The sequence below is a fragment of the Neoarius graeffei genome, chromosome 17, assembly GCF_027579695.1.
Source record: "Neoarius graeffei isolate fNeoGra1 chromosome 17, fNeoGra1.pri, whole genome shotgun sequence".
NCBI lineage: Eukaryota > Metazoa > Chordata > Actinopteri > Siluriformes > Ariidae > Neoarius > Neoarius graeffei.
The window spans coordinates 7,950,739-8,062,102 of NC_083585.1; the positions used below are offsets into that span (position 1 = coordinate 7,950,739).

A 111,364-nucleotide genomic window follows, 5' to 3' on the forward strand; every position below is an offset into this window, starting at 1 on the left:
GCATGATCCCTCAAACTACACACTCTGCTTAGAAACAGCATTAACCATGAACACTTATTACTCACTGTAACAAATCCCTGATGTGGGTGGAGTACAGAAGCACAGCAGGCAGGACCTGAAGTTCTTACAAATGTTTATTTTTCAAGATTTTATATATATATATATATATATATATATATATATATATATATATATATATATATATATATATATATATATATATACACACACACACACACAGTGGGGCAAAAAAGTATTTAGTCAGTCACCAATTGTGCAAGTTCTCCCACTTAAAAAGATGAGACCTGTAATTTTCATCATAGGTACACTTCACCTCAAGCATAGTGTGTTTTGGTAAAACCCAGAGACAGAATGGGGATAAAGAATCCAGGAAATCACATTGTAGGATTTTTAATTAATTGGTAAATTCCTCGGTAAAATAAGTATTTAGTCACCTACAAACAAGCAAGATTTCTGGCTCTCACAGACCTGTAACAACTTCAAGAGGCTCCTCTGTCCTCCACTCATTACCTGTATTAAATGGCACCTGTTTGAACTCGTTATCAGTATAAAAGACATCTGTCCACAACCTCAAACAGTCACACTCCAAACTCCACTATGGCCAAGACCAAAGAGCTGTCAAAGGACACCAGAAACAAAATTGTAGACCTGCACCAGGCTGGGAAGACTGAATCTGCAATAGGTAAGCAGCTTGGTGTGAAGAAATCAACTGTGGGAGCAATTATTAGAAAATGGAAGACATACAAGACCACTGGTAATCTCCCTCGATCTGGGGCTCCATGCAAGATCTCACCCTGTGGGGTCAAAATGATCACAAGAACGGTGAGCAAAAATCCCAGAACCACACGGGGGGACCTAGTGAATGACCTGCAGAGAGCTGGGACCAAAGTAACAAAGGCTAACATCAGTAACACACTACGCCGCTAGGGACTCAAATCCTGCAGTGCCAGACGTGTCCCCCTGCTTAAGCCAGCACATGTCCAGGCCCATCTGAAGTTTGCTAGAGAACATTTGGATGATCCAGAAGAGGATTGGGAGAATGTCATATGGTCAGATGAAACCAAAATAGAACTTTTTGGTAAAAACTCAACTTGTGTTTGGAGGAGAAAGAATGCTGAGTTGCATCCAAAGAACACTATACCTACTGTGAAGCATGGGGGTGGAAACATCATGCTTTGGGGCTGTTTTTCTGCAAAGGGACCAGGACGACTGATCCATGTAAAGGAAAGAATGAATGGGGCCATGTATCGTGAGATTTTGAGTGAAAACCTCCCATCAGCAAGGGCATTGAAGATGAAATGTGGCTGGGTCTTTCAGCATGACAGTGATCCCAAACACACCGCCCGGGCAACGAAGGAGTGGCTTTGTAAGAAGCATTTTAAGGTCCTGGAGTGGCCTTGCCAGTCTCCAGATCAAACCCCATAGAAAATCTTTGGAGGGAGTTGAAAGTCCGTGTTGCCCAGCGACAGCCCCAAAACACTGCTCTAGAGGAGATCTGCATGGAGGAATGGGCCAAAATACCAGCAACAGTGTGTGAAAACCTTGTGAAGACTTACAGAAAACGTTTGACCTCCGTCATTGCCAACAAAGGATATATAACAAAGTATTGAGATGAACTTTTGTTATTGACCAAATACTTATTTTCCACCATAATTTGCAAATAAAATTCTTTAAAAATCAGACAGACAATGTGATTTTCTGGATTTTTTTTTCTAATTTTGTCTCTCATAGTTGAGGTATACCTATGATGAAAATTACAGGCCTCTCTCATCTTTTTAAGTGGGAGAACTTGCACAATTGGTGACTGACAATACTTTTTTGCCCCACTGTATATATTTTTTTTTCAGCCTCCCACACATGCACATGCATTCTGGTCGGGACCCTCTTTTCTCTGCTCTCCCCCTCCTTTTATGCGCCATCCCTGTAACAAACAAACAAACAAAACACACACACATACATTAATTGACAGCAGGTAGAATGACTTAGCCATTTACCTTCCCCGACCCCACCCTCCATTCACAGACTGCTGCTTGGCCAAGCCCCCGCTTCCACATACCCCCACTGCCTGACTCAGGCCGGGGAGCCATCCGGCCTGAAGCTGACTCCCCCCCCGACAGGACAGGAAGTCCGCCACCACCATCTGTGCCCCTGGCCTGTGGATCACCTCAAACTTAAATGGCTGGAGGACGAGATAAACGGGTGATCCGCGTGTATCCTTCATGCGGTGAAGCCACTGGAGGGGCGTGTGGTCTGAACAGAGAGTGAAAGGGCACCCCAGCAGGTAGTATCGGAGGGCGAGGACCGCCCACTTGATGGCAAGACACTCCTCCATCGTGCTATATTTGCTTTCACTCATCGAGAGTTTCCGGCTGATGTACAGCACGGGGCGCTCCTCGCCCTCCACCTTCTGGGACAAAATGGCCCCCAGCCCTCTGTCCGATGCATCAGTCTGTAAAACAAAGGGGAGAGAAAAGTCAGGGGAGTGTAAAAGTGGCCCCCCACACAGTGCAGCTTTTACCTCAAATAAGGCCTGTTGGCATTGCTCAGTCCACTGGACTGGATCTGGAGCCTCCTTTTTAGTGAGATTGGTGACGTCTGAATAATTAGGTATAAACCTACGATAATAGCCAACCAGCCCCAGGAACCGCCTCACCTCCTTTTTGGTCTTGGGCCTCGGGCAGGCCACAATCACTGCGGTCTTGTTAATTTGGGGACACACCTGCCCATGACCCAAGTGGAACCCCAGATACCGTACTTCCACCCGTCCAATTGCACACTTTTTCAGGTTAGCTGTGAGGCCCGCACGCCTCAGCAACTTTAGAACGGCCCTCAGGTGTTCCAAGTGCCACGGCCAATCATGGCTGTAGATTATTATATCATCTAGATATGCAGCTGCATAGGCAGCATGAAGGCGGAGGACCCTGTCCATAAGCCGCTGGAATGTAGCGGGCGCCCCAAATAACCCAAGAGAGAGCATGACAAATTGGTGTAATCCAAACAGTGTGGAAAAGGCCATTTTCTCTTGGGATAGAGTCAAGGGGATCGGTCAATATCCCTTTGTTAGATCCAGTGTCGAATAAAAGCGAACAGCGCCTAACCGATCAAGCAACTCAATGCGAGGCATTGGGTATGCGTCAAATTTAGACACCGTGTTGACCTTTCTATAGTCCACACAGAACCGGACCAACCCGTCGGTCTTGGGAACCAGGACCACTGGGCTGCTCCAGTCACTGTGGGACTCCTAGATTATGCCCATTTCGAGCATGGCCTTGAGTTCATCCCGAACCGCCTTTTTCTTGTGTTCAGGCAAGCGGTAAGGGTGGCTACGCACTACCACCCCTGGGGGGCGTTTCGATGTGGTGTTCTATGAGGTGGGTACGACCAGGAAGGGGCGAGAACACATCAGAAGATTCCTTTTGCAACTTGGCCACCTCCGTGAGTTGGGCCGGTGAGAGGTGGTTTCCACAAGGGACCAGAGTGGTCCGAGATGTTAACTTTTTCACCTCCAGCCCCAGCTCTGCCTTCTCTGGGACTACTGATGCCGAGGGGACCCCCTCATTCCAGCATTTTAAAAAAGGTTGAGGTGGTAGATTTGCAATGCCCTGCCCCTATCCATTCGCCTCACTTCATAGTCGACGTCCCTGACTCACTGTGTGACCTTGAAGGGCCCTTGCCACTTGGCAACTAATTTGGAGCTTGACATGGGCAATAATACAAGCACTTTGTCTCCCAGCGTGAACTCTCTAAGGCACATGCCCTGTCATACAGCCAGCTTTGACGTTCTTGTGCCTGCCGCAAATTCTCCTGGGTTAGGAGCGTGAGGGTGTGGAGTTTTGCACACAGGTCAAGAACATACTGGATTTTGTTTTTGCTAGGTGAAGGTCCCTCCTCCCAGTTTTCCCGTAGCACATCCAGAATGCCACGCGGCTTATGCCCAAATAATAATTCAAATGGAGAAAACCCCGTGGAGGCTTGCGGGACCTCTCGTACTGTGAATAACAGGGGCGTGAGCCACTTATCCCAATTACGTGCATCTTCACTTACGAATTTCCAGATTATGTTCTTGAGTGTTTGGTTAAATCGCTCTATTAAGCCATACATTTGTGGGTGATAGACACTGGTGTGGATAGGCTTAATCCCCAGTAACTCATACAGCTCACACAGTGTGCATGACAAACAAAGTGCCTTGGTCTGTCAGGATTTCTTTCAGAATCCCAACCCGGAAGATAAAGCGGAAGAGCGCTTCCGCAATACTGCGTGCTGAGATATTGCGGAGAGGCGCTGCTTCTGGATATCACATTGTATAGTCCACCAGAACTAAAATAAAGTGATACCCTCATGCCGACCGATCTAATGGCCCGACGAGATCCATCCCAATTCGCTCAAACGGGGTCTTGATTAGAGGAAGAGGGTGCAATGGAGCTTTTGGAGTGGCTGCAGGATTTACTAATTGGCATTCACGGCATGCCACACACCACCGATGGACATCCTTGTGAACCCCTGGCCAATAGAACCGGGCCATTATTTGGGCTAGTGTTTTATCTTGCCCTAAGTGTCCAGCCATGGGATTAAAGTGAGCTGCATGGAATACGAGTTCCATGCGGCTCTTTGGGATTAACAATTGGGTTATTTGTTCACTAGTTTGAGTGTCCTGTGTCACTCAGTACAATCTCTCTTTAATAATAACAAAATAAGGGAAGGTCGGTGCCACGCTTGGCTGAAGAGTTTGACCATCGATTACTCTCACTTGGTCAAACGCATGCCGCAGAGTCTCGTCTTGCAACTGCTCTAATGGGAAATCCCCAAGAGAGGGAGGAGCAGCAGGCTACTCCTCACTCTGACGCGGTGCTGACGTAGACGGCTCTGTGACAACTTCTCCAGTCAATGCCACACCAGGATCTACCCGTGACCTACTAGTGCAGGACCCACTACGTGTTAAATATTTCATCAGCTTTTTAAACCCTGGCCAATCAGTACCCAAAATCAACGAGTGGGTGAGGCAAGGACTAACTGCCGCCTTTATGTATTTGGCTCCAGAATAGAATACGGACAGACACTAAGGGATAATTGTGAACATCCCCGTGCACACACAACACTTTCACCGCTTGTGCTCTCCCCAATGCCTCACCTTGCACCAGGCGTTGGTGAATTGAGGTCTGATTACAACCAGAATCCACCAAAGCGTGATATGTATCCCCTTGAACACTTACCAGTATGTAATATGTTCCGGCCCAATCGGGGGCAGTCTCTGGCGCATCGGGGATCTGGATCACGGCTTCCACCTCCCTTGCGGAACCCTGTTTCTGGAGAGGCCCCGGCTCCCCGCCGCGCCAGCATACCGGCCCAGGCTTTCCCTCTGCACCGGTGTTAAGGTCGTCACTCACCTGAGGGGCGAAAGACACAGACATGGAAGAGGGAGATGGAAGGACACCATGGGTACGACAGGCCGGCTGGGGTGTCGGCCCCTGCCTCCGTGGTGGGGGAATGGGGAGAGAGGGGAGAGAAGAGAAACGAGGAGAGGTGCCTTCACCTCGTCCGCCTGTCATCGGAACCGCCGCCAGATGGTCCTCCGCCAACTCGATGGCTTGCTGGAGCGACGCCGGGCGGTGACACTGGACCCATTCTGCTGTTCCTTCTGGAAGCCGAGAGATGAACTGTTCCAGTGCCACCAGGTCAATGATCCTGTCAGCGTCGCAGTCCTCCCGCACTCAGCCACCACTGGCAGGCGTCCTGGAGTTGTTGGCCAAATGCGAACGGTCGGCCAACCTCCTCCAGTGTCAGCTTCTGGAACCACTGGCGATGTTGCTCCAGGGAGCAGCCGACCCACTGCAAAATGGCCCTCTTGAGGTCGGCATAGTTGAGCCGGCTGTCGGCAGGGAGCTGCTGCGCCTCACCTGTCAAGAGCGGGAGGAGGCGAGCCGCGCACTGCTCGATTGGCCACCCCCACGCTTGGGCCGCTTGCTCAAAGAGAGCAATGATGGCTTCAGGCTCGTCATGCGGGCCCATCTTCATGAGGGTGACGTGAGGGGAGTCCAGGGTGGTAATGTTGGACACCCCTGCCAATGCCAGCAGATGCCGGAACACCTGGCGAGCTTCCCACTGGGCCAGCATCAAGGCTTCAAAGCATTGTTCCTGGTCCTCCCAGAGGGTGGTCAGCACTTGATGCTGGTCCTGCTGGGCAGCAGTGAGGGCATGGGTGAGCTCCATAATTGGCGAGGACTCCATGGGGTACTCGCTCCTTCGTATCCCTTCCGTACTCGATCCTGGGTTTCGGCACCACTGTAACAAATCCCTGATGTGGGTGGAGTACAGAGGCATGGCAGACAGGACCTGAAGTTCTTACAAACATTTATTTTTCAAAAGATACATCTTTTCAGCCTCAGCCTCACCCCCACACATGCATGCATGCATGCACGTGCACCCACGCACATGCATTTTAGTTGGGAGCCTCTTTTCTCTGCTCTCCCCCTCCTTTTATGCTCCGTCCCTGTAACACACACACACACACATTAATTGACAGCAGGTGGAATGACTTAGCCACTTACCTTCCCCAACCCCGCCCTCTATTCACAGACTGCTGCTTGGCCATGCCCCTGCTGCCACACTCACCTTATTTAAACCCTGCCTTCTGTTAGTTTGTCTTCATTTTATTCCATTGATGTTTGTTGTGTTCCTCACTTCTACTGTCATGTTTTCATGCCTGGTGTTTTGTTGCTTTGACTATCTTGTATAAATAAAACAATTCCGCACTTGCTTCCATCTCCACACCTCAACCATGATAGTCAAGTCAAAAGTCAAAGTCTACTTTATTGTCAATCGTGCAATATGTACAAGACATACAGAAGACTGAAATTGTGTTACTCTCAAACCTATGATGCAGCAATAAACATTAAATAAAACACTAAAAGTAAAATATAGGACTAATACACTAATTGTAAAGATTACTACGAGATATATGAAATATATAAAAGACATAAGATAAATATAAAAGTCCCTGATATTGACAGAAATATTTAGTAAAAATATCAGAATCCCATTCATTCTAAAGAGAGAAAGAGAGAGACCACATTAACCTCCCTGGATGCCCAAAATACCAACTTTGCATTGCTGAAGGCTGGACCAACTCCAAATGGGAAGGGCTTACAGTACCAGTCAAAAGTTTGGACACACCCACTCAGATTTTTCTGTATTTTGATTATTTTCTACATTATAAAACATTGAAGACATCAAAACTACAAAATAACACATGGAACATTTCTGGAATTATGTGGTAAACAAAAAAAAAAAAAAAAAAAAAAGTGTTTAAAAAAATCTGTTTCATGTTTTAGATTCTTCAAAGTATCCAGCATTTCCCTTGACACTTTGCACACTATTGGCATTACTTTAACCAGCTTCATGAGGAAGTCACCTGGAATGCTCAATTGACAGGTGCCTCATCAAAAGGTAATTTGTGCAATTTCTTGCCTTCTTAATGCATTTGAGACCATCAAACAGTAAATAAAACAAAATACAGTAAGTGACCCTATTCAACAACTGTAGTAATTCATATTATGTCAAGTACTGCTCAATGAAGTGAGGAGAAACAACAGTCCATCATTACTTTAAGACATGGATCGTCTTTTAATTAAAAGAAATAAAGAAAAACCACTGAATTAGAAGGTGTGTCCAAACTTTTGACTGTACTCTTAAGCCTGTAACTCTGAATTTCCAACCTAGAAAAAAAAAAGCCCCCTCAACTCAGAATTCTTACTCAGAAAGTAAGGAAGGTGTCCTTAACCCTGAGTTCAGCAATATGCTGTCATAGAAACATGGCTACTCACATCAACAGATATCCATAAATACATTATCACAGTAAATATAAAGCAAATATTAACCAATTTAAAATTAGTTTATGGTCATGTTAACTTTAGATTAATCAACAGAGACACATTAAGTTAAATCTACAACAACTGACTCTACAGTTTGCTATTTTCATTTCAAAGTCTTTCCAGTGCCAGGACCTGGTCTTCCCAAGCAGTCTCCCGTCCTAGTACTAACCAGGCCCTTGGGCATTGGGCAGCCCCAATCTCCATTTCTATAGCCCTCAGCCTTTTGCCTATTACATAGGTAGGGTTACAGTGGGGGGCTGGTCCTCTAGTAACCGCAAAAGTTTGCATTTGTATTGCAGCGTACTTCACCAGATGGCAGTAAATAAAGTTTATGATGGTCTTTGGAATGACCCAACCACAAATAGAACTCAATCTCCCAGTCGAGAGGTGGACACACTAAACCCTAGGCCGGCTTGTGGTGTTTACTTTCATGTAAGGCATCAAAAATGTAGACCATGGAGCAGTGCTTAATTTGTAAAGTGGGAGGTCCCGGAGTGGCTCCGGCGCAAAAAAAAAAAAAAGAGGGGCACTTCTGGGCATGTATTGTAATAACACTAGTCACACCAAATCCGGACAGAGTACAAATTCCTATGTTTAATGCTGTATTTAGTCAACAAAGCAAGACAATATAACTAAAGCCAGTGAAGGACTGGGATGTACCCGGATAAAATAGCAAACACAAACATACACCAAGTCCTTGAAAAATAGATATCTCCGCGGCATGAAAACAAACATTCAAAGACTTGCACACTGCAAACATGACTTGGCCACGTTAAATTTAACAACGAAAACACCAAGGCTCAGCAAAATATCGATATTAACCAGCACAGCAGAGAATAATGCTCATAGTCAGCCATGGATACGTTCTTTGTTTTTCTTTAAACTGTTCTTTGGTCCAGATTTCCCCACTTGCTGCTTCACCGCCATCAGTAACGAGACCTTCCCGCTCCTCATTCCCTCAGATTGGTGCACTAGCTTCACTGTCATCCTTAGCTGTCTCACCATGAGCTCCCTGATCCTCGACATTCCCGCTGACTGAGCTGCTACCTTCTCTGTGGCCACTGCCGTCCACCGCAAGCTTAGCTCGTTTGGGATCCGGCTGTCCGGATGGTTTGAAAAACTTCAGCAAACTTTCTTGCTTTTTTTGCATTTTCCCCCTGCGCTAGCGAAAAACATAGACGTAGGCTACGCACGCTACACGGTCAAATGCCCTCTAGAACGGAAGCGTGCACCCTCCTTTTCCGTAATATACAAACATTTTGTGGATGTCGTTTCATGAGAGAAATCACCAACAAGACAGATATCAAAATCAGACATTAACACTAAATAAACTTGCATTTATTTATTTAATTATTTGGTTTTTTTTTTTTTTATTTTATTTTGTTACATAGTCAAGAGAGGTGGCGGATCACCAGATCCAGTGTAAATAGCTGCCGGAGCCAACGTCCGAGGTTCCGGAGCGCACTCCGGCTTGCTCCCCCTCAAATTAAGCCCTGCCATGGAGTAAAGAGAAAACACACATAGCTGATGCAACTGCTACTTAATTATTCCTTCATACGATTTATTTTTCCAGAAAGAAGATTGCACAGGTAGCCCTCTTTTTAGTCATTCTTTCAATTTCACACAATTTTCATACAAACATTCACTAGACTTTAAACATTTAACATGAAATATTAAGATAGTTGCATTAGACCAGTGTTTCTCAACCAGTGGGCCATGGCCCATTAGTGGGCTACAATTTTTTTTTCCAAGTTGAAGCTAATTTTTACTCATAATAGGGTACAATTGCTGGGTTGCATCCAACTTCACATCCGCCTCATTAAGCTATGGTCACACTACAGCTTGCAATGCTTTGCGATGGGTTATTGATTAAACTGAGGCATTTTGGTGAGCTAAATGTTACACAGCTGGTGAACATTTGACAGTCACACCTTTGTACACTTGAGTCTATGGAGCACGTTGTGTGTGTGCTTGGAACCAGGCTTGTAGTACTCGAGTCCAGGATTCGGACTCAAGTCCAACTCATGCCGTAATTTTAAGGACTCGTGCCTCGACTCGGACTTGAGCATTGAGGACTCAGACTTGGACTCGTGCATTAACTGCATTAGGACTCGGAAAATGGAGACGAGGACTCTGATTTTCTCTTTATTTTTTGTAACATACCATAATTTGGCATAAGATATTTATATCTACAGTAATTTTGTACTAATTTCGTGTAAAGAGTGTCACACCTGCGCACCTTGGTGCATGCATCAGATAGACTCTCGGGCACGCTCCAGACAGCGTGCATGCCAAGCAGACTCTCGCAACAATGTCAGAAGCGTCTTACCTGGGCTAAGGAGAAAAAGAACCGGACTGCTGCTCAGTGGTCCAAAATCCTCTTTTCAGATGAAAGCAAATTTTGCATTTCATTTGGAAATCAAGGTCCTAGAGTCTGGAGAGGCACAGAATCCAAGATGTTTGAAGTCCAGTGTGAAGTTTCTGCAGTCTGTGATGATTTGGGGTGCCATGTCATCTGCTGGTGTTAGTCCACCGTGTTTTTTCAAGTCCACTGAGTAACAGTCCAGTTCTTTTTCTCCTTAGCCCAGGTAAGATGCTTCTGACGTTGTCTCTGGTTCAGGAGGGGCTTGATATTAGGAATGCCACAGTTGTAGCCCCTTTCCTGAAGGCATCTGTGCATTGTGGCTCTTGATGCACTGACCACAGCCTCAGTCCACTCCTTGTGAAACTCTCCCAAGTTCTTGAATAGACTTCTTGACAATCCTCTCAAGGCTGCGCTCATCCCTGTTGCTTGTGTACCATTTTCCTGCTAGCCTTTTCAGCAATGACCTTCTGTGGCTTACCCTCCTTGTGGAGGGGGTCGATGATCGTCTTCTGGGCAACTGTCAAGTCAGCAGTCCATACATGTCAACCTTTGGTCAATCAAACATGTATAGCCAACCTCCAAAATCCTTATTTCCCTTATAAAATCCTTATAAGATGCAAATTAAAATAATTTACCCAAAATTTGAATGATAATTAACAATGATATATCCCAGTTACTTTTTATTCAATATTAATAACAATAAACCTTCAGAATGAATACAAAGCTCCAATGTTTGACAAAAACACAAAAGTGTCACTCTAATATTCTGAATTGTACTCCATGACAGCTTTTTTTAGCACTCTGCACCAATACCTCACTAGGCTGCATGTCACAGCAAGTGTCTAGCTGTGTTGATCTTACACTGCAGTAGGCCAGGTCAGTGTGTCTGCATTCAGGTTCTTTCTGCTCTCTGTGTGCATCTTCCTGACTTGAGAGAAAACTCTCACAGTCAGCATTACTGTGGGGTAGACATAGCACTGCCTAAGTTGAACTAAAACTCCCACTACCTTGTGTTTTCTGTCTTTTCCAGTTGTTGGCATATCAGTTTGAGCACGCAAATACTGTCATCAGTGGCTGATTTTGCCTTTAGCTTGCATTCCGCTGAGGTTTAGTTTCGATTTGAAATGTTCTTTCACATCACACACTCCCGATGCTGCAACTTTGATGTCACGCACACACAGTGTGCAGTGTGCATATTCGTCGTTTTTGGAAGCTGCCGGTTGGATTATGCCATTGAAAAGGTCCTTCCATTCAGGGTGTCAAGTCGTGTCAGTTTTGTTTGGTTATTTCTGTGCAATTTCCCCAACTTGAATAAAGGATTGTGGCATGTGGTGGAGGTTTAGGGTAACTGGACTTCACTCAAAGGATTCGACAAGACAACTGTTTCCGTTTCCTCTCTTTTTATTAAAAGTTCAAGGCACATCCATAAAATTGCAATGGCAGGTAGATGGTAGAAACAGTTAACAGGTCTTTAGCTCTTTTAGTTCTCTCTTTAGCTCTTAACACTTTTCCTTTAGCTTTGTCTTTAATTTTCTCTTTAGGTGAAAAACCTTTGAAAATATAAAAATAGAAAAACCACAACAATTATTAACAGTTAAAATGCAAAAATGCAAATGCTTCTGTGCAAAATACACATGTAGAAATGCACTATGCAAATATGCCTTAAATACTTATGCAAAATAGACATATGATAAATATTTTAAACTACAAGCCAGATAACACTTAAATATGACTGTAGAAAAATAAGATTTAACTACTTAGTATACACATTAAAATCACAAGGAAATAAACTACCAGAAGAACCAATACAACCACACAAGCCACAGCAGTACGCTCAATTTGGCCGTTCACAGCTGCTTTAAGTAGCCCACAAATTCACTGCAACTACCAATACCATATAATGCAGATAAATATTGCAATGAAGGAATCTGTGCCCAGGTTTATACTTAACCACACAACAATAAGACGCCAACAATGGAGTACAAACACTACACTGCGTGTATTCAAATAGAAAGCCCAACACTGTTGCACAGCCATGCAACATGTCAAAGCAAATACCAAACACAGAGATGCAGCACAATAAATTTTAACATTAAATAAAGCAGAACAAAATAGAAATGCTTACCGGCTGCCTCTCCAGTTTCCCAAATGCCACATTTGCACAGTGTTAGTTCAAGCAGGTCAGAAGCACAACAGTTTTAAAGTAACTCTTACTAGTCTCCCACCACCCCACAACTAATCAGCTGATTAACACACCTATGAGCCTTTAGTTTGCAGCTCACACTAGGCTGCAACGAGCCCAGCTACAATTGATAATCAGCTAACTAGCAATGCTCGTTCCAGTCAATCAGCTGAGTTGCAGTGATCTCACTTTCAAACGCACACTTTTTTTCCAGTTTTCTAAACACATTTTTCCCCTGTGTTTCCCAAATGTAAACAAACACCATTAAAAACCAGTTTGACTTTACACAGGGAGAAACCTACCGCTGTATTGTGTTTTGAATTTCTTTGCCGGAGTGCCCATTCAGAATCTTTTCAGTCGCTAGTGAAAGTCGCTCAGGTGGAAATACGCGTTTCAAACAAAATGTTACTTCACGGTTGGCGGGATTCTCGCAATGCGGTGTGCGCATGATCAAAAGTGGAACGAAGTCTCGCTACCACAAGATAACGCGCGATTTCATAAGACTCTTTACTAGCTGTCTGTGCTTTCTGTGTTGTACAGTACATTTGTAAATGTTATGCGCTCTTTTATCATCGTAGGAATTGATTATAGCTCTAAATAAATATTGAAGTTTTTTTAAAGAATCCGTATGACTTTATTTGTACGCCCGTATACTACGTTTATTGAATCAAATCCGTATAAAATATGGACATTCCGTATGGACCCTTTTCACGTGACGTCACGACAAACGCGGCCGCCATTTTGGACATGTACTACCAGTAGTTTACCACAGCCAACATTGAGGAAAGGCAGCAAAGAAAGTTTTTACTTTCAGCAAGACTTCCATCATGCCACTGTATTGTTGTGCACCTGGATGTAGTAACCATCAACAAACAAGGCAAGGTTTATCATTTTATCGGATCCCGACGGAGAAGATGGATAGCAGCCATTAACAGATTGGCAGCCCTCGGCATACCAGTGCTTGTGTAGTGACCACTTTGTTGGAGGTAAGACGAATAAAATTAGCCAGAAAAGGCATTACATTGCTGTTAACATTCTGTGGCGGCGAGTGTGTAACCAAATAGGTTAAAATAACCCATTGTAACCTCTTTGTTCTTCTGTAGTAGCTATTGTTGACTAGCTAATGTCAACAACATAGTAGCTAGTATGTTACTGTAGCAATGTTTACGTTCAGTCATTTGGATGACTGTTAAAACCTTTCAGTCTCAAGTTTTTCCTTTACTGTATTTACCAGTTTACTGTAATTATGATCCGGCAGCTATTTACACCGGATCCAGTGTAATAAGCTGCCAGAGCCAACGTCCGAGGTTCCGGAGCGCGCTCCGGCTTGCTCCCCCTCAAATTAAGCAGCGCGCTCCGGCTTGCTCCCCCTCAAATTAAGCAGTGCGCTCCGGCTTGCTCCCGGAGTGCTCCGGCCGAGGTTCCGGAGCGCGCTCCGGCTTGCTCCCCCTCAAATTACGCAGCGCGCTCCAGCTTGCTCCCCCTCAAATTACGCAGCGCGCTCCAGCTTGCTCCCCCTCAAATTAAGCAGCGCGCTCCGGCTTGCTCCGGAGCAAGCCGGAGCGCGCTGCTTAATTTGAGGGGGAGCAAGCCGGAGCGTGCTCCGGAACCTCGGCCGGAGCACTCCTGGAGCAAGCCGGAGCGCGCTGCTTAATTTGAGGGGGAGCAAGCCGGAGCACGCTCCGGAACCTCGGACGTTGGCGTGTATGTGTATGGCGATGGGTTTTTAACGACATAGGTATACAGATCATGTGGGCCGAAGTCAGGTAAAGACGAGGGCTTCGTGTACTTCCGTACGTCAGTGAACAATCCTGGTGGAAGCAGGTAAACGTCGTTCTCTAAGCCTGCTAACCTCAATTTTTGCAAATACCTCTCCCTCTGCTCGCCCTGTAAATGCCCTATGCCGCTGGATAGTGAAGGTGTTTTCTGCATCTCGCTCCTTTTTCTTTTATGTTTTTCGTTTGTCGCCTTCCTCGCATTCAAACCGATTCGAGCCGAAGTCCACTACATGTCCAAAATGGCGGTCGCGTTTACGAAGGTCACGTGACTGAAAAGGGTCTATAGGTTGACATGTATGGCAGGCTTCCCCATGATTGCGGTTGTGTGTACTGAACATAACACTGTTTTACTCAAACTCGAAATGAAATATTCTAATGTTTTGAGATACTGGAGTTTTGATTTTCATGAGCTATAAGCCACAAGCTTCAAAATTTAAAAAAAAAAAGTTTTAAATATTTCACTTTCTGTGTAATGAATATAGAATATAAGAAAGTTTACCTTTTTAATTCAATTATGAAAACATGTAACTTTTTCACTCTTTTCTAATATTTTGAGATGCACTTTATATATATATATATATATATATATATATATATATATATATATATATATATGAGAGAGATTAAGATTAGTATTTTCGTTACACTGCCGTGCAGAAACTCCACGTGCGACCCAAACCCACTTTGTCTAATCTCGCTCTCATGCAGCCCAACACTCGCGAGATCGAGAGGGAGAGTAAGTTAAGGAAACATGGCGATGTCTAATTTGTTAAAGGTAAGAAGACCTTCCAGCTCGATCATTTCCTTTCTCTTGCGCTTTATTAAGTGACGCTCTGCGAGGTCGCCGCTAACGCGATAAATTATTTCCTCTGCGGCTTTACACGTGAGAGTTGTACTTGGGAACCTTCCTGTAAAACCACTCTCAGCTCGGTAGTGGTCTAAACACTGACTAGCTGAGCTGTTTTGCTCGTCAGGGCAACCCCAATACCGTTTTTCCTCCACCTGTATTCCGATAAATATGGCATTCCTCGCGATGATTGGTTCGTGATATCCGCGTCCGGCTCGGTGATTGGATGTGCTCAAGGTCGTGAGTAGACATTATTGGCCAATAAAGCGCTGGAAGGTGCCTTTTTGGAATACGGGTTGGAAGAATAATGCCGCACAGCTAGGTAGCTAGCTGGTTAGCTAGCTAGCTAGCATGCAAGCTTCGTATTGGCCTATTTTAGCTTGTTAGCTTGTAAACAGTGATATTTGTATTCTTGACATTCTAAACTAAATTCTGTCCTTTTTTTTTTTTGCTCTGTGGACCCTGGACCCATTTTCACATAATTGCATACATTAGTTTGGATAGTTGGTAGTTAATCTGCCCTGGACAGTTAGCTCGATAGTTAGCGAAGCAGCTACCCAGGATGGCCAATCATCTGATGCCGGTTAGTAGCACTAGTAAGCAATTATGATGAATATTAATACATTTTTAAGGTTTCCATGAATTACATCATCTTCGCTCAAACAAAACGGGACGACTTGGTGCATATGCGCTTCATATTAAACCTTTCATTTGTGTCCCGGTGTGAATGCTTGCTCACTATCTGCAGCTTAGCTAAGCTAACGCCTCCGCCGCTGTTTACATTACAGGCTCTTACAGAAAAGTTCATCTGCAACGATGCGATGCAGTTTATTCAAAAACCTGCATTAATAGTTATTAGATAACTGACTTGGTAAAGTGTTTTTAAACGAGTTTTGGACCTGCATAAATGAACCAAGTTCCCCTGCCAGCTGTCGTTTACATTTACACAGTATATTTGACAGAAGCTTTTATCCAAAGTGACAGAAGGAAAATCCAGTACATTCAGGCTTGATTTTAAAGGAAAACTCCACCAGGAAATGCTTTAAATATGTTTAGGTTAAAATATTTCTGATGTGTTCAGTGACTTCTTGTTCTTGACTGAAGTGAGTGGTTGTGTGCTGTGCTGAGGGACAGGAGGAGGAAGGGGAATATACAGTATCCCTTTTCACATATGAAACTCATTAATGTATCAGTTAAACACATGATGGGACATGTGATAAATTTTCGATCCCACTCAGTCTTCCGTCACGGTAAAGTAACAGGTGTTATGTGTTACCACCTGAACCTCTGCAAGATGGAGACCATGTGAGACTGGATATCAGTGGCGTGCACAGACATTTTGGGGGGCAAGTGCTCTGGGGGGAAAAAGGGCACTTTTTTGCACATGTGGAACACCAGGCTTTCGTCTAAACGGGGGAACGGGGTGCTGCGCCCTCTTACTCTCAGCGTGCGCCCCCTTACCGACTCCGTGAAAACATCCCAGCAACACTACGTGACAATGTGTCTGATCATCAAATACGTTATAATTGCTCCAAAAATATTCCAATCATAGTAGATACTAGGGGTGGGTATTGCCAAGGACCTCACGATACGATACACATCATGATACTTGAGTCACGATACTATATTGCGATATTCTACATAGTTCACTGAAAAATGTAAACTGCATTATGCATCTTAAAATCCGAGTTGTATGTACATCAGATGATAGTGATAATTCATGGGACAAACTGAGTCAAAACAATGTAATTCAAATTATCCATGCCATTTTATTGTAACTATACAAGCGCAAGTTACAACATATTTGCAGGAACAACACACTGTCTGGAACACATTGAAAAGTGCAGTGGGCATCTTGGTCTCCCTGAGCACAATTATGAAACAAAGTGCAGTGTGGGTCAGTGTCCACACACTGAAACTGAACTGAAACCTCAGTGAATCATGTTTCTTCTGAACTTAGAGTAAATACTCAAAATAAAATGCAGTGTCTCACACGCACTAAAATTGAAAATGCAAAATAAAGTGCAGCTTCTTGCCTTTGGCCTTAAATGACAAAATAAAGTTCACGGTTACAGTAAGTCACACATCACTGAAGTAGACGGGAGGACTTTAGCGCTGTCCAGTGTAGTTTGCTTCGGGTCGGGTTTCGGTGGCTCCGGCTAAGCTAATATGTCGGGGCGGTGTCGTGCTAAGTAAGTTCGCAAGTTTGTTGTGTTACCTAAATATCTAATTGGAGCAAAACAGGTTTTGCAAAGTGCGTACTCTTTGTCCAGCTCACTGTTTTTTTTTTCTCCTTTCCTTTGGAATCCAAAGTGCCTCCAAACATCTGCCTTAAAGTTCGGCGGCGTCTCTAGGTTTACGTTAACAGCCATGCTTGCTTGTTTTTTTTCCTCACTGCAACCACCGGGAAAAAAAAAGAAGACGAAGAGTGCCTTGCAGTGAGGTAGCGGCACAGCGACACCTTGCGGAGCGGAGGTGCGGAAGTCGTACTGGATTTACAACCCGTCTGAAACATGATTTATTATTTGAAAAAATATCAATATTCAAATTGAGTATCGATATTGAATCGGAAGACAAAGTATCGCGATATATCGCCATATCGATATTTTTGCCCACCCCTAGTAGATACACCGCCAGACGGTGCAAAAACAATCCAAATTGGCGTTTTCCCAGACTGAGGCGCCATGTTGTTTAGTCATTTACTTGTCGCGGCTGCTCTCGCGAGATTTGACATGGGTCACATACAAGGTCAGCTGACTTGTAGAGCAAGATTTCTCGAGACTGAATGACCTTTCACCCACCGGCGCGGGAGCTTTTGACAGAAGTAGTTCGCGAGTTGTTTTTGTTGACACTTGGGCATTTAAAAATGTCATCCTGCGGCACGAAGCGGAAGAAAGCCAAAGACTGTCCGGGGCAGAAGAAGATTACTACTTTCTTTTTCAATGTTGACAGACAATTTGTTACAATTTCCCTCTCGGATAGCCTCAGAATGTCCCATTGGAGCATTTTTCAAAGGCTTTGCGCGGCGGGGGGGACAACCAGCACCATCCCCCCCCCCCGCTTCGCTCCCTCGCCATGGTGAGCGCCCTCATACTAAATTTTTCTAGAAAAAACCCTGAACACCTTATTATAAAAGTCTGAGATTTAACCCTCCTCTTGTGTTCGGGTCGCCACTGACCCGTTTTAGTTTTTAAAGGTGTAAAACAACCACTTAATTTATTACATCAAGGCTTTTTGACTTTGCCAGGAATCTCAAGTTGAACAAAATAGAAAAAGAAAATTTTGTTTTCCTAAATCTGAAAATGGTCTAGCAAAAAAAATATAATACTTATGTGCAGTTGTTTCTGTATGCGGCGGGCTACTTCACGACAAAATAATTGCAGCTTGGGCTTAGAGGGCAAACAATACATTTTCACTCGATTCATGTGTTACCTGGCTGGTGGGGCAGGGGAAGAGCTGACTGACTGCCCAATGTGTTGTCTGCGCTACGACAAGGCCGTGGCTTCCAGGACGCTATGCTGCTGCAACCTCACATTGAATGCACTGCACGCTTGTTCACGTGACAGAGCAAGAGAGACAGAGGTCCGGTGTGTGTGCGGAGGTAGTCTGGCTAACGCAACTTCAAAGCTCGCAACAGGCCCCCGTGTTGCGTCACACTTAGGATGGGCGGGCCCAGGCTATGTGCGGAGGGGGCACACATCGGGACATTATTTTCACACGCTTTTAATGCCGCGGCTTTTCTAAAAGATCATGTCGACATTGGCCTCAGTAAACTGTAAAAAAAAAAAAAAATTCAAAAGGGCACTTTTTTGGACAGAGGGCAGAGGGGCAGGTGCTTGAGCACCACCTCGTGTCTATCTGTGCACGCCACTGCTGGATATGACATAATTCACAATGCATAAAGTCTTTTTGTTGTAAAAAGGCCAAGCTGAGACACTGGTTGGTTGGTTGGTTGGTTAGTTAGAAGCCATGCCTTAAAGGTTAGAGAAGCCACTTTGGGACCAAAAGGTCACTTGTTCGATTCCCTGGACCTGCAGGAATGGCTGAGTTGCCCTTGAGCCCCCAACTGCCCCCCAGGCTGCTCTGGGAATGTTGTGTGTTACTCTGGATAAGCATCTGCTAAATGCCTGTATAATATAGTTAGTTAGTTAGTTAGTTAGTTAGTAACATTTACAGTGAGGTAGTATGAGTATTTGGATCATGTAGGTGTCAGTAGTTCCATCGCAATATCATTGTATCATCATTAACTTCATGACCAGTCACAACACGTTAATCCAATGGTTCTAGTTTCAGCTGGAGCCATGGCAAAAGACTGTCATTAATGTTACTAGGTCACCAAGGGTTAGGTTAACGTTTCAACTTTCAGTGCCGTTTTGCACCAAGTTACAGCAGAGGCTCTGGTGACTAGTTAGCGATTTATGAGATGCTCGAGCATGATGGCATTGATGGTGGTATTAGCATGAAAGTTGAAGCTTTGGAAGCTGAGCAGTGCGTATAGATGAGGATGTCAGCAAGCTGGACAGACGAAAGAACTAAAGCTCTGCTGCATCGCTCTCTTTAGGTAGAGATGAAGCAAGAGTTAAATCCCACTATAATGGGCCTTTTCCACTACCCTTTTTCAGCTCACTTCAGCCCAACACAGCTCGTGTTTCGACTACCTCAGAGCAGCACGACTGAGCTCACTTCAGCCTTACTCAGCACCCAAAACTCGCATGGTTTTGGAGTGGGGCTGAAGTGAGCCCAACCGAGCCGAGTGGGGCTAGGGGCGTGAGGTGACACTCCCCTGTGCACTGATTGGTGAAGAGGAGTGTCTTCACATGCCCACACGCCCCGCGAGCATGCTGGGATCTGTAAACACCGTAAACCCGGAAGAAGAATTACGACAAAGAAGAAGATGATCAGAAAACTAGAAGATGGAAGACCAACCCAAGCGAGGAAAGGCCAGCCAGTGGTCCATTGTTTACTATCCGGGTCGTGAGACTACCGCTTAAAAGGTCACTGATGTCACTGTTTGCGCCACCTAACGACATCACGTGACGTCCACCCACTTTCGCTAACTCCACCCAATGTGTCCACCCACTTCCAGCCAGCACAGTTCAGCACGGTTGTAGTCGAAATGCAACTCCAACAGCCCCGCTCAGCTCGACTCAGCCCAACTCAGCACGGCACGGCTCAGCCCAACTCGGCCGCGTTGGTAGTGGAAAAGCCCCATACAGTGGCGCTTGAAAGTTTGTGAACCCTTTAGAATTTTCTATATTTCTGCATAAATATGACCTAAAACATCATCAGGTTTTCACACAAGTCCTAAAAGTAGATAAAGAGAACCCAGTTAAACAAATGAGACAAAAATATTATACTTGGTCATTTATTTATTGAGGAAAATGATCCAATATTGCATATCTGTGAGTGGCAAAAGTATGTGAACCTCTAGGATTAGCAGGTAATTTGAAGGTGAAATTAGAGTCCGGTGTTGTCAATCAATGGGATGACAATCAGGCGTGAGTGGGCACCGTTTTATTTAAAGAACAGGGATCGATCAAAATCTGATCTTCACAACACATGTTTGTGGAAGTGTGTCATGGCACGAACAAAGGAGATTTCTGAGGACCTCAGAAAAAGCGTTGTTGATGCTCATCAGGCTGGAAAAGGTTACAAAAGCATCTCTAAAGAGTTTGGACTCCACCAATCCACAGTCAGACAGATTGTGTACAAATGGAGGAAAATCAAGACCATTGTTACCCTCCCCAGGAGTGGTCGACCAACAAAGATCACTCCAAGAGCAAGGCGTGTAATAGTCGGCCAGGTCACAAAGGACCCCAGGGTAACTTCTAAGCAACTGAAGGCCTCACTCACATTGGCTAATGTTAATGTTCATGAGTCCACCATCAGGAGAACACTGAACAACAAATGGTGTGCATGGCAGGGTTGCAAGGAGAAAGCCACTGCTCTCCAAAAAGAACATTGCTGCTCATCTTCAGTTTACTAAAGATCACGTGGACAAGCCAGAAGGTTATTGGAAAGTGTTTTGTGAATGGATGAGACCAAAATAGAACTTTTTGGTTTAAATGAGAAATGTTATGTTTGGAGAAAGGAAAACACTGCATTCTAGCACAAGAACCTTATCCCATCTGTGAAACATGGTGGTGGTAGTATCATGGTTTGGGCCTGTTTTGCTGCATCTGGGCCAGGATGGCTTGCCATCATTGATGGAACAATGAATTCTGAATTATACCAGCGAATTCTAAAGGAAAATGTCAGAACATCTGTCCATGAACTGAATCTCAAGAGAAGGTGGGTCATGCAGCAAGACAACGACCCTAAGCACACAAGTCGCGGAAGAAAGGAGCGAAAGAAAGGAAGAAAGGACTACCAAAGAATGGTTAAAGAAGAATAAAGCTAATGTTTTGGAATGGCCAAGTCAAAGTCCTGCCCTTAATCCAATCGAAATGCTGTGGAAGGACCTGAAGCGAGCAGTTCATGTGAGGAAACCCACCAACATCCCAGAGTTGAAGCTGTTCTGTACGGAGGAACGGGCTAAAATTCCTCCAAGCCGGTGTGCAGGACTGATCAACAGTTACCGCAAACGTTTAGTTGCAGTTATTGCTGCACAAGGGGGTCACACCAGATACTGAAAGCAACGGTTCACATACTTTTGCCACTCACAGATATGTAATATTGGATCATTTTCCTCAATAAATAAATGACCAAGTATAATATTTTTGTTTAACTGGGTTCTCTTTATCTACTTTTAGGACTTGTGTGAAAATCTGATGATGTTTTAGGTCATATTTATGCAGAAATATAGAAAATTCTAAAGGGTTCACAAACTTTCAAGCACCACTGTAAGTGAGACGTCAAACAACATGTTAATGACAGAAGTTTAATCTTAAAAAGTAAATTCAGAATTTTAAAATAATTATAAAAATCTTTGTCATGGAAGATCGTCTTAATTATAAAGATATTAATATGGAAGTCATTGAGGGTGGATGACCGGGTGGATCCCCCCCTTAAGATCTCAGCTCACTAGTGGTGCTCTGCCAATTCTGGGAATCATTCCAAAGCTGTGTATCAGCAAATGACAAATCTGATTTTGTTCTTTATGATTTTGACTGACGCATTACAGATCATGGACACATTTTCTCAAAGCACCTGGTCATTGCATCTTTTTTTTTCCTCCCCTCATTTTCATTTTTTTAACAGAAGTTTGAGTGTCATCATGTTGACTGTGAATGGTCAGTGATGGTGTCTGCTCTCTAGAAAGATGAATTGGAATCTAATTCAAGAGTGCTACAAAAATGAAAATCGGCACGTTAGTTTAAAAAATACTCTGGTATGTTAACAAAGCCATTTGATCTTTCTCAGAACAAAGGGTCCCTCCAGTTTGAGGACAAGTGGGATCTGATGCGCCCAATTGTCCTGAAGTTACTTCGCCAGGAGTCTGTAACGAAGCAGCAGTGGTTCGATCTTTTCTCGTAAGATTGATTAATTGAATTTGTCACTGATATTCAGACTTGGTCTAAACATAGTCTTTAATTTTGCCTGAAGCAACATTCTCAGTGATTTGCATTTTATGCTTTTTGTTCCGCCATAGAGATGTTCATGCAGTCTGTCTATGGGATGACAAAGGCCCAGCAAAGATTCATCAGGCTCTTAAGGAAGACATTTTAGATTTTATAAAGCAAGCCCAGGCGGTAAGTATGATCTTCATGTTTTGTTTGGTGAAAAATCCCACTTCAGGTTACAGTTGTATGTGGTTTCAAATCAGATTTGAGGTTCAAGCTACACAAAGCTATGCTCACATTACCAGGTTGAAGTGATTTCAGATGAGCCCCAAACCACTTGTGTATTTATTTTTCATCTCATTATCTGTAGCTGCTTTATCCTGTTCTACAGGGTCGCAGGCAAGCTGGAGCCTATCCCAGCTGACTACGGGCGAAAGGCGGGGTACACCCTGGACAAGTCGCCAGGTCATCACAGGGCTGACACATAGACACAGACAACCATTCACACTCACATTCACACCTACGCTCAATTTAGAGTCACCAGTTAACCTAACCTGCATGTCTTTGGACTGTGGGGGAAACCGGAGCACCCGGAGGAAACCCACGCGGACACGGGGAGAACATGCAAACTCCACACAGAAAGGCCCTCGCCGGCCACGGGGCTCGAACCCGGACCTTCTTGCTGTGAGGCGACAGCGCTAACCACTACACCACCGTGCTGCCCCCCACTTGTGTATGTGATCTTGTATTGAATACAGTTCCAATAAGAAGCCATGCAACATGAACGAGAACAATCAGCTTGGAATGCATGTGGGTTTTTTTCGAAGTGTCACTGCAAATACTGATATCATCATGGCAGAAATGGAGAACAGCAACTATGGTAACTGTATTCAGTGGAAGGATGAGGGAAATTGATTTACTTGACCTCCAGAGAACGGAGTTGTGTTTGAAACAATTGCCCAAGAAATGGCAAAGTCTGGCCAAAAACAAATATGGCTACAGCGATGAGAGCTTCTGCTCTTTTCTTCCGCGTCCCCCCCCCTTCTGCTCCTTTCTTCCACGCCCCCCCCTTCTGCTCCTTTCTTCCGTGCCCCCCTTCTGCTCCTTTCTTCTGCGCCCCCCCTTCTGCTCCTTTCTTCTGCGCCCCCCCTTCTGCTCCTTTCTTCCGCGCCCCCCCCTTCTGCTCCTTTCTTCCGCGCCCCCTCTTCTGCTCCTTTCTTCCGCGCCCCCCTCTTCTGCTCCTTTCTTCCGCGCCCCCCTCTTCTGCTCCTTTCTTCCGCGCCCCCCCTCTTCTGCTCCTTTCTTCCGCGCCCCCCCTCTTCTGCTCCTTTCTTCCGCGCCCCCCCTCTTCTGCTCCTTTCTTCCGCGCCCCCCCTCTTCTGCTCCTTTCTTCCGCGCCCCCCCTCTTCTGCCGCGCCCCCCCCCTTCTGCTCCTTTCTTCCGCGCCCCCCCTTCTTCCGTGCCCCCCCTTCTGCTCCTTTCTTCCGCGCCCCCCCTTCTTCTGCTCCTTTCTCTGCGCCCCCCCCCTTCTTCCGCTCCTTTTTTCCGCGCCCCCCTTCTTCTGCTCCTTTTTTCCGTGCCCCCCCTTCTGCTCCTTTTTTCCGTGCCCCCCCCTTCTGCTCCTTTCTTCCGCGCCCCCCCTTCTGATCCTTTCTTCCGCGCGCCCCCCCCCGATCCTTTCTTCCCCCATAGCCTGTAAAGGCACCATTTGATATTTTACCAGTCCATCATTGGTGTGTATCGGGTATTTAAACTTGGCAGAGCCCATCCCTCTCCAAGCTTGATCAATGAACAGTTTAGAGTAGCCAGTTCACCTAACTGCATGTCTTTTGGACTGTGGGGGGAAACCAAAGTACTCTGAGGAAACCCATGTGGACACTGGGAGAATATGCAATCTCCAAACCCGAAGGCCTCTTGTTGGGCCTTCTTGTTGTGAGGCGACAGTACTAACTGCTGCACCACCCGATCACCCAGTGAAGAAATGTTCTTCTGTATTAATACTCTGTGAATCTGTCAATACTGTGATCCCACCTCTCCTGGCTTCCGTCCTGTACCCACTCATCACTTGGTGCATCAGTGCTAGCAGTAGTTGCAAAAGCTTGCCATCTGGTCTTTTTCTTCACTATCTCAACCTGGTCATGTACAGCCAGCAGGAAAACTGGGAAAATTGTTGCAGAGCTTGGGCTCTGATTCCATTTGTTAGCTCATTCAGCCGCAGGCCAGTCTGGATGAGCTTATGCGATCATGCACCGTCCGTCGTCATCTGTCCACAATTTATTACAAACATCGTCACTCCTACAGGATTGATCAGATTTCGATCAAACTCTCATACAATGTTCCTCAGGTGGGTGTGCGTAAAAGTTGTCAAGATGGTGGCGCCACCGGTCATATTTATGATTTTATAGGCCTCTTGGCCAATATGAGCTACAGCCTCATTGATGCTATTTTTATTTTTTTCTTCCGTTATTGTTTCACAAAGATGATGTGATGCATGTGATCTTTGGAGCACTGATATTTGACAAAGTACGTTTACATTAAATACTGATTTAAGTCCCTTACATTACTGTTCCAAATGTAACTTTACTGTCAAGATGGAGAGATCCAGTCTGAGCAAAAAACAAAATCACAGTTGTGCAGTGAGGCTGTGAAGCAGTGCCGCCCCCCCCCCCCCATTCATTGTACTGCACTTCCTGATATCAGAAATTTGTGTCAAGAAGATAGATGGTCTCCCAAACCAGTTACTGCTGTGCAATAAATTAGTACAATCAGTTATTATTTAATTGACTGTTGGCTATGTAGTGTGGGGTTTGGAATATGTGCAAAAAAAAAAAGCAAGCATGGACCCAGCCTAACTGTACAATCTGCAACAGACTGGTTACATGCACCTTTCATCATTTTTGTCCCTGCTGTTTGACTCAAAATTGATCTAACAAATGATGGGAGGGTGTATAGCAATCTAATTATCTTGTAAACACAAGCTCTATGTAGAAGAGATTAGATTAACATGGGGGCCTGTAGTAATTCCATCACTTGCAGGTGCTGCTGTGCGAGTTTATTTCAGCCATGTCAATGTTTTTCTTCCTCCTCCTCTTAAAAAAAAAAAAATTACCAATAATTTTTTTTTTTTTTTGGACAAACACTGATCTGGAAATATTAGTCCAGTCAGGATGGGCATTGTTGTGATTTAGTAATCAGTAATGCATATAAAACACATGACCATGTGCAACACACACATTGGGATTTGTAGGAAAAACATCCCTGTAGAAACACGCTCATTCTGTGTTAACCTCATTTTGGTCTTCAAAGATAATTTTCCCCACTGTTTTGAATGATCATCTAATCTTGATATTTGTATGAACTTTTTGTCCAACTCCTTGCTTTTTAGAGGGTGCTCAGTCACCAAGATGACACAGCCCTCCTCAAGGCTTACATCGTGGAGTGGAGGAAGTTCTTCACTCAGTGTGATATACTACCTAAGCCATTTTGCCAGCTTGAGATCACGCTGATGGGGAAGCAAGGCAGCAACAAGAAGTCCAACGTGGAGGACAGCATAGTGCGGAAGGTGAGCAGGGAGAGAGCGAGAGAACAGGAGCAGTCAGCTCAGTTTTTAAGCATTAAGCATGTGTGATATGCCATTTTTATCCTCTCCTCTCTCAATTCCTAGCTGATGTTGGACACTTGGAACGAATCCATTTTTTCCAACATCAAGAACAGGCTGCAGGATAGTGCAATGAAGTTGGTCCATGCTGAAAGACTTGGAGAGGCTTTTGACTCTCAGCTGGTCATTGGGGTGCGTGAGTCTTATGGTAAGCACAAAAGCATATGAAAATTCTGCATTAGTGTTGCACAGTATTTAATACTGAAGGTGTTGTATCAGATTCATAGGATTAAGGTCGAGTTTTGCTAGAATGTTTATATAACTATGCTGCTTTTTTTGGGGGGGGGGTCTAATGGTGGTATATTTATTATGTAAGGAATACCACACAACAGATCATGGTGTTATACAAAAATAGTGGGGGTGGGGGATGTTGCATGGCACTCAGCCGTGCCATGGAGCATCCGCTGTACAAGTTGTCATGTATGAGCTGTTACCATAGAAACAATAACATATTAGAACAGGCGCCGCATTAATGCTAACCTATTGCTCATGTTACATGTGAATCACACTGTGGGGTGTGTGAAATAAATATAAAATGGAGAGAGAGCGTGAGATGTGTGTAGACTTTGCATGAAGATCTCTAATGTTACCATTTTGCAGTGAACCTGTGTTCCAACCCTGATGATAAGCTGCAGATCTACAGGGATAACTTTGAGAAGGCCTACCTGGACTCCACTGAGAGGTTCTACAGGACACAGGCTCCTTCCTACCTGCAGCAAAATGGAGTCCAAAACTACATGAAATATGTAAGCGGTTGACCGTATAATTTAAGACAGCGAATTGAGATTCTTTGTGGATATCTTATTGTAAATAGCGAGTCCTTGCAAAAAGTTACACCTGCCTCCGTGATTAAAGTTGCCAAGTGTGATATACCTTCATGATGAATTAGGGTGGGTTTGTTTTTTTTCTGTTTTTTAAATTAGATGGTTTTATATCATCTCATTATCTGTAGCCGCTTTATCCTGTTCTACAGGGTCGCAGGCAAGCTGGAGCCTATCCCAGCTGGCTACGGGCGAAAGGCGGGGTACACCCTGGACAAGTCGCCAGGTCATCACAGGGCTGACACATTGACAGGGTTCCCACGGGGTCTTAAAAAGCCTTAAAAGCATTGAATTTAAGAATTTGAAAATAATACCTTAAAAAGCCTTGAAAGAGCCTTGAATTTTAATGTGTAGGTCTTAAAATCTGTGCACAGTATGTAACTTCTCCGTATAGAATTTCTCATTATTTTTTAATATCTTAACCGCCATTATTTTGGTAAATAATGTACCGGCGGCCTAAGTAAGTAAATAAGTGGCGGAACTGGAGCTGTGGGTGGAACCATGCTATCGCACGCACACCCTGAGGGCAAAATTCTTCGAACACGCATCCCTGAACTTGTTTGGCGTGCGGTAAAAGAAAAGTCTGGAGAATTACGTCTAAAAGTATAAACGAAAAGTCTATAGCCTACATATAGGCCTGTCTATGGAAAAATGGGCAAATGTAAGTTTAACGAGGCATGGAGGCATCATATTTCATTTCGTGAGTGGGTAAAACCTGTCGATGGCAATGTATTCGAGGCGTTTTGCTGTGTGTGTAAAAGGGCGTTTAAACTCGGCACAATGGGCGTGAAGGCACTAGAATCGCACGCAAAATCATCAAAACACATAACGTATGAAAGAGAAACAGCGAACGCCTTCCATCGCCAGTGTTTTTCGGCCAGCCGAAGCGGCAGTCAACGTTAGCCAACTACCTAGCATGGCTAATGCCAGCCAACCCGTTGCTAGTGTAGTCCCTCATGTAACGACTGCAAGAGTAGATCTGCGCACAACATTTGGGTCTACACAAACGATGAAAGCGGAGGTGTTGTGGACTCTACACACAATTGCACAACATCAGTCCTATAATTCGAACGAGGGTATCTCGGAGTTGTTAAGGTGTATGTTTCCGGACTCCGATATCGCTCAGAGCTTCAGATGCGGTGCCGACAAGACAGCCTACATCGCAAAGTTTGGTCTCGCGGTCCACATCAAAGACGAGCTGGTGTCTAAAGCCATTAATAAAACGTGGTCTGCTGAACGTTACGTGATTTTGTATTGTGGTGGTGTACGGTGAGTACTCAGTACTGTGATGCAATAAGGTTGCACATTTTCACATTTGTTTGAGAAACAAGTAAACACAACTTTGAGATCTTTCTTTGCCGGTGAAATCAGCTGCGAAATTAGGTCTTGAATTTGTGTATAAATGGTCTTAAAAAGGGGGCGGCACGGTGGTGTAGTGGTTAGCGCTGTCGCCTCACAGCAAGAAGGTCCTGGGTTCGAGCCCCGGGGCCGGCGAGGGCCTTTCTGTGTGGAGTTTGCATGTTCTCCCCGTGTCTGCGTGGGTTTCCTCCGGGTGCTCCGGTTTCCCCCACAGTCCAAAGACATGCAGGTTAGGTTAACTGGTGACTCTAAATTGAGCGTAGGTGTGAATGTGAGTGTGAATGGTTGTCTGTGTCTATGTGTCGGCCCTGTGATGACCTGGAGACTTGTCCAGGGTGTACCCCGCCTTTCGCCCGTAGTCAGCTGGGATAGGCTCCAGCTTGCCTGCGACCCTGTAGAACAGGATAAAGCGGCTAGACATAATGAGATAAGATGGTCTTAAAAAGCCTTGAATTTCACTTGAAGAAACCTGTAGGAACCCTGATAGACAACCATTCACACTAATTCACACCTACAGTCAATTTAGTCACCAGTTAACCTAACCTGCATGTCTTTGGACTGTGGGGGAAACCGGAGGAAACCCACGCGGACATGGGGAGAACATGCAAACTCCGCACAGAAAGGCCCTCGCCGGCCACGGGGCTAGAACCCGGACCTTCTTGCTGTGAGGCGACAGCGCTAACCACTACACCACCATGATTTTATGTCATGATTTTTTTAAATTAATATAAAGATTATGCAGTCAGAAATATATAATTTTACATGGTTAGTTCATTGTGCTTAGGTCAAATTTGTTACCCCAGCCCATTTTGCAAGTTGCAGTGAAGGCTGAAATTTTTTCGTGTCAGAGTTATTGAGATGGGTGTGCTTTCTGTGAACTTTGTATATAACTGTACAAACACTAGCTAAGCAGCTAACTTGCATAATGTTAACGACTGAGCAAATTCTCCTTGTCAGGATTCGATTACTTGCTCCCAAGAGATCATGAGTCTGAATTCCAGTGATGCCACAGTTATCCATGGCTGTAAATAAAGAGAACAAAATTAACCATGCTGTCTGGATGGGAGGGCTATACTCTCTCTACCCTGTCAATCACAGCAACACTAGCCAATTATGGATGTCTGTGACCTTGTGCGAGTTAATCTCGCTTTCCTCTGAATGTTACACTGCCTTGTGATGCAGTGTGAACAGCAGTTCAGGAAGATGCAGTTGGCTGGTTTAACACACGTCCTAGCGGATGCACGTATTAGCCTTCATTCTCCCTGGTTGAAAGAAATCACTAAAATTCCACTCATGTCTGTGTGACAAAAGATGATTTCTTCAAAGTTAGTTTCATAGTAGTTCACTGGCTGGCTACAGAGTTATGTGCCAATGTTGCCTGCAACACAGTAGAAGTGTGCAGTGTCGGTAAACATAAGTCTATAGCTGAGCTTTGTATTCTGAAATATCAACTATGTTTTGATAGATATAGAGCTAGAAGTATAGGAAAACAGAGTAATGCTTGATGCAGAATTCATTGCTAGCTACCCATGTTGCATGTTCTGTATGATTTTGGCAAGTTTATTATGGTAGTGTTTTAAGTTTTTGCACCTTTCCAAAAACACTATATGGCCAAAAGGTTGTGAACACTTGATCATCACACCCATATGTGGTTCTTCTCCAAACTAATGCCACAAGGTTGGAAGCACACAGTTGTTTAGAATATATGTATGCTGTAGCATTACAAGTTCCCTTCACTGGACCAAATAAGTTCCAGCACGACCGTGCACAAAGTGAGGTCCATGAACACGTGGTTTGTAAAAGTTGGAGTGGAAGAACTCGAATGGCCTGCACAGAGCACTGACCAACCCCAATGAACACCACCTTTGAGATGAACTGGAACTCTGACTGCACCCCAGGCCTCCTGATCTCACTAATGCTCTTGAATCCCCACAGCCACACTCCAAACGCTAGTGGAAACCCTTCCCAGAATATAATGGTAAATGGGGACTAAATATGGAATGGGATGTTCAAAAAGCACACATGGGTGTTTATGGTTTGGTGTCCATAAACATTTTGGCCATACTGTGTATGTCTTTGGTTTAAAAAATGGATATAAAAGGGTGCTTCCTATTCCAAACTTTTGATTATATTGGCTGTCCAAGTTAATAGTAATGGAATGTAAAACATTTTTTTTCCTTTTTATTTTTCTCACGGTTTTATTGTCATAGATGATTGAATATCCTTTATGATCTGTTACTTACAGGCAGATGCTAAATTAAGGGAGGAGGAAAAACGTGCACTACGATATTTAGAGACACGACGTGAATGTAACTCTGTTCAAGCAGTGAGTATTTGGACGATGTCTTCTGTTGTATCTTCACTGTTTCTGAGATGGTATGTGAACCAGTGAAAAATGTAGAATTACTGATTGAGAAATAACATTTCTTTTAGCTTATGGAATGTTGTGTAAATGCACTGGTGACGTCATTCAAGGAAACAATCTTGGCAGAATGTCCAGGCATGATTAAACGCAATGAGACCGACAGTGAGTATCAGAAGAGCTGATTAACTTTTATATTTCCTTTTGAGGATTAGTCTTCTTGTTGCTATGATGTTTAAAGTGCCGTGTACTGTTGCAGAGCTTCACTTGATGTTCTCACTGATGGATAAAGTGCCCAGTGGAATTGAACCCATGCTTAAGGATCTGGAGGAACATATAATCAGTGCTGGCCTGGCCGACATGGTTGCTGCTGCTGAGACTATTACGACAGTGAGTGGGGGGTGGGGACATCCAAATATTGGGAGTTTTACTTTTGGTATAGTTTTACGTTCTTCCTCAGAAGAAAAATAAATAATTATTCTTTAGAGCATCAACATTGTTCATACGTGTTTGACCATATGATTCTGTGAGGTTTCTTTTCCAGTGTTCATTTGTATGTGTAACTAATGAAAGAAATACTCATTGAATAATGCTTTTTAAATTTCATCAATATGAAACCAGGATGAAAAATACACAGTGCGAAAGCAAACACCCTTCTTTTAAAACAAAAAAAAAAATTCCCTTTGTTTGTATTAAGATTGTACTCTAAATGGGTTGTGTTGGTACAGTTTGTTGTTGTTGTAGTAAGCCTTTATTTTAGGACCTCTGACCACCAGTATACTGTCAGTTTCCAGATCACACCAACAGTCTACTGTGTTTGTGTAGGTTTAAAAATAAACTTGCGCAATTTTCTTTCACAGAACAAATTGAACTGTACTGTTGGGTATAGTCTACTATATGGCCAAAAGTATGTGGACACCTGACCATAACACTGCTTGTTGAACATCCCATTCAGTATTTAATCTCCCCTTTTATGGTTATAATAATCTCCATTCTTCTGAGAAGACTCACTAGATTCCCCTAGAGCAGTAGTCTGGCTAACGCGACTTCAAAGCTCTCCGAGCTATTGGTCTGGCCAAGATATTAAGCCCAACCATTTCCCAGAGCCCGTGGTTGACCCGCCTCCCTGAAATGCCTCAGTTTGCTACTGGTCGAAGCCAGAAAAGGCTGTGACGAAGCTTAAACCAATCACATCACTCTTTCCTCTGACGTATGTGACGCAATGGGGCTAACTGGTAGATTAAACCATAGACATCCTATTATTAAACTCTTACCGAAGCCGGTCGGAAGCAAGGCGAAAACGTCCTTCCTTTCAATAAATACCTCCAGGGCTGCTCTTTGCTCCGTTTTCAATGAGAACTTCCCGTTGAATGCTTTCAATACAGCATTCGTGAATGAAGCGCTTCCGGCATAGATTCTGTAAACAATCTATGGCTTCCGGTCGCAGTTCTACTACGTCAGTGCCTTGAACACGCCTCTACCCAGGGCCGTTGGAGATGCTCAAAGTTGATTGGTTCCCGATTTTTCGGGAGCTTGGAAGAGCTGTAGATAGCCTGCCTGGCCAGACTAAGCTCGCAACAGGCCCTCGGGTTGCGTCACGCTTAGGATGGGCGGGCCCAGGCTACTAGAGCAGTGTTTTTCAACCACTGTGCCGTGGCACACCAGTGTGCCGTGAGATATTGTAAGGTGTGCCATGGAAATTTAGCCAATCTCCTTAATTGGTCATTACTTGGTACAGAAGCGCATTGCATTCACTGGGTAAAAAAAAATAGACACCATATCTTGTAATTACGAGAAAAGAAAGAGCGCGACATCCAGCATAATTGCCTTAATACTCTGAGACAGGAGACGTGACGCAGCTGTAGTGATGCGTGAGAAGGGTAGACATGGAGAAGTTTTTGAAAAGGAATAATCCAAACTCCGAACAGGGCCCGGGACAAAATTCAGACCCCGATGAAGGCTCTAGTATGGGAGGGAGTCAAAAGAAAATAGACGGCGAACTTGAGGCAGTACAGCGAAAGCTATCTTTCATTTGGATTTACTTTCACCGGGGATGCGACGACACCGACTCCGTTGTGCCTGGTGTGTGGCGAAAAGCTAGCCAACAGTGCCATGGGTCCCAAGTAAGCTTAAACGCCATCTCCAAACGAAACACCCGGCGCTTCAAAACAAGCACACGGACTATATTGTTCGCCTGCGTGAAAACATGGAGAAGCAGGCAACTTTAATGAGAAAAAACACGAAGGTGAATGAGCGAGCCCTCAAGTTGCTGAACTTGTTGCTAAATCAAAAAAGGCGCACTCTGTGGCAGTCATTAATACTACCTGCCTGCAAAGCCATTGTTAAGGAAATGCTCTGCTCTGATGCAGTAAAAGAAATCGCCAAAGTCCCTCTCTCAGATAACACAATTGCCAGACGAATTGATGACATGTCGGCAGACATCGAAAACGTTTTGGAAAAGATGCGCATCAGTAGGAAATTTGCTTTGCAACTTGAGTCCACGGATATTAGTGGACACGCTCAGCTCTTGGCCAATGTGCGTTTTGTGGACGGAGATACCATTAGAGAGAACTTCCTATTTTGCAAGGCACTGTCACAAAAAAAAAAAAAAAACAACAGGGATCACATTGAAATATTTTGACCAAGGAGGACTTGCATGGGAAAACTGCACAAGTGTTTGCACTGATGGAGCCGCAGCCATGGTCAGGCGCACCAAAGGCTTCGTTAGCAGGGCGAAGGAAAGGAACCCAGATGTTGTTACGCACCGTTTGCACCGTGAGGCTCTCGTTTCCAAGACTTTACCAGCAGACCTTGTTACTGTGTTGGATGATGTGGTGCACATGGTAAACTTTGTAAAGGCACGGCCTGTGAAAAGTCGCATATTTGCATCATTGTGTGAGGAAATGGGAGCGGATCATACAACCTTATTGCTCCATACAGAGGTCTGATGGTTGTCGCGTGGCAAGGTGCTGACCCGTGTGTATGAGCTGCGGGAGGAACTTAGTGTTTCTAACAAATGAGAGGATCGATTACGCAAAGCTGCTTGCAAGTGATGAGTGGTGTGCGAAGCTGGCATACCTGGCAGATATATTTCATCATCTGAATGATCTGAACACACGAATGCAAGGCTGAAACGAAAACCTGCTTACAAGCACATAAAATAAATGGATTTCGTTCGAAGGTGAAGCTCTGGCAACAGCATGTGGAACGTGCCAACCTTGACATGTTCCCACTCACCGAGACATGGCAAGACGTCAACATTGCTGCTCTGTGTGAGTTAGTAGGTGAACATTTGAAAACTCTCTCGGAGAAGCTTTCATTTTATTTTTCTTCAGTCTTCACTGAATCCCTTGACTGGGTTCGGGACCCATATAGCTCAGCATCAGTTGCTGGGAAGGACATGACTTTACAGGAGCAAGAGGAACTAACTGAACTGAGACAAGATCCTGGTTTAAAGCTAAGCTTTGCTGACCTACCTTTGGACAGTTTTTGGCTGACTGCTGCAAAGGAGTTCCCCATTCTGTCAAACAAAGCTATTTCAACATTACTCCCATTTTCCACGATATATGTGTGAGCTGAGCTTTTCAACCCTGACTGCTAAAAAAACTAAAAACAGAGACTGAGAGCTGTTGATGAAGAGCTTCATGTGTGTCTGTCTTCAATTCCTCCCAGGATATCAGCTTTGTGTTCATCTAAACAGGCCCAGATTTCACACTGAGTGAGTATAAATAAATTAAGGGACCATATTGTCATTATTAGGCTAAAAAGTGTAATTTTGTAATATTTTTGGTTGGTGCTGTGCCATTGGATTTTTTTTCAATGTAAAAAATATGTCGTGGCTCAAGAAAGGGCAGCGTTTTTCAACCTAGAGTTTGGCGCATGGGGGGAATGGAGGATTTGTCCGTTCAGCCACAACAGCATTAGTGAAGTCAGGTACTGATGTTGGGTGAGGAGGTCTGGGGTGTAGTCAGTATTCCAATTCATCCTGTTCCAAGTGCAGGACACTTTAGTTCTTGGTGATTTATGCTCCGGGGCATTGTCGTTCTGTAATATGTTTGGGCCTCTTAGTTTCAGTAAAGGGGAAATTGTAACGCTACAGCGTACAAAGACCTCCTATACAATTGTGTGCTTCCAACTTTGTGGCAACAGTTTGCAGAAGAACCACCAGAGTGTGATGTTAGGTGCCCTCGTACTTTTGGCCATATAATGTACACTGACTTGGTACTGACTACTGTTATTAGGGTCTGAAATTAATGAGACAAATTTAAAAAGCTAATAAAATGCTGATGTAATATTTGTGTTCAGGACTCTGAGAAGTATGTGGAGCAGCTTCTCACTCTGTTCAACCGCTTTAGTAAACTTGTGAAGGAGGCATTCCAGGATGATCCTCGATTCCTCACAGCCAGAGATAAAGTGAGTATACTGCAGCATGTGTGTTAATGTGCTGGCTCTCTTAAATGTTTACTACAGTTTAATGAGAATAATAATTACACTATGACTCATTACTGCAGACTAGGGCTGGGTGACAGGATGATGCTGGATGTCTAACATGGAGTCGGTGTTAATCCTTGACTGACAATGATGCTCATTTTGTAACAAGTTGTGCGAGGCAAATAGTAAAATGTAAACATTTGTGTACTTGCATTTAGTCATACTTCATACTCTGTGTCATGAGTCTAGTGATTGGTGTTGGCTAGAAATTTATTACCAAAGATCAGTGATCACATATGAAAAACAAGACAAATGTATGCTGTATTATAAAAGCTTTTATTTATGAGGTGTTTTATTACAGAATGTAGAACTCAGTTCTAAAATTGAACTAAAAGTCTGTGGTTATAATTATTTTTAAATATCACCTACTCAATTGCAGGCTGTTTTTATACTCCTCCTATAATAATTTTATTATATTAAATGGGTTTTTTAATGCATTAAAAACTACTGGAAACTGATTCGTAACATCCTGTTCATTTTTTTTTTCTAGGCGTACAAAGCGGTTGTGAATGATGCCACAATATTTAAGCTGGAGCTACCTATGAAACAGAAGGGGTAAGTGAGTAAAAGCAGCGATGTGTTTCCTGTTCTGGTCCCTTCTTGAGTCCATTTTGAACTCTCTGTACAGCTAATTTGCTTCTTCCACAAATTAAGATGTTTGATTTAGTAATTCAGCTCCGTACTTGTATACAGAGTGGGCCTCAAAACACAACCCGAGTCCAAGTGTCCAGAGCTGCTAGCCAACTACTGTGACATGCTGCTGAGGAAGACGCCACTCAGCAAGAAGCTCACCTCTGAGGAGATTGAGCTGAAGTTAAAAGAAGTGGTAAGGGTCTCTAAAAGCATGTTAAGCTCCTACATAATAAAAGCTTCTCTTTCCTGTGAAAGTCACACCTAAACCTATGTTGGTTGGGGGGGTTTCTTTCTTGCTTTCTTCTCTCTCTCTCTCTCTCTCTCTCTCTCTCTCTCTCTCTCATAGTTGCTGGTGCTAAAATATGTCCAGAACAAGGACGTGTTTATGAGGTACCATAAAGCCCACCTGACAAGGAGGCTGATCCTGGACATCTCAGCTGACAGCGAGATTGAGGAGAACATGGTCGAATGGCTCAGGGTAAAGATGGATCGGAAAATCCTGCTGTCCTTATTCATACATGTCAACCTATACGGAATGTCCGCATTTTATACGGATTTGATTCAATAAACGTAGTATACAGGCGTACAAATAAAGTTATACGGATTCTTTAAAAAAACCTTCAATATTTATTTAGAGCTATAATCAATTCCCATGATGATAAGAGCGCATAACATTTACAAACGTACTGTACACCACAGACAGCCAGTAAAGAGTCTTATGAAATCGCGCGTTATCCTGTGGTAGCGAAACTTCGATCCACTTTTGATCATGCGCACACCGCATTGCGAGAATCCCGCCAACCGGGAAGTAACATTTTGTTTGAAATGCGTATTTCCACCTGAGTGACTTTCACTAGCGACTGAAAAGATTCTGAATGGGCACTCCGGCAAGATCAACACAGACACTTGCTGTGACATGCAGCCTCGTGAGGTATTGGTGCAGAGCGCTAAAAAAGCTGTCATGGAGTACAATTCAGAACATTAGAGTGACACTTTGTGTTTTTGTCAAACATTAGAGCTTTGTATTCATTCTGAAGGTTTATTGTTATTAATATTGAATAAAAAGTAACTTGGATATATCATTGTTAATTATCATTCAGATTTTAGGTAAATTATTTTAATTTGCATCTTATAAGGATTTTATAAGGGAAATACGGATTTTGGAGGTTGGTTATACAGGTTTGATTGACCAAAGGTTGACATGTATGCTTATTTAACTTCATCATAAGGGGTTAGTTGGGCTTTATTAGGTTTTATTTTAAAATGTTTTTACTTTACTTCCGTAGGAAGTGGGTATGCCGGCTGATTATGTCAACAAGCTAGCTAGAATGTTCCAAGACATCAAAGTCTCCGAGGATCTAAACCAGGTCTTCAAGGAGATGCATAAACACAACAAGCTTGCTTTACCAGGTGACTTTAAAGCATGTGATTTTTCATCTGTAATCATGTCTAAACTCAAACAAGGCTGGTTCTCATGTTGTGTTCTGTGGTGCAGCTGACTCTGTAAATATAAAGATACTGAATGCTGGGGCCTGGTCACGCAGCTCAGAGAAGGTCTTTGTTTCACTCCCCACTGAGCTGGAGGACCTCATTCCTGAAGTTGAAGACTTTTACAAGAAGAATCACAGTGGCAGAAAGCTGCACTGGCACCACCTTATGTCCAATGGCATTGTAAGTTGTTTTTCTTCCCCCCCTCTTTTTTCTCCCCCTGTGTAAATTTGACTTGAAGCAATGATTTCCAATAAGCATCTCATCGTTATTTTGTTTTGTCACAGATTACATTTAAGAATGAAGTGGGTCAGTATGATTTGGAGGTCACAACCTTCCAGCTGGCAGTTCTTTTTGCCTGGAACCAAAGACCCAGAGAGAAGATAAGTTTTGAGAACCTGAAGCTTGCCACTGAGCTGCCTGATGCAGAGCTGAGACGCACACTCTGGGTGAGGGGTGAACATGCCAAGTGCAGAGTAGGCCTATGGAATTTTCCAGACTAGGCTGTGTGGGCCATCAGTTTTAGTGAAGACAGTTTTCACAATTTTAGGGCCTTAGGTCTTGTTGTTCTACAAGACTGTGCTGCTTATATTCTGTGACAAGGTTCGAGGGAGAATGTACAAATTAACGTCAGACATATTGTCATTTATTTGACACAGACCTGCATAAGCCAGCAGTTAAATAATGCCGCTTTTCCACTACAAACGCGGCTGTGCCGTGCTGAGTCGAGCTGAGTCGAGCTGAGCGGGGCTGTTGGAGTTGCATTTCGACTACAACCGCGCTGAACCGTGCTGGCTGGAAGTGGGTGGACACATTGGGTGGAGTTAGCGAAAGTGGGTGGACGTCACGTGATGTCGTTAAGCAGCGCAAACAGTGACATCAGTGACAGTGGCGGAACAAGTCAGAGCCGGGCCGGGGGCGGGGCAAATGACCGGGCCCTTTATTAAAGCTTATCATAACATCATTTTAGGCTACAAAATGTCCGCAACTGCGGTGTTTACCAATTTCAACACTACCAGGTGCAACTATGTTATTTAGTACATCAAGTCCTTCAAACGAACATGTAACTCAGAAACAAAAAACATTAGGATACTGTACATGGCTCATAATAAAACATCAATAGCCTATACTGCGCACATTATTTGAAGGGCATACGAATGAGCGCTCAGAGTGGTGACAGGAAGAGTCAGAAATAAAAGGAGGGCGGTGCAAACCTCACTGAATGCACTGTGTTTACCAATTTCAACACTACGGGGTGCAACTATGTTATTTTGTACATTAAGTCCTTCAAACGAACATGTAACTCAAACAAAAAAACATTAGGCGACATACTGTACATGGCTCATAATAAAACATCAATAGCCTACTGCGCGCATTATTTGAAGGGCATACGACGAGCCTTGCGCTCCGCGAACTCGTCCACGATGCTCTGTATGTCACTGATTCAGTGAGCTTTTCAGCGGTAGTCTCACGACCCGGATAGTAAACAATAAACATGGAGGACATGGAGTCGTTAGTGTTGCTGGTCTTGGTGCTGTGGCTTGTTGTCACCGACAACGCCAACAGATACTGGCAAGAGTGTATAGATGAGGCAAGGCACATAAGGCTTCATAATTCTCGTAATTCGTAATTCTTCTCCTTCCGGGTTTGCGGTGTTTACAGATCCCAGCGCGCTCGCGGGGCGTGTGTGGGCATGTGAGGACACTCCTCTTCACCAATCAGTGCACAGGGGAGTGTCTGCTCACGCCCCCAACCTCACTCGGCACGGTTTGGCTCGCTTCAGCCCCACTCCAAAACGGTGCGAGTTTTAGGGGCTAAGCAGGGCTGAAGCGAGCTGAGTCGTGCTGGTTTTTGGTAGTCGAAACGCGAGCCGTGTCGGGCTGAAGTGAGCTGAAAAAGGGTAGTGGAAAAGGGCCATAAGTGACATCTTAACTAGATAGTGTACACTATACAGCCAAAAGTGTGTGCACACTTGACCAATCACACCCATATGTGCTTGTCAAAAAAAAGTACTGGCTTACTAGGTACTATCCACAGCTTGGCCCAATGGAAAACCAAAAATGGGGAGTAGAGTCGAGTTGAGCTCGTATTATGCAGTGGAATAGGGCTATTTGTGCACAGGGGCATGGTCATGCTGGAACAGGTTTGAGCCTCTTGGTTCCAGTGAAGGAAAATTATGCTACAGTATCCAAAGGCATTCTATACAGTTGTGTGTTTCCAACTTTTTTGGAAAAGCTCATATATGGGTGTGATGGTCGGGTGTCCCCGCACACTTTTGGCAAGATAATGTATGTGTAAATTATACAATGCATTCAGAAAACTAATTTTGTTACATGACAACATTATTCTAAAATTGATTAATTTCATGTTTTCCTCATCATTCTGCACAAGATACTCCATAGTAAATCATTTTCTTAGTGTTTTGAAGTCATGGTAACCTGTACGTTTGAGTTTAATGGGAAATCATTTGGATAGGCACACATCTGCATGGGAGAGCAGGGTTAGAATCCAAAGGAATTGTCTGTAGACCTTAGAGACAGAAGTGGGGAAGGGAGCTGAAAACATTTTGCATTTGCAATTTCGAACATCTTTAAGAGCACTGGCTGGTTCCATCATTCCTAAATAGAAGGAAGCAAATCCTAGATCTGGAGCTCAGCCAAACTGAGCAAATGGCAACAAGGGCTTGAGTCAAGGAGGTGACCAAGAACCTTAAAGCAGATATGCAGAACCTTTATTTTTAAATAAATTTGAGTGGATAGTATCTCCATCCTTGATTCTTGTATGCTGCATAAATGGGAATAAAAAAAATCTATATATTTTGAGAGTTAAAATCGACTGCAAAGTTGTCATTGGAGCTGCCCTGCTGAGCCAGCCAGCCCTGAGTGCGTGACGTCACAGCGGGAACCGGTTTTAAGGCCAAGGCCTTCTACAACTATAGACCAAAGTCATATAAATAAAAATTTATGGTGAAGGTAAGAAATACTGTTACCGACTCACTCATCTAAGACTGATTTGACTTCATTGATTGTGGGTTGACTCTCATTAAAACAGGATGGGTGTTATAACTTGCACAACATGCATGTACGTGCATGTATTTTCACTGATTTAAAACGTAAAAGGCTCATTAAATAATCAGATGAACTGAGACAATCACATTCTGAAGCAAATTAAATAATCTTATACTGCTAACTTAAACACACAATACAAGTTACATGGATTAATCTAAATGGAGGTAAACGTGTTTTTGTTGTTTTGTATCCAAATGAGGTCGGAGCTTACCCGTCTGTGTTCTCGCTTCTTGAAGGCTGATCTTGTGGTTGATTGTTTCAAAACAAATCTGACTTTCAGTTGTTCGTTCAGTTCTCCGTTGATTCACTTCTTCCACGTAAGGGTGAGATGGCAGCAATATCCAGTTTAGAAATAAGACTGCTGCTCCACTCATTCTCTCCATACTGTGTAGTCCACCATTACTGCTCGGCTCAGGCAATTACTAAAACCCGGGACGGAATGGGATGTCACCGGTTTTAGCAGCAACTGTCACTGCCTGAGCGATGTGTCCCATTCCATCCCAGGTTTTACCAACAACCCTCGGCTCACGCTCCAGGAGGACTGGTGCAACTGAACTTCCCTTTAAAAAATAAAAACTTTAATTGTTGGAACTGCACCCTCTTTCGATACAGGTTTGTAGTCAACGCTCAACAGATCAGAGGTCTCGTACGAGTCTTCAGTAAAATGTGCAGAGCAGAGGAGAGACCACTTCATAGCCGCCCAATGTGCCCGTGAACTTCTCGCAAAACGCGTCCAAATCTTTGCAGTTTGAACATTCTTGGGCCATGAATGCAACGTAAATCCACCTTCTGTTGTGTTGCTGCACCAGCCAGCAACACATCTACGTGGCACGGCGATAAATTAGCTCAAAATGGAGGATCGGAGTTGCAGTCAGCCCTGTGTTTTAGTATAGCGGAAATGGCGATGAGACCGATAGACTTCCTGCTGTGACATTACAGACGTCAAGGTCATTCACTCAGACCGCTACCTATATAAATCACTAATCGTAAAAATTACTATATTAGATTTATTGTTAACACTTAAAACTATTCCTGTGCCATTCTTGAGGTCTCAAGGCATTTATAAACGAAAGTGAGGCCATGGCTCTGTATATATGCTTTAAGGTCACTCTGATGGAGCTCCAGAAGTCCTGTGTGGAGAAAAATGTAAAAACTGACCAGAGTTAGTCCTCTCTGCAGTGTTCCACCAATCAGGCCTTCATAGTCAAGTGACCAGACAGAACTGACTCACCAGTAGGCATGTTCTGGCTCATTTGGAGTTTGCCAAAAGGCACCTGATGGACTCTTGGGCCATGGAAATGAAGATTGTATGGTCTGATGAAATCAAGATTGAACACTGGCCTGTAAGTTAAGCATTACATTTGCTGGTTACGAAGCTCATCACATGACTAATTCCATCCCAGGAGCAGCAGGAACTGGGAAACTTTTGGAGGGAGGGATGGGATGAGCTCAGGACTTCCAGTTCCAACATGACAGTGGCTCAAAACACACAGCCACAGGAATGTCTTCCATGAATGCTCCTGAGCAGACAAACTCGAATGTGATTTTGAAAATCTTATTTCTGGAGGGACCTGGAAATAGCAGTGCAGTGGCCGTCCCCATTCAACCTGACTGAATCTGAAAGGTGCTTCAGAAAATGGCTGCTAAACAAAATGCTGAATAAAGAGTCTGAAAGCTTGTGTAAAATCATGCCTCAGTTTTTAAATGGTTCATGATTTCTCATTATGGAGTATTTTTGCAGTGAATTGGGTGAAAACAGTCATTTGTTTTATAATAAAGTTGTAAGGTAACAATGAGGGGAGAAAGTAAACGGGTTTGAATAACTTTTCAGAAATTATTCTGAAAGTGGTTAGCTGTTGCGGTAGTATGCACACTTGTCATGTTCATGTAAAGTCATATGTATGTAGTTGATGGGTTTAAGCACCATGTTGACTTTTGCTGTCTTTATCTCTCTCCCTTTAGTCTCTTGTTGCCTTCCCAAAACTCAAGCGGCAGGTGCTTTCATATGAACCTCAAGTGAGCTCTCCCAAAGACTTCACAGATAGTACATTGTTCTTCGTTAACCAGGAATTCTCCTTGATGTATGTATCTATTTAAATTGGAGATATTACACACACACACAGTGGTGTGAAAAAATGTTTGCCCCCTTCCTGATTTCTTTTTTTTTTGCATGTTTGTCACACTCAGATGTTTCAGATCATCAAACAAATTTAAATATTAGACAAAGAGAACATAAGTAAACACAAAATGCAGTTTTTAACCCATTGACGCCTGAAACGCCTGCAAAAAAACATCTGCAAATGCCTAAGCCAGTTTTTAGAAACGGTCCCCATCTGCCTGAGGGTTTTCTGAAATAAAAATAATTAATTGAAAACGCCTATGAAAAATTCAATATATCACCCTCTGAAGCAGGGCGGCACGGTGGTGTAGTGGTTAGCGCTGTCGCCTCACAGCAAGAAGGTCCTGGGTTCGAGCCCCGGGGCCGGCGAGGGCCTTTCTGTGTGGAGTTTGCATGTTCTCCCCGTGTCCGCGTGGGTTTCCTCCGGGTGCTCCGGTTTCCCCCACAGTCCAAAGACATGCAGGTTAGGTTAACTGGTGACTCTAAATTGAGCGTAGGTGTGAATGTGAGTGTGAATGGTTGTCTGTGTCTATGTGTCAGCCCTGTGATGACCTGGCGACTTGTCCAGGGTGTACCCCGCCTTTCGCCCGTAGTCAGCTGGGATAGGCTCCAGCTTGCCTGCGACCCTGTAGAAGGATAAAGCGGCTAGAGATAATGAGATGAATGAGATGAGCCTCTGAAGCACATAAAGACATGAAATAAGTTGCATTTAAAAGATAAAATTCTCTGCTTTTATTGGATCATGCTCATTCAGCATTAACACTAACACATTTTTATAAAAAAAAACAAATCTGGCATGCGTCTTGAAAATAATGACAAATCAACAATGCTGCGTTATGCAGCAACCAGCATTTGGGGCAATGTTGCGTTATGCAACAACCGGCGCTGGGGGCAATGTTGCGCGACGCAGCATCCGGCGTCAATGGGTTAAATTATTTATTTTTATTTTTTTTTAATAAATCCAAACCTACATGACCCTGAGTGAAAAAGTGATTGCCCCCTAAACCTAATAACTGGTTGGGCCACCCTTGGCAGCAATAACTGCAATCAAGCGTTTGCAATAACTGGCAATGAGTCATTTACAGCGCTGTGGAGGAATTTTGGCCCACTCATCTTTGCAGAATTGTTGTAATTCAGCCACGTTGGAGGGTTTTCGAGCATGAACCGCCTTTTTAAGGTCGCGCCACAGCATCTCAATCGGATTCAGGTCAGGACTTTGACTAGGCCACACCAAAGTCTTCATTTTGTTTTTCTTAAGCCATTCAGAGTTGGACTTGCTGGTGTGTTTTGGATCATTGTCCTGCTGCAGAACCCAAGTGCACTTCAGCTTGAGGTCACAAACAGATGGCTGGACATTCTCCTTCAGGATTTTTTGGTAGACAGCAGAATTCATGGCTCCATTTACCACAGCAAGTCTTCCAGGTCCTGAAGCAGCAAAACAGCCCCAGACCATCACACTACCACCACCATATTTTACTGTTGGTACGACGTTCCTTTTCTGAAATGCTGTGTTGCTTTTACACCAGATGTAATGGAACAAACCTTTCAAAAAGTTCAACTTTTGTCTCGTCAGTCCACGGAGTATTTTCCCAAAAGTCTTGGGGATCAAGATGTTTTCTGGCAAAACTGAGACAAGCCTTTATGTTCTTTTTGCTCAGTAGTGGTTTTCATCTTGGAACTCTGCCATGCAGGCCATTTTTGCCTGGTCTCTTTATGGTGGAATCATGAACACTGACCTTAACTGAGGCAAGTGAGGCCTGTAGTTCTTTGGAGGATGATGTGGGGTCTTTTGTGACCTCTTGGATGAGCTGCGCTCTTGGGGTAATTTTGGTCGGCCGGCCACTCCTGGGAAGGTTCACCACTGTTCCATGTTGTCGCCATTTGTGGATAATGGCTCTCACTGTGGTTCGCTGGAGTCCTAAAGCTTTAGAAATGGCTTTATAGCCTTTTCCAGACTGATAGATCTCAATTACTTTGTTTCTCATTTGTTCCTGAATTTCTTTGGATCACAGCATGATGTCTAGCTTTTGAGGATCTTTTGGTCTACTTTACTTTGTCGGGCAGGTCCTATTTAAGTGATTTCTTGATTTGAGCACAGGTGTGGCAGTAATCAGGCCTGGGTGTGGCTAGAGAAATTGAACTCAGCTTTCCAAAGATATAATAAACCACAGTTAATTTGTTTTAATGGGGGTGAATCAGTTTTTCACACAGGGTCATGTAGGTTTGGATTTTTTTCCCTTAATAATAAAAACCTTCATTTAAATCTGCATTTTGTGTTTTACTTGTTATCTTTGTCTAATCTTTAAATTTGTTTAATCTGAAACATTCAAGTGTGACAAACATGCAAAAAAAATAAGAAATCAGGAAGGGGGCAAACACTTTTTTTTTTTTTTTTTTCATATATAATTTTGTCCTACATTATCAGGCTAAAAGGGTTAAATTGAGTCCTGGTACTACAGTGTTCACTGTTTTGCTCATCAGAAAAAACTCTAAGGTGCAGAAGAGGGGGAAGATTAACTTGATTGGCCGTCTACAGTTGACTACAGAGCGAATGAGAGAAGAAGAGAATGAAGGCATTGTTCAGCTAAGAATATTAAGAACACAGGTATGTAATCATTTCAAGGGAAAATGTTTTATAACAACTGGAAGTTCATAATGTTTGTTTATTTATCTGTAACTGCTTATCCCGTGTGGCAGGGGTGGGCAATTATTTTTTCCATGGGGCCACATGAGAAACAGAAAATTTAGTGGAGGGCCGGACCAAAAGGCTGAACTTAATTCTGCATAATATTAATTGTATTTCTTTATATAAAGCAGTAAATAACATTGTTTTTACAAGCTGCTAAGACTGGTAAGAGTATGGAAAAAAACGAGGTTGCCTTACAAAAAATGTCATTTATTCAATCAAATTTCCCAAAACAATGGTTAACAAAATGTGAACGTTTGTACCTTTTTTTTTTTCTTTTTTTTTTTTCTTTTTTTTTTTTTTATTCCCCCCCCCCCAGTCACATTCACCCCAAAACACAATAAAGACATCACAATATTGTCTTTCTACTCCAAATATCAAGCAAGATATTTGGTGTAGGAATCAGATCTACAGATCGGCTCGGGCTCCAGCACCTGCTGGTGACGTCACAGTATGTGATTGGCTGGACCGTTTGAAGGATGACGTACAAGTTTGTGGTTGGTCTGGACAAATTACGGAAGTAGTTATCGCGGGATTAGGTTTCGTGGGATTTCATGTCATGTTCGTGTCATGCACATAGCGTTTTTGTTGAACACAACTTCAAAATAAAAGCAATGCACATTCAGTCCATGCATGAGGTAAAATTAGAAAATACGTTGATTTTGTAATTTCTAATTAACCTTACGCGGGCCGGTCAGAATGAACCAAAGGGCCGGATGCGACCCGCCGGCCGTAAAATGCCCAGGTCTGCCGTGTGGGGTCGCGGAAGGCAAGCTGGAGCCTATCCCAGCTGACCATGGGTGAGAGGCAGGGTACACCCTGGACAAGTCGCCAGCTCATCGCAGGGCTCTCTCACACACACAGAGACACAAACGGAAGTTCATAATGATTCATAAACTATGGCAGAGGTCACTATCTGGCAGAGTGCGGTCAAGATGTGGACCTGGTTAAGTATTTTAGTGGTGCTTCCTGTGCACAAAGCACGCTGAGCGAAGCTCCATACGTAAGAAGATATGGTAATGCATCGAGATGACTTTTGCGACTGTACAATGTCCATACGAATGACAAATGTGTACCACCACAGGAAACCCGACCGTAAGTGCAAGGCAATGTGTCTCCTAAACACTTGATGCACAGGGTTTCCGCGGAGTCTTAAAAAGTCTCTTAAGTCTAAAATTTGATAATCCTAATTTAAGGCCTTAAAAAGTCTAAAATACCAGCATATTTTGCATTGTAGATATTAAATGTAATTTTGTGAAGTCTTAAATCCTTAGCCTTTTTTTTTTTTTTTTTTTGTTAAATGCGTTGGTGATGTTCATAATTAGTCATATAGGCTAGGCCTACTTAGTATCAGTAGGCTACGCTGCAAACTACAAATGAGACACAGTGGAATCCGGCATCTAGCCCGGTTGGCATGGTGATGCACAGGGCATGGCACACGCGCATTTAGACAGTAGAGCCTAAAAGAAGCGAGGGAGATTGTCAAGGTTTGTAGCAAAATGGGCAAATGCAAGTTTAACGACTGCTGGCTTGAACACAATGATTCCGTAGACTGGTTAAAACGTGTACCAAACAATCCGTTTGAGGCGTACTGCACATTGTGCAAAAGAACACTCAAACTCAGCACCCTGGGTGTAAAGGTACCAGAATCGCACGCGAAAGCGGAGAAGCACCAGGCTGCCCATAAAAGTCTGCAACAATCACATGCCGTCACTCAATTTTGTTCACCGTTGTCAGGTCCAAGCACATCTCGAGACGGTGTATCAGCTAACTCCGTGTGAACTGTAACGTTACAACACACAAACCGTACGGAATCGAATGCCTCATCCTCAAGTGATTTGCGGGATGTCTTTGGCTCCACTGCAACTTTAAAAGCCGAAGTGTTGTGGATTTTAAACACCGTGACAATGCATCACTCATAAAAGCAGTGACAAGATTGGGGAGCTTTTTCAGGCCATGTTTCCCGATTCTAACATTGCCCAAACGTTCCACTGCGGCAGTGTAGTGCTCTCTCTCTCCCTCTCCATTTAATCAATTTGTTAATGATCTAGCGTAATGCAGTGGTCTTCAAACTTTTTCAAACCCTTTCCTAACATCCCTTTCTTCCTCTCTGACCCCACACCACAATTTTAGTCGGTTTGTCAATGATCTAATGCCATAACGTTCCACTTCATGTTATGTTTCTGTTCCTCATTAATGCAAGCGCGCACCCTAGGGATGTAATGAGTTCGTTGGTGAATGATGATAAATTTTATTTTGAAAGTAATTCAGGCTCTCCCAATTTTCTTTATTTTTTTTGTACGGCATAAGTCTTAAATTTAACCTGTTATGGTCTTAAAAAGTCTTAAATTGAACTTGTTCAAGCCTGCAGAAACCCTGGACAAATTTCGTTGTCCGGTGGTCTTTATTTACATAAGAGATGGGTTTTTATCCAGTGCTTATTTTTAATTTGCTTTAAAAAAAAAAAATGCGATTATTTACTAATACATTTTACAGAAAATATTGATTAACTTTTTTCCCCCTTCATAGTGGGCAACATATCTTTGCATGGTATGGGGTTTGGTTGGTTGGTTGGTTGGTTGGTTGGTTGGTTGGTTGGTTTTGTGTGTGTTACCTGAACAATTTCTTACTCGCCACACTCATGTAAATATTATTGTTACTAGCAGTTATGAGCATCTTTCCTTAGTTTTAGTTCATCTAAAACTACCGTGGCTCGATATCGATTAGTTCTTATGTCCAAAAATATTTGATTGTAACTCTACAGTAGTGATGTAAAGTGAAAGCGCTGGTTCACTGCTGAACACCAGGCACCCAGTAGTGTCGCACCATAATAAATGTGTTGGTGGTGTTTCTGGAGTATGGCATGCAGCGTCAAAGAAAGGAATAAATATGCATCGTAACTGCGATGCGTATCTCGTTATTGGTCTCGCGGTCACAAGACAATGCAGCAATTTATTGATGCGAAATACACACTACACAATTTGATTATATGCTTTAATAATAATCTTCTGTTCAGGTTGATTTTGTGCCCTTACAAATAAACTCATCAGGAGTTCCACTTTTAGGCAGTGGCATTTATTTATTTATTTATTTATTTATTTAAATTAGTGGGTCAAAGCTAACGGTTGCAGTGCCGATTAACACAGGAATGGCCAGAATTCAGTGACCCCAGTTATAGAAGTATGAACCAATGCAGCTTCTGTAACACATTTTGTTGTAGTTTATCCAATTATTACATGCATTAATTTAAATTATTTAGCAGCTCATTGGACCAGACCTAACCCTACATCTCAAGTTATTAAGCAAAATATAACCACTCGAAATATCCAATTACTTATTTGTAAGAAAGGGATGTTATGTAACTGGACCTTTCGAGATTTCAATTGAGTGCAGTGGTGTGTTGGGTTTTTTCACCAAGGGAGGTTTGTTTTTGTGATTTTTAGTTTTTCTCACCGTTTTCTCACTTTTTATGTTGTAGGAGGCCATTATTCAAATTATGAAGATGCGAAAGAAGATCACTAATGCCCAGCTACAGACCGAGCTGGTCGAGATCCTGAAAAACATGTTCCTTCCCCAGAAAAAGATGATCAAGGAGCAGATTGAGTGGCTGATTGAGCACAAGTACATCAAGCGTGATGAGTCGGACATTAACACCTTCATCTACATGGCGTAGCACTGAGGTTTACGCTGGAAACGCTTATCGTTCCAATCAAGATGAAGACCGTGAACATGCAGCGGCTCAGCAGGGGGAGAGGAGTGCTGACACAACGGAGCAACCAAGCTGGCTGCTGATCTTCTCATGGAGTGATGGGCTTGTTTTACACGACAGTCACACACCAGAATAGCTTGTTTTCAAGAAAAATCCCTGCCTTACCTTACAAGTAAAGAAACCTGAGATGAGGATGGGAGATTTCAAAGGAAAAACAAAACAAAAAAATTAACTATATTTTTGCCAACAGGTAGTCCGTATGCATGGTGGGTGGTTTGCCTTTTTTTTTGTGAGTGTCGACATCAACAGCATGCTGTCGGTGGGAATGTGTGTCATCTGAGGACTTTGTGTGTGCGCGTGTGTCCTTGTCCTTGTCTGGTCCAGGCTGTGTCCACTCTTCTCCTCTCCAGCTCAGCTCTCAGCCTGGCCCAAAAGCTCACACTGCAGCCACATGGAAGCTCCGTCACCAGGATGGTGGACTGGAGCATTAGCACTTTACGCATTCTGCCACACATTCAGCATGGCTATGTTCCTGTCATCTGTTCTGTGTTGCTTTGGTTTCTTTCTATTGAGAACATTTCAAACTTGGCTTGTTGATGACCTGTGTATTGTGCTGTAAGGCGGCCATCTTGATATCACAGAGACGTTCAACTTTACTTTCCCCTTTATTCATTATTATTGACTTCATTCTGGCCTACGCAACGTCCCGATACAGTTACAGCGGGCTACAAAATACCGTACAGCGGAACTGCAGTGTGTGTGGGGTTTAGCAAGCGTCTGTTCTGTTATCAGAGTTGTTTTGTTTCGACTTGCCCCGGAGATACTGTTACTCCTCTTCCGTTGACCTTCAAGCCTCTTCAGAACACATTGGCGTCTTGGTGAATTAATCAGAAGCAGCTGTGTTATTTTAAGTTTTTTGTCAGAATGGTGTGATTTCACGAAGTGATTCTCGATACTGGCTTGCTTTACGCCCTTGCACATTGTCAACATGGAAGGATTAATATTATATAGGGAATATTTTCTAGTGTATTTCACTTTTACTCACTCATTTAGGATCAGTTCCTTCTGACAGATATCATTACTCTGTTTCTCAACTATGTAATTTTTTACACCACAGTCTCCTCGTGCTTTAACAAATTTGAGTACTGTAAGGGTGATGCTGATTTCCATTATCGGATTTGTGTGATAAGTGATATTGCTATGATTGACAAAATGATTGAAAACATTTCTTGGTTATCTGCACAGCCTATTTTAAAAATGTTTCACACCAGTCATTAGTAGGGTTGTATACAATAGCAAGTGCTTTAAAGTATTTTCTTGATAACTGAGGTCCTTGGGGCCTGTGCTGATGGAAAAAAAATTAAATATTCCATAAAGCAGCGTTTTGTGAATTAAATCAGGAGTGTATGAGACAAATTTCAAATCCATAGGTTTCAGTATTAATTCCTTTTTTTTTTTAGACTTTGCTTTCAATCTGGAGAGAGATACCATGTGTACTTTTTAAATAGGTTACATACAAGGTTTATTTCTACATGTTTATATCATTTACTGTTCATTACAAAAGCTTAAGCCCCATGAATCAACATGGTATCATTTGCAAATGTGAAAATGAGCGTCCACTCCCAAACCAGACAGGAAAAGCCAAGACGCGTACAGCTTCATCTGTAAACACAGCAGACTGATGCGTCACTCCATTCATTCACCTTCAGGAAGCACTTTATCCAGGTTGGGGTCACTGTGGATCTGGAACCCATCCCAGAAACATTGGGTGCAAGGTGGGAATACACCCCGTATGGAATGTCAGTCCATGGCAGGGTATTGTACACTTGAACACACTCCTTCACAGCTAGAATAGCCAATTCTGTGGTGTTTTGGGAGGAGCCTGGAGGAACCCCACACACCACAGCAGGAGAACTTGCGAATGTCAAAACTCAAAGAGGCCAGTGCAAAAGAGTGAGGGAGCATAGATAGGTGTTTATATGTACATTGATCTGTTTCAGTTTCCTAAATTGCAGATGGCATTTCCAGCGTCTCCTTAGTGTTTGACTGGTGTGTAATATTTCTGATTTTGTTTCCTCATTATGAAATTGTTGAATTTGGCATACATATTTTGTAAGGTTGCCATTAAGTAGAGTGACGCTAAGATGTTTAAATTTCTCTGAACTACCTAATGAGTGAATGGTTTATTAAATCATGCTTATTAAACTATTTTTGCAAGCATATTTCTGACATTAAAATGTGATGGAAATGTAGAAATAATTGCGCAAATATTTACCCAAAGCAAACTTAAAAAAAAAAAAAAACACAAGACAAGAAGAAAGTAGTTCCAGACACACTTAATATTTCAACTTTTGATAACTTTAAGTTAAATCTGTAGGGGAAGTAGCGCGTAAGGAGAGCTGCAGTCATGCATTAATTTGAGGATGTGGTGTTTTAATGTAGGACACAGAGTCGTGTCAGATGGAAAGCAGCTGAACTCAGTGTGTGATTTGTGTTGTGAGGCTCCAGCATTGGATGTTCTGCCTGTATCCGGTGTCCTACAATTTATTAAACAATAGACCTTGAAGTAGCCTTGGTTCATCTTCCACCTAAATCCACAAAAGCGGCTTTATCCAAACCTGGAACTGGTGTTCAGCCCCTTTTACATCGTAACAAGTTTTTCGGAGGCTGTTTGTTTTTGTGTCTTGTTCACGTTTCGCACACCTCCCACTCCATCCAGACATGAAAAGGCTGCAGTGAAGCATATAATCAGTATTCATTTTCTTTTGTGTCCTAAGATTCGAATAGAGTCAAATGAACAATTTTCAGTGTTAATTGCTGAGTGAGTGAGTAATTTTCTGCACTTGACAGTTTTGTCTTTAGGAAAATGATGGCAAGAATTTAAAGTATGCTTAGTTTGAAACAGCACCAACATGACAAAAAAAAAAATCAATTTACTTATTAAACCTGCATTACTGCCTAGGATCATCTACATGTCTAAGTTGTGCAGACCTCACAGCTGTAACCATAAAGACTTGAGATTTTAATCCCCTGCTGAGTTCATGTGAATGTGTGCCACAATGTGCAGTGAGTGAGTGGAGCTGTGGGGCGCTCGAGTGGATGTTCATCGTGCCGTCAGGGTGAACCGGTTTGGTGTAAACCATATGTTTTATTTCTCTTCAAATAAGTTCTTTTTTTATGTTGTATAATTTATTTCCTTGCAAAATAAAGATGTCTTTTAAAGAGGCTGATATGGTTTTGGCTCCAGATGACAGTTTAATGCACTACACTTTTTTTTTTTTTTTTACCACAAGAGATTTAGTTCATGTTGAATGTAAGCATACCACAGAACCGTCACAAACCTGACTGGGCAAATCATTTCTGCCATTTAGGTCACCAGAGAATCACACCGAGAGGTAGAGATGTGAAAAGTTGACAGCTGTCAAGTTAAACCCAGTATCATGGATTTCATTACAGAATGATGGAAGTTAAATTCCAGTCCAGTGGGTGAGATGATGAAATTGTTATGATACTTGAAGACATTTCTATGATAAACAGTATCATGACATACAGTTATGTGCAAAATAATAGCAGTCTAATATCACTAATGTGTTTAATTACTGATTTTGGCAGAAAGGATAATACAACATGGGAAAAAATAGGTGTAGCTGAGTAATGGGCAACCAACAGTCATGACATGCACTCTGCTAATTGGGTGCAATTGACTCATTTAATGGAAGGGGCGTGTTCAAATTAATAGCAGTGTGGAGTTCAATTAGAGAGGTCATTCATTCTGTAAAGAAACAGGTGTCAATTATGGCCCTTATTTAAAGAAGGAGGGCAGCAAATGTTGTACCTGCTGGTTTTAGCCCTTGCTCAGTGAGTAAAATGGGTCGTCCCAGACATTGTACCAAAGGAGAAAGAACTTTGATCAAGAAGTTGACTGGAGAGGGGAAAACATATAAAGAAGTGCAGAAAATAATTGGCTGCTCAGCTAAAATGATCTCAAATGCTTTAAAATGGCAAACAAAACCCAAAACACGTAGTAGGAAAAGAAATATTACCATCCACGTAGATCACAGAATAACAAGAATGGCAAAGAAGCATCCAATGATCAGCTCCAGGGAAATCAAAGAAGATCGCCAGTTACCTGGGAGTACGGCAACAATCAGAAGATGCCTATGTGAAGCCAAACTATTGGCAAGAAACCCTCGTAAAGTACCATTGTTGAAAAAAAGACGTGTTGAAAAGGTTACAGTTTGCCAAAGAACACACTGACTGGCCTAAAGAGAAGTGGCACAACATTCTATGGACAGGTGAGAGCAAGATTGTTCTTATTGGGTCTAAAGGCCACAGACAGTTTGTGAAATGACCCATAAACAGTGAATTCAAGCCACCGTACACTGTGAAGACTAAAACATGGAGGTGCAAGCAGAATGGTTTGGGGATGTTTCTCATACTTTGGAGTCGGGCCCATTTATCGCATACCAGGCACCATGGACCAGTTTGAATATATCAAAATACTGGAAGAGGTCATGTTGCCTTATGCCAGGGGTCTTCAATCCTATCCACAAAGGGCCAGTGTGGCTGCAGGCTTTCATTCCAACCAAGCAGGAGCTACACCTGATTTCACTTGTTTAATCATTTCACCCTCGTCTCCAGTCAACAATCAAGTGAGCCTCCAATTTGGCTGTAATGAAAGCCTGCAGCTACACCGGCCCTTTGCGGATAGGATTGAAGACCCCTGCCTTATGCTAAAGAAGAAATGCCCTTGAAATGGGTGTTTCAGCAGGACAACGACCCCAAACACACCAGCAAGTGGGCAACATCCTGGTTCCAGACCAACAAGATTGATATTATGAAGTGGCCAGTCCAATCTCCAGACCTCAATCCGATTGAGAATTTGTAGAGTGGCATCAAAAATGCTGTTTTTAATGCAAAACCCAAGAATGCAGAAGAACTGTGGAATATAGTCCAGTCAGCTCGGGTTGGAATATCTCTTCGCAGGTGTCAGATGTTAGTTGACTCCATGCCACACAGATGTAAAGCAGTTATCAGAAATAAAGGTCATACAACTAAATATTAGTTTCGTGATTAACAGAAAAGCTAAATCTGTAAACAAATTTCAGTTTATACTGTAAATATTCGAGTTTGTAAATGAAAATGCAGACACTGCTATTTTTTTGAACAACCTATTATTCTTTTTTCTTCATTTTCAGTTTAAAATTGATATTTTGTTCATGTTTTCATTTGTAATTGAATATGCAGTGCTCCCAGTGCCTTTGTGTATATGGAAATAAATGCTATTATGAGGATTGAGCTTTTTCTCAATTGTTTTAAATACACTGCTAGTATTTTGCACATAAGTGTACAGGGAGTGCAGAATTATTAGGCAAATGAGTATGTTGACCACATTACCCTCTCTATGCATGTTGGCCTACTCCAAGCTGCATAGGCTTGAAAGCCTCCTACCAATTAAGCATACCAGGTGATGTGCATCTCTGTAATGAAAAGGGGTGTGGTCTAATGACTTCAACACCCTATATCAGGTGTGCAAAATTATTAGGCAACTTCCTTTCCTTTGGCAAAATGGGTCAGAAGAGGGATTTGACGGACTCAGAAAAGTCAAAAATAGTGACATATATTGCAAAGGGATGGAGCACTCTTAAAATTGCCCAGCTTTTGAAGCGTGACCATCGAACAATCAAGCGCTTCATTCAAAATAGTCAACAGGGTCGCAAGAAGCGCGTTGACAAAAAAAGGCGCAAACTAACTGCCCGTGAACTGAGGAAAGTCAAGCGTGAAGCTGCCAAGATGCCACTCGCCACCAGTTTTGCCATATTTCAGAGCTGCAACATCACTGGAGTGTCAAAAAGCACAAGGTGTGCAATACTCAGGGACACGGCCAAGGTAACAAAGGCTGAAAAACGACCACCACTGAACAAGACACACAAGATGAAACGTCAAGACTGGGCCAAGAAGTATCACAAGACTGATTTTTCTAAGGTCTTATGGACAGATGAAATGAGAGTGAGTCTTGATGGGCCAGATGGATGGGCTCGTGGCTGGATCAGCAAAGGGCAGAGAGCTCCAGTCCGACTCAGACGCCAGCAAGGTGGAGGTGGGGTACTGGTATGGGCTGGTATCATCAAAGATGAGCTTGTGGGACCTTTTCGGGTTGAGGATGGCGTCAAGCTCAACTCCCAGTCCTATTGTCAGTTTTTGGAAGACACCTTCTTCAAGCAGTGGTACAGGAAGAAGTCAGCATCCTTCAAGAAAAACATGATTTTCATGCAGGACAATGCTCCATCACACGCATCCAAGTACTCCACAGCATGGCTGGCCAGAAAGGGTCTAAAGGAAGAAAGATTAATGACGTGGCCTCCTTGTTCACCTGATCTGAACCCCATAGAAAACCTGTGGTCCCTCATCAAATGTGAGATCTACAAGGAGGGGAAACAGTACACATCTCTGAACAGTGTCTGGGAGGCTGTGGTTGCTGCTGCACGCAATGTTGATTGCAAACAGATCAAAACACTGACCGAATCCATGGATGGCAGGCTTTTGAGTGTCCTTGTAAAGAAAGGCGGCTATATTAGTCACTGATTTTTTTTTTTTTTGAATGCCAGCAATGTATATTAGTGAATGTTGAGTTGTTATATTGGTTTCCCTGGTGAAAATAAATGAGTGAAATGGGTATATGTTTGTTTTTTGTTAAGTTGCCTAATAATTATGCACAGTTATAGTCACCTGCACACACAGAGATCCTCCTAAGATAGCTAAAACTAAGAAAGCCCTACTCCAACTTCCAAAAATACTCAGCTTTGATATTTATGAGTCTTTTGGGTTCATCAAGAACATAGTTGTTTTTCAATAATAAAACTAATCCTCAAAAATACAACTTGCCTAATAATTCTGCACTCCCTGTATATAGACATGAGTGTTTTACTGGGAGGTACACCAATGGTATTTTTCATATGAGCTCCATCCGGGACATGGAGAACCAAAACCGTAACATAAATCTCGGTCACTTGTGAGGAAATCGATTAATTGTTTTGATAAATTTGGGGACTTTTTTTGGGTGAATGTGTCAATATAATAAAAAGAAAATCACATGTTGGCTTGAAGATATGAAGTTTATCTTCTTGTGTTGAAAAACTCGCATTTTTCATACGAAGTACATTGTGGATCTCATCTCATCTCATCTCATTATCTCTAGCCGCTTTATCCTTCTACAGGGTCGCAGGCAAGCTGGAGCCTATCCCAGCTGACTACGGGCAAAAGGCGGGGTACACCCTGGACAAGTCGCCAGGTCATCACAGGGCTGACACATAGACACAGACAACCATTCACACTCACATTCACACCTACGCTCAATTTAGAGTCACCAGTTAACCTAACCTGCATGTCTTTGGACTGTGGGGGAAACCGGAGCACCCGGAGGAAACCCACGCGGACACGGGGAGAACATGCAAACTCTGCACAGAAAGGCCCTCGCCGGCCCCGGGGCTCGAACCCAGGACTTTCTTGCTGTGAGGCGATAGCGCTAACCACTACACCACTGTGCCGCCCACATTGTGGATCTGAGGGACATATTTAAATAATATTGGCTGGCGTTGAGTGGTCCATCAGATGTATTCCATTCAGCAAGCATGATACTGAACAAGTTGAAGACGAGTAGCTGAATGGAATATATCTGATAGACCATGAAAAAAAGCCAGCCAATATTATTATTATACATATGTATGTATAATAAACATATCAGTATTCTCAAAGACCAACTCTGGCTTACCCGTGAGTTAGTGCAGCAGTGCAGTCACCTTCCAGCTGCTGTAGTGTTCATCAGTAGCACAGGCTAACGACTGAAAAACTAAGATTTCTGTCTCCAGACTCTTCTTCCACGCTGCACGCTCGCAACAGTATTTTTCACTCAGACTTAAGTATTCATTTCCCTGTGTAATTTACTTAGTTACTTTTAAAATCAACATCGACAGCTCCACACAACAGAGCGACCTGGCAGCCAAAATTCTCCCAAAATCTGACATTTTTAACGAAGCAAACCTCGCGGTCATGTTTGTTTACAAACTGTCACAGTCACTCACTAGCATGGAAGTTTTACATCTCCGAGGTGTCTCTCTTCCAGTTTTTCGATGTCTTTTTTTTCTTCTTTTCTCTTGTAAATATGCGTGAAGAATATCTAATGAAGTTTTGGTAGCCTTTCGGGTGTTCAGCGAGTCTTTAGTTTCAGTTTTCAGTTTATTTATTTACTTACTGCTTAAACCTAGCAGTAGCACTGGATTAGCCTCGTCTTCTCGCTTTCCCAGCCGACAAAGAAATGATTGTGCACATGCACAGCAGAAAAGTTTTGTCGTTGGATCTTCGTATCAGCTCTGACGTGTGACGTGTTATCTTGACAACATGCAATATTGTAACAATATTGCAAGCTCATTCTCCATTGGGGAGAGTGGTGTAATACATGTAGGATAAGCAATATGATGATAATATTGCATGGTATCGATAAACCTACTAGAAGGGAATAGAACACGTTTTTATTCCATGGAAAAAGTGGCCCGTAGGTGTAATATTTTCCGATATTTCACTCTGATGATGTCACTCCCAGTGTTTTCCTGCTGACTAGACGCGCTTTGTCAAAATGGCGAAACGGTTCAAAATTAAAATTCTTTTGATTAACTTGCATTTTTTGTGGATGTATCCATATAATCTAAAGAAGATTACCTTCTTGTGTTGAAAAATGTATCACTCATTTACTTTGCTCACTCATGAATATACATTCACCACTCAAAGATAAACTTCATATCTTCACACAACCGTGTGATATCCTCTCTCTATATAGTAGGTTTATGGAGCAGCTGCCAACAGAACAGCAGTTTTGCATTGAGTTTGATGATACTTTTATTTAATGTCTAGAAATACCATATGAATAACACTGCTGAACAGAAGGAGGAAAAAATATACAGCTTTCATTTATCACTGAATGCTTCAGTGCAGTTTGTATTTTTTTTTTAAATAATCTCAGATAAAGATATTGTGATGCCTGAGAAAATACCCTGGATAAGTCTGCTGTGACATGATATCAGTATATCACCCTACTGATATTACAACCCCAACTCCATAAATTTGGGACACTATGTAAAATGTAAATAACCAGAATATGACGATTTACAAATCATGGAAACCCTATATTTAGTTGAAAATAGTACAAAGACAACATATAAAATGTTGAAACTGAGAAGTTTTAATCTCATCTCATTATCTGTAGCCGCTTTATCCTGTTCTACAGGGTCGCAGGCAAGCTGGAGCCTATCCCAGCTGACTATGGGCGAAAGGCAGGGTACACCCTGGACAAGTCGCCAGGTCATCGCAGGGCTGACACATAGACACAGACAACCATTCACACTCACATTCACACCTACGGTCAATTTAGAGTCACCAGTTAACCTAACCTGCATGTCTTTGGACTGTGGGGGAAACCGGAGCATCCGGAGGAAACCCACACGGACATGGGGAGAACATGCAAACTCCGCACAGAAAAGCCCTCGCCGGCCACGGGGCTCGAACCCGGACCTTCTTGCTGTGAGGCAACAGCGCTAACCACTACACCACCGTGCCGCCCGAGAAGTTTTAATGTTTTTTGAAAAATATATGCTCATTTTGAATTTGATGTCAGCAACAAGTTTCAGAAAAGTTGGGACGGGGCAACAAAAGCCTGAAAATATTGTGTAATGCTAAAAAAAAAAAAAAACTAATTTGGTTAATTGTCAACAGGTCAGTAAGATGATTGGGTATAAAAAGAGCATCCCAGGGAGGCGGAGTCTCTCAGAAGTAAAGATGGGGCGGGGTTCACCGCTCTGTGAAAGACTGCGTGGGCAAACAGTGCAACAATTTAAGAATAACATTCCTCAATGTAAAACTGCAACAAATTTGGGGATCACATCATCTACGTCAGGGGTTCTCAACCTTTTCTGCTTTAAACCCCACCTATTCGTACTTATAACGAGTCGGGGCCCATTAAAAAAGACCCCCAATTATTTAATCAATTCGATTAAAATCTAATAATCTACTGTAAAGTGTATTAATGGGATGCAACATTACTCCCTGTTACAGATGGGAGCCCAGGAATTAAATAAATGTGATAAAAACCATTTGTTTTTAATTAGAGGTACTGTATTTAAATCTGTATGGATGTGCCAGAAGCCAACATAAACCCATGTATGCAGGACATTTTCGGTCAAAAGGGATTAATGATCCAAAAGTGGAGTCTGGTCCATTAACACAAGAACTTATTGCCATGTTTGTGTTCAGCAAACAAGCAGGTTATTAAAACCAAGAAGTGGATATAGAACCCACTCAATGGGATTAGATCCTTACATGCTAACAAAGAAGGAATTCGCGAACGATGCCCCCGCGAGAGCGCTGCTCTGCACCTAAAGATTTAACATGATCCAGCCGGCTTTAAAAATTAATAACTTCGTGAACGGCACTCACAGCGAAGCCAAATGTTACAGGCCCCTCCCTCTAAGCCTCCCCCTTCGAAAGAGCATGGTGTCGGGTCGGTAGGGCTGCGCCTCGGCCCAGGATTCGCAAATTAAAGCCCCACGAGAGCGATGCTTGGCACCTAAAGATTTAATATAATCCATACTATGGCACTCATTTGCTTTACAAAAATGTGTTTTGCTTCAGTCAAATTCTATTGAGAATTCCACCTTTTTTCAGACAAACAAATACCTGAAATGTAAAATAATTGATAGTGCGTATGAAAAAGGCTTTAGATGAAATGGCCTGTATTCGTACTCGATGGTCGGTAGAAGTGTCTTATCTTCAGAAAAGTCTGACTTTTTTCAATAATATGGGTCAAAACCCACACATATCTATCTTCACTCGATTGTTCAAATCGTGGTAATACTGAGACAATTCAGCATTGTTTACAGACACACGTTCAACAGCTGCCATCCGAGTTGCTTTGTATATCCACCATCATGGCGGATGCTCATGATGTAGCACATTTTTATCACGTGGTTGCAAGTCATCTACAGTATTTAGTATTTGGCTTCAAACTTGAAAAAAATTCACAGCTCACTAGATGGCGCTTCGAGACCCACAAATGGGCCATGGCCCAGTGGTTGAGAAACACTGATCTATGGTCCATAATATCATTAAAAGGTTCAGAGAATCTGGGGGAATCTCTGTATGCAAGAGACAAGGCTGAAAACTGACATTGGATGCCTGTGATCTTCAGGCCTTCAGGAGACACTGCATTAAAAGCAGACACGTATCTGTAGTAGAAATCACTGTATGGGCTCAGGAACACTTCAGAAAACCATCATCTGTGAAAACAGTTCATTACTGCATCTACAAATGCAAGTTAATATATATAAATATATATAAACAATATATAAACAATATTTCAACATATATATATATATATATATATATATATATATATATATATATACACACAAATATAATATATATACAGTGGTGCTTGAAAGTTTGTGAACCCTTTAGAATTTTCTATATTTCTGCATAAATATGACCTTAAACATCATCAGATTGTCACACAAGTCCTAAAAATAGGTAAAGAGAATCCAGTTAAACAAATAAGACAAAAATATTATACTTGGTCATTTATTTATTGAGGAAAATGATCCAATATTACATATCTGTGAGTGGCAAAAGTATGTGAACCTCTAGGATTAATAGTTAATTTGAAGGTGAAATTAGAGTCAGGTGATTTCAATCGATGGGATGACAATCAGGTGTGAGTGGGCACCCTGTTTTATTTAAAGAACAGGGATCTATCAAAGTCTGATCTTCACAACACATGTTTGTGGAAGTGTATAATAGTACGAACAAAGGAGATTTCTGAGGACCTCAGAAACAGCATTGTTGATGCTCATCAGGCTGGAAAAGGTTACAAAACAATCTCTAAAGAGTTTGGACTCCACCAATCCACAGTCAGACAGATTGTGTACAAATGCAGGAAATTTAAGACCATTGTTACCCTCCCCAGGAGTGGTCGACCAACAAAGATCACTCCAAGAGCAAGGCGTGTAATAGTCGGCGAGGTCACAAAGGACCCCAGGGTGACTTCTAAGCAACTGAAGGCCTCTCTCACATTGGTTAATATTAATGTTCATGAGTCCACCATCAGGAGAACACTGAACAACAATGGTGTGCATGGCAGGCTTGCAAGGAGAAAGCCACTGCTCTCCAAAAAGAACATTGCTGCTCATCTGCAGTTTGCTAAAGATCACGTGGACAAGCCAGACAGCTATTGGAAAAATGTTTTGTGAAGGATGAGACCAAAATAGAACATTTTGGTTGAAATGAGAAGCGTTATGTTTGGAGAAAGGAAAACACTGCATTCCAGCATAAGAACCATATCCCATCTGTGAAACATGGTGGTGGTAGTATCATGATTTGGGCCTGTTTTGTTGCATCTGGGCCAGGACGGCTTGCCATCATTGATGGAACAATGAATTCTGAATTATACCAGTGAATTCTAAAGGAAAATGTCAGGACATCTGTCCATGAACTGAATCTCAAGAGAAGGTGGGTCATGCAGCAAGACAACAACCTTAAGCACACAAGTCGTTCTACCAAAGAATGATTAAACAAGAATACAGTTAATGTTTTGGAATGGCCAAGTCAAAGTCCTGACCTTAATCCAATCGAAATGTTGTGGAAGGACCTGAAGCGAGCAGTTCATGTGAGGAAACCCACCAACATCCCAGATTTGAAGCTGTTCTGTATTGAGGAATGGGCTAAAATTCCTCCAAGCCGGTGTGCAGGACTGATCAACAGTTACCGGAAACGTTTAGTTGCAGTTATTGCTGCACAAGGGGGTCACACCAGATACTGAAAGCAAAGGTTCACATACTTTTGCCACTCACAGATATGTAATATTGGATCATTTTACTCAATAAATAAATGACCAAGTATAATATTTTTGTCTCATTTGTTTAACTGGGTTCTCTTTATCTACTTTTAGGACTTGTGTGAAAATCTGATGATGTTTTAGGTCATTTTTATGCAGAAATCTAGAAAATTCTAAAGGGTTCACAAACTTTCAAGCACCACTGTATATCCAGAAACACCGCCACCTTCTCTGGGCCCGAGCTCTTTTACAATGGACTGAGGCGAAGTGGAAAACTGTCCCGAGGTCTGATGAATCAAAAGTAGAAATTCTTTTCTTTTTCAGGGAAGCCCTTCCTTCTTTCAGCAAGACAATGCCAAACTGCTTTCTGCACATATTAAAACTGTATGGCGCCGTAGTAAAAGAGTCCAGGTGCTAAACTGGCCTGCTGCAGTCCAGACCTGTCTCCCATTTAAAACATTCGGCGCATTATGAAGCACAAAATACGACAAAGGAGACCCCGAACTGTTGAGCAACTGAAATTATATATCAGGCAAGAATGGGACAACATTTCTCTTTCAAAACTACAGCAATTGGTCTCCTCAATTCCCAAACATTTACAGAGTATTGTTAAAAGTTGAGGTGATGCAGTACAGTGGTAAACACGCCCCTGACCCAACTTATTCGAAATTTGTTGCTGACATCACATTCAAAATGAGCATATATTTTTCAAAAAACAAAAAAATTTCTCAGTTTCAACATTTGATATGTTGTCTTTGTACTATTTTCAATGAAATATAGGGTTTCCATGATTTGCAAATCATCATATTCTGTTTTTTTATCCATCCATCCATTATCTGTAGCTGCTTATCCTGTACAGGGTCACAGCCAAGCTGGAGCCTATCCCAGCTGACTATGGGCGAGAGGCGGGGTACACCCTGGACAAGTTGCCAGGTCATCGCAGATTCTGTTTTTTATTTATGTTTTATTTATGGACAACCATCACCTAAAGCTGAACCCAGGCAAGACAGAGGTAATCTGCATTCCTGCTCCATCCTCTCCAACCCTGGACATTGTCATCTCCATGTGGGACATATCTAGGTCTCCTTCACCCAGTGCGACGAACCTAGGGGTCATGTTCAAAGACAAACTCTCCTCCTCAGCAAGCATCACTGCAGTGACCTGGACATGTAGATTCCTCCTCAACAACATCTGAAGGATCTGCCCTTTTCTTACCCCCTACTCTGCTCAGCTCCTGGTCTAAGCACTGATCCTCTCCTGTTTGGACTACTGCAACTCTCTCCTTCCAGCTTCTGCCATCAGACTCCTGCAGCTCATCCAGAATGCTGAAGCTCGCCTGGTCTACATCCTCCCTCATTCTTCTCATGTCACCCCTCTGAACTGCACTGGCTACCTATTGAGCTCATATCAAATTTAAGGCACTGCTGCTAGCTTACCAGGCTCTCGAGGGGTTAGGACCAGCCATTGTTGGGTGTATCAGTGATGACAGAGAGGAGGAGTATAGGAGCCTGGTGAGGGACTTTGCTGTGTGGTGCAACAAGAACCATCTGCAGCTCAACACCTCGAAGACCAAGGAGCTGGTCATTGACTTTGGGAGGTCCAGACCAAGGTCACGACCAGTTCTGATCAAGGGAGTCGAGGTGGAGGCTGTGGATTCCTACAAGTACCTCGGGCTGTGGCTGGACAGCAAGCTGGACTGGACTTGCAACACCAATCACTTATACAGGAAGGAACAGAGCAGGCTATACTTCCTTAGGAGGCTGCAGTCCTTTAACATCTGCAGGAAACTCCTGTGGATGTTCTATCAGTCTGTGGTCGCCAGTGTCCTGTTTTACACCATGGTATGCTGGGGGGGCAGCACATCCAAGAAGGACACATCCAGGCTGGACAAACTGATCAGGCGGGCTGGCTCTGTGGTTGGCATGAAGCTGGACTCTCTGGTGACGGTGGTAGAGAAGAGGTCTATGGACAAACTATTGAACATCATGGACGATGCCAGTCACCCTCTGCACACCGTCATCAGCAACCAGAGGAGCCTGTTCAGTGACAGAATGTTCCTTCCCAAGTGCAGGACGAACAGACATAAAAACTCCTTTGTCCCTCACGCCATCAGACTGTACAACTCCTCTCTGGGGGGGGAGGGGTAACAGGAGGACAGAGGATGGGAAGGAGCAGTAGCCTCGCCTAACAATAAGCAATACCGGACAATGTGCAATATAAAGTGCAATATCTCTCCTGCCGTGGCCCCCCCTTCTCCCCACCTTTTTTCACCCTCCTTCCCCCCTCTCTCCTCCCTTCCTCTCTTCCCCATATCTTATTCTTTTTATATTTGTAAATGTAAATACTTAATTTATTTTAATTTATCTAGAAGTTTTCTCTATTTCTTTTCTCTGTTTATCTGTAATGATGCTACTGGAATCTTAATTTCCTTGAGGGAACCCTCTCAAAGGGATCAATAAAGTTTTATCTAATCTAATCTACCTCCAGAGACTGATCCGCCCCTACATGCCAGCCAGAGCCCTATGCTCTGTTACTACTGGTCGCCTGACCCTTCATCCTCTCTATTCCTGCCCCACCCACTCAAGACTACTGTCTGTCCTGGTTCCCCATTGGTGGAATGACCTTCCCATTGAGGTCAGAACTGCTGACTTTCTGACCACCTTCAAGCGCAGACTGAAGATTCACCTCTTCAGACTGCACTTCTCCCCTCCTTCCCTGCCCACTGTGTAACTGCATATTGGTCTAGCCTGGGGGTAGCTGTTTTGTCCTCTATTTAGTTATACTTTATATGGTTGATTGGTTCCTTGGCTTCAACAGCATATTACACTAGGTATTGCTGTTACTTGTTCAGTTAGCACTATAACTTTCTTGTCTAGAAGTTCAGTACTTTGTGTACCTGACTTTTGCATTCCTTGTACGTCACTCTGGATAAGAGCGTCTGCTAAATGCCATGTAATGTAATGTGTCCCAAATTTATGGAATTGGAGTTGTATATTACCAAATTGTCTATTCCTATTTGCAACTTCAACTGGTTCTAATAATACAATAAATGACTTAAAGCACACAAATTGTTGAGCAAGAATTTTGTTCTAAAACAGCTTGTTAAGAGAATTGCTAATGAGCTTCACTAGTTTACAAAAACAATTTAGAAATACATTTTTTTCTTGTTCTCATCTGGGTTGTTATTTACAGTGGGGCAAAAAAGTATTTAGTCAGTCACCAATTGTGCAAGTTCTCCCACTTAAAAAGATGACAGAGGCCTGTAATTTTCATCATAGGTATACCTCAACTATGAGAGACAAAATGAGAAAAAAAATCCAGAAAATCACATTGTCTGATTTTTAAAGAATTTATTTGCAAGTTATGGTGGAAAATAAGTATTTGGTCAATAACAAAAGTTCATCTCAATACTTTGTTATATACCCTTTGTGGCAATGACAGAGGTCAAACGTTTTCTGTAAGTCTTCACAAGGTTTTCACACACTGTTGCTGGTATTTTGGCCCATTCCTCCATGCAGATCTCCTCTAGAGCAGTGATGTTTTGGGGCTGTCGCTGGGCAACACGGACTTTTAACTCCCTCCAAAGATTTTCTATGGGGTTGAGATCTGGAGACTGGCTAGGCCACTCCAGGACCTTGAAATGCTTCTTACGAAGCCACTCCTTCGTTGCCCGGGCGGTGTGTTTGGGATCATTGTCATGCTGAATGACCCAGCCACGTTTCATCTTCAATGCCCTTGCTGATGGAAGGAAGTTTTCACTCAAAATCTCACGATACATGGACCCATTCATTCTTTCCTTTACACGGATCAGTCGTCCTGGTCCCTTTGCAGAAAAACAGCCCCAAAGCATGATGTTTCCACCCCCATGCTTCACAGTAGGTTTGGTGTTCTCTGGATGCAACTCAGCATTCTTTCTCCTCCAAACACGACAAGTTGAGTTTTTACCAAAAAGTTCTATTTTGGTTTCATCTGACCATATGACATTCTCCCAATCCTCTTCTGGATCATCCAAATGCTCTCTAGCAAACTTCAGATGGGCCTGGACATGTACTGGCTTAAGCAGGGGGACACGTCTGGCACTGCAGGATTTGAGTCCCTGGCAGCGTAGTGTGTTACTGATGGTAGCCTTTGTTACTTTGGTCCCAGCTCTCTGTAGGTCATTCACTAGGTCCCCCCGTGTGGTTCTGGGATTTTTGCTCACCGTTCTTGTGATCATTTTGACCCCACGGGGTGAGATCTTGCATGGAGCCTCAAATCGAGGGAGATTATCAGTGGTCTTGTATGTCTTCCATTTTCTAATAATTGCTCCCACAGTTGATTTCTTCACACCAAGCTGCTTACCTATTGCAGATTCAGTCTTCCCAGCCTGGTGCAGGTCTACAATTTTGTTTCTGGTGTCCTTTGACAGCTCTTTGGTCTTGGCCATAGTGGAGTTTGGAGTGTGACTGTTTGAGGTTCTGGAGAGGTGTCTTTTATACTGATAATGAGTTCAAACAGGTGCCATTAATACAGGTAACGAGTGGAGGACAGAGGAGCCTCTTAAAGAAGAAGTTACAGGTCTGTGAGAGCCAGAAATCTTGCTTGTTTGTAGGTGACCAAATACTTATTTTACTGAGGAATTTACCAATTAATTCATTAAAAATCCTACAATGTGATTTCCTGGATTCTTTCCCCCCACTCTGTCTTTCATAGTTGAAGTGTACCTATGATGAAAATTACAGGCCTCTCTCATCTTTTTAAGTGGGAGAACTTGCACAATTGGTGTCTGACTAAATACTTTTTTGCCCCACTGTAGTATCTAGACCAGTGGTTCTCAAACTTTCTGCAGCCAGAGACCCCTTTAACTGTAAAATAAATTCCATGGACCCTCTCAGAACAGATTATTTTTATTCAACAGTCCAATTATTTACATTGTAGGCTCATTATGTGAATGTGTATAATAATATTTGGACTCTAGATCCAAGTCGACATTATTTATAGGTTGACTTGTTTTTGGATCAATGCAATTCAATTAATGTAACCAGTCTAAACAGGCTAATAGCTATAATAACTCATTCATAAATATGCTTTCTGTCTGTCTGTGAGATCTAAAACTCCCTGGATTAAGATGTTTCACTTACTTTCACTTACTTTATTACAATATAGTCGGATATCGCCCCATCCCATCTGTAATGTGAATGTAAATCATTTTATAGACATTTTATCATCTGATTATATAAATTAATATTCATTGTTCAGTCTATGCTCATAAAATCATGGTAGAAAGCAACGGGGCAGTAAAATGACAAGTATGCAAAATGTTAAAGAAACTAATGAGAAACATTTATCAAATATCCTAAAATGCTTAACCAAATCCTCTCAATGAAAACAACACAAAGCAACTGACAACTGTGTGAATGACACAGTGGTTTACATTCCAGCTCCATTTTTGACACCCTGTGTCTCCATTATGTATTACGTGTTGCTTTTAAAAGAACATATTATTACCCAGCGACGGCACGGTGGCGTAGTGGTTAGAGCTGTCGCCTCACAGCAAGAAGGTCCGGGTTCGAGCCCCGTGGCTGGCAAGGGCCTTTCTGTGTGGAGTTTGCATGTTCTCCCCGTGTCTGCGTGGGTTTCCTCCGGGTGCTCCGGTTTCCCCCACAGTCCAAAGACATGCAGGTTAGGTTAACTGGTGACTCTAAATTGACCGTAGGTGTGAATGTGAGTGTGAATGGTTGTTTGTGTCTATGTGTCAGCCCTGTGATGACCTGGCGACTTGTCCAGGGTGAACCCCGCCTCTCGCCCGTAGTCAGCTGGGATAGGCTCCAGCTTGCCTGCGACCCTGTAGAACAGGATAAAGCGGCTAGAGATAATGAGATGAGATGAGATTATTACCCAGCCCTGTGATGACCTGGCGACTTGTCCAGGGTGTACCCCGCTTTTCGCCCGTAGTCAGCTGGGATAGGCTCCAGCTTGCCTGCGACCCTGTAGAACAGGATAAAGTGGCTAGAGGAGATGAGATGAGTATTCTGTATGAAGACAAATAATTTACTACATAATGACTAAAACATAGAAAAGAAAGTAGATCCCTGATTCCAAAAACAGGACACTGTGTAAAATGTAAATGAAAACAGAATGCAGTGATTTGCAAATCCTTTTTGACCTACACCGATCAGCCATAAAATTAAAACCACTGACAGCTGAAGTGAATAACATTGATTATCTCATTACAATGGCACCTATCAAGGGGTGGTCTATATTAGACAGCAAGAGAACAGTCAGTTCTTGAAGTTGATGTGTTGGAAGCAGGAAAAATGGGCAAGCATAAGGATTTGAGCGACTTCGACAAGGGCCAAATTCTGATGGCGAGATGACTGGGTCTGAGCATCTCCAAAATGGCACATCCTGTGGGGTGTTCCCAGTATGCAGTGGTTAGTACCAAACAAAAGTAGTCCAAGGAAAGACAACCAGTGAACTGGCAACAGGGTCATGGGCGGCCAAGGCTCATTGATTCACATGCGGCACGAAGGCTAGCCCACGTGTTCCAATCCCACTAGAGTAGTAGCTACTGGAGCACAAACTTCTGAAAAAGTTAATGCTGGCTAAAACAGAAAGGTGTCAGCATTAACTGTTTCACCAGTTTAACTTGCACATCTGTGAAGGCACCATTAATGCTAAAGGTAAATACAGGTTGTGGAGCAATATATGCTGCTATCCAGATGATGTCTTTTTCAGGTACATCCCTGTTTATTCTCTCAAGACAATGCCAAGCCACATTCTGCACATGTCACAACTTCGTAGTAAAAGAGTGTGGGTGCTAAACTGGCCTGCCTGCCTCCCACTGAAAATGTGTGGTGCATTATGAAGCTCAAAATATGACAACAGAGACCCCGGACTGTTGAGCAACTGAAATTGTATATTAAGCAAGAATGGGAAAGAATTTCATTTTCAAAACTTAAATTAGTGTCCTCAGTTCACAAATGCTTACTGAGTGTTGTTAAAAGAAAAGGTGATGTAACACAGCATTAAATATGCCCGTCTGAACTTTTTTGGAACGTGTTCCAGGCATAAAATTCAGAATGAGTGTATTTTTACCAAAAACAATAAAGTTTATCAGTTTGAACATCAAATATCTTGTCTTTGTATTGTATTCAACTAAATATAGTTTGAAAACATTTTGCAAATCATTGCATTGTTTTTATTTACATGTTACAGTGTCCCAACTCTTTTGGAATCAGGGTTGTAAGAGCAGTCCAGTGGAAAACCAGAAGTTATGAAGTTAGACGCTATTTCCCCAAAGTGTTGTTTTAGATGATTACAAAATATTTTACTTATACTTCATCAAAAATAACTCTCTTGTCCTTGTAGTAGTCAGAGCGGGTGGGTGGAGCACAGAAGGACGGCAGGCCAGAACTGAGTTCCAAAAACTCTTTTTATTTGCACTTTTCAGTACTCACATACACTCTCCCAGCCACACACATACACACACACGTCATCTGGTGTGGGAGAGAGCCCTCCTCTACTCTCGCTCTCTCCTTAAATAGGGCGCGGTCACTGGGGAAGACACACAAACACACGTTAATTAACCTCAGGTGCACTGATTCTGCCACTTACCTTCCCTGACTCCGCCCTCCGGTCACAGACCGATGCTTGACCATGCCCCCGCTGCCACAATCCTATTTTTAAAAATTGAAAATGGTTTAACTGTATTAATTGTGCATCTGTACATTAAATATACCCACATTTTTCATTCACTCACTTTCGATAACCACTTAACCTGGTCATGGTCAGGGTGAATCCAGAGCCTTTCTTGGGAACACTGGGCATGAGGGCATGAACTTGCTTCACTTATTTTACACTTGTTACAGAATTAAAATAAAATGAAATCATTGTCATTCCACCGCTTCTTTAAGTTACAGTATATCATGTAGGAGGAAAGTAACTCCATATATTTAATGAACTTAAAATCCATGTGTGACTGAATAGCTGGATGAAGTTCCTTGTTGTCTAATAGAGATGATCTACATGTTTGCTTACCTGCTCCTCATCACTGAGGAAGAATTTCCATCTGATAAAATAGGCACTCTGCATTGGACTTATTCAGGATTTGGGGTATAGTCAGCTATTTGTTGGTACTCCTCTGGCCCAGAAGTTTGCCCCCCCAATTTTGGGGGTTTTGAAATTGTTCAGGGCAGCACGGTGGTGTAGTGGTTAGCGCTGTCGCCTCACAGCAAGAAGGTCCGGGTTCGAGCCCCATGGCCGGCGAGGGCCTTTCTGTGCGGAGGTTGCATGTTCTCCTCGTGTCCGCGTGGGTTTCCTCCGGGTGCTCTGGTTTCCCCCACAGTCCAAAGACATGCAGGTTACGTTAACTGGTGACTCTAAATTGACTGTAGGTGTGAACGTGAGTGTGAATGGGTGTCTGTCTGTGTCTATGTGTCAGCCCTGTGATGACCTGGCGACTTGTCCAGGGTGTACCCCGCCTTTCGCCTGTAGTAAGCTGGGATAGGCTCCAGCTTGCCTGCGACCCTGTAGAACAGGAAAAAGTGGCTAGAGATGATGAGATGAGATGAGACTATCCACCTGCTTATCCATTGTGGGTCACAGATGAGATGGAGACAATCCCAGCTGGCAGGAGGTGGGGTACACTCTGGACAGGCCGCCAGTCTCTCATGGGGCTGACACAGACTCACGTCTTGTCTTCTTCCGCTTATCCGGGGCCGGGTCGCGGAGGCAGCAGTCTGAGCATGGAAGCCCAAACTTCCCTTTCCCCAGACACCTCGGCCAGCTCCTTGGGAAGAACACCGAGGCGTTCCCAGGCCAGCCGAGAGACATAGTCCATCCAGCTTGTTCTGGGTCTTCCCTGGGGCCTCCTCCCAGGGGGACATGCCTGGAACACCTCCCCAGGGAGGTGTCCAGGAAGCATCCGAAAGAGATGCCCGAGCCACCTCAGCTGATTCCTCTCGATGTGGAGGAGCAGCGGCTCTACTCCGAGCTCCTCCCGAGTGACTCTGTATGTTCTGCCTGCATGAGTTTCCTCCTACAGTCCAAAGACATGGACTAGGTCAATTGGCCACTCGAAATTTCCCATGAACGTGAGTCTGTGCTTCAGGGTGAGAAGCACAGACCCACGTTCATGGGAAATTTCGAGCGGCCAATTGACCTAGTCCACGTCTTTGGACTGTAGGAGGAAACTCATGCAGGCAGAACATACAGACTCCACACAGAAAGCCCCAGTCGACCAGCAGGTTCGAACCCAGAATCTGCTTGCTATGAGGCAACAGTGTCTCACAGGTATTAACTGCACAACCCTGCTGCCCACTACCTTATATTAATACCTCAATATGACATCCAAACCATTTATTTAAAAATGTTTTGTGGATGGATGAGGCCAAAACAGAACTTTTTGGTTTAAATGAGAAGTGTTATGTTTGGAGAAAGGAAAACACTGCATTCCAGCATAAGAACCTTATCCCATCTGTGAAACATGGTGGTGGTAGGATCATTGAACTTGAGTGTAATCATTGAAATAAACTATGAAAACATTTGAAAGAGTCACAGTTTAGAGATACCTGTGGTCGAGCTTGTGTGAAAAAAAGTCTGCAAGAAATTTGCAAATTGTTTTTAAGGATATACAAACATATATTCAATATTTAGTTTCATCCACATATAGCACTGTCATGCTAACTTTTAGAGGAGATTTAAAATAATCAGCTGAGGACTAAAATACTTATCAGTTCTAAATAACTGTAGTACAACCCCAATTCCAAAAAAGTTGGGACAAAGTACAAACTGTAAATAAAAACGGAATGCAATGATGTGGAAGTTTCAAAAGTCCATATTTTATTCAGAATAGAACATAGATGACATATCAAATGTTTAAACTGAGAAAATGTATCATTTAAAGAGAAACATTAGGTGATTTTAAATTTCATGACAACAACACATCTCAAAAAAGTTGGGACAAGGCCATGTTTCCCACTGTGAGACATCCCCTTTTCTCTTTACAAGTCTGTAAGCGTCTGGGGACTGAGGAGACAAGCTGCTCAAGTTTAGGGATAGGAATGTTAACCCATTCTTGTCTAATGTAGGATTCTAGTTGCTCAACTGTCTTAGGTCTTTTTTGTCGTATCTTCCATTTTATGATGCGCCAAATGTTTTCTATGGGTGAAAGATCTGGACTGCAGGCTGGCCAGTTCAGTACCCGGACCCTTCTTCTACGCAGCCATGATGCTGTAATTGATGCAGTATGTGGTTTGGCATTGCCATGTTGGAAAATGCAAGGTCTTCCCTGAAAGAGACGTCGTCTGGATGGGAGCATATGTTGCTGTAGAACCTGGATATACCTTTCAGCATTGATGGTATCTTTCCAGATGTGTAAGCTCCTCATGCCACACGCACTAATGCAACCCCATACCATCAGAGATGCAGGCTTCTCAACTTGGGTCGTCCTTCTCCTCTTTAGTCCGAATGACACGGCGGCCCTGATTTCCATAAAGGACTTCAAATTTTGATTCGTCTGACCACAGAACAGTTTTCCACTTTGCCACAGTCCATTTTAAACGAGCCTTGGCCCAGAGAAGACGTCTGCACTATTGCATCATGTTTAGATACGCTTCTTCTTTGAACTATAGAGTTTTAGCTGGCAACGGCGGATGGCACGATGAATTGTGTTCACAGATAATGTTCTCTGGAAATATTCCTGAGCCCATTTTGTGATTTCCAATACAGAAGCATGCCTGTATGTGATGCAGTGCCATCTAAGGGCCCGAAGATCACGGGCACCCGGTATGGTTTTCCGGCCTTGACCCTTACGCACAGAGATTCTTCCAGATTCTCTGAATCTTTGGATGATATTATGCACTGTAGATGATGATATGTTCAAACTCTTTGCAGTTTTACACTGTCGAACTCCTTTCTGATATTGCTCCACTATTTGTCGGCGCAGAATTAGGGGGATTGGTGATCCTCTTCCCATCTTTACTTCTGAGAGCCGCTGCCACTCCAAGATGCTCTTTTTATACCCAGTCATGTTAATGACCTATTGCCAATTGACCTAATGAGTTGCAATTTGGTCCTCCAGCTGTTCCTTTTTTGTACCTTTAACTTTTCCAGCCTCTTATTGCCCCTGTCCCAACTTTTTTGAGATGTGTTGCTGTCATGAAATTTCAAATGAGCCAATATTTGGCATGAAATTTCAAAATGTCTCACTTTCGACATTTGATATGTTGTCTATGTTCTATTGTGAATACAATATCAGTTTTTGAGATCTGTAAATTATTGCATTCCGTTTTTATTTACAATTTGTACTTTGTCCCAACTTTTTTGCAATTGGGGTTGTATGTTCTGTACAATCTATATATGCCATTATATTTGTAATGAAAACTTTGTAAAAATGCTTATATTATCAAACAGAGAACAGTCCATATATATTAAGGTATTAACATATTTATCATTCGAGCTCATTCACTAGTAGCATTTAGCTCTGGGTGTTCTGCGTACAATAAACCGAGCTCAGTTGTTGATAAATGATTTGATGTGTTTATCGAACCTGGAAAATTGTAGTGTATTTTGGACACGAACGCTGACGATTTGTTTAAAAAAAAAAGTGAACTTGGTCCTAAATTAAAAAGAAAAGAAAAAAAGTCTTCATGTAGTCCGACCAAGTGTGAGCCAATGAGAGTTGAGTAATTTGCATGCGCGGACCATCATTCACGACGGTGCTTTGTAACACTAATTTTTAGTTTCATATCAAATGTATTACGTTTTCTTTTATATACTGTTGTATAAGTTTTATAATTATATTCTTGGTACATACACTGCATATTTTTTTAATAATCTACCCTCGTGGAAACAGTTTTTACTGTGTTGTGGTATATATAACTCTGGCGCGAGTTATTGAAGATGCCCGGATGAGCCTCGGTGGTCCGGGGTGCAGGCTTCAAACCTGTAGCTGCTTAGCGGCAGAGTGGTTCAATTCCACCTTTCGGGCGTGAAATCGCATTTTTAATTTAATCGTAATAAATCTGAGTGTAATATCGAATCTTTCTTCGGTTTGAATAAAATAGTCATGAGAGGATATCAGCAGTGTACTGTTGCACTAAAGTAGCTTCCCATAATTTCCTATAAATTCACTTCACCCGGATGAGAACCTTTCTCACAACCAATCACGATGGCTTGATTGTCTTACGTCACCGGAAGTGGATGAGTGTGCCCTTGATAGACATGTGTGTGCTCCAAACACTCGGGAAAAGCTAACGTAAGGTGTTTGACACGCACATATTCACTTTTGGCTGCTTTTTCTCAGGTATGTTATTACAAAGCGTAATTGTAGTCGATAAAAATCCGATTAAACAATTTAGCAGCGCTAATCTTTTGCCTGTCAGATATGAGTAGCACATGTTTACACTCAGAGTGTGACTGGCACAGTTTAGTTTCACATCTGGGCTTTAAACAGCTGTTTTTCTGCGTTAAGAAGTTAACCAGCATTCTATTACTGATGATTATATGCTGTCCATGTAATTACCACATCCCTGGAATATGATAACTAATGCTTTTTTTTCTGTGTACGCTTTTGTACATCCTCCTCCTCCTCCTCCTTCTCCCAATAGCAAGGGCACCGCTGATGGCATTTTACCAGTCCATCACTGGTGTGTCTCGGGCATTTAACCTTGGCAGAGCCCATCCCTCTCCAAGCTTGATCAATGGACACTTTAGAGTAGCCACTTCACCTAACTGCATGTGTTTGGGGGAAACCAGAGCAAACCCATGCAGACATGGGGAGAACATGCAAACTCTGCATAGACAGGCCCCCATCATCCACTGGGCTCAAACCCAGAACCTGCTTGCTGTGAGGCGACAGTGCTCACCACTACACCAACATCATCTCTCTACATGCACACACAAGCTGATAAGCTCAGTAAATGTCATGATGTAGGGGAAAGGGGGCATTAGGCTGAATATATATATATATATATATATATATATATATATATATATATATATATATATAGTGGCGCTTGAAAGTTTGTGAACCCTTTAGAATTTTCTATATTTCTGCATAAATATGACCTAAAACATCATCAGATTTTCACACAAGTCCTAAAAGTAGATAAAGAGAACCCAGTTAAACAAATGAGATAAAAATATTATACTCAGTCATTTATTTATTGAGAAAAATGATCCAATATTACATATCTGTGAGTGGCAAAAGTATGTGAACCTCTAGGATTAGCAGTTAATTTGAAGGTGAAATTAGAGTCAGGTGTTTTCAATCAATGGGACGACAATCAGGTGTGAGTGGGCACCCTGTTTTATTTAAAGAACAGGGATCTATCAAAGTCTGAGCTTCACAACACATGTTTGTGGAAGTGTATCATGGCACGAACAAAGGAGATTTCTGAGGACCTCAGAAAAAGCGTTGTTGATGCTCATCAGGCTGGAAAAGGTTACAAAACCATCTCTAAAGAGTTTGGACTCCACCAATCCACAGTCAGACAGATTGTGTACAAATGGAGGAAATTCAAGACCATTGTTACCCTCCCCAGGAGTGGTTGACCAACAAAGATCACTCCAAGAGCAAGGCGTGTAATAGTTGGCAAGGTCACAAAGGACCCCAGGGTAACTTCTAAGCAACTGAAGGCCTCTCTCACATTGGCTAATGTTAATGTTCATGAGTCCACCATCAGGAGAACACTGAACAACAATGGTGCGCATGGCAGGGTTGCAAGGAGAAATCCAGTGCTCTCCAAAAAGAACATTGCTGCTCATCTGGTTTGCTAAAGATCACATGGACAAGCCAGAAGGCTATTGGAAAAATGTTTTGTGGATGGATGAGACCAAAATAGAACTTTTTGGTTTAAATGAGGAGTGTTATGTTTGGAGAAAGGAAAACACTGCATTCCAGCATAAGAACCTTATCCCATCTGTGAAACATGGTGGTGGGAGTATCATGGTTTGGGCCTGTTTTGCTGCATCTGGGCCAGGGCAGCTTACCATCATTGATGGAACAATGGATTCTGAATTATACCAGCAAATTCTAAAGGAGGGCGGCACGGTGGTGTAGTGGTTAGCGCTGTCGCCTCACAGCAAGAAGGTCCTGGGTTCGAGCCCCGTGGCCGGCGAGGGCCTTTCTGTGTGGAGTTTGCATGTTCTCCCCGTGTCTGCGTGGGTTTCCTCCGGGTGCTCCGGTTTCCCCCACAGTCCAAGGACATGCAGGTTAGGTTAACTGGTGACTCTAAATTGACCGTAGGTGTGAATGTGAGTGTGAATGGTTGTCTGTGTCTATGTGTCAGCCCTGTAATGACCTGGCAACTTGTCCAGGGTGTACCCCGCCTTTCGCCCGTAGTCAGCTGGGATAGGCTCCAGCTTGCCTGCGACCCTGTAGAACAGGATAAAGCAGCTAGAGATAATGAGATGAGATGAATTCTAAAGGAAAATGTCAGGACATCTGTCCATGAACTGAATCTCAAGAAAAGGTGGGTCATGAAGCAAGACAATGACCCTAACCACACAAGTCATTCTACCAAAAATGGTTAAAGAAGAATAAAGTGAATGTTTTGGAATGGCCAAGTCAAAGTCCTGACCTTAATCCAATGGAAATGTTGTGGAAGGACCTGAAGCGAGCAGTTCATGTGAGGAAACCCACCAACATCCCAGAGTTGAAGCTGTTCTGTACGGAGGAATGGGCTAAAATTCCTCCAAGCCGGTGTGCAGGACTGATCAACAGTTACCAGAAATGTGTAGTTGCAATTATTGCTGTACAAGGGGGTCACACCAGATATTGAAAGCAAAGGTTCACATACTTTTGCCACGCACAGATATGTAATATTGGATCATTTTCCTCAATAAATAAATGACCAAGTATAATATTTTTGTCTCATTTGTTTAACTGGGTTCTCTGTATCTACTTTTAGGCCTTGTGTGAAAATCTGATGATGTTTTAGGTCATATTTATGCAGAAATATAGAAAATTCTAAAGGGTTCACAAACTTTCAAGCACCACTGTGTGTGTGTGGTTTTTTTTTTTTAATTGTATGGTATAAACGGTGTAAGTTTATTAACAGTGTAATAGAATAAACTTTTATAATTACAAATTAACTGGCATCAAATCCAATGATAAAAGTACAACAGTTTTCCAACAAGTCAACGCTTTTTTTTTTTTTTTTTTTAAAACAGTAGAACCTATTCCCTACAGGTGTGGGACAACAAGCCCCCAGCAGAAGAGTCCAACTTTCAGTTTCTATTTCATTTTACTGGGTTCGGTTATCATTTATTCCGATTGGCTCCTGAGCAACCTGCAATAATGTCTGGTGATAAATTTCATGCATTTTCAATGTTGCGGGGTCGAATACCCCACAGGACCTAATGCCCCCCTTTCCCCCTAGTCATAGATTTTTTTTTTTCCCTTGTCCCTGTTACCCCAGGCTTGCTCTTTAAGGAGCTAAATCTTGGTCCAGATTTCTGTAAAGCTGGCTTGTGACAATAGCTATTGTTAAAAACCTCTATGCAAATCAAATGTACAAAAAACATGTTAATGCATGAAAAACATTATTTGTTGCTCATCAGTAAAAGTGTGCCATCGTCTTAAACCTGTTGTGTTTTTCTGTTCAAAGCAAAATGCCGTTACACAAATACCCACCGCGCCTGTGGGAAGCCATGAAGTTAAAGAAAGGGATCTACACCCGTCTGCCGCAGCACTACCTGAAATCCCTTCAGGACACATCACCCCCAACTCCAGTGCATTGGAGACCTCTGGGGGTGAAATACAGAGCAAACCCGAAAACAGGCCACAGAGAGCGGGTTCAGGATATACCCATTCCCATTTATTACCCACCGGAATCGCAAGATGGCCTGTGGGGTGGAGAAGGCTGGATATGCGGCTACAGATACGCCAATAATGATAAAGTGAGTTTCTGAATAAAACTGTGTTATGACTATGGTGTTATGTACAGAACCCTGGGGACATATTCGAGTTTCTTTCTGAATTTGTGAATTTCATCTTGAACCTTATTTCCTTAAACAAAGCGTTAGTTGTCAGAGATCTTAATATTCCCTTTGATAACTCTGAAGATCCTCTGAAAACAGCGTTTGTGTCCATTCTAGATTCAGCAAGGGTTAATCAGAATGTCGTAGGACCGACCCATAACGGTGGTCGCACTCTCGATCTAATACTAACATTCGGGTTAAATATAGAAAATATAGGTCACACTTCCACAGTCTGAAGTTATCTCAGATCATTATCTCATCTCATTCAAAACATGTCTGAGTAATAATATATGCACCTCACCACGCTACTGTATTAAACATACATTCACGTCAACTACTGCACAGAGCTTTATAAATGATCTCCCAGAGTTATCACCTTTGATTGGGTCACTGTCAGCCCCTGCAGAACTTGATCAAGCAACTGAATGCTTAGAGTCAACATTCCGCCATACTTTAGATAATGTAGCTCCTCTAAAAAGAAAAATGATTAAAGAGAAAAAATTAGCACCCTGGTATAATGATGACACTCGCACTTTAAAACAGACCACTCGAAAATTAGAACGTACAGTTAGGTCCATAAATATTTGGACAGAGGCAACATTTTTCTAATTTTGGTTCTGTACATTACCACAATGAATTTTGAACAAAACAATTCAGATGCAGTTGAAGTTCAGACTTTCAGCTTTAATTCAGTGGGTTGAACAAAATGATTGCATAAAAATGTGAGGAACTAAAGCATTTTTTAAACACAATCCCTTCATTTCAGGGGCTCAAAAGTAATTGGACAAATTAAATAATTGTAAATAAAATGTTCATTTCTAATACTTGGTTGAAAACCCTTTGTTGGCAATGACTGCCTGAAGTCTTGAACTCATGGACATCACCAGACGCTGTGTTTCCTCCTTTTTAATGCTCTGCCAGGCCTTTACTGCAGCGGTTTTCAGTTGCTGTTTGTTTGTGGGCCTTTCTGTCTGAAGTTTAGTCTTTAACAAGTGAAATGCATGCTCAATTGGGTTGAGATCAGGTGACTGACTTGGCCATTCAAGAATATTCCACTTCTTTGCTTTAATAAACTCCTGAGTTGCTTTGGCTTTATGTTCTGGGTCATTGTCCATCTGTATTATGAAACGCCGACCAATCAGTTTGGCTGGATTTGAGCACACAGTATGTCTCTGAATACCTCAGAATTCATCCGGCTGCTTCTGTCCTGTGTCACATCATCAATAAACACTAGTGACCCAGTGCCACTGGCAGCCATGCATGCCCAAGCCATCACACTGCCTCCGCCGTGTTTTACAGATGATGTGGTATGCTTTGGATCATGAGCTGTACCACACCTTCACCATACTTTTTTCTTTCCATCATTCTGGTAGAGGTTGATCTTGGTTTCATCTGTCCAAAGAATGTTCTTCCAGAACTGTGCTGGCTTTTTTAGATGTCTTTTAGCAAAGTCCAATCTAGCCTTTTTATTCTTGAGGCTTATGAGTGGCTTGCACCGTGCAGTGAACCCTCTGTATTTACTTTCATGCAGTCTTCTCTTTATGGTAGATTTGGATATTGATACGCCTACCTCCTGGAGAGTGTTGTTCACTTGGTTGGCTGTTGTGAAGGGGTTTCTCTTCACCACGGAAATTATTCTGCAATCATCCACCACTGTTGTCGTCTGTGGGCGTCCAGGTCTTTTTGCATTGATGAGTTCACCAGTTCTTTCTTTCTTTCTTTCTTTCTTTCTTTCTTTCTTTCTTTCTTTCTTAGGATGTACCAAACTGTAGATTTTGCCACTCCAAATATTGTAGCAATTTCTCAGATGGGTTTTTTCTGTTTTCGCAGCTTAAGGATGGCTTGTTTCACCTGCATGGAGAGCTCCTTTGACCGCATGTTTTCTTCACAGCAAAATCTTCCAAATGCAAGCGCCACACCTCAAATCAACTCCAGGCCTTTTATCTGCTTAATTGAGAATGACATAACGAAGGAATTGCCCACACCTGCCCATGAAATAGCCTTTAAGTCAATTGTCCAATTACTTTTGGTCCCGGCGGCACGGTGGTGTAGTGGTTAGCGCTGTCGCCTCACAGCAAGAAGGTCCTGGGTTCGAGCCCCGGGGCCGGCGAGGGCCTTTCTGTGTGGAGTTTGCATGTTCTCCCCGTGTCCGCGTGGGTTTCCTCCGGGTGCTCCGGTTTCCCCCACAGTCCAAAGACATGCAGGTTAGGTTAACTGGTGACTCTAAATTGACCGTAGGTGTGAATGTGAGTGTGAATGGTTGTCTGTGTCTATGTGTCAGCCCTGTGATGACCTGGCGACTTGTCCAGGGTGTGCCCCGCCTTTCGCCCGTAGTCAGCTGGGATAGGCTCCAGCTTGCCTGCGACCCTGTAGAAGGATAAAGCGGCTAGAGATGATGAGATGAGATGAGACTTTTGGTCCCTTTAAAAACAGGGTGGCACATGTTAAGGAGCTGAAACTCCTAAACCCTTCATCCAATTTTAATGTGGATACCCTCAAATGAAAGCTGAAAGTCTGGACCCATGTCCATTATATAACTTGAATATGTTTCAGTAAACAGGTAAAAAACAAAACAAAATTTGTGTCAGTGTCCAAATATATATGGACCTAACTGTAAATGACATCAAACAAAATTGGTAGTGTTCAAATTAGTGTGGAAGGAGAGCTTCCTGAAGTATAGAAAAGCTCTTAGTGCTGCGAGATCAACATATCTCTCCTCCCTAATAGAAGATAACAAAAATAATCCTAGATTTCTATTTAATACTGTAGCAAAATTAACCAGGAATAAGTCCACTATAGACACATGCACACCTGTAGTATGTAGTAGCAACAACTTCATGAATTTTTTTAATGACAAAATTGAGAATATCCGACAAAAAATTCAAACTACTAATTTAAGGTCCGATAACTTGATAAGTAAACCTTTAGATAACAGTATAACTGTATCAGATCAGCAATTTGAATGTTTTACTCCCCTGAGAGAAATCAAACTAATTTCATTAATCTCGGCATCAAAAGCCTCAACTCGTACTAGATCCCTTACCTACACGTCTATTCAAACAGATAATACCTGAAGTAATTGAACCGCTTCTAAAAATAATAAATTCTTCTTTTACGATTGGCTATGTATCCAAATCCTTTAAATTAGCAGTTATCAAACCCCTGATTAAAAGACCTGACCTTGACCCCTGTCAGCTGTCCAATTATCGGCCAATATCAAACCTCCCCTTTATCTCCAAGATCCTTGAAAAAGCTGTGGCACAGCAGTTATGCTCATATTTACATAGGAATAACATCCATGACATGTATCAGTCAGGATTTAGACCTCATCATAGCACAGAGACAGCACTGGTTAAAGTAGTAAACGACCTACTGTTGGCGTCTGATCAGGGCTGTGTCTCGCTGCTTGTGTTGCTTGACCTTAGTGCAGCATTTGATACCATTGATCATTCCATTCTTCTGGATAGACTAGAAAATGTTGTGGGAGTTAAGGGAACGGCCCTCTCCTGGCTCAGCTCTTATTTAACTGATCGCTATCAGTATGTTGATATAAATGGTGATTTTTCTAGACATACTGAGGTAAAGGTTGGTGTTCCGCAAGGTTCTGTCTTGGGTCCACTGCTTTTTTCTTTATACATGTTACCTCTGGGTGATATTATTCGTAAACATTGTATTAGTTTCCACTGTTATGCTGATGACACACAGTTGTATGTCTCTGCAAAACCTGAAGAGAGACACCAGCTTAATAGAATTGAGGAATGTGTGAAGGACATTAGACACTGGTTGCTTATTAACTTCCTTCTGCTTAACTCTGACAAGACTGAAGTACTTGTACTCGGACCACATGCAGCTAGAAGTAAGTTTTCTGATTACACAGTAACTCTGGATGGCCTTTCTGTTTCTTCACGTGCAGCAGTAAAAGACCTCGGGGTGATTATTGACCCCAGTCTTTCATTTGAAACTCACATTGATAACATTATCCGAATGGCTTTCTTTCATCTCAGAAATATTGCTAAGATAAGAAATTTAATGTCACTACATAATGCAAAAAAGTAGTTCATGCTTTCTGTCTTGTGGAGGACGGCCTCATATGGACAGTCTAAAGATACACTTAGAAGACGGCTCTGGACACTTACGCTTTTGTTACGATGGTTTAGATCTACAATCACCACGATAACTTTAGGACTGCAGTTGTCATGAACAGTTTTGCACTCAAGTTTCCATAAATGAACAGTTTATAACGTCAACAAAACAGACCTCATGTTGAAACTATAATGAATTTCCTGGTTATTTATAATCACGCTGTCTGTTATCACCCAGATGAGGATGGGTTCCCTTTAGAGTCTGGTTCCTCTCGAGGTTTCTTCCTCGTGTCGTCTGAGGGAGTTTTCCCTTGCCACCGTCACCTCAGGCTTAATCATTAGGTATTAATTTATTAGTTCATATATTTAAAACCTTTATTTTTCTTTAAAGCTGCTTTGCGACAATGTTTCCTATTAAAATCACTATACAAATAAATTGACTTGACTTATGATGACGTTGAACTCCAGGATCGTCTGACTCCCGTTTTGAGCGGACATATCTGTAAGGGTTGCACAGAATAATACTGCAAGATCATGGCCTGAACCTGGAATTAAAAGCTGAGATTGATTTTTAAACTTGCAATTACAAATCAGGCTTTGTCCTGGGAGTTTTATATCTGATCACCCTTCTAAAAGTAAGAACTGTAAAGTAGGAAACCAAACTGCAATAGCAATAATGTGCTCTGTAACGCTCATCATGCTGCAGTTTGAATAACCAATGAGGCGGATGTGACGTCACGTCAAACCCAGCAATAGGGTTTGGCGTGATGTCACATCCGCCTCATTAGTTATTCAGAACTTTAGCTGGTGGTCTACCAAAGCTCAGTTGACAAAGCGTTTGTGCGGAGAAGGTGCATTGCTCGCGTGAAAAATGCCTTACACTTGCGTTGTTTTAAGTTGTTCGAATCGACCAAACCGTGAAGCTGATAAAAGTTTCTTCAGGGTTCCCCGTGAACAAACACAGGATTTCACAAAAAAACTTCGTTGTAAAGACGCGAATGAAAAGCTTTAAAAAAAAAAACATATGGTACTTACACGGGCAAAAACGATACAGGATTTATTCGGCAGCGACTTGATCCCGAGGTGCTTTACCCAGCCACATACAAAAAAGTTGTAAGCCTCCATACTCTTCCACGCTTTCATCTGTTTTGCGGTGTAGAATGACGTCTGCAACACCAGATAGTTGGAGATGTCGGGGAACTCGGCTGAAGGGTAGTTGTCGAGATCGTAAGACAAATCCTTCTTTCCCAGGCTGTACGGGTCGATTCCATTGCACATGGCAATCTCCTGAATATATCTAAAGCCAGCAGCGGCTTCTAGATTACGAGCGTACTCTGATAACTTATCGCTAGTTGTTTGCACTACGGCAGCCGTTTAGACCACCAGCTATTTCACTTCCGGTAAAACTTTCCGCTAAGAAAAGACACGTGACTGAAACCCAGCAATAGCCACCATGCTGAAAAAGATTATAGCTCTTTAAAAGTTATTACTATTGCTATTTATTTGCTGTATCTAAAGTGCGTGTCTGATCTTTGGTTTTGTCCCGTTTGCCTGCAGCTCTCTGCAAGAGTGAAGAAGACATGGAAGCCTCAGCTCTTCAAGAAGGAGCTGTACAGTGAAATCCTTGACCAAAAGTTCACCACCACAGTCACAGCTCACACACTGGATCTTATCGATGCTGCTTACGGCTTTGACTTCTACATTCTAAAAGTAACAGCTGATTACTTTTTCATAACTTTAATATCATATGATTTTATCTGGGTTACGAGTCATTTCGAGATCTGGGGGATCAGAGTTACAAACCTGTAAAGCACTGTAATCTCCCTGAATCAATTAATCAGTTCCTCTCACTGAAAACGTGGAAAACATTTACAGCTAAGAGTTTCCTTCTCCTGCAACTCTCCATACTGAGGCTTTGAGGCTAAATATTGATTGGCCGTGGTGGCTGGATAGTCATCCTGGATGATGATTAGCTAGCTGATAGAGCCTTGAAAAAAAGTTTTTCCAAGAACTTTCTTTTTGAATATTACAAGAAAAACATTGCAACAGGTAAAGATAACGCCACAGGAGGTGAAAGTGTCCCCAGTGATACCGGAGTGCCAAATAGAACCTTATAACACCTAGATCATGTTATCTTTTGTTAATTTTAGTGAATCAATTGTATGAATAGGCTAAAAGCTACTGGAAATCACTTCACCCTTCTGTAAAGTCAATTTTTATATCAGACACCAAAGCAGGACTTAAACTCCAAGTTTGGCATGGACCTGAAACGCGCCATGCTCCTGCGGTTAGCACGCAAAGACACTGAGCTCTACCCAGACGATCCGGCTCGGCGGGAGAAGATCTACGACAAATACAAGGTGCGCAGTTCACAAAGTCTCCATTTATGATTAATATGCATGTCAGAATTCTGTTGGATGTGATGTAATCGGGTCGCTGACACTTCACTGTGTCCCTGTGTCTGTTGGCTTGCGTGTGGTGGTGAGACAGCAGTTTGAGGTTCCTGCTGAGGAGGCGGAGTGGGTTGGACTGAGTTTGGAGGAAGCTGTCGAGAAACGGAGACTCCTTGAGCACAAGGTGATGTGATTGGGATTGTGAATAAGAACATGAATGCTCATGTCTCAACCATATCCTACACTAGACCCACTTCTGTAAAACGTCTCTGAGCATCTGTACAGTCCACATCGAGCCCTCGATCACAATAACCAGAGCTGGATGGGATGCAGGAGTTCAAAACATAAATGTTAATTGCTGAATACTGTAGCCTGGCAAGCCAGACTAAATGTGAATATTTAGTCTGGCCTCGATCCATAGATATTTCTGACGGGTGTAGGAGGAACAACCTGCTGTCTTTCAAACTGTCTCTGTGCGTATAGGCCAACGCTCTGACCAATCAGCGCAACAGTGACTGTGACGTAGTCAGAGCGCGCAGTGGGGGAGACCTTGAAATAAATAATTTTTCAAAATGTGTATTAATTAATAAACAGGTTGTAGATATTAAGAAGTTTGAAGATAATGACCACAAGTTTGGAGTCTGTACCACATACTTAACATACACTCTTATTTTTTTCAAGTGTTTTTCAAGGGTTTGCTTAAACTGTTTGAGAGTTTTTATTTTTATTTAGTGGTGTTTGGTGAAATAATTTCCCTTAAATTTAAAATAACGGGAAAATAAGAAACAATCAAAAAGTAATGTTTCAAAGCTGTTTGTTAATTCTTCGTACTGCACAAACTAGCCCCATCCTTTTGGCTACGAGCGGAGCCAGCTGGTAGATCAGACTTTTGCCATAGCCGGTCGGCAAAACAGCGAAAACGTCCTTCTTGAAAAGGAATGAGCGGAGAGCCTCTTCCTGCTCATGTTTCAATGAAAACTCCAAGTCTAATTCTTCTAAAACTGATTCCAAAGCGGAGTCAAACGCGCGCTGTTCACTAGCCGTAGCCATCTTTCCTGCTGTGCTTTCTCCAGCGTTGCGCAGCTTTGTCGTCACTCCTGCAAAAGCCCGCCCAAAGAATCCAAACAAAAACCTTGCATTGTGATTGGCGGGCACGATTTGATGCCCGGGGTGTTTTTGTTTATATGGTGCGAGGCTAGACCCACTCGCAGGCAAAAATATTTTTGGCCGCTAGGCGGGTGGGTCTAGTTTACTTGGCTATGAATACTGAATACACGGTCCTAAACGTGTTAAAGTATCATTTATTATTATTATTATTATTATTATTATTAATAATAATAATATATGGACACAAGTGCTTTACTGGGAAATACGCCACTTGTATTTTTCATACGAACTGCATTCAGGACTTCAAGTAACATATTTACCAATATCTTCACTCGTGAGGAAATCGATTAATTGTTTTGATAAATTTGGGGACTTTTTGTTTGTGAATGTGTCGATATAATAAAAAGAAAATGACACATTGGTGTGATATGAGGTTTATCTTCTCGTTTCGAAAAACTCGCATTTTTCATGCAAAATACATAGTGGATCTGAGTGACACATATTCCAGTATCTTCACTCGTGAGGATATCGATGATGTCACTCCCAGTGTTTCCCCGCTGACTAGACACTCGTTGTCAAAATGGCGAACTGGTTCAAAACTCAAATTCTTTCGATTAACTTGCGTATATACATATTTTGTGGATGTGTCCATCTACTAAAAAGAACATTACATGGTGGTGCGAAGATATGAGGTTTATCTTCTCGCATTGAAAAATATTTCACTTGTTCAATGTGCTCACTTGTGAAATATGTTCACCACTCGAAGATACACTTTATATCTTTGTGTCACATCCTCTCGATACATAATGTGTTAAAGTAACATATTGCTTTAAATCCATGATTGTCGTGGCCATTCGTCAGAGTTGGCCATGCTGTCTGGGTGAGAGGGATGGCATTCTCTCCCTCCCCTCTTCCCTGGCAATCACAGGTGATTGCGAGCTCGCGTATGCAGAAGAGGGTTGATAGCGCTGAGCGTGTTACGCTGCCCTGGGAAGCTGCATGAGCAGCAGTTTGAAAAGATGTGCTTGGTTTGTGTCATGTGTCTCGGAGGAAGCACATATTAGCCTTCAACTGGGTTATGACAGAGGTGAGCTGGATGGTGGCTGGGGAGAAATTGTGGGGCGGAAAAACCCAGCCCAAATGCCCCACAGTCCGCCATGATTTTGTAGATCACGTGCCAGTTACTGCTGCCCTGGAGAGCAAAAAGAGGAAGATGTGCACGTGCTAGGGGAAGATGTAGTTAATAAACAAACGCTGATGGTGTTTCTTTTAAAGACTGTACGTTTTTGTTGACTTGGTGTGAATATATTTGAATACAGCCTTTTTTTATTTAAACGTATTGTGGACTGAACACTGATACTGTATTTTTGTATTCTGAATCTGTAGCCTACGAGTATTACTATTATGATTTTGTCACAGCTCAACCCTTATAATAATAACCACATACAAGAAAAACAGGAAGCCAGATACCAAGTCAACAAACGGTATTGTACTGCATGTTGTGTAAAATGAAACTGCATTATTGCTAATGAGCTCACTTGGGCTTAGAGGTTCGTGACGTTCCTGACCCTCAGTTGAATAACTTTGTTCAGCTGTTTGGTTTGAGGTATCACCATTACACTATTTGTTCAGATCAGTTATTCCGAATAGATGATGATTGTTTAGTCAGGAAATCGAAGACACCCAGGGTAATGTTTTCTTTGCTTAACCCATCATTCTTTACTGTCACGCAGGATCCTGAGCCCCTTTACAAGAGCTGTGTGGAGAACTTGGTGAAGGAACTGGCCATGCAGAAACTCGCTGAACCACAGGTTGTGGAAAAGAAAGACTGATGGCATCGTCAGTGATGTGAGCTTAAATAAAGTTATATTTATTGGGGTTTTGTTTTCTCTACTTACTTTTGTACTGATGCCATTTAAGATCTACCAATATTCTGTAAATATCTACCTTCTAGTCAAGCAATAAATGAAATCATCATCTGATGTACATTTGTCAGACCAAATATGTCGTCTTTTTTTTTAGTTTTAGTTGGATAGATCACTGTTGTTTCTACCAGCAGATGGCAGGGACTCGACTGTTCATACTAGGCCCAGTTCTCAAACCACAACACACACCCCAAAAAAAAGCCATCTAACCCCAGTTTTTTCACAAACCCAGCTGCTGAACTTGAAGAGTATTGACTGCGAGTCTATAGCTCAAGTACAGCTTTTAAAACAAATCACTTGTATTATGCGCATATTGTCCTGTAATCAGTATTTATATACTGTATCACGGTAAAAGGTTAGGCAGTTAATATCACGTGTTTTATTACATGTCTTAAGATTATACCCTTTTTTTTAAAGCCCAAAGACAGTAAATTTGAAAACAACTTTAGACAAGAAGACAGTCATCTATATCCCCCGCCCTATATACCAAGTTTCAAGGTATTATTTGTCACGTTTTTCAAGTTGTGCTGCAGGAAACCAACCCGACCTCTTTACACTGACCTCAGCAGCCCATGGCATAAACCCACTGGACCTTTGGTCCAGGTGAGCTAAAAATTACAGTTTCTCACATTTCTTAGTATCAAAAGGCACATATACATTACTTAATCAACACATGTACCAACTTTCAAGACCAAACCACTCATAGTTTTCAAGTTCTGCGCCGGAAACAAAACCGACCCCACAGACTAACCTCAGAGACTAAGTCTGAAATTGTTTCCATGGAAACATGAAAATTTAAAATTTCTCAAATTTCTTAGTATGAAAAGGCACATCTACAGCACCTTGTTAACATGTACACCAAGTTTCAAATCCGTATCATCAATAGTTTTGGATATCATATTGTTTAGAAATAGAACTTCCCACTCGGATCTATAAACATGTCTGTGCTGATAATACAATGTGCCTAAAGCTTAAAGTTCACGTACTGAAAGCCCACGCAGATAAGATGGCACTTTCATAAGCAGTGATAATCATAGAAGATGTGACATGTAACTACCACACTGAATAGAAGTGGCATAAATAAATAAATAAATACCACAGATTGACAGGTTGTGCAATGCTGGAGTTTCCCCCACTCACATTGGCCTGAGCTTCCTTTTAGAGTTTGGCATGACAACATGATGGAATCTGACCTTGCAGCATTTCTTAGTCCTTTAATTTGAATGCAGTAAAAAAAGGGGAAGGTCAGTGAACCTTTTAACCCTGACTATTTCCTTTCCGTGTGTATGTGAATGACTGATGAATAATTACCCTGTGATTTATAGCCTGCTTCTATTGAAATAATTGCTCATGACAATTTAAAGGAAGATATTGCTCTGAGCTATTTTTCTCCAGAATGAGGATATAATGAAATTTCATAACTGCTGGTCTAGTCCACGTTTAAAAATAGCCAGTACTTTTCAAAAACCAAAGGATCTAAACCATGCCAGCGGGTGGCTCAGGGGTTAAGGCTCTAGGCTACTGATCAGAAGGTAGGGGGTGAAGGCCCAGCACCATCAGGCTGCCACTGTTTGGGCCTTGAGCAAGGGCTTCAACCCTCTCTGCTCCAGGGATGCTGCATCATGGCTGATCCTACATGCGGACCTCAGCTTCCTGAGATGGTTATCTGAGATATCCAAAGAAAAGAATTTCACTCTGCTGTAATGTGACAAAGAAAGCCTTCTTCATCTTCTAATACAAAATACAGACATATACAGTACAATATTTTCCAAGGAGAAGCAATAGTGCATTTTGGTCATAGTTTACAAACAGAATTATTTATACAGACGTATACAAGTTAATCCTTCACTGTTAACAATTTGCTGTGTCATTCATTACGTTTTTAATTTACAACCCCAATTCCAAAAAAGTTGGGACAAAGTACAAATTGTAAATAAAAACAGAATGCAATAATTTACAAATCTCAAAAACTGATAATGTATTCACAATAGAACATAGACAACATATCAAATGTCGAAAGTGAGACATTTTGAAATTTCATGCCAAATATTGGCTCATTTGAAAATGTTCTCCCCGTGTCCGCGTGGGTTTCCTCCGGGTGCTCCGGTTTCCCCCACAGTCCAAAGACATGCAGTTAGGTTAACTGGTGACTCTAAATTGAGCGTAGGTGTGAATGTGAGTGTGAATGGTTGTCTGTGTCTATGTGTCAGCCCTGTGATGACCTGGCGACTTGTCCAGGGTGTACCCCGCCTTTCGCCCGTAGTCAGCTGGGATAGGCTCCAGCTTGCCTGCGACCCTGTAGAACAGGATAAAGCAGCTACAGATAATGAGATGAGATTATCTGTGAACACAATTCGCCGTGCCATCCGCCGTTGCCAGCTAAAACTCTATTGTTCAAAGAAGAAGCCGTATCTAAACACGATCCAGAAGCGCAGACGTCTTCTCTGGGCCAAGGCTCATTTAAAATGGACTGTGGCAAAGTGGAAAACTGTTCTGTGGTCAGACGAATCAAAATTTGAAGTTCTTTATGGAAATCAGGGACGCCGTGTCATTCGGACTAAAGAGGAGAAGGACGACCCAAGTTGTCATCAGCGCTCAGTTCAGAAGCCTGCATCTCTGATGGTATGGGGTTGCATTAGTGCGTGTGGCTTACACATCTGGAAAGACACCATCAATGCTGAAAGGTATATCCAGGTTCTAGAGCAACATATGCTCCCATCCAGACGACGTCTCTTTCAGGGAAGACCTTGCATTTTCCAACATGACAATGCCAAACCACATACTGCATCAATTACAGCATCATGGCTGCGTAGAAGAAGGGTCCGGGTACTGAACTGGCCAGCCTGCAGTCCAGATCTTTCACCCATAGAAAACATTTGGCGCATCATAAAACGGAAGATACGACAAAAAAGACCTAAGACAGTTGAGCAACTAGAATCCTACATTAGACAAGAATGGGTTAACATTCCTATCCCTAAACTTGAGCAACTTGTCTCCTCAGTCCCCAGACGTTTACAGACTGTTGTAAAGAGAAAAGGGGATGTCTCACAGTGGGAAACATGGCCTTGTCCCAACTTTTTTGAGATGTGTTGTCATGAAATTTAAAATCACCTAATTTTTCTCTTTAAATGATACATTTTCTCAGTTTAAACATTTGATATGTCATCTATGTTCTATTCTGAATAAAATATGGACTTTTGAAACTTCCACATCATTGCATTCCGTTTTTATTTACAATTTGTACTTTGTCCCAACTTTTTTGGAATCGGGGTTGTATATCACAGAATGTCAAACAAATTCTAAAACATCAACTATCTTAAAATTAACGTGTCATTACATCATTACATTTAATGCTAAACTTGACACTCTTCTAAGCAGTATATACTCCAGCACAAAAAACCTCAGACCGTCACACGTTTTCCGTCCACACTGAGTATAGGTTAATTCAAAGATATGAAGCTTGCGCAGTCCACTAATGGCCTATTTGACAACTACTCCTCATAAAGCACTCAAACAGCATCTCTTCTCGTTTTCTTCGTACAGGACTACGTAAAGGTCACATGCCTCCCCCAGACCTTACATCACCACGCAGAAGGGCATCAAGCTCACGTTAACTAGACATTACACACACTACAAAGTGGTGAAAGCCAAAGGTCTGAGTAGCCTTTTCATAGCATGAATATATGTATACACACACAAAGCCCATTGTCAGGACTGTCCTCCGATTTGTCCTTCAGGTCCAAAGGTCATTTTGAGAGCTCTCAGCGACAGTACATGGCATCCAGTGTGAATCTAAACCTCCATGCACAATTCAGGAGTACAGACCCCAGTCCGTATTTTCCACTAATGAAAACGAGGCGCTCTCTCTACTTCTCTACTCTTATAAGCACCTACTGAGGCCTTTAGGAGTCGTCTTCAGTTTTGACCTGGCGTAAAAAAATGTCCTGCAGGTCTTGTGGAAGTTCGGGGTTGTAAAACGGGTCAGTGAATGACAAAGCAGGAGGCTGGCCAGCTTCCAGGTGACTCAGGTTTGTGTCTGCGATGTTGGCGTTCGGATCCTGGCTGTTCAAAAGCTGGAGAAAGTTTTGGGAGCCCAGACATTCATTAAGGCTGAACAGCAGGCTATTCATCGTCTCTGTGTCCAGGCTGACACACGTCTCATCCGACTGGAGCCCAGTGTCTTCATAGTGGATCTCATTCAGGGCCTGAGGGAATGTGGCTTTACTCTCCTCCTGGGCTGGAATACCGCTGTCAAACACATCAGCGCAGAACTGGTGTGCTGGACCTGGTGTACTCATGGTCACATCTAGAGCAAAAACAAATGTTGACTGTATCAATTAACCATCAGTGCATGTGCATACGGTGTGTGCACTGATAAGCTGGAATACTCTACCTGCACCGATACCGCAGTCCTCGTTAAACTTGTTGGATTTTATTTTCCGTTTGCGTTTGACCTCATATGGATCTGCACATCAAAAAGCAAAGAAAAACACTGCATCACTTACTACGAGATGAGAGAATGAGAAAGTTATTTCATTTCATTTCATTTCATGATCTCTAACCATCTAAAGGTTACACTGGCTGGTGGAACAGCGTCTCTGAAAGTGTGTGCAGCTTCAGTGTTTTCTCTGGCAGCATTTGAGAACCGAAAACTGCACAGGAAGCCTTTGATCAGGGGAGCGTATGTCTCTGTCTGTTTCACTTACAATGTCAATAAAGGGGGAAAAAGTTCAGTAAACTTCCATATTTTGTATAATTGAGTATAATTTAAAAAATAAATAAATAAAATGCTGCTGCTCTGCTTATTTCCATGAGCTAAATTGTAACTCCTGAAATGGCACAGATGTTTGTCACGTGTGTAAGAAACACGTTGTTTTTACACTGAGGCTGAGCTTTGCCATTTCAAATGACTAATTTCACCAGACATTCAATGAGTAACAGTTTCCTTCATTACTCATAAACCCTACCATATTATTTTGCATGTTTTTTGTAAAAAGCCAATACAATTGTACGATCATGATGTAAAAATCAACACTGTCTGAGTGCTTTCTGAGGTTCTAAAACCAACACTTGGTGCTTATAACCACCACAATTTTAAAATAAAAGTCTCCACAATGACTCGTTGCAGGAACAATGTGTCATGTGCTGACCTGGATTGTGAGGCAGGTAGGTGAACTTCACCGGCTCACTGTACATGCGGTCTGAAATGCGACGGAGAGACACATTAACCTCGACCTCTTCAGCAATGTCCTGCTCCTGATACGGCGGCGACTTGAAGACAATGGCGATCTGCCGATGCACGTCGGTCTGTGCAAACTCCGCCTTCGCCTCCCAGTTGCCCCAACTGAAGATGATCTCGATGTCGTCTGTGATATTCCATCACACAGACACATGCATGCTATTTTATTCAAGTGCATCAATTCTGATTGAAAAAAGACAATACTGAAATAATGCAGCCAGGACTGTTGCTACAAAATACAAGGTGTGATGTGTGTAATTACCTACTTAAAAAGTCTACAGGGTTGCACGACAGACCACTCTCTCATAGTAAATAAAATACATAGTATAACATTTAGATACATGTATATATAACGTTATAAATAATCTAAAAAGATATAAGTTTAGATACACTGCATATTTAGATAACATTCCAAGTTATTTCCTTCCTATTTATCAATGACTATATAAAATAAAAAGAAACACTGCACTGACTGACTAAAGTGTTCCTTCCTTAGGTTATGCTTGTTGAGACTATTTTGCAATCATCTGTTCTCTCTAATGTGCTTCAGTCACAAAATCATTTATGTGACGGTCTGTGAAACCTTCTTGAACTGCACCCATTCAGTGGAACTTTATTGAATCAAATAATGAAATACAGGGTGTTTCAAAAAACCTGATATTATTTGAGATGTAAATATCCCAAAATGATATTACATTTTTTGAAACACCCTGGATTTATCCATCGATATGTTTGTCTATTCGCCTTTTACTGTAGTGGTGACCAGATTTTCCAGTTTGAATGTGGAGGGAAAGCCCCTACTGCTCTGCAAAGTCAAATCAATCTTTTCTTTTCCTAGATGCCTCACAAACTAAATAAAAAAACAGCCTGGTATGCTGCTGCTAGGAAACTGAATATCATTTTTACAGTGTACTTTCAGCTCAGCACGGAACCACAGGAATACAAACTGCAACATAGAGTACAGTCAAACAAGGCATGTAACGATATATCGTTATATCGAACTATAGCGATACAAATTTATGACGATTCAAATCAAAGAAATAAAAAAAAAATTAAATCATAATTATCAGACTGTGTAATCTCTTAGCTTTTCCAAGCTGTAATTGCATTGTTCAGACAGCAGTGGGTGTCTTATTTGTTTAATAAGATCCTAAAGAATGAGAAAATGCCATATGAATGGAGGAAGTGTGCGCTAGTCCCAATATACAAGAATAAGGGAGATGTACAGTACAGAGCTGCAGTAATTACAGAGGAATAAAATTGATGAGCCACACCATGAAGTTATGGGAAAGGGTATTGGAGGCGAGATTGAGAAGAGAGGTAGCAATCTGTGAACAGCAGTACGGGTTTAAGCCAAGGAAGAGCACGTCGGATGCAACTTTTGCTTTAAGAATGTTAATGGAGAAGTACAGAGAAGCTACATTGCGTGTCTGTAGACCTGGAGAAGGCATACGATAGAGTGCCGAGAGAGGAGTTATGGAATTGTATGAGAAAGAGTGGAGTGAATGAGAAGTATATTAGAGTGGTGCAAGACATGTATGAGAGCAGTGAAACAGCAGTGAGGTGTGCAGTTGGAACGACTGAATGGTTCAAGGTGAAGGTGGGACTCCATCAAGGATCTGCTTTGAGTCCTTTCTTGTTTGCCATAGTGATGGATAGTTTGACGAACGAAGTGAGGCAAGAGTCACCATGGAACATGATGTTTGCGGATGATATTGTGATATGTGGTGAAAGTAGAAAGGAGGTTGAGTTGGGTTTAGAGAGATGGAGGTATGCATTGGAACGAAGAGGAATGAAGGTGAGCAGGAGCAAAACAGAATACATGTGCATCAGTGAGAATGGGGATGAGAATGTAGTGAAGATGCAAGGAGTAGACAAAGTTGGTAAATTCAAGTATCTGGGGTCAACTGTGCAGGAAAATGGGGGCTGCGATAGTGAGGTGAGAAAGAGAGTGCAGGCAGGGTGGAGCAGTTGGAGAAGGATTTCGGGAGTCATTTGTGACAGGAAAGTCCCAGCAAAAGTGAAAGGTAAGATGTATAAGACAGTAGTGAGACCAGCTGTGATGTATGGATTGGAGACCGTACCCTTAACGAAGAGACAGGAGGCAAAGTTGGAGGTGGCGGAGTTGAGGATGTTAAGGTTTGCGATGGGAGTGACGAGGTTGGACAGGATAAGGAACGAGCACATCAGAGGGACAGCACATGTGGAGAGCTTGGGAATGAAGCTAAGAGAGAGATGAGACTGAGAATGGTATGGGCACATCCTGAGAAGAGATGCAGAGCATGTTGGAAGGAGAATGTTGAGGATGGAGCTGCCAGGCACATGAAAACGAGGAAGGCCAAAGAGGAGATACATGGATGTGGTGAGAGAGGACATGAAAAGTGGCAGGTGTGGTAGAGAAGGATGCGGAAGACAGGGAGCATGGAGACGAAAGATCCGCTGTGGCGACCCCTAATCGGGAGCAGCCAAAAGAAGAAGACAGTAGTGGGTGTACAACACATGACTTCACCGTAGGCTGAAGTAACAGCTCTAATGCCACAACGATGCAAAAATCAACTCTAAACAAAGGAAGAGCTGCTGTGTGATTGACTGTACAAATAGATTTAACAAGAAAGCAGAGCTTTCTCTCTCTTTTACAGACTTCTGTAAAAGGCTAAAGAGAAGAGAAGCAAATGGAGGGAGTACAAATGTTCATAAAAGTTTATTAGGAAAAAGCCTATTTGTTAACTTTTTTATTTATTTTGAATAAAAGGAATATTTTAGAGAATTTCGAGGCTATTATATTTTACTCCAATCTTTACAAAATGTGGGGAAATAAATCATTGTTGGTTTGAAAGAAAATAAAAGTTTTTTTGTTTAATTTATTTAACAAAAGGAATATTTAAGATGATAAACAGTAGGAAAATAATTTTTTTTTTGGTAATAAAATTTTCTTCATTTGATATTTTTTCAGTACTATCGTGGGAAAATCAAATCGCAAACCCAATCTCATGAATTGAATCGAATCATGAATTGGGTGAATCGTTACATGCCAAGTATAAACTCAAGTTTTATTTGACTCAAAATCTAGCTGGAAAGTAAGCAGTTTTATCCCATATTAAACTAAATCAAGTGACTAGACCACATACATTCACCAGCCACTTTCATAGGAACACCTGTATTCCTGCTTATTCATTCAGACACATGAATTCAGAAGAGTCTCTAGATGTGAAACAAAATTGTGCAAAAAAAAAAATCCAATGAGTGGCAGTTCTACATTTAGAAATGCCTTGATGATGAGAGGTCAGAGGAGCGCTGACAGGAAGTGTACAGTAACTCAACCACACTTTATAACCATGGTGAACAGAAAAGCATTTCAAAATACACAACACACCAAACTTTAAGGTGGATGGGCTACAACAGCAAAAGACCACATCGATTTTCACTCATGTCAGCGAAGAACAGGAACCTGAGGCTACGGTGGGTACAGGCTCAGCTAAACTACTCAGCTGAAGACTGGACAAATATCACCTGGTCTTTTTCCAATCTTCAGCTGGCCACTTTCAGAGTACAGGTGTTCTGTGTTCAACTGGCCAACCCATCTGGTACCTAATGTTGTAGTCCAGACCAACTAAACCGAAACCAAGGTCATGCCCAAGACCAGAGTGTATGGAGACCGAGACAAGACCAAGACTTTGAGGGGTTGAGACCGAGTCAAGACCAAGACCAGTTGGCATGAAGTGGGCGGAGAAGGGTGACGGCTGTTAAGAGTAACAAAAATTTTGTATTAGCAACGAGTCACATTATTGCTTGCATTTGAAGCAAGAAGTTGTACATCCAATCACAGTAACGATATTAACAAATAAATCAATCAATACACAGGCAATTCAGTGAAATCCCCACAGTTGTGGTCTTTATATTACATTTATGGCATTACGCAGACACTCTTATCCAGAGTGGATATACAACACACTCAGAGCAGCCTGGGGAGCAGGTGGGGGTTAGATGCCTTGCGCAAGGGCACTTCAGCCATTCCTGCTGGTTTCAGGGAATCAAACCAGTGACCTTTTGGTCCCAAAGCTGCTTCTCTAACCATTAGGCCATGATTTCCAATGAACTTGACCGGTCTTGAAATAAAATCCAAAGTCCTCTATGTCAGAGACCAAGACGAGACCAAATAAAAATGTGATTGATTCCAAGACGAGACAGAGACCTTCAAAAAGTGTTCTTGAGACCAAGACCGGTCTCAAGTCTTACAACACTACTGGTGCCAACAACCATGCCATGATCAAACATCACAGTGATCACACTTTTTCCCCATTCTGATGTTTGATGTGAAGGTTAACTGAAGGTCTTGACCTGTATCTGCATGGGTTTTGCATTGCGCTGCGGTCACATGATTGGCTGATCATGAATGTGCAGGTGTACAGGTTGTTCCTATTATTCGTCACATGCACACTTCAAGCACAGTGAAATTCATCCTCTGCATTTAACCCATCTGAAGCAGTGAACACACGCGCACACACTCAGAACAGTGGGCAGCCACACCAGAGCGCCCGGGGAGCAGTCAGGGGTCAGGTACCTCGCTCAAGGGCACCTCAGCCCAAGGCCGCCCCACGTCAACCTAACCTGCATGTCTTTGGACTGTGGGGGAAACCGGAGCACCCGGAGGAAACCCACGCAGACACGGGGAGAACATGCAAACTCCACACAGAAAGGCCCTCGCCAGCCGCTGGGTTCGAACCCGGAACCTTCTTGCTGTGAGGCGACCGTGCTAACCACTACACCACCGTGCCTATTAAAGTGGACCGTGAGTGTAGATAGGATTTAGTATTTAGTTTCAGAGATTTGAAAGCAAAACTATTATATCTTTCCTCAGTTGTTTTTCATAAAACGGTACATTTTTATAATTTGCATGCACTGGGTATAAAATTTACTGTTATCTTTGAAACGGAAAAGTAAAAGTTCTCATTCTCACGCAGTGTCCCTGCACGGATTCGTTTTTCGTGGTGAAGGTTTCCCAATCACTGTACGACTTTGTATAAGTTTGCCAAAGGCTCACTGATGCAATACTACAGACGACTACATAATATTAGAAAAAAACAAACACTAATTTTATGACAAGAGGCCCCTTTTATGCTGCTTTATTTTATACTCTTATCGCTTATTACAAAAAAAGTTCATGTCATTTTGGTTCTTGGAATGATGTGGGAGTGGCCCTCACCTTTTTGCACTTTGTCGCAGAGCATGTAGATCTCGGTCTTGCCTGTGCAGGGACCTTGCACGATGTTCAGTCTGTTGATCTTCAGCTCTGCAGTTGTAGTAGCTTCTGCTCAGATGTACATAGAAATAATTTTAAATGTTGCACGTGATGATAGTCATTTTATTATTTGATACAGTAACACTATCTGGCCATATTGATGGTGGAAGTGGCTGCCCGGGCTCTCTATTACACTTTCAGGTTTGCACATTTTACCGAGGGAATTCTTAATGCAGCAAACGGTTTGTAATTACTGGCATGTTTACACGTCTGTTATTCTTGCACTAAATGATTCACTTCTGCTCTGTCATCTCCAGTCTCCTGTACATTAGTAAATGCGCATAATGAAAATATTATAAAATTTAACTATCATATTTAACCCAAAGAGAAGGTCTGAACTGATCACTATATTAAAAGGCACTTCATTGATCTTACTTTTGTCGTAAATGGGGTTTGACACCACAGGGTAGAGGTGGGTCCTGTCCCCATCTTCCCTTTCCAGCTCACACTGGAAACATAATCTAACCACATTCATGTCCATGTCCTCAATACTCTTCGAGTGGCCAGCTATCAGAGAGAGAGAGAGAGAGAGAGAGAGAGAGAGAGAGAGAAACTAAACATGTATCTCTTGAAAACATCTCTATTTTGTAGAACTATGATCTGCATATGCAAAATGTATACAGTCCCTGACAAAAGTCTTGTCGCTTATCCATTTTGTAGAAACAACAGCTTATAACCTGACTTTTAATTAATCCATTGGTTTTAGAAATGGCTCATATGAAAGCTAAAACCCTCCCAAATTATCTTTAATATACTAAAATAAATTTGCTTCACTGAAGAAAGATTGATCATTTAATGAACACAGAAAGGTCAGATTTTGGCAAGACAAAAGTTTTGTCGCCTACAGAGAGTAATGTGAAAATTGAACAAATAATTTACTTCAAATACAAAAATATGTTGCATAACATCAGTGAATTAAGTAGTGGAGCTGTGAGATCCATATTTAATATCTTGTATGACTTCCATGAGCTTGAAGGACTGCATCCATGCGGTTCGTCAATGATTCATACAATTTATTGATGAAGTCATCAGGAATAGCAAAGAAAGCAGTCTTCCATGCCTCCCAGAGTTCATCAACATTCTTTGGTTTTGTCTTCCATGCTTCCTCTTTCATTCTACCCCAGACATGCTCAATGATGTTCATGTCTGGTGACTGGGCTGGCCAGTCCTGGAGCACCTTGATCTTTTCAGCAGTTTCATTTGGCACCAAAACATTATTTCAAAAGCTGTTGGGATTGAAATTAGCCATTTCTTGTAAAAAAAAAAATTGATTAGACATATATTTGAGGGGGGGCGGCACAGTGGTGTAGTGGTTAGCGCTGTCGCCTCACAGCAAGAAGGTCCAGGTTCGAGCCCCGTGGCCGGCGAGGGCCTTTCTGTGCGGAGTTTGCATGTTCTCCCCGTGTCCGCGTGGGTTTCTTCCGGGTGCTCCGGTTTCCCCCACAGTCCAAAGACATGCAGGTTAGGTTAACTGGTGACTCTAAATTGAGCGTAGGTGTGAATGTGAGTGTGAATGGTTGTCTGTGTCTATGTGTCAGCCCTGTGATGACCTGGCGACTTGTCCAGGGTGTACCCCGCCTTTCACCCGTAGTCAGCTGGGATAGGCTCCAGCTTGCCTGCGACCCTGTAGAAGGATAAAGCGGCTAGAGATAATGAGATGAGATATTTGAGGGGCACTTAAGATCAACTTGTACCCAAGCAACAAGACTTTTGTCAGGGACTGTACATCACAGCCCCCGCAAATATTGCAGGAGACCTACTGGAGCCCGCATGGATCCAAGATTCACCCAGAAAACAGTTAAGTTTGGTGGCGGAAAAACCATGGTCTGGGGTTACATCCAGTATGGGGGTGTGCGAGAGATTTGCAGGGTGGAAGGCAATATCAATAGCCTAAAATATCAAGAAGTATTAGCTACCTCTTACATTCCCAACCATAAAAGGGGTCAAATTTTGCAGCAGGATGGCGCTCCATCGCATACTTCCATCTCTACATCAAAGTTCCTCAAGGCGAAGATGATCAAGGTGCTCCAGGACTGGCCAGCCCAGTCACCAGACATGAACATCATTGAGCATGTCTGGGGTAGAATGAAAGAGGAAGCATGGAAGACGAAACCAAAGAATGTTGATGAACTCTGGGAGGCATGGAAGACTGCTTTCTTTGCTATTCCTGATGACTTCATCAATAAATTGTATGAATCATTGACGAACCGCATGGATGCAGTCCTTCAAGTTCATGGAAGTCATACAAGATATTAAATATGGATCTCACAGCACCACTACTTAATTCACTGATGTTATGCAACATATTTTTGTATTTGAAGTAAATTATTTGTTCAATTTTCACATTACTCTCTGTAGGCGACAAAACTTTTGTCTTGCCAAAATCTGACCTTTCTGTGTTCATTAAATGATCAATCTTTCTTCAGTGAAGCAAATTTTAGTATATTAAAGATAATTTGGGAGGGTTTTAGCTTTCATATGAGCCATTTCTAAAACCAATGGATTAATTAAAAGTCAGGTTATAAGCTGTTGTTTCTACAAAATGGATAAGCGACAAGACTTTTGTCAGGGACTGTATTTTATACAACAAAGTGTACAGGTTTAGAACCTACTGCTGAACGGATCGATGTTTTTCTTCTTCCTCTTCAACAGAGAAACATCTAATTCCTTCCTCCGAACACACTGAATGCCTAAATTCACAAAACTGGAAAAATGAAATTCAAAATGTTAAACCTGTTTAAACCTCATTAGCTTTCATTAAACAGACAAACACTGTAATACACTGCATCGATACTTTTTTCAGTCCTTCAATGAGCAGTCTGTCTTAATCCATAATATAATCCTCCCTGTCATAGGATAATCAACTTTATTCTGTCCACATTCACTGGATATGAGCAATCGCGCGCTCTGATTGGCTACTCTACTACTAGGATATCAGCTCATATACCGTGAGGAGAGAAAAACAAAATGGCGGCGCATGTTGCTGAACCAACCGAGGACGAAATAAAAACTCTACTCTGAAACAAAACCCCCCAAAAATACAAAAAAATATGGAATAAAAGTATTTGATGGTAAGAACGTATCTTTCGTTAATTTTTCAAGAATTATTATTATTATTGCATTTTTCACAAATTGCTCCTGTCATTTCACCGTTTTGTTTACATTCTAAGAAGAAATTATTTTGTCAGACGTTTTGTGTAAAGTTTTTATTTCTCAAATTTGCTAAATAAATTAATAGATAGCTCTGTTTCTCAAAATCCAGTGAATGTGGATAGAATAAAAACAGTTATTCCACTCAGTCTCGGTGCTACATGCCTCGTCGGTTATCAGCTCATGTACGACTCGATTTCGTGGAATAATTGTTAAATATCTCTAAGTGACAGTAAATTCATGTCAGTTATTTATAAACTCAGTATGTGTCTTTAGTAATCAACACTAATCTCATGCGAGTACCTCTTTACTCGTGTAAAAATATTATGCCATTCAAAGCTTGAACATGACTTCAACAATACTTTATAATCACCTAAACAATACCCAGCAATAATTAGTGAGTTTTCTGAATGAAGCTGACTGAAGGTGGTGGCGATGATGTGTACCTGTGGCGCCGTGTGCTGTGAGGGTTAAAGCTGATCACACAAATGCCATCTGAACAGTCTTTTCCCACCAAACAGTGTGGGTGTGGGCGATGAGGGAGGTCCTTCGTCACCAGAGACACTGTGACCGTCACCTTTTTTATCCTTTCAATTGGCCCTTGAAGCTATTTAGAAAAACAGGCAAAGGTTATTATGCCAAAGAAGACTGCCTCCATAACGATGTAATATTCTGATCCAAATTGCCATATATGGAAACTGAGTTGTTCGAAGTGGAAAATCTATGTTCTGTTTATTTATTGTGTGGTACTTCCCTCCTACACACCACACACTGAAGCAACACCTCTCACAGAGGGACTTTCTTTTTTTTCGTACCTCAGCGTAGCACAGACCAACACCATTCACTCAAACCAAAACAGGGACAACCCCCTTTAGGTCTGGGATAGCTGGTACATTCCAGCAACAGCTACAGCAACGGTCTCAAACACTGTTTGTGCATCTATTGCAAGCAAATCCGACACTTGCACAAGAACGCATGTCAATGAATTCAAACAGAAATGCCACATAGGCCAACAGCATCTAAAGCAAAAGACTGATGTTCTGCATTACGAGTGTGTACTGACTCATGAAAAACCACCTGGCTAAAGGCCAAAAGTCAGAATAAAGAAGAGTGTACCATTTACCTGTAGTGAGGTAACCAAACTCACACATTCTCAAAACTTTAATTTACTGACTTACTTCTGAAAGTAAGAAAAAGCAAAAGCTAAGCTCTTAAATATGAAATCATGGGCATTGTTTATATTTCATGAGTACAAATGAAGAAGAAGAAGCCGCCTTCGTTTATCACACGTACACTCAAGCACAGTGAAATGTCTCCTCTGCACTTAACCCATCTGAAGCAGTGAACACACACGCAGAGCAGTGGGCAGCTATGCTACAGTTGGGGGTTAGGTGCCTTGCTCAAGGGCACTTCAGCCATGATACTGAGGGAGGAGAAAGTGCTGTTCAGCATTCACTCAACTCACTCTCACATTTGTCTTGCCAGTCCCAGGAATCAAACCAGTGACCCTTTGGGCCCAAGACTGCTTCTCTGACCTACAGGCCATGGCTGTCCCCATAAATAAGAATAATTTGACGTGTAATCTACAAGAAGATAATTTCAGCAACGATGATCCGTTAATATTCCAAACGTATCCCCCTTTCCATGAGAAACCTTTAAAACAATCAGCATATGAAAGCCTTCCTACTGTATCCTTGTTGTCATTTGCTGTTTTTCTGACATTTTATTTCACTAACAATTTCTCTTAGCTTGTAGATGTAGCTATAGATTAGAGGGGGGGAAAAAAAAAAAAAACACCATACACATCCACCCAAACGCGCATGGTGTTATGTTCCTGCACCCACCTCAATGGCAGGTAGTGTCTTGTTGACATCAGTGCTTGAGGATCCCAGGATGCTGCCAGCCGATCGGCCCTCACACTCATAGCGGAACCTCATGCCGCGCTCCTTGGGCTGTTCCACCACCACCAGCTCTGGTTTGTCCAGCAGCTGCTCCAGCTGTTCAGTGTCTGTGTGCTGAGGACGCACACATGGAGCCAATGCTGAAGCTGTACTGCGCCGCTGGCCTCGAGAGCCACGAGATGGTGCAAGTGCTGACGTGCTGGCTGAAGGGAGCATGTCAAAATTCTACCAGTGGAGACAGGACAAGACAGAGAGGTTCGGGCAAGGTAGAAATTAAAAATGATGGATAGATATACAGCATTAATGTCAAATATAACCACAGACAACCTTTTTTGGGATAGACTCGATGGACCTTGATGTTTGATAGATGAACCAGTGCAAGAAAAGCACTTAATCAGGTCACATTAATTTAAGGCTGTGCTTTTACATCCAAGCTTTCATGATTTTTGAGTAATCAAAAACAAAGATTTGCTCAACACAACTATAAATGAAGTCAAACAACCATTTGTGCTTAACATAGCCATTTATAATACTTCAAATTCAAGGAAGTCCCCCCCATCATGCTCTGGCATACTGTAAAAGATTCTTGTACTGACTGTTAAAATAAACACAATAAAAGTTTCCGTGTCATTTTTTTAGTCTACCACACACACACACACACACACAAAAAGATAGTGCTGTGTGAACAGAGAGAGAGAGGTTTTTTGTGCAGGAGGAGGAAGAAGAGCAGGAATGCAAGTCAGAGGGAAAAAATAAACAACTCTTCTAACGGCCTATTTAGGTCAGCATTTTCAAAGTCACAAATCACTGGTGTAGCAACGAAGCACAAAAACCAGTCGCTAGAAAACCGAAAGCAAGAGTTGGTTAGGGCCAGGCGGCTGAAAGAGCAACAGTTCAGCATGAGAAAGAGAGAAAACGTCTGGACATGCCTGAGGAAGAACGCAGATGGCCTGCACAAAGAGCAGCTAACAAGAGCCAGGAGGAGCACGGTGAAGAAACAGGAAACTCATGCAGAAGGATTAACAGCCAATGAGAATGAAGAGAGGAGGGGCTGTGACATGCATGCTCTTTTCGCCAGGAGTAGGCGCACAGGAGGCAGAGATCATCAACCGAAACAAGGCCTCAGACTCAGATTACAACGCTCATCAGTTCTCCGAAAAAGATCCTCAGTGAAAACGTACGTTACATATTTCCCCCATTCTGACCCTGACCTTCCATCACATCTCAGACTCGAGCACAGAAATTAAGGGACTGGATCATCATCACATCACCAAGAAGCTTTAGAGTCAACTGGAAACTTTTCTTATTTCCCCCCTTTAACATCTTTATGGGTCAATTGTACTCCGCCTCCCTTTTAAGAGCCTGCCAAACTCATAGTTAAAGTCTTTCAAAGTCTTTTGTTAGTCATCTGTAAAGCTAACACATGGAAAACTGCACACTACAGAGCTTTCAGGTAGCTCTTCTGATGAAAAGCTTATTGCTTTAAATGTACAGAAAGCAAAAGTAGATAGAAGAACTGCACACACTGCACCTCAGAAAAATCGCAGAAAGCATGTCCTGTAGCAAAGCAATGGCATTGCAGCGCTATCAGTTCATCAGATGCCCGCTTCCTGGGCCTTGCTAATATTTAAACACATTAGGTCACGGGCTCTCAAACTCATTCTAACAAGAGACGCTTTTAATGGCTCCCTCAATCAGAATTATAATCAATTATATATACTTGTGTATAATATTTTGTTCCATTCCTGCAACTTGTGACATTATTTTATAAACCTGCTCATTTCTGAATGAGGTTTGGACTAAATCAGAAGGACCAGTCACGCAGGACAATAAGAGCTCAATAATGAACCAAATCATTTATACAGCCATTTTTATTTTTGAGATTTTCACCACTGAACTACATATTAAAAAATAAATTAAATCAATCATCGACCACCCTGGATTTACTTTGCAGACTAATGACATTATAGCCAAGATTTACTGAGCAAAACCAGAGGATTTTCATGTAAAGTACAGTATTGTTGCTCACCTTGGAGGCTGTACATCTGGGGACCAGCACTGGAGCAGAACTGCATCCGGGTATTACTGTCGGGGTGGGAAGCTGATCATCAGAGTCTGCAGGTGGAGGAAGAGGAGGACCTGGGAGTCTCTCTTTAGCTGAATTCTCCAGTAGGAATTCATCTATGAGCGCTGTAGATTGATAGATTGATAGAGAGCAACATACATATAACAAGATCTGTGACGCAAAAAATTGATCAAGCACACCATTGCTTTGCCAATGCACACTGAGGGGAAAAGATGGTTCTTCAAGGGTTCTTTAAAGACTTGTTGGATAATTCAGGGTTCTTAGATTGTGTTCAGGGCGGCACGGTGGTGTAGTGGTTAGCGCTGTCGCCTCACAGCAAGAAGGTCTGGGTTCGAGCCCCGTGGCCGGCGAGGGCCTTTCTGTGTGGAGTTTGCATGTTCTCCCCGTGTCCGCGTGGGTTTCCTCCGGGTGCTCCGGTTTCCCCCACAGTCCAAAGACATGCAGGTTAGGTTAACTGGTGACTCTAAATTGACCGTAGGTGTGAATGGTTGTGTGTCTATGTGTCAGCCCTGTGATGACCTGGTGACTTGTCCAGGGTGTACCCCGCCTTTCGCCCGCAGTCAGCTGGGATAGGCTCCAGCTTGCCTGAGACCCTGTAGAAGGATAAAGCGGCTACAGATAATGAGATGAGATGAGATTGTGTTCAGGGTTCTGCTCAGAATCCATGTATACAGGGAAACACTCAGAGGAACACTTCAGAGCTGCTAATGTCCTGAAAGGTGATTTATTATTATTCTTGCAAGTTATTGTCTTATTGTGTACACAAGTTATTATCTGACTGCACACACAAGTTCCCACAAGATGATAACTTGTGCCTAAAAAACCCCACCACCCACACACACACTTAAGAAGAAGAAACCTTTATTTGTCACATGCACAGTGAAATTCATCCTCTGCATTTAACCCATCTGAAGCAGTGAACACACACAGAGCAGTGGGCAGCCACACTACAGCGCCCAGGGAGCAGTTAGGGGTTAAGTACCTTGCTCAAGGGCACTTCAGCCCAAGGCTGCCCCACATCAACCTAACTGTGGAAGAAACCCACACTGACATGGGGAGAACACGTCAGTGTGGGTTTCCTCCACAGTTTCCACACAGAAAGGCCCCACCGACCGCTGGGCTCGAACCCAGAACCTTCTTGCTGTGAGGCGACAGTGCGAACCACTACACCACCGTGCCACCACACACTTCTTTCAGGACTTTACGGGCTAAGTACCAAAACCTTTACTGAACCTAAATATTTATAAAGTGTATCAGCAAAAGCTGCATATGGTTCATAATGAAGAAAGGCATTTCCCCTTTAGTTTACACTAGCACAATGATGACTTAAAATAGTTTAGATTTCCAGAGAAAGGTGACTTAATGAGAGAACTCACCGAGGTCGAAATCTAGGAAAGAAAAAGAAAAACAAACATGTTAGAGACCCGGGCAGGCAGAACAAAGTGAAAGTGAAAGTGTTAATGCTGGAGATGCAGTCCTGTCCTCCCCAGAGGCGGAAGTGAGTGTCACAGCAATGTCAACAAGCCCAGGGACCAGAACCCCGTCAGCTCCGGGTTCGGACCCGCACTCGGCCTGCGCATGCGCGGACTGGGCTGGTTTGTTGTTTACACTGCTGTGTGGGAAAACATCCGCCTGCTTTTACTGTAATTCCACTGTTTACAGTCCGCGGTGATAAAATGGCGGAGTGTACAGTGGAGGTGATGCACAGCAGCACAGCGTGGGCTTTCCATGTTTCTATCAGTGCCCAAAACCCTCTCACCCACCGCCATCTTCCTCCCTCAGCCCGGCCCAGCCCGGCCCGCTTCCTTCCCTCAGCCCGGCCCGGCCGGGCCCGCTTCCCTCCCTCAGCCCGGCCCGGCCGGGCCCGCTTCCCCCCTCCCAGCACAAGAAGGAACGGGTTTAAACTCACCTTGTGCCCCCAGCGCGCCGTTCTGAACAGATCCGCTCATGATTCTCATGGCAGGGTGGAGAAGCAGCTGGGGGAAACGCCGGGGAGCTGCTTCTTCTTTTAAATGTTCGTCCTCGTAAAACGATTCCAGGTTCGTCTGAGCTCCCGGAGAGGAGAAGGAGACACTCTACACTCTACTCTACTCTACACCACTCTACTCTACTGCACACACTCACTTCCGGCTACTCTGTCACTAAACTGCAGTCAGTGTGTGTGCTACAGGAAAGCGCTTCTGCTGATCTCACACACACACACCCCTCTCCTCTCCTCTCCTCTCCTCTCCTCTCCTCATGCGATTCGGTGTCTCACGGTTTGGTAGATCTTTCACTTTACAATCACGTTCAAGCAGCTCTATGGAAATCCCCTTACGTCACCGCTGGGGATCTCCCTTAAACTGTCGTCATGGTAACGCACCAACAACAGGTAAGGAGAGCGGTTTACACATTTACACACAAAAACAGTCGTCCCGTGGAGAGAGAGAGAGAGAGAGAGAGAGATGGATGGGGGGTTGATGCGTTACAGTTCTAAGAAAAAAGCAGACTTTTAGTAAATCACGTGTGTGACGTCATGCGTTAGCTGGTTTCGAATAGGTCAGTAACGTGACGTAATGACGTAACGTTAGCGTACGCTGCTGATAAATTATTCACCCAGTCCGGATTCTCTGCTTATAAACTCGATCTGAGTTCAGTCCTTTTGCTCAAACCGTTGGTTATGTATATAAATAAAAATCTTCTAGATTAACTGTAAATGGCCCCGTGTACTCAAACCTCTCATCATCTTCACACCGTGTCTCAAAGCTTCAGTCGTCAAAACAAATCGCTACATGTTTTAACACTTTACCCACATTATTATAGATTCTATTTATTCCGTTCATTTATATTTGTTATGCACAGCTTTCATGTAAATAAGGGTCAGCTTTTGAAACCCTGTGCCTAAAGTTTTTATTATGTAGTTTTTAATGGAGTTTTGAAATAAAAGGTTATGTTTTGTTACTTATTTAAAAAGTATTATGTCAGTATGTGTGTTAAGTTGCACTCCTCCAGTCTGTCTGAAGCTCTGTGACTGTAATAAAGCAAAACTGTAATTAGTCCATCTAACACCACGAACATCTCAGGGGGCTTCATGGGCATAAAACGCACGAGCAGGCGGGAGCTACAAACCTGGGCCTGAAGCACCGGAAGGGTGTGGGGGTGGGGGGTCTGGGCACACAAGACTGAAAACAAACCACCATTCGGGGCTTGATGGGCTCCGGACAAACATCCCCCAGCCGGTTTACATCAGGAGGGCGGGGCCATTCAGGACTCAGCCAATGGCCGGACCGCATAAAGTCACGCGACTTAGTCAAACACGATCACCTGGCCATTTCGGGTTGCCAGATCGGATCCATTCACTACAGCATGAGCCCGGCGTTCACTATGAACCACTGCAAAACCTAATGTAAAACTCCATTAACTCCTGGTCAAGTATGTCAATAATTAAAAAAATAAAATCGCTACTATTTCATAAAACAGATTTTAAGAAGGCTAGTAAAGTAGGAACCCGAAGCAATCTGGCAACACCGTAATAAGCGAGGCAAATCCAAAGGTGTTGTGGCTGCGGCGTGGAGCAGATCCCCTCCTGCTGAGCCGGCACCATGCCGTCCCCCGTCCCCGTCTCACGCCTCCTCCCCAGAGACTTCGGGCTCGAGCTGGGCGTCTGCAGCAGCCCGCTCACTAAACCCTCAGGGGCCGCGAGCCTCCGGTTCCCGGTCCACAGGAAGCTCGCGTGCAGGCTCTGGTCTTCCGTGATCCACTGGCACGAGCTGTGCGACCCGGAGCCCATCGGCTCGGGCGGGTTCGGGCTGGTGTTCAGGGCGGTGTACTTCGGCGAGACGGTGGCGGTGAAGCGCGTCAAGTGCGCCAAGAACAAGCTGGCCTCGCGCCAGAGCTTCTGGGCCGAGCTGAACGCGGCGCACCTGCGGCACGAGAACCTGGTGCGCGTGATCGCCGCCAGCACCCTGAGCCCCGGCGGCGGCGAGCTGCTCGGCCACGGCGTCATCGGCACCATCATCATGGAGTACGCGGGGGATGTGAACCTGCAGCAGCTCATCTACAGCGCCGCCGAGCCGCTGCGCCCGGAATCCTGCGTGCGTTACGCAGCCGACGTGGCGCGCGCCCTGCGCCACCTGCACGCTCACGGCGTCGTGCACTTGGACCTGAAACCCGCAAACGTCATCGTGACCCGGACAGGCGCGTGCAAGCTGGCGGACTTCGGCTGCTCGTTAAAAGTGGAGCAGGTGGCCGAGGGCGCCGCCGCGGCTCGCCGCAGGGAGATCGGAGGCACGTACACGCACCGGGCGCCCGAGCTGCTGCGGGGAGAGAGCCCCACCCCCGCCGCCGACATCTACTCCTTCGGGGTCACTCTGTGGCAGCTGCTCACGCGCGAGCCGCCCTATGCCGGTGAGCGGCAGCACGTGCTGTACGCCGTCGTCGCCTTCAACCTGAGACCCGACCTCAACAAGCGCGGGCTCAGTCCGCCCGGACCGGGCCGCTCCTTTAAGGAGCTGCTCAGCCGCTGCTGGAGCGCGGAACCGAGCCACAGACCGAGCGCAGGCCAGCTCCTCACCGAGCTCGCCCAGTTTCCTCCATGACCTCCACTCGAGTTTAAAAGCTGCTCCAAAGCAGCAGCTCCCTTCGACTGCGCTGAGCGGTTCCTCTCCGGTTCCTCTGCTCTGGACTCCTGTTGAATAGCTACCTGAGCACACACACACTGACCCATTCTGTTATTTTAATATGATCTTAAGTTCTTTTGCACTGACCCTTTTTGTCTGTAATTGTAAATAAGTGTGGATGTATAAATAATAACTTGTGTAAATGTGCATTTGATGTTTTACAGTGGATTTGATTAAAACTTTTCTCTCCCTAATGGACACAGTGTTCTATCTCTGCTCTCTAAAGCTAGGGGTTGCATGCTCGAGTTCATCCTGTTACACACACCTGATCCAACTCCTCAGGTAATAAACCGAACCCTCAGCGAGGTGGATCAGGCGTGCTGGTTCCCACAATAGACTGGTTCCAGAATTGAGACACCCAAAGGCATTTTTCACAACGTTCACACTGCAGGCTGAAGTGACTCAAATCCGATCTTTTCGCCCATATGTGACCTGTATCCGATCTTTTATTGACAATATGAACGACACAGATCCGATTTTTTCAAATCCGACCCAGGCCGTTTGGATATGTGGTCCTAATTCCGATTCCTATCCGATCTTTTCATATGCGACTTCAGTCTGAACCGCCAGGTCGCATTCATCCGACTTACGTCATCAACAAGCCATAAACGTCACTATTCTGCGCTGAAGTAGGCGGCGGGTCTCTCAAAAAAAGTTACAACAACATGGCTTTGATGTTCCTTTGAACGGAGGTTGCAGTCACTACCCCGCAGAACGCCTGAGCCAAAACCCTTGCCCTCTTCCTTCTCAACCTCCTCCTTAACATCAGGCATGTTCTGGCTCCATTGCAACAACTGCATCATCGCCATGCTGGCTACTGTCATACACAGGAAACTTTAGGTTACTTCCGTAAACACTGGCCATGCTCGTGGCGTGTGACGTCGTCGTATCCTGCAATGCGCATGCGGAACACGTTTAGGTCGCTTTTCGTTCATACTGAGGATCATACAAGTCGCATATTTTTGTTAATGTGAACGACCTCACAAAAAAATCGGATTTCACAAAAAAATCGGAATTGAGCATTAAGCCTTGCAGTATGAACGTAGTGCAAGAGACAAAGTCGGCAAACAGTCTTATTTTGTCAATTTGGGTGTGCCGAATTCAAATCTGCAATATGCCGAGCTCTATCTGACCTCTGTTGACCTCTAGAGGTCATTGAACTTTGGGCCTGTAAACGTCTCAGCTGAACCCAGTTTCTCAGCTTTCTAAGGAATGAAATGCACTAAAATGATTAATAAAGTTAGCAAATGGCCTTGTTTGTTAAATGTTTGGGTGCTGAATTCATTTTTCATTTGTAAAATGACATATGACCTCTGATAACCTCAAGGTCATTAAACTTGGCCTATAGGCCTATGCATTTAACGGCATTTTTAAACTGACTTTACTCCCCCAAAAAGAATATGAACAGACAAAAAACAAATAGAAAGGAACAAATACAACATTAAATGCCAGTCCATGTACATGTGACTTACTTTTCACAATGAGAATGCCTCGGCGATCACCTTACATAACATTGCATTACATTTAGCGGTTATTGTTTATACAAAGCTACTGAAAAAAGGACAGATTCAGCAGCATACAAAATGTGGGGGCATACAGGGGATACAGGTTAATCAGGGTTAGTATATAAGAGTTTTTCTTTGCTGTTTGTTTTTTGTTTTAAATGGGGTAAAGCCTTTACAAAAAACAAACAACAAAGAAAAAAACTCTCATATACACTAACC

The 111,364-nt window shown here is 42.9% G+C and overlaps 4 protein-coding genes and 1 non-coding gene across 9 annotated transcripts; 4 read left to right on the plus strand and 1 right to left on the minus strand.

The window, feature by feature from the left end:
* The first annotated feature begins 14,935 nt into the window (after positions 1-14,935).
* On the plus strand, positions 14,936-52,187 carry cul5a (cullin 5a). Of its 2 annotated transcripts, XM_060943662.1 has the most exons (20): positions 14,939-14,989; positions 15,557-15,644; positions 22,424-22,533; positions 22,653-22,752; positions 25,949-26,125; positions 26,228-26,369; positions 26,822-26,967; positions 30,647-30,727; positions 30,835-30,928; positions 31,023-31,153; positions 35,069-35,176; positions 35,745-35,809; positions 35,948-36,080; positions 36,234-36,365; positions 37,174-37,297; positions 37,383-37,558; positions 37,663-37,824; positions 42,406-42,524; positions 45,044-45,167; positions 48,727-52,187. In XM_060943662.1, exons 2-20 carry the CDS (start codon positions 15,624-15,626, stop codon positions 48,919-48,921), a joined length of 2,340 nt encoding a protein of 779 aa, XP_060799645.1. In that variant the 5' UTR covers positions 14,939-14,989; positions 15,557-15,623; the 3' UTR covers positions 48,922-52,187. The 2 variants fall into 2 exon arrangements, with proteins under 2 accessions (XP_060799644.1, XP_060799645.1); XM_060943661.1 differs by lacking the exon at positions 15,557-15,644 and having other exon boundaries at positions 14,936-14,989.
* A 21,532-nt stretch (positions 52,188-73,719) lies between these two features.
* trnastop-uca (transfer RNA opal suppressor (anticodon UCA)) lies at positions 73,720-73,806 on the plus strand. The gene has a single exon. It is a non-coding gene; the product is annotated as a tRNA-Sec (tRNA).
* Positions 73,807-73,989: 183 nt separating this feature from the next.
* Positions 73,990-87,368, plus strand: mrpl28 (mitochondrial ribosomal protein L28). 2 transcript variants are annotated; one of them, XM_060943667.1, is made up of 7 exons: positions 73,990-74,120; positions 74,425-74,663; positions 77,428-77,719; positions 83,440-83,592; positions 84,108-84,242; positions 84,373-84,459; positions 87,116-87,368. In XM_060943667.1, the coding sequence occupies exons 2-7, from the start codon at positions 74,590-74,592 to the stop codon at positions 87,212-87,214; spliced, it is 840 nt and encodes a 279-aa protein (XP_060799650.1). In that variant the 5' UTR covers positions 73,990-74,120; positions 74,425-74,589; the 3' UTR covers positions 87,215-87,368. The 2 variants fall into 2 exon arrangements, with proteins under 2 accessions (XP_060799650.1, XP_060799651.1); XM_060943668.1 differs by lacking the exon at positions 74,425-74,663.
* Positions 87,369-90,534: 3,166 nt separating this feature from the next.
* relb (v-rel avian reticuloendotheliosis viral oncogene homolog B) lies at positions 90,535-109,071 on the minus strand. 3 transcript variants are annotated; one of them, XM_060943663.1, is made up of 11 exons: positions 106,892-109,071; positions 106,359-106,370; positions 104,926-105,086; positions 102,840-103,121; positions 101,442-101,602; positions 100,458-100,549; positions 98,221-98,352; positions 97,750-97,854; positions 92,458-92,673; positions 91,701-91,772; positions 90,535-91,613 (listed from the first exon to the last, which is right to left on the minus strand). In XM_060943663.1, the coding sequence occupies exons 1-11, from the start codon at positions 106,938-106,940 to the stop codon at positions 91,210-91,212; spliced, it is 1,686 nt and encodes a 561-aa protein (XP_060799646.1). In that variant the 5' UTR covers positions 106,941-109,071; the 3' UTR covers positions 90,535-91,209. The 3 variants fall into 3 exon arrangements, with proteins under 3 accessions (XP_060799646.1, XP_060799648.1, XP_060799647.1); XM_060943665.1 differs by lacking the exons at positions 104,926-105,086; positions 106,359-106,370; positions 106,892-109,071 and adding an exon at positions 103,826-103,952 and having other exon boundaries at positions 90,536-91,613; XM_060943664.1 differs by lacking the exons at positions 104,926-105,086; positions 106,359-106,370; positions 106,892-109,071 and adding an exon at positions 103,224-103,819 and having other exon boundaries at positions 90,536-91,613.
* Positions 108,407-109,825, plus strand: mos (v-mos Moloney murine sarcoma viral oncogene homolog). The gene has a single exon (XM_060943666.1). It carries the CDS (start codon positions 108,564-108,566, stop codon positions 109,557-109,559), a length of 996 nt encoding a protein of 331 aa, XP_060799649.1. The 5' UTR covers positions 108,407-108,563; the 3' UTR covers positions 109,560-109,825.
* Positions 109,826-111,364: the final 1,539 nt, after the last annotated feature.

Excerpts from the sequence above, each read along its gene's own strand:
- cul5a (XM_060943661.1), top strand. The coding sequence starts at position 14,966 with ATGGCGATGTCTAATTTGTTAAAG. Across the intron at positions 14,990-22,423 it reads CGATGTCTAATTTGTTAAAG|AACAAAGGGTCCCTCCAGTT; the intron begins GTAAGAAGACCT and ends GATCTTTCTCAG. Across the intron at positions 22,534-22,652 it reads CAGTGGTTCGATCTTTTCTC|AGATGTTCATGCAGTCTGTC; the intron begins GTAAGATTGATT and ends GTTCCGCCATAG.
- mrpl28 (XM_060943667.1), top strand. The coding sequence starts at position 74,590 with ATGGGGAGAACATGCAAACTCTGCATAGACAGGCCCCCATCATCCACT. Across the intron at positions 74,664-77,427 it reads AAACCCAGAACCTGCTTGCT|CAAAATGCCGTTACACAAAT; the intron begins GTGAGGCGACAG and ends TTCTGTTCAAAG. Across the intron at positions 83,593-84,107 it reads TTGACTTCTACATTCTAAAA|ACACCAAAGCAGGACTTAAA; the intron begins GTAACAGCTGAT and ends TTTTTATATCAG.
- relb (XM_060943663.1), bottom strand. The coding sequence starts at position 106,940 with ATGAGAATCATGAGCGGATCTGTTCAGAACGGCGCGCTGGGGGCACAA. Across the intron at positions 97,855-98,220 it reads AAACCCCATTTACGACAAAA|AAGCTACTACAACTGCAGAG; the intron begins GTAAGATCAATG and ends ACATCTGAGCAG. Across the intron at positions 92,674-97,749 it reads CTGCGACAAAGTGCAAAAAG|ACGACATCGAGATCATCTTC; the intron begins GTGAGGGCCACT and ends GGAATATCACAG.
- mos (XM_060943666.1), top strand. The coding sequence starts at position 108,564 with ATGCCGTCCCCCGTCCCCGTCTCACGCCTCCTCCCCAGAGACTTCGGG.